The 144,179-nt window shown below is 37.1% G+C and overlaps 1 protein-coding gene and 1 non-coding gene across 4 annotated transcripts; one reads left to right on the forward strand and one right to left on the reverse strand.

Annotated features, from left to right (window-relative positions):
* Positions 1–56,042: 56,042 nt before the first annotated feature.
* Positions 56,043–105,390, reverse strand: ANKRD50 (ankyrin repeat domain containing 50). 3 transcript variants are annotated; one of them, XM_053577296.1, is made up of 6 exons: positions 105,128–105,342; positions 104,323–104,429; positions 102,659–103,952; positions 70,257–70,486; positions 60,628–64,178; positions 56,043–59,092 (listed from the first exon to the last, which is right to left on the reverse strand). In XM_053577296.1, the coding sequence occupies exons 3-5, from the start codon at positions 103,168–103,170 to the stop codon at positions 60,631–60,633; spliced, it is 4,290 nt and encodes a 1,429-aa protein (XP_053433271.1). In that variant the 5' UTR covers positions 103,171–103,952; positions 104,323–104,429; positions 105,128–105,342; the 3' UTR covers positions 56,043–59,092; positions 60,628–60,630. The 3 variants fall into 3 exon arrangements, with proteins under 3 accessions (XP_053433271.1, XP_053433192.1, XP_053433343.1); XM_053577217.1 differs by lacking the exon at positions 104,323–104,429 and having other exon boundaries at positions 105,128–105,390; XM_053577368.1 differs by lacking the exons at positions 104,323–104,429; positions 105,128–105,342 and adding an exon at positions 104,977–105,097.
* Positions 105,391–123,473: 18,083 nt separating this feature from the next.
* LOC128592515 (U6 spliceosomal RNA) lies at positions 123,474–123,580 on the forward strand. The gene has a single exon (XR_008381904.1). It is a non-coding gene; the product is annotated as a U6 spliceosomal RNA (small nuclear RNA).
* Positions 123,581–144,179: the final 20,599 nt, after the last annotated feature.

Here is a 144,179-nt window from a genome sequence, read left to right on the forward strand (position 1 = left end):
TCAAACTCCAGCAATCACAACTCCTTTCAAGCAAGAGGAAAGGAGAGACAAAGAGACATGCCTGTTTTGTTTAAGGGCACTTCTCATATGTTGTAGACTATTTGTGCTTAGCCTCCACTATTGAAAAATTGAATCGTTATGTTGATATTTAACCATAGATGAGGGGAGAAATATATTCTTCACACCAGAGAACCGTATACTCAGCCAAAAATCAGGTATTCTGCAACCAGGGAAAGGGAGAACAAATACTAGCGACTACCAGAAAAATTACTGTTTGTTTGTTCACTCAAAATCTGTTACATATTTATAGCAAACTATCCCTCCTCCATTTTTATGGTAATTTATTAATTCAGAAGTTAAACTTAATTTCTGGACATTTATTCCTTTGAAAACAAGTCCAGTTGATCAAATGGAAATATACATAATTTTTTTTTTTTTCCTAAAAGAAACTATGTTGAGTTTACCTCAGGAACATTGTTGACACATGACTCCAGTGTTGGAAAGATTGTTAAAGTCTATCGCTGGATAATGGCAGTTTGTGTAAATGAATGGATGCGTGCTTCACCGTGTCCTGCTGATGCTGTGCTATCACTAGTTATATGTCTGCTAAATAACCAGTCCTCTTACACTTTATCATGCATTCTGTCAAATTGTATAGTAGGGAATTAAAATTCAGCAATAAAATAATTTTTAAAGTTTTTAAAGAAGTGTTCCTATAACTGCCTAATACCTGGGAAAGTCCATTCTTTTTTTTTTTTTTTTGTAGAGAAAGAGTCTCACTGTACCGCCCTCGGGTAGAGTGCCGTGACGTCACACGGCTCACAGCAACCTCCAACTCCTAGGCTTACGCGATTCTCTTGCCTCAGCCTCCCGAGCAGCTGGGACTACAGGCGCCCGCCACAACGCCCGGCTATTTTTTTGTTGCAGTTTGGCCGGGGCTGGGTTTGAACCCGCCACCCTCGGCATATGGGGCCGGCGCCCTACTCACTGAGCCACAGGCGCCGCCCCGGAAAGTCCATTCTTGCTCTTGTTGACATCAAATAAAATATAGAATTGTGGGGCAGTGCCTGTGGCTCAAGGAGTAGGGCGCTGGCCCCATATACCAGAGGTGGCAGGTTCAAACCCAGCCCCAGACAAAAACTGCAACAAAAGAAAGAAGAAAAATAGAATTGTGTCTCTAAATTTAAAACATTTTATCTGGAAACCAAGAATTGCAATTCAGGGCACATACACAGACAAGCTGGTCTTAGCATTTTCAAAGAACAAAGAGAAGGTTGGAAGTTTCATAAAAAGCAAATGTTATATATTGCTTTGAAAGTAAGTTCCATAGCACCAGTAAAGTTTTGGAGGATCTGGAAAGCTCTGGTTGGTGAGTGTGCTGGTGGGTAAAACTAGTCCTAGAGTTGTAGGAAGGTCACCTAGGTTTCCAGTTCTAATAAAAAAGGATGATGGTATTGCATATTTTCAGTTAGATAATTTAATAGTCTCTTTCTCAATAATTCTTTATAAATTATTGTTTAAGTTATCTGCACCTTTAAAAAGTTAGGTGACTAAGATTGGTAAAAAAAAATCTGGTTGTTTACATAATCACTGATTTTATGAGTCAATTGTGTAATATAGTTACTAAAGAATAATAAATCTTTAGAATTCATCAGTAGTATGTATTTGTCGTGTGTCCAGAAAGCAGGAACTGATAGAACCACTGAGTTGTACATGGCTTAGATAGCATGCATGATGCTCGTTCAATTCTGGACCCAGATAAATGGATAACCTATAAATATGTTGAGTTAGGATTCCAGAATCCAGGTCAGGACCTAGGATTTGGGTGGGACTGGTCTGCAACTAGGAAGATACCCAGCAAAGTGGAAACTATAGACCAAAAAAGTTTCATCCAAAAGGATCAAGTTGCAAATCAAGAGTTGGTCTTCTCTGTCTGTCCTCCACAGCCACCCCTGGAGCAGGAAAGTGTGCCCAAACACAGGGCTCAGTGATTCAAGCTGGGAGGAGGAGGAAAGTGGGAGGGAGCGACAGGAGGGAGGAAGGAAGGGAAAAGAGAGAGAAGGGAGGAGCAAAGCTGGGCAGGAGAGGGTAAATTGCCTGGGAAACAAATGAGCTCTACAAAACAGAAAGGTAATGGTTTGGCAGAGAGCTTGGAAGATGTGGCAAGCTTGGCTACGGGAAGACTAATTGCCAGAGGCAACACCCTGCCTGAAGAAAAATTCTGCGTGAAGGCAGATTCTCCGAGGGAAGGAAAACTTTAGTAAGTGTCAACATGGATTATTCTACATCTTTCCATGGTATGTATACTATAGACATGTTTTACGAATCGCAAACTTCATTAACCAGGAAAAAAAATTCTCTGTTTGCAAGAGACAGATAAAGATAAAAGGTTGCACACACTCCCCTCTAAATATATTTCCAGTGCTCCATTAGACTGGGAGATTTAAGGCTTCCTGGATTTCTGTACCTGCCTTGAAAAGGAAGTGACGCTGCTCTTGCCACCAGGTCTGACACGTGGCATAAACTGGCCTTTGTCAGCACTTGTAAAAAAAAGTGGGTAGGGTCACTCAGCAAGTGATAAATTCTCTGGGAAGAACTCAGCAGGAGCTTCACCACAAACAGTGCATTTATCACCCCTTCCTGTGTGAAAAGCAAACCTTTCCTAGCCCTCCCCACCTCCGGGACTGCACCTCTCTCTCTCCCTACTGGAGTCATTCTGCTCTCTCTTTCTCACTCCTGTCACACCAGCCCCCGCACCACCTCTTTCATCCCCTTTCTTTTCCCGCAAGCAAATCTGCTTAAATTCCCACATGCCACACACTCAGTCTTTTTCTAATACTCCTATCTGGAAGGCTTTCTCGTTGTGTCTGTCAACTCATATCATACCCCTAATCAATGTTCAGTCAATCTGTATTTTCTCTGTAAGAGTTTGCTCACTGATTCTACAAAACCATGGCCACTCACAGAGCACCTACTGCCTCAACACACTGACAAAAGGCACTAGTATGTTGGGTATATTGCCACTGTAGAGGCATTTCATTGCCTTGTTCTTATTTCTATGTTTTCTCAGGCTTAATCTCTAAAAGCGATCTCAGAAGGAGTAACCCTAGACTTGTATGCAAGTAACCCTATGCTCACTCCTGTTCTCTCATCTACACACGCACGCGCGCGCACACACACACACACACATACACACATACACATAAACACAGGCACAGACATACCCATTTTATTTAATTAAGTGGTTTTACTCGGGAAGAATGAATAAATAAATGCACGGGCTTATCACTGTTTCATCCATTCTTTTCCATAACCAGGATTGCATTCACCTCACTCAGTATAGAATTACTCTCTACTGTCAGACAGACTTTGGAAAGAAGTCTTGATGACATGGCTCGTCAGAAAAAAAAGAATTGCTTCATTTTGGAAAAATGAGGGCTACTCCTAGCTTTGCTTAATTCTCAGGAAATTGGATAAATTTTATATAAGAATAGTGAGATCATGCATGTCACATAGACAACAAAAGAAGGATTTTTGCCTTGTGTCTAAAATCCCTGATAAGAAATTCTCTCTACTCGGTCATGTCATCTCAGAACAGAGGCTATGAACAGATGAACAGACTAGAGAGGCTAGCTGCTACCTGCACACAATGTGATTATTACCCCAGAAAGTAGGTAAAGCATGTAAGTTGTCCCTAAATTTACTATCTAAAATGAAAAAAACGAAAACACATTAATTTGGGCAGCTCCTGTGGCTCAAAGAAGTAAGGTGCTGGCCCCATATGCCAGAGGTGGTGGGTTCAAACCCAGCCCTGGTCAAAAACTGCAAAAAAAAGAAAAAAAAGAAAACTCATTAATTTAAGGAGCCTTTCCAAGTCCTAGGCACTTAACTTCAACAACTGTCAAGAATATTTTACCACCTTTCTTTTCCCAGTGATAAAACAGGATGTAAAAGTACCCTGTATTCATATAGTTGCTAATAGGAGGTGAGATACCAACCTTTTACTCCAAACCTAATCTCTCCATAATAGTAACAGCTGCCTCCGAATGAAACAGATACATATTTCTTATGACACAGCTTATACAAACAATATGCCTTATATTTTGTTGTTAAATAAGAATATAGTAAGATGGTTAGTCTTATATCACATACAGCTAACCTGTCCAGAGAAAAAGAACAAAAACAAATCCAGAAATATAAAGGAAGTCAAATACAAAAAAAGCAAAAAGAGAGTCAGAAAGCCCCAAACTTGGAAAAGAAATTAAAATAGTGTTCTACATCAATTTGAAAGGAGGTGTCATCCGATTGTCCTCAGCAAGTAAGAAGGAAGAGAAAATTACAACAAAAACACAGATGCCTTTTCCCCTTTTCCTCTTTGTCCACATGCTGCTGGACACCCATTTCAGTTTTTAACACCATTGGCACCATAGAAGCCGTTGAAGATTGTCGATGAAGCAGCACTTGGCAAATTTACGTTTTTTGTCTTCCCTGGAGAGATGGCAGAGATGATCTCTGTCCATCAGACTGCTTCCAGACTTCCTCACTTTCTCCAGAGCCTTCACAAACTGGACCTTGGTTTTCTCTTGGCTTCGCTGGAAACTCAATTCAAATATTCTTCATAGAATGTGACTAAGAGAAGATGAAGCCCAGGACCATGCCTGAAATGAAACGTATGTTTGAGGCAGAGGGAGCAGGGAATCATTTGGCGACCCTTCAAACCAGTAATTTAAAATGCCTAAAGTAGTAGAGGTTCTGCAAGAACAATCATCCTTTCTTCTATCTTCTTGAGAAAGCCTGGCTGCAAATTTGGATGACTCACTCAGCAAAATGAAGGCCTACGGTTCAATTGATCCAGCTCTCTTTGAAAGTAGGTTACTGACTATTGTTCCTAGAGCATGATTCTTGGGGGGAGATTTTTTGCTATTTTTTTTTCTTTTATTGTCGAGGATTCATTGAGGGTACAATAAACCAGGTTACACTGATGATTTTTTGCTTTTTGAGGAAAAAAAGATAGCTAATTCAGGGTTGCAGTCATATGGATTAAATTTAAACAGGATTGACCATACTGGAACTAAAATTCTTGAAATGGCACACATAAACTCAGTTAACTTATTTTTTTTTTTTTGAGGCCACGTATTACATTAAAGTCAGTGGTTAAATAACCAATCCATGAAAAAAATGACAGTTTTCTTTTGCCAACATTATTTTAATTGTAAGTTCCAATTTCTTCAGCATTTTGTTTGCTGTTACATGACCAGCTTACGCAGCACCTTGGTTTGCTATTCCAAGTAATGTATTGGCTTTCCCTCTTATTCATGATTAAATTCAAGTAAATATTTTCCCCCGATCTATAACTCAGAATTAGTAAAGTACATGAAATTTTTTATATAAGTTCTTTCCATATTTTAAAAATATTAATATAGAAAGTTGGTTAACATATCCTTTTCTTAAAAGTCTAATTTATCAGATGAAACTCAATATGAACTTAAATCCTTTTACAAGTAGCTACAGCTTTCACTTTGTACCCTATAAAATAATTTCAGCTTTAAGGATAGAAATTCCAATCCTAGTATTATTTAACGTAAGTACATTTTACTTTTTCCAATTTTTCGTTTTCTTTGCCTTTCTTGGCTACGTGTAGGCACATCTCTATTTATGTATTTGCACCCTTGAGTTTCTCTTTACGTGATACCACTATGTATTTCTTTGGTGTAAATCTGCTTTACTGCAAAAAAGTCGTTTTTCTCCTCTCTGCAAGAAAAACAAATCACTCATCACACAATGATGCAAAAAATGCAGTTGAAGATTTTTTTTTATATATTTATTTTTTTTTATTAAGTCATAGCTGTGTACATTAGTATGATCATGGGGCACCATACACTTGGTTCATAGATCGTTTGACACATTTAGTAAATGTGGAATGTAAAGGTCTTAGCAAAATAACTAAGAAAATGCCACGAAAGCTATGTTAACTAGTGTGATGAAAAGTTGAAGATTTTAGTTAATGTGATAAAGTGTTGTAAGTCCACCATGGCTGAAGCCAATGGTGATTCCCTGAATGAGATCTCTTTTCTCATTTGCTGTAGACTCAGATTGATTACTTCTTACTATTATCCAAAATTAAAATTCCCAAGCAGGGGTTGGTATGTGTACAGGATAATCAGTCATCTGACATGGTGGTTATCGATACAAATTCTCTAATTTCTGGTTAGATAGTACAGACAATGGCTGCAATTAGTGCCAGTTGTATAATCTTATTATCCCCCTTTCTCCCCCATTACCTGCTGAATGTAATTCTGGAGCATCAGTACATGGACCACATCCTATGAAGTACTTTAGAGGAATGGGATTCATACCTTTGGTTCCTCTAGTTCTCAGGCCTTCAGACTCAAACTGGATTGCACTGCTGGTTTCCTTGCCTGGGTCTCCAGCCTACCAACAAGAAATCATGCAACTGCTCCGTTTTCATAGTCACAGCAAAATGGTGAGCTAGAAATATCTCCTTACTAGCTACTGGTTGTGAGACAGGGGAAAAAGAGCTCCAGCCACATCTCCTTGGATATCTCCAAGGATATCATATTGGGGGCACAGTGAAGCAGTGATGGACTCCAGGAGTCAGTGAGGAGGTCTGGAGCTGAGGAAAACCTGCACAGGAAGCAAGTGTTTTGGTATGGGCAGGGACCATATGCACAGCCCTCCCATGGAGGATGGGGGACAGGAAAGGGCTGTCCTACAGTTTTGATTTGGGGCTGATCTCACTGGAGCTGCCTTGGAAGTCCACAAGTGAGTGGACTCAAACAGTGTCCAGTGGCCGGAATTGAATACCAAGCGCGGTGGATTTCCCATCAGCTTGGCTGCTAGCTGGGTGCGTCCATTGTAAAAAGGCCCTGAGAGTCACTCTACAGGTCCTAGAGCATGTTGTCTCTGACACACCAGCTGAGCTTGGGAAAACATCCTTGGGGTGCACTGAGCAGTCCCTGCATTCCTGGGAAGTCCACTTTGTTGTTAGGGAACAGAATTTGATGTGCCTCCTAAGGAATCTGGAGAGATTGTTAACAAAGTGACAAGGCCCTGTCCGGGGGCAAATAAGTCAGGAGGACAAGACTAGATCTCCCCTGCATTTAGCGAGTAACTTCTGGCTCCCATTTTACTCACCAAACCCAGCATGTGCGTTTTCCATCTCCTAACTCCACAGTGCCACATGATGTCCAGGCAATATACTGCAATATACATATATATCTTTCATTATTCTTTTGTTCCTTTTCCCATTTTCCTTAGGTCTCTCTTTCTCCCTCTCTCTCTCTCTCTCTCTGTCTTCAATAGAGGCACTGGGAAGATGCCTCTATTGAAGGTTCATCAAGCAGTCAATCGATTAATAGTAAGGTATTGATTAACAATAATCAATCAATGTTTGGCACAAGACTCTGACATAACTTTTTCTTTTCTGCACTATAACAGAAAAGAAAAAGTTATGTCAGAGTCTCTCTCTCTCTCTCTTTCTCTCTCACTTTTGTTGTTGTGGATGTTGTAGTTTGGGGTTTTTTGTCATTATTGTTATTGTTGTTGCTATTTGGTGGTATTTTTATTTTTTAATTTTTACTTTCTTCATATGCAAGAGAGGCTTCATTTTTTTTTTTTTGCAGTTTTTCAAACTGTATTTCTTTTTTATTCCTTTCTTTTTCTCCCTCTCTTTTAGTAGAGACTTTTCTATTTTTCCCATCTTTTCTACATACATTTTTTTATACACCAGCTAAGATATCCTTTTGTTTTGTTTCCTTTTTTTTTTTTTTTTCTTTTCTCTGACTGCTAGAGAAAATACAAAATTCTGGGATGAAAATTATTTTGTTTAAGAAGGGTAAAGGTAGGGCGGCGTCTGTGGCTCAAGGAGTAGGGTGCTGGTCCCATATGCCGGAGGTGGTGGGTTCAAACCCAGCCCCGGCCAAAAACCAAAAAAAAAAAAAAAAAAAAAGAAGGGTAAAGGTAGATGAGCATTCTCTTCTGTCTTGGAAAGTTTTGGCTAAAACAGCAGTTCTCAACCTGTTGGTTGTGACACCTTTGTTAACAAGGAAAATACATCCTGCATATGAGATATTTACATTACGATTCATAACAGTAGTAAAATTACAGTTATGAAGTAGCAATGAAAATAATTTTATGGTTGGGGGTCACCACAACATGAGGAACTCTATTAAAGGGTGGTGGCATTAGGAGGCATTAGGAAGGTTGAGATTGGTTTAGTTCAAGGTTTCCACAAGCTCATGGTCAAGGTTACCTGTCTAGCTTTGGCCTTTGGAAAGACAGTATTTGTATTTCCACATGATGATACAATGGGGATTTTTTTATTCCTTCTTTAGTTGGCAGAGGTGGGGTCTTGCTTTTGCCCAGACTTATTAGGAGCTCCTTTGAAGGACCCAGGCATCCTGGCCATTCAAAGTCCTAGAGTTATGGGAGGGACCCCCATTAGTCCTGTTACTTTCTTTCTGTCTTTCCACCCTTCTTTTCTCCTTTTCTTACATTCCTTTCTGTCACCTCCACTTCTTCTTTCTTTTTCTCTTTTTCTGTTTGCCTTTTTCTCCCCTTCCTCCCTTCTTGCTCTTTATTCTTCTCTTCCTTTTGGCCTTATACCAAAAAGCAACTTTGACACCTAAACTCTGAAATAAGGTTATTTAAAGTGAAGGAGATAGTGAGAAGGAACAAGTAGGGGAATTAAGTATTCAAGAAGAAAACACACATGAGGAGAAACCAACAGAAAAATTCAAACAACATGAAAAAACAAAACAGAGTAACTACCCCAAGGGACCATGAGGAAGCTATTGCAGAGGATTTCACCTATAAAGAATCAGAAATAACAGAAAAGGAATTTAAAATATGGATGGTAAAGGCAACAAAGGGAATTGATGAGAAAGGGGAAAAGCAGAACCAAAAAATGAAGGAAAGATATGAAAAATATAGAACTGATATAGCAGAGCTTAAGTAATTGAAGTAGTAAATTAGGGAACTTAAAGATGCGGTAGAAACTACCAACAATATATTAGCCCATGAAAAAGAAAGAATCTCAGAGCTAGAGGACAGAGCTCTTGAGCTAACCTAGGTAGTTAAAGAGGCAGAAAAGAGAGAGTAGAACATTTGCTCTGAGAATTATGGAACTTCATGAAGTGTTCAAACATATGAATTATTGGTATCCCTGAGTAGGAATAAGAACATCCACAGGAATGGAAACCCTACTGGATTATTTCATAAATGAAAATTTCCCAACGTTCAGTAAAGATTCCTGAAATACTCTTTTTAGAGGGATATTGAACCCTGAATCATCCAAACACAAATAGGACATCTCCAAGACACATTGTAATGAATCTGTCCAAAGTCAAGACAAAAACTAAAATACTGCAAGCAACCAGGAATAAGTACCAATTGACCTATCGGGAAGATCTATCAGGGTGACAGCAGACTTCTTAGCCCAGTGGTTCTTAACCTTCCTAATGCCTCCTAATGCCACCACCCTTTAATAGAGTTCCTCATGTTGTGGTGACCCCCAACCATAAAATTATTTTCATTGCTACTTCATAACTGTAATTTTACTACTGTTATGAATCATAATGTAAATATCTGATATGCAGGATGTATTTTCCTTGTTACAAAGGGGTCACAACCCACAGGTTGAGAACTGCTGTTTTAGCCAGAACTTTCCAAGCATTCGCTCATCTACCTTTACCCTTCTTAAACAAAATAATTTTCATCCCAGAATTTTGTATCCTGCTAAACTAAGCTTCAAAATCAATGGAGGAATCAAATCTTTTACTGACACACAAACATTGAGGAAAATTGCCCCAAGACCAGCACTACAGGAAATACTTAGACCTATTTTCCACACTGACCATCACAATGGACTGACAGCAAAACAAATACCCAGAAGTTAAAGGACAAAACCTAGTTTCTACAATGGTGCAAAGGATAAAACTAAGCAATGGACTTTCACAAAGTAAGATGAACAAAACTCCACCACACTTAACAATTCTCTCCATAAATGTTAATAGCTTAAATTCAGCTTAAATTCAGCACAGGCTGGCCAATTAATTAAAAAACACAAGCCATCCATATGTTGTCTTCAAGAAATACACCAACCTGGCAGGACAAAACAAGAGTCAGGGTAAAGGGATGGAAAACAGTACTTCAGGCAAATGGAAATCAGAAGAAAGGAGGGGCCATAAGCTTGTCCTCAGGAACAAGTGAATTTAAAGCAACTGAAGTTAAGAAAGAGATGGCCACTTCATTCTGGTCAAGGGTAAATACAACAAGAGGACGTTTCAATCTTAAATATTTATGCACCCAACTTAAGATCTATAGAGAACTCTATAAACAACAACAAAGAACAAATAATCCTATCTATCACTAGGAAAGAAAAATGAACAGAACCTTCTCTGAGGAAGACAGATGAATGGCTAACAATCATATGAAAAAATGCTCATTGTCCCTAATCATCAGAGGAATTCAAGTCAAAACCACCCTCACCCCAGTTAAGAATGGCCTACAACACAAAGTCCCAAAGTTGTAGACACTGGCATGATGTGGAGAGAGGAGAACAATTTTATACTGTTGGTGGGACTGGAAACTAATGCAGCCTCTTTGGGATGAAGTTTGGAGAATCCTTAAAGAACTTAAATTATACCTTCCATTTGACTCTGCAATCCCACTACTAGGCATCTACCTAGAAATGGGGGGAAAAACATTTTATCATAAAAACATTTTCACTAGAATATTTACTACAGCTCAATTTATAACCATCAAGATGTGGAAGCAACCTAAATGCCCATCAACTCAGGAATGGATTGATAGACTGCTCTCTCTCTCTCTATATATATATATATATAAGAGAGAGAGAGAGAGAGCTATCTCATTGAAATACTATTCACCCATTAAAACAGGTGGACATTTTATATCTTGTGTATTAACCTGGATGGAGTTGAAACACCTTCTTCTTAGTAAAGTATCATAAGAATGCAAAAGCAAATATCCAATGTACTCAATACTAATATGAAGCCAATAGATGATCTAAAATACACCCATATAAGAGAAAATCTCAATTCAGTTCAAGTTGGGAGGTGGGGATAAAGGAAGAGGAACAGGTGAGAAAGAGGATAGGTGTGCTTCTATTTAATGGACATGAGATAGAGGTGTATGGCACACTTTTAGGGTGTGGGACACAACCACAAGAGGGACTCTACCTAACAGATTGGAATATTGTGACCCAATTATTTGTACTCTCACATCCATTTGAAATCAAAAAAAAAAAAAAAAAAAGGAAAGAAAGAAAAAGAAAAAGTACTTTAGAGATCATCCTTCTATGTTGAAATCTTTTATCCTTTAGTCAAAATATTCAACTATCAGATATTTTCTATGACTAACCTAATATTTACCAATTTTTTATATTAAAGCATAAAGTTGCCTTTCCCAACTCTGGGTGAAATCATATTTTGACTTTTAAACGATATGTTACTCCCTGTATTTTATATTACCCTGTTACCCTTTAGCACTGGGGCACTGTGTGAGTTCATTTTTTTGTTGCTATAACGGAATACCACAGATTAGGTAACTTACAAAGGAAATAAATTTATTTTTCACAATTCTGGAGGTTGGAAGCCAAAAAGCAAAATACTGGTACCTGGCAAGAGTCATCCCATGATGGAAGAGCAGAAGGAAGAAATAAGTGCAGGATACAGAGAGAGGCAATCAGGTTGAACTCATCCATTTATCAGGAGCCTATTCCTGAGATAACTAACTCACTCCCACAGTAACAGAATAATGCATTCATGAAAGTGGAGCCCTCATGGCCTAATCCTCTAGTAAAGATCCTACCTTTCAATACTGCTACAATGGCAATTAAATTTCAAGATGAGTTTTGGAGGGGATATTCAAACTACAGTATTCTGCCTCTGATCCCCTAAATTCATGTCTGTCCCATATTAAAAATACTTTCATCCCTACCAATATCCAAAAGTCTTAAGAAATTCTAAAGTCCAAAATCTCACCTAAATCAGATATGGGTGAGACTCAGGCTTGATTTATCCTAAGGCAAATTTTACCAAATATGAGCTTGTGAAACCAAAACAAATTATCTATTTCCAAATTACAGTGGTGGGATGACATAGGATAGACCTTCCATATTCCAAAATAAAAAAATAAATAGCAAGAATAGATGGACAAAGGGTTCTAAATAAGTCCAAAACCCAACAGGGAAAATCATATTAAGTATTAAAGCTGGAGAATATTCTCTTTTGAATTTGTGTCTCATATACTGGGGCTCAGGCAAAATACTACATGTGGCTGAGGCTGGGCCCCCAAGGCCTCAAACAGCCCTGCCCCTAAGGCTTTGCTAGTCTCAATCCATCCAGCAGCTCTCATGGGTTACAGCATCCTCCATGCCAGCATTGCATGCTAATACCTCTACATTTCTGAGCTTCAGAGGTGATCTCATTTCCATAGCTCCACTAGATAATTGCCCTTGTAGGGACTTTCTGTGAGGGATCAATTTCTGTAGCAAATTTCTGCTCAGGCCCCCGGCTATGTGTGACATTCTTTGAAATCTAGATGGGGTAGCCATGCCCCTTAGCTCTTGCATTCTGCGTCCCTGCAGAATTAGCACCATATGGATGGTGGCAGGGCTTAAAGCTTATACCTTCCACAGAAGTGGATCAAGCCACACCTGAATTTCTTGGGCCATTACTGACATTGCCAAGACACTAAAATGTGGGGAGAAGAGACCCAAGGCAGTCCTGAGCAGCAAGCCCACAGAAGGCACCTTGGTCTGTCACCCCAAACCATTTTGCCCTCCTAGTGTTCTGAGCTTAGAATGGGAGAGGCGGCCTTGAAATTTTCTGCAATGCCTTTGGGTTTTTTTCTCCCATTTTCTTCATGAATGATATGGCTCCCTTTTATCCATATAAACCTCTTTAGCAAATGGTTGCTTGGCCACATGCTTAGTATTCTCTCCCAAATACACCTTTTCACTATTTATATGGCCAGACTCTGAATTTTTCAAATCTGTGTATTTTGCTTCTTCTTTTTTTTTTTCAGTTTTTGGCGGGAGCCAGGTTTGAACCCACCACCTCTGGTATATGGGGCCGGCACTTTACTCCTTTGAGCCACAGGTGCCACCATATTTTGCTTCTTTTTTAATTATAAATTTTGACTTTAAGTCATTCCTTCTCTTTCATATCTCACTGTATGCAACTCAAAGTAACCACACAGAATCCTGAATGTTTTACTTCTTAGATATTACCTTGGCCAGATATCCTAGTTTATTGCTCTGAAGTTCTGCATCCTACAAAGCCCTCAAAAATGAATGCAATTCAGCCAAGTTCTTTGATACTTCATAACACAGATGACTTTTACTTTTTAAAATTTTGCCTCTTATTTTCAGTCTGAGACTTCATTGGATTGGTTCTTACTGTTGCTATTTCTATAAACATTCTTTTTTTTTTTTTTTTTTAATTTTTTTATTAAATCATAAGTGTATACAATGATATGATTATGGGGCATCATACACTCACTTCATAAACCATTTGACACATTTTTATCCCAGTGGTTAACATAGCCTTTCCGGCGTTATCTCAGTTACTGTGCCAAAACATTTATATTCTACATTTACCAAGTTTCGCAAATACCCCTGTAATATGCACCACAGGTGTGATCCCACCGATTCCCCTCCCTCTACCCACCCCCCCCTTTCCCACTTCCCCCTATTGTTAAATTGTAGTTGGGTTATAGCTTTCATGTGAGAGTCCCAAATTAGTTTCATAGTAGGGCTGTGTACATTGGATATTTTTTCTTCCATTCTTGGGATACTTTACTAAGAAGAATATGTTCCAGCTCCATCCATGTAAACATGAAAGAGGTAAAGTCTCCATCTTTCTTTAAGGCTGCATAGTATTCCATGGTATACATATACCACAATTTATTAATCCATTCGTGGATCGATGGGCACTTCGGCTTTTTCCATGACTTAGCAATTATGAATTGGGCTGCAATAAACATTCTGGTACAAATATCTTTGTTATGTTGTGATTTTTGGTCTTCTGGGTATATGCCCAGCAGAGGAATTACAGGATTGAATGGCAGATCTATTTTTAGATCTCTGAGTGTTCTCCATATATCTTTCCAAAAGGAATGTATTAATTTGCATTCCCACCAGCAGTGCAGAAGTGTTCCCTTTTCTCCGCATCCACGCCAACATCTCTGGTCTTGAGATTTTGTGATATAGGCTAGTCTCATTGGAGTTAGATGATATCTCAAAGTAGTTTTGATTTGCATTTCTCTGATGATTAAAGATGATGAGCATTTTTTCATATGTCTGAAGGCCGTGCGCCTGTCTTCTTCAGAGAAGTTTCTCTTCAAATCCCTTGCCCAGCCTGCGATGGGATCCCTTGTTTTTTTCTTGCTGATGCGTTTGAGTTCTCTGTGGATTCTGGTTATTAAACCTTTGTCAGAGTTATACCCTGCAAATATCTTCTCCCATTCTGAGGGCTGTCTGCTTGCTCTGCTTACTGTGTTCTTAGCTGTGCAGAAGCTTTTTAGTTTGATCAAGTCCCAGTAGTGTATTTTTGAAGCTGCTTCAATTGCCCGGGGGGTTCTCCTCATGAAATACTCACCCAGACCAATTTCTTCAAGGGTTTTCCCTGCATTCTCCTCTAGTATTTTTATAGTTTCATGTCTTAAGTTTAAATCTTTAATCCAATGAGAGTCTATCTTAGTTAATGGTGAAAGATGTGGGTCTAATTTCAGTCTTCTGCAGGTTGCCAGCCAGTTCACCCAGCACCATTTGTTAAATAGGGAATCTTTTCCCCACTGAATGTTTTTAATTGGCTTGTCAAAAATCAAATAGCGGTAAGTAGCTGGATTCATCTCTTGGTTCTCTATTCTATTCCAGATATCTACTTCTCTGTTTTTGTGCCAATACCATGCTGTTTTGATCACTATCGATTTGTAGTAAAGTCTGAGGTCTGGTAGTGTGATTCCTCCTGTTTTGTTTTTATTTCTGAGTAATGTCTTGGCTATTCGAGGTTTTTTCTGATTCCATATAAAACGAAGTAATGTTTTTTCAAGATCTTTAAAATATGACAGTGGAGCTTTAATAGGGAGTGCGTTGAAAGTATATATTGCTTTGGGTAGTATGGACATTTTGATAATGTTGATTCTTCCTAGCCATGAGCATGGTATGTTTTTCCATTTGTTAACATTTTCAGCTATTTCTTTTCTTAGAGTTTCATAGTTCTCTTTATAGAGATCTTTCACGTCTTTTGTTAGGTAAATTCCCAAATATTTCATCTTCTTTGGCACTACTGTGAATGGGATAGAGTCCTTAACTGCTTTTTCATTTTGACTGTTGTTGGTGTATATAAAGGCTACCGATTTATGAATGTTGATTTTGTAACCTGAGACGCTGCTGTATTCCTTGATCACTTCTAGGAGTTTTGTAGTAGAGTCCCTAGTGTTTTCCAGATACACAATCATATCATCTGCGAAGAGCGAGAGTTTGATCTCTTCTGACCCTATATGGATACCCTTGATCGCCTTTTCTTCCCTAATTGCGGTGGCTAAAACTTCCATTACAATGTTGAAAAGCAATGGAGACAATGGGCAGCCTTGTCTGGTTCCTGATCTGAGTGGAAATGATTCCAATTTAACTCCATTCAATATGATATTGGCTGTGGGTTTGCTGTAGATAGCCTCTATCAGTTTAAGAAAAGTCCCTTCTATACCAATTTTCTTGAGTGTTCTGATCATGAAGGGATGCTGGATATTATCAAAAGCTTTTTCTGCATCAATTGAGAGAATCATATGGTCTTTGTTTTTTAATTTGTTTATGTGCTGAATTACATTTATAGATTTACGTATATTGAACCAGCCTTGAGACCCTGGGATAAAACCAACTTGGTCATGATGTATAATTTGTTTGATGTGTTGCTGGATTCTGTTTGTTAGGATCTTGTTGAATATTTTTGCATCTATATTCATTAGTGATATTGGTCTATAATTTTCTTTTCTTGTTGGGTCTTTTCCTGGTTTGGGGATCAGGGTGATATTTGCTTCATAGAACGTGTTGGGTAGTCTTCCTTCTTTTTCTACATTTTGGAACAGGTTGAGTAATATAGGTACTAATTCCTCTTTAAAGGTTTGGTAGAATTCTGACGTGAAACCATCTGGTCCCGGGCTTTTCTTTTTAGGGAGGTTTTGTATAGTTGATGCTATTTCTGAACTTGATATGGGTCTGTTCAACATTTCCACTTGATTCTGGTTAAGTCTTGGAAGGTGGCGTGCTTCCAAGTATCGGTCTATTTCCTTCAGATTTTCATATTTCTGAGAATAAAGTTTCTTGTAATATTCATTAAGGATTTTTTGGATTTCTGATGAGTCTGTGGTTATTTTGTCTTTGTTGTTTCTGATTGATGATATTAGAGATTTTACTCTTTTTTTCCTGATTAGGTTGGCCAGAGGTTTATCTATTTTATTGACCTTTTCAAAAAACCAGCTTTTTGATTTATTGATCTGTTGTATTATTCTTTTGTTTTCAATTTCATTTAATTCTGCTCTAATTTTGGTTATTTCTTTTCTTCTACTGGGTTTGGGGTTGGAATGTTCTTCCTTTTCCAGTTGCGTGAGATGTCCCATTAAGTTGTTAACTTCCTCTCTTTCCGTTCTCTTGAGGAAGGCTTGCAGTGCTATAAATTTCCCTCTTAGAACTGCCTTTGCAGTGTCCCAGAGGTTCTGATAGCTTGTGTCTTCATTGTCATTTTGTTCCAAAAAATTGGTGATTTCTTTCTTAATCTCATCTCTGACCCAGCTATCATTCAGCATAAGGTTATTTAACTTCCATGTTTTTGTATGGGTATGCAGATTCCTGTTGTTACTCAATTCAAGTTTTATTCCATGATGGTCCGAGAAGATGCATGGAATAATTTCTATTCCTTTAAATTTACTGAGGTTAGACTTGTGACCTAAAATGTGATCAATTTTGGAGTAAGTTCCGTGGGCTGATGAGAAGTATGTGTATTCAGTTTTGTTGGGATGAAATGTTCTGTAGATGTCTGCTAAATCTAAATATTGGATGGTTAGGTTTAAATCTAAGATTTCTTTGCTCAGCTTCTTTCTGGAGGATCGATCCAACACTGCCAAGGGAGTGTTGAAATCTCCAGCGATTATGGAGCTGGAGGAAATCAAGTTACTCATGTCTGTTAGAGTTTCTCTTATAAATTGAGGTGCATTCTGGTTGGGTGCATAGATATTAATAATTGAGATCTCGTCATATTGAGTATTACCCTTAACAAATATGAAGTGACCATTCTTGTCCTTCCTTACTTTTGATGGTTTAAAGCCTACTGTATCTGCAAATAAAATTGCAACACCTGCTTTTTTCTGATTACCATTTGCCTGAAATATGGATGACCATCCTTTCACCCTGAGTCTGTATTTGTCTTTTAAGTTGAGATGTGACTCTTGTATGCAACAAATATCTGGCTTAAGTTTTTGTATCCAGTCAGCTAACCTATGCCTCTTTAGAGGACAGTTTAAGCCATTCACATTGATGGAGAGTAAGGATAAGTCTGGTGGAATTTTGGGTATCGAGTTTTTCAAAGGTCCAGTGGACATTTTTAATCCTTTCGCCAGTGTGGAAGTTGGAGTTTGATCCGAAGTTTCTGAGTGAGTTTACTTTTGTGGTATAGGATTGGGTTGGTCATTGTGGAGGATAGGTCTGAGAACATCCTGAAGAGCTGGTTTACTTAAGGCAAATTTTTTCAACATATGAATGTCATTGAAGTATTTAATTTCTCCATCATAGATGAAACTCAGTTTAGCTGGATACAAGATCCTGGGTTGAAAGTTTTTTTGCTTTAGGAGATTAAAAGTTGATGACCAGCCTCTTCTTGCTTGAAAAGTTTCAGCAGAGAGATCTGCAGTTATTCTAATATTCTTACCTTTGTACGTTATAGTTTTCTTTCGCCGGGCTGCTTTGAGAATCTTCTCTTTCATGTTAACTTTAGTGAAGCTAATTATGATATGTCTGGGAGATGGCTTTTTGGGGTTGAATCGTGCTGGGGTTCTGAAGCTGTCTGCTATCTGAATTTCAGATTCTCTAGGCATGTCTGGAAAATTTTCTTTCATAATTTCATGTAGAAGGGCCTCTGTGCCCTTGGCTGCCACGTCATCAGCCTCCGAAATTCCTATAACCCTTATGTTATTTGTTTTCGAATTATCTGAGAGCTCTCTGAGTGAGTGATCCGTTTTTGCTCTCCATTTCTCTTCCTCTTTGAGAGATTGGGAGCGTTCGAAGACTTTATCTTCAATGTCAGAAATCCTTTCTTCTGCTTGCTCCATTCTGTTACTGAGGGATTCTACTGTATTTTTCATATCTTTGAGGGCTGTAAGTTCTTGTTTCAGTGTGTCTAAGTCTTTGGTGGTTTTGTCTTTAAATTCGTTAAATTCTTGAGACAGTTTTTGAATTTCTCCTCGAATTCCTAATTCCATTTTATTAATCTTGTCTGCAAACCAAATTCTGAATTCAACTTCTGACATCTCAGCCAGTTGTTTATGAATGGGATCTTCAATCACATCTGCCGTATCTTTTCTTGGGGGGGTTGATCTATTCTGGTTATTCATGTTACTAGAGTTTTTCCGCTGATTCCGCCCCATGGTTTACCCCCTTTGGTTTTTCCCCTGGGGTTTTATCGAGGGCCCGTACAGTGTTGTGGCCTGAGAAACTGGGGCCCTGTCTGGTGTGGTGGAGCAAAGTGGTTCTGTCTTGATTTCAGCTGGTTTCTGTTCGATCCTATTGTAACTTCTACTCTGGCTTGAAGTCTCAGCTGTGTGAAAAAATCAGCAATTAAGTCACCCCGCCTGCCCACCTCTGGCCCCAGTTGGAAAAGGAGAATCAAACCTTCCTACAATCGCACACCCAGGGCACCACCTGAAAAGTCCTCAGTCTATTAGCCCAGTTCAAAAGGTCCGAATCAACTGTCTCAATCGGCACTTGTCTCAGGTGGAAGGGTTCAAGAGGTCTCTGGGAACTGGATCACAGGGGCCTGGTGACTCCTCTGAGACAGCTCACCCCAGTGCAGCGTGGAGTCAGGAGGAGCCACCCCGCAAACAGAGCAGTCTGGGAAGGTTGACGTCTCCTTCCCCACTTTGCCCCTCCGTCGGACCCAGTCACTGGTATCTCTGCAGATGGCTAACCCAGTTGCCTGCAGTGAACAGACACTCCAGGGGTTTGCACCTGCCTGAATCGCGAGGAAGTCTGCCAGGCCCCCGCAGACTGCCGCTATCTAGCAGGAGGAGATGGGGCCTGACATCTTTGAGTGTTTGATGCAGGTGATGGGAAGGAGGTGTTCACTCAGGCTTAGCCCCGTCCCTGATGGATGCTGCTAACAGAACAGAACAGAACAGACAACTTTGTGAGGTTCTGTCTCTGTTCCTGTCGTCGCCTACAGGAGACGGGCTGTTTTGAGTTCAAACGTCTTTGCTGCTGGAGATTTGCGTCTGAACACCTCTCTGGGTCGGCCCCGCCCTGGAGGCTTCTGGGTTTGTGAGCCGTGACACCGGTGGCCTCCTCTGGTTGCCCAGGGAGACAGGGGGTGTGGCCTCAGAATATCCAGAAGTGAGCGTTCTGCCGTTAAAGAAAAAACGGCTGTTGATCTACCTCCAGGGAACTGCTGCTCTGGTGTGGGCACTCAGGCGACCCTTTTCTCCTCTGTCCCGCGCCCCAGAGTCAGCACTGAGCGGCCGCAGTTTGTGCTGGGTCCACACCCCTTAAGAGATCCCCCAAGAATCAGAACTCTTGGGGGATGGGCCCCCAGACCCGGATTGGGAGTGGGGCGGGGGGAAGCTAGAGTTTCATTCAGTTTCACGCAATACTACGGTCCGGGGAGGGCTCCTGCACTGCACCGCAGGGAAGTGCCGCCAAGGCTTGATTTTCCCTCAGCAGAGTGTCCTTTCCTCGCTCACGTGTCCCAGAGTCAGCGCTGACCTGACGCAGCTCAGGCACTGTGCACTCCCCTCGAGAAATCACCCAAGGAGCCGAACTCCGGAGGGATAGGCCCTCAGACCCCGAGTGAGAGTAGGGGCTCTCAGCTCTCAGCGGGGAGGCCAGAGTCTTATTCAGTCTTGTGCCCGGGGAGGGCTCCTGCACTGCACCGCAGGGAAGTGCCGCCAAGGCTTGATTTCCCCTCAGCGGAGTGCCCTCTCCTCGCTCACGTATCCCAGAGTCAGCGCTGACCTGACGCAGCTCAGGCACTGTGCACTCCCCTCGAGAAATCACCCAAGGAGCCGAACTCCTGGGGGATAGGCCCTCAGACCCCGAGTGAGAGTAGGGGCTCTCAGCTCTCAGCGGGGAGGCCAGAGTCTTATTCAGTCTTGTGCCCGGGGAGGGCTCCTGCACTGCACTGCAGGGAAGTGCCGCCAAGGCTTGATTTCCCCTCAGCGGAGTGCCCTCTCCTCGCTCACGTGTCCCAGAGTCAGCGCTGACCTGACGCAGCTCAGGCACTGTGCACTCCCCTCGAGAAATCACCCAAGGAGCCGAACTCCTGGGGGATAGGCCCTCAGACCCCGAGTGAGAGTAGGGGTTCTCAGCTCTCAGCGGGGAGGCCAGAGTCTTATTCAGTCTTGGGCCCCGTATGCCCGGGGAGGGTTGGTGCACTGCACCGCAGGGAAGTGCCGCGAGGCGTGACTCCCCCTCAGCCCGGTGCCCTCTCCTCACTCGGCGCGCCTCAGAGTCAATGCTGACCAGTCGCAACTCGGGGACTGTCCACTCCCCTTGAGAAATCACCCAAGGATCCGAAGTCCTGGGGGACAGGCCTCCAGACCTCAGTGGGCGGGAGGGGAGCGCCGGGGATTCAGGGTTGCCGGCAAAGGATTCCCAAAGTTTTATTCAGCCCCATGTCCGGCAGGAGAACGCCACGGCACCCCAGTAGGGGAGGTAGGTCCAGTTTTTAGAAGGTCTCTCCCATGGAGTGTAGTGGGAGGGCCTTTAATTTCTGCCCGCTTGTTCAATTGTGGGGCTCCAGAGCCGGTCTCATGGGGGAGGGGGACTCCCGTCCGCTTGGTGGTGGATTTTGTACCTTTTGTTTGCGTCCTTGTGATCACAACTTGCCTCAGCGGTGTTGATGTGCGTTCTTCAGCCTTCTCTCTTGGTGAGGCTCAAGTCCACCAGGATACTTACTAAATTCCTGTCCCTTAACTCTCCTTCTGGATGGGAGCCTTTGTTGAAAGCTGGCTTCAGTCCGCCATCTTGTCTCCCTCTCCCTCTATAAACATTCTTGACACAACCACTTAAGCAATCTCTTAGAAGATTCAGTCTTTTTTTTTTTTTTTTTTTTAATAGTTTTCTTCTTCTGAGCCCTCACCAGAATTGCCTTTAATGCCTGGTTCACAGTAATACACGATTTCTCTAGCTTACTCTTCCAAACTTTTTCAGTCACTAGATATTACCCTGTTCCATAGCTGCTTCCACACCCTCATGTATTTGTTATAGCAACCTCACCTCTTAGTATCAGTCTTCTCTACCTTATGCTACTATAACAGAATACCACAGACTGGGTAATTTACAAAGAAAAAATATACTTCTCACAATTCTGGAGGCTGAGACTCCAAGAGCTTTTGACCAGAATTTGGTAAGGGTTATCATGGGGGGGAAAGGCCGCAGGCAGAAGCAAGGGCAGGAGATGGATGAAATCAAGCCTTACTCATCATTTTGTTAGGTAGCTAGGGCTACATGAAGCAGGGCTAAAATAAAGCCCACTATGGTTTGAATATTTTATCTCATCAAATCTCACATTGAAATTTAAGCCCCAGTGTGGCAGTGTTGGGAGGTGGGGCCTTGTGTGAGCTGTTTGGGTAATGGGGACCTTCATGAATTGATTAGTACCCTCTCTCAGGGGTGTGTGAGTTCTCACTCAATAATTACCTAGAAGAGTTGTTAGAAAGTACCTCCTGACTCTTCTCTCTTGCTTCCTCTCTCACCACGTGATCTCTGCACATACTGCCTTTAACTTGCCTTCCATCATGAGTGGACACAGCCTTGAGCTTTCACCAGAAGCTGAACAGGTGCCAGAACTGTGCTTCTGCACCCTAGAGAGCCATGACCTAAAACATTCTCTCTGTTTTATAAGTTACTAAGTATCCGGTATTATTTTATGCACAAATGAACTAACCACTGGATTTTTGTAGTCCCAGTGTAGACAAACTAGTAAAGTGATTCCTGTGCACCCAAGAGGGATCCAAGCATTTACTAAGTCCTAACCTACCCCATGGAGCCTGACACTCAAATTTAGAAAATGTCACAGCAGCTATCTACATGGCCCAACACACAAAGGTCAGGCTAAACAAAGCTGCTGCAGGGAATGCTAGGGCAGCTACCTGGAACAGATGCCATCCTTAACTGCTTTACACTACATAAGTTCCTTGAAACATAAGGAACATAAACATAAGTTCCTTCAACAACCCCAGAGAAAGGGGAGTATTGGGGGGGGGGGTGATGGGCGAGTAGGAGGTAACCAAGTGAAAGTAGAGCTTATGTTAGACATACCAGATGGAGAAAATACAAGAAAAATCTATTTCTTGGATATTTGAGTTTTGTTTTGTTTTGTTTTGTTTTTGAGACAAAGTCTCACTTTCTTGCCCTCAGTAGAATGCTGTGGCCTCAAAGATCTCAGCAACTTCAGACTCTTGGGCTCAAGAAATTCTCTTGCTTCAGCCTCCCGAGTAGCTGGGACTACAGGCACCCATCACAACACCCAGCTCTTTTTTTTTTTTTTTTTCTTCAGAGATAGAGTCTCTCACTTGCTCAGGCTAGTCTCAAACCTGTGAGCTCAGGAAATCCACCTGCCTTGGCCTCCTAGAGTGCTAGGATTACAGGTGAGTTACCATGCCCAGCCTGGACATCTGAGTTTTGAGGCTACACATGAAAAGTTATTACAAGAGTACAAACTATATACAGTACAGATACATTTCAAACCAAGAGAAATGATTAAAGTATCTAGTGATTCCTTTCCAGACCCTGCATTGACAAAACTTTTAGTCAATGAGCCATTCTAGATTTCTCTATGAGCAAAGCAATTTTATTTTATGGTCTATCTTCTAGCTCAGAACTGTACTGGTGCTTTAGCTGCATTATAATTATTAGAACTTATTACAAATAGGTTCTCTTTTTGGTTTTGAAAAGCATGTTGCATCCCTCACTACTTTAGTGAGTACTGCAAAGTGCTGTCATTAAAGAATTCTAGTTTTCCCCTTCTTTTCTGCTCCTATTTTCAAGCTTTTCTCAAAGACACTTTCATTAGCCCGTAACCCATTAGCCCGTAACCCCGTAACCCACAACTAACTTCTTGTGACATAACCAAGTGATAAAATCTACTGTGCCCTCATCTTTGCCCTAGAGAACCTTTCCTTTCAACCCTCTTCTCCCCAAAGAGCATGTTTATCTATGTTAACATTTAATATGAAATTATGTTAATATTTTTACTTGAAATTTGTGTCATTTATTTTCCAAAGATGGCAATAACCCTCATTCTACACATTTCCTGCAATGTGACTCTTCCATACCCAATGAGGAGCTAGAGTGTAATTCTGCACTCCTTCAATCTGCAACCTGCTCTAATGGAATATCACGGAAGGAACGCTGTTCCACTTCTGAGGGCGGCTTTTAACTAACAGGGTAGTTTCTCTTTCTTGTTTCTTAGAAGCTGGATGCCACAATAAGTGAGACTATCAGTATTTTCTCATTATGTTTTGTTTCCAGAGCTTCTCCAGGTAACTGGGACTATCCAAGAATGGGCGGCCAACAAGGACTAAGGATCCAGACATGTGAGCAAAATAGCTATCTTGGATATCTTCCCATCAAGCCTCCAGATGGTAAAAGAAGTCCTAAAAGAGAGCTGACTGATTGAGCCTCGGCAACCTATTACAGAGATGAGAGATAATAGTAAGGCTACTAAGCCATTAAGCTTTGAGTATCTCAATGTCCCCCCAAATTTATGTGTTGGTCACTGATGTGATGGTAGTAAGAGGTGGGATTTTTAGGAGATGAGTAGGCCGTCAATGCATCCCCTTTATGGATGGGCTTATCACCTTATAAAAGATTGGATAGTACCAGGTAGGCCCTATTGGGCATCTAATTGACCCCAACCTTAGACAGTGGCCAGCAGAGATATGGCACTGAGGAAAGGATGAAACTTATACCAAACTTAGTGCATAAACCCAGAAGTCTGTAAGGGCATACACTGTTCCATGTGCCTGGGGTGGCAGCATGAGAACAATGCAGCACCTGTCCTGTTCCCTGGAGTCTTTCTATTGGGTACATAAGAGTGTATACCTATGAGGATGCACAGCAGTCAGCAAAGTTAAGAAAGAGAGAGTAGGGAGATTACAGCCCCCAGGAAAGTCGAGAAAAGGGGAAACAGAGACATAGGGTAATGCAACATCTGAAGAAGCCAGATCATAGTGCAACGAGAACAGAGAAGGGAGAGAGCAAGTCTCATCTCCTCAGACAGACATCTCAGCTTCTGTAGCCTGAGCTACTAGCTGATGGTCTCAGCTGCATGCATTACTGGTTTCCCCCATGCAGAGATAGTCACGCAGATACTCCCCTGACTGGCACCTTCAGACACCTTTATTCTCAAATAGGAGGACAGGGGTGGCCTGCCTGCGAGCTTTATCCTGGCTTTTGAAGGGCCCATGGGGTCTCAGCCTTCCTATACCCACAAGACCCATGTTTGCTTTTGTGCCTTCTGCCACGTGAGGATGCTGCTGGGAGAAGGCACCATTGATAGAACAAGCTCTCATTAGCCGCTCAACCTGCCAGTGCCTTGGAGTTTCCAATGTCCAGAACTATGAGAAATAAATGTCTATTCCTTATAAATTATGCTGTCTCCAGCACAGTCATGTATCACTTGACAATGGGAATACCTTCTGAGAAATGCATCCTTATGCCATTTTGTCATTGTGCAAAATCAGTCATTTCCCCTACTTGATCTGCAATGCCAGTATCAAATGCCATATACCATGTGTTTAATTGATGAGACCTCCATCACACATGCAGTCTGCTGTGGACTGAAACACCCTCTTATGTGGTGCATGACTGTGTTTTATTATAACAGCACAAACAAAGCCAAAGTGGGCTGTCATACAGCAACAAATCCCCAAAGCAAAAGATGTATTAGTCTTGCCATATTAGTTTCTCATGATGAGGGAAGGCAGCAAAGGCATTCCCTGAGTAAGCAATGATTGAGCAGAGGTGTGAAATGGTATTTAACTCAGAGTGTTCGGCATGAACAAGGATTGAAGATGAGGAAAGAGAGAAGGCCATTCGGTGGGAGTAAAGAGATTAAGAGAAAGCATAAAGAGCTAAAGAGCAGGTGAGTAGAGGCTGTAGTCCACATGCCTTTCAAGGGTTAGCACTTTCAGGGAGAAGCCACTATAGTCCGAAAGGCTCCTTTCCTTTCCCTTGGGAACCATTGTCATTCCATTCATTTAGAATGTAAAGATTCCTGGGAGACTCAGTATGTGGTTGCTTTGTATTCATGAGTTTTTATTTAATTCCAGAATACAGTCTTAATGTATCACACTAAATGTAAACTGCAAATCCTATTTTCTTATATAGCAAATGGTTATAATAACAACAACAGGTAATGGTATTGTGAATATGTTAGGTGTGCAATAAATATATGTCAGGTGAATTAAATATACATTTTATAGATATCAAATAAATGAGATGTGTTTTCCAAACATGAGGTATATTATTTATCCCTTTAAGGCTAAATCTCCTTGCACTATAGCAAAACTATTCAAAACTCCCCTATTTATGGCCTTACTACTATATTTGTTACAAGCAGGGTGCGTAAAAGTACTGATCCAGACGTGCATTTGGCAGCTTCAGTAACCTGTGGAGAATTAGTAATTTAGCCTCTAAATCACTCTGAGTCTTCCACAGTATGAAAACTCACTTCTTGTAATTTCTCAGACTATTACAACCAAATTTTATCTAAATATTGATCTGTTTGGATGACATTTTTAAAATAAAGCTTCATCAATTTGGCATAGGAGACAACAGATGTCCCTCAGTTCTGGAGAGCCAACTGGTAAGAAGTGAAGAATGTAGCATGGTTTATAATAAGCCAGTAACCAGAAGATTAAATCATTAACATAGGGCACCGCCTATGGCTCAAGGAGTAGGAGGCTACTGACCCCATATACCGGGGGTGGCAGGTTCAAGCCCAACCCCAGCCAAAAACTGCAAAAAAGAAAAATAAATAAATAAATAATTGACGTAAAATTATTTTTCTGTAGGTTCTTGCCCCATGACTAGACTCTGTGTTCTTGGCCACATATTTCTCTTTGCTTCTCATCCTGTCACATGTGTCATGGATGAGAGAGAGCTTCATAATGAAACTGACCCACAGTGATGAGTGAAGAGGTTCAGCTTCATTGTTCCTTTTATCCTCTCCATATACCTGGCAAGACGCTTTATGGATGAAGAAACTAGAATTGGATTCATGAAAATAGATCTAAAGAGAGAGGCATAAGAAAAAATGGGTTGTACCCACTTTATTTTTAATCAGAACTCCATAAATATTGAAGGAAGTAATCATTCTGCCACCAACATATTTGTGTCTAGAAGTTTGTTTTTTACATAAAAACCTAAATAATTAACCAACAAGTTTTGCCAATAATCTCATTGTTAGTATATCTAAAGATAATTTCTAGCCTTCCTGATGCTGAAAGAGCATAAACAGTCATGCCATTAAATCGATGAAATTGTAAACACTTTTTTTCCGTTTTATTAGAAGTCTGAACAACAAGTCATTCATCTAACATTTGTAGTCTAATGTGATGATATATTTTCAATATCTATGCCTTTTGGTCAAATTGACTGTAATTCAAAGGAATTTAAGAAATGGAGATTATTTTATTGACCTGATATTTTTGTTTTTCTAAAGTATGACATTCAAGATTATCATCCTGTTTAGAATTAATAATCTCATAGGGCAAGATAGAAGATATTGAAGCACCAGAAGTTATAAAAGTGCTTTAATATATGAAACATTTGTCACAAAAATTCAATCTTTTTTTGTTTTGTTTACAGTTTTTGGCTGGGGCTGGGTTTGAACCTGCCACCCCCGGTACATGGGGGTGGTGCCCTACTCCTTGAACCCCAGGCACCACCCAGAAATTCAATTATTATCTGATTCTGTGGCTCTGTATTTAATAAAAACACAATTCTGATTTTAATGTCATCTATAATCTCTTTAGAATACATATGTGTGTATATACACGTATATACACACTTTGCATTCTTAGTTATCATATTCCCCAATACTGCCTCACTGGGCATAAGCCCACTTTTATAAAAGATATTTAAACACAAATATGAGAGGTTCGGATTTTCAGAAACAAATGTCCAAAAATGTAATTTATGCAAGTGTGTTGAAAAAGTTATTATTGTTTGTAATTTTCTAATATCCTAGCTCTTCATCACATACGATGAAATAAACAATTTCTTTCATTCCATTGAAAATGATGCTTTTTTATGTACAATAGACCATTGTTTCTGTGCTAATATTAACGATGAATGCTAAATGTATTCCTAAAAAGTTCTAAAATAACTTCTTTTTCTTTGAATAAGATACTCAGAAGTATTTTTTTTGTTTTGTTTTGTTATGTCATGTTATTATCCCAAAAAGAGCATAAAGAGTGGGTGTTAGTGTTATTGAATGTGTCATGAAATGGAATTCAAAAAAGTTAAATGACTTTTGTGATCTATTAACAGAATAAAAATCAGAGACATGAAGTCAACTCCTAAAAATACTACTTGGTTGTATCACATTCCCTGTTGAACTTCACCTTTCTCTAAGAGTAGTAACTAATCACCTCTTTGATACTGACTTTATGCCATATTAAGTATTCTAATAAGATTTTACTTACCAACCTACAAAATGACATCTACCTAATTGATGTCTCTCATGCCTTGGCATAGAGATTTATATATAAAATCTGTACCAGAACCTCACTTTTTCAAAGTCCAGTATCTTTGAAGTCTAGATTTGTGGTAAGAACTATATTATCGGGCTGTAATAGAAACACATAAAAATCAAATAAAATATTCAAAACTTCAAGAAGATAATCATTGGGCCAAGCATGATGGCTCATGCCTGTAAGCCTAGCACACTGGAAGGCCAAGGTGGGTGGATTGCTTGAGTTTAGGAGTTTCAGACCAGCCTGAGCAAGAGTGAGACCGTCATCTCTACTAAAAATAGAAAAACTATCTGGACATCGTGGCCAGCACCTGTAGTCCCAGCTACTTAGGAAGCTGAGATAAGAGGATTGCTAGAGCCCAAGAGTTTAAAGTTGCTGTGATCTAGGACTCCACAGCACTCTACCCAGGTGACAGACAGAGTAGACTCTGTCTCAAAAAAAAAAAAATCATCTTTCTCACATGAAACTATTTTTGGCATGTTTTTATAAGTATCTAATTGTCTTTGCATATATACATATATTTCTGTCAGGTGATGCCTAGCAGTAAATAAACTCTTGCTCCTATAAATTAGAAGGCAGAAATAACTGAACAAGCCTAGAGAATAGTGAAATTTCATTTTCAAGATAATTAGCTCCCTAATCATAAGGCCCAACTTTGTCGATATTTCTGGAAACATAATTAACTATGATTTACTTAAACACTAAAATGCATCTTCCTCATTTTTAAAAGCTGATTTACATAGGGAAAAATTCAATTTTAAAATCAGTAATGTTTATAAACTTCTTATTACATTAATAATATTATAAAAGTTAATGCAGTGATTAGAAAGTTAGCTGTAATTGCCTAAATATAGTTTTTAAAAAACATGCAACATTAAAAAAGTATAAATTACAAGAAATAAAAGAAAAATCTGTTTCTGTCAAGTCAACTTGTAAATGGAAACATACCTACTTACAGAAATCATAATTTTTTTTTTTTTTTTCTGGTTTTTGGCCAGGGCTAGGTTTGAACCCGCCACCTCCGGCATATGGGACCGGCGCCCTACTCCTCGAGCCACAGGCGCCACCCAAGAGAAATCATAATTGTTTTTTTTTTTTTTTTCGCAGTTTCTGGCCAGGGCTAGGTTTGAACCCACCACCTCTGGTATATGGAGCCAGTTCCCTACCCCTTTGAGCCACAGGCACTGCCCCATAAAAATTTTTTAAACAAAAAATTCAAATCATATTTATAGTGCAAGGAATGTGAAAAAAACTACAAATCTGTCCCTAGAGAAACATTCAAATTATTTTTATAGTGGCTAAAAAACATGTAACATAAAACTTATCATCTTTGCAATTTCTAAAGGTACAATTAGTAATATTAATGACATTTACACTTTTGGGCAATCAAACCCCAGGACACTTTTCATCTTGCACAACTGAATCTCTCTGTGCCCATTAAACAAAAACTTTCTTCTCTTTTCCATCTAGGCTCTGTTAACCACCATTCTACTTTATGATTCTATTCATTTGACTACTATAGGTACCTCATATAAATGGAATCATAAAGTATTTGTCTTTTGTGACTGGCTTATTTCACTTAGAATAATTTTTTCAAGGTTCACCCATGTTGTAGCATGCAACAGAATTTTCTTTTTAAGGCTGAATAATATTCCATTGTATATATATATACCACATTTTGTTTATCACTCACCCCTCAATAGACATTTGCTTATTGCTTCTTTTAGCTACTGTGAATGGTATGGACATGAACTTGACTATGCAAATATTTCTTTGAGATCCTGCTTTCAATTCTTCTGAATATATACCTAGAAGTACAATTGATGGATCATATGATAATTCTATTTTTAATTTTCTGAGAAACTATCATACTGTTTTCCTGACAGTTGTACCATTTTACATTCTCACTAATGCACAGGGCTCCAATTTCTCCACATCCTTGTCAACATGTTATTTTCTGGTGGTTTCTTGTTATTGCTATTGTTTGCAATAACCATCCTAATGAGTGTGAAGTGGTATCTCTTGTGGTTTTAATTTGCATTTCCTTAATAATTAGTGATGCTGAATATATTTTCATATGCTTGTTGGCCACCCCCATGTAATCTTTGGAGAAATGTCTATCCAAGCCATTTCCCTAAAGATACATTTTTTACTAGCCTTATATATTCAATGGATTTTTTTTAACAATAGACAGAAAAATTCCCTCAGAAAAAAATCCCTCAGAAAAAAATTAGGTTAACAAGATTCTGTTATCAGAATAGAAAGAATTTGAGAAATAGTTCTCAACAAAATTTATTTTGCTTTGCCATTTGCTTATCTTAAGACTTAACAGGTTAATAAAAAGAAAGAAAAAGAACAATAATCATGCATTGATCATTCAGTTAAATTTGCTAAAAAGGAAGTCTGACATAAATTTGAGGAAATGAAAAAATTCCGGCATCTTTATCTCTGAATGGGTGACAGAGGTGAGAAGGCAGTCAGTAATGGTACTGCAGTCTCCAATTCTTTTGGGACTTGGCAGGGAGCCTCACTACCCCTGAGGTTGTGGTCCTTTGAAGACCAGCAGGGGTTCCAGGGAAGTCATGAGTCATCCCATTTCAAGGCCTGAATGGCTCACTGGCCTTAACTCTGTTTCTGAAGTGTGATCTCCATGTTGCTCTTTATCTCACCAGCCAGATAATTTCCTAGGCTTTTGTCACAGATGCTTAAACAGGATACTACTTCCCGATCCTTCTCCATCTACCAGAAAACCTAGTCCCTGCCTTCTTCCCACATGCTCATCTCTATATTCTTCTGCCCTCAGTCTCCCCTGCCAGGGATTCTCACTGTGAGCACAACTAATCATTTCTCTACTCATTCTAAAGTGCATTATTGATGCAGGGTTCCTCCAGTCAGCTGGACAGGGACCCTCATTTTTTAGGCTCAGGCAGACAAGCCTTTACAGACTGCATTCTCTGGACTCAAGAAACATCAGAGAAAAATCAGCCTGGTCAATACCTCATCTGGGCAGCCTCTCCTCCAGTGAAAAACATACACCCTGCTGCCTCCCTTGGGACAGGGACGATGAAGACCACATTCATTTGTTAATATATTCATTTGCTAATCAACATGGGCAGAATGTTTCTGTCTGCTGGCTCCCAGCCAAGGGTGACATACATTTCCAAGACTCCCTGCTCACAGGCAGTATATCAACCTGTAGACAAAAGGCCCACAAGGGCTTCCCACTTGGGATCCCCCTCCACTGCTGGAGGTTCTGTTACCCTTCTTTCCTTTCCTATTCCTTTCTCTGTCAATAAATTCTATTCTGTTGCTTATCTTCAGAGTCCATGGGTTCCGTCTTCAAATCTCCCAGATCAAGGACTTGGCCTAGAGACAAATTCCAGCAACATTATTTCCCTCCAGTTCTGTTCGCTGTCCCCTTTTTCTGGGACTTGTACGTTTTTACTTTAGGATGCTATTATTTTCTCTCCCTTTGACCTTGACATTCTAATGATGGCTCACAATGATAGGTACCCTATCTGCCTTGAAAAGACAACTTATCCAAGCATGGGTCAATCTCAATTCTTGCCTGGGAAGGGTGAGAGGGAAAAAAAAAAAATCCCTCTCTAGTGACAATGTTATGAGATTTGAAGACTCTAATTGTGAAAGAAGTTTATCTTTTATAAAACAATAACCTCACATCTAGAGAGGACAGAAAGAGTCAGGAAGGTGTCAGTTCTGTGATTCAGTTGCCTTTCAGATAAAAGGTATAACTTTGCTTTCTTGGCTAGGCAATCTCAGCCATTCAATAAAGTCCTCACTCTACTGGAAATAATTTTAATGAATTTCTATCAGTTGCAAGCCAGAAGACTCATAATATATTCATCTCTTGTGGCCATTGAATAATACTTTATGAAATCCTAAATCTGGCCTGGTCTGGCCTCAGCAGCTCTTTGGCTGGTTAGTACAACCTTTTGATGAGACTTTACTGAAACCACCTAAAGCAAGTACAGCCCAAATGCTTCTTAGGAAGTAGGTTTTCAAACTTATTTCAAGATGTAATATGAAGGGGCGCTTGTAACTAAACTGGATTTTTATCACCCAGTTAGTAGGTCTCAAACCTATTTGTACTCATATTTTCTGATGAAGGATTTATGTACATCACCTTTGTCCCCTCAGCTAAAGAGCAAGGTACAAATGGGGCTGTATCTCATCTTAGTCCAGGCCCCTCGGAGTTAATATGAACTTGGACTCAGTATCAAAAAGAACTTATATTCAGACCAGTTTGGGACATTGAGGGTAAAGGTGACAAGGCAGTCTTAATGTGGTATTTTCAGCACTACAGGATCGCAGGATACTTGGGTCACCAGAGACATTTTGTTTTCATTACTAATTTTGTGACAACTGCAGTATCTGTGAGTGGTAGAACAGACTATAGCAGAGTTTTGTAAATAAATCATACATAAAAGTAAATTAGAATGTGGAGTTTGTAATAAACCTACAATCAGGTACTTTTAGGAGCTCATTGTATAGAGTTCCAACCTCACTGACTACTCAGTTTCTTGATTCTGATATAAGGAGAGAGTTCAAATAGTCCATGAGAAATACAACTCTGTACATGTTCAAAAAATCCTTTGTGTTCTTTGCTCCTGTTAAGGATAATCCAAAACAGACTGGAGAAAAAGAAAAACAGGGTAACACCTCTAGGCATGAACTAATCATTACTTTACACCTCAGTGTGTTCACACCTGATTCAGACAACTGTCCATGAGAATTCTAAATGTTTTGATTTCTCCCTAACCACAGACAAAATGCAAAGGGTCCTCTTGAACAGCCTTCCTAAGAGGGAATTCTCAAAACCTATTCATTTGCCAGCAGCTGCAATCTTCTTGATCTCCAAAGTTACATTTGCTTGGAGCCCTGCCTTTGTTTAGATCAATTAAACTGCCCTGGGCAAAATGCATGGCTCTCTCTTTAATATACATTTTCCTCTAAGTTCCTTGCAATATATTTACTTTAAAGGGAAACTTACAGATATAAAAAGCTTATTTGGAGGATTAAAAAACAAGGCTGTATGGTTCTAGAAATTCAACTGTCCTCTCATCTTATTCATGAATAGGAAATGTTACTGAAACCTTCTTGTGGGGGAATACATGTTCTGGAAAGTTGTGTCAGTTGCTAATCAAAACATACTATTTTATAGTAAAGGAGATTTGTGCATGTTTTACAAAATAAAGTATGTTCAAAGACCTTGGCTGTTCTGATTTTGACTTCTTTTCTAAAGGGATTATCAGTTTTTTCCAGGCTCATTAAAACTAGGTTTTGAAAATGTTTGCTGGCACTTCCTGTAGTGTAATGGGTATTCGTGGACCTCAAACTTAAATGGTACAAAAAGACAGAAGTGACAAGTAAACTGTCGAGATCCAAATGATCAGCCGTATTCCTCCAAAAGGCCAATGAAAGACTGAATTATAGAATGAAAATAGGACTATGGAAACACAAAGCACTATTGCCACAGTCAAGTGTCATAAGGAGGCTGACATGAACAGTACACAGATCATCAAACTTCTCACTAAGTTTTCTTTTTATCTTTAAATATGATTTTTAAGCTTTTCCTTTTCATTGTAGGCTTCTTGTTTTCTTTTTTGAAAATGTTTGAGATTCAGTGTTACCTGGTCATTGAGAAGATGCTGGAATTTATGACTACTCTATTTGCTTCAGAAAACTTTTATGTTATTGACATTTAGAAGTAATTTTAAACTGAGTCTCCAGTATTAACCATAGCCAATATTTAAAACCTAGTTACAGTATCTCTAGTTTTATGCTTGGAAAAATATTTTCATATAATTATACATAGAGCTGATGAACAGGAATTATTGTTTCTGTTTTACAGGTGATAGAACAGTGGCTCAGGAAGGGACTTGGAACAAAAACAGCAAGGTATAGATGACTTGTTAGGTGGCCTGAGTGCTAATTCAATTCTCCTTCCACTACCTCACAGGCTATTTTTTTTTTTTGCAGTTTTTTTTTTTTTGCCGGGGCTGGGTTTGAACCCACCACCTCTGGTATATGCGGCCAGCAACCTACTCCTTGAGCCACAGGAGCTGCCCCATCACAGGCTATTTTTAAAAAAGGGAATAGTCCCTGCCATGAGTTTCTACCTATGAAATCAGATTTTTCTTTAGTTTGCTTTTTTAAGTGTATTGCATAAACCTAACATTGATGCTAAAGATAACTTTGCTAGGAATAAATCAAACATGTTAGGTGTAAGAGATTTTCCAGTTTAGCATCCTTAGTAGATGAAATTTGTGTTTAATACTAACAGAAAGCATAGCATTTTTTTTTTTTTTTAATTTGGCCGGGGCTGGGTTTGAACCCCCCACCTCCGGCATATGGGACCGGCGCCCTACCCGCTGAGCCACAGGCGCCGCCCCCAGAAAGCATAGCATTATTAATTCTCAAAATTTTCTCTACAAGTAAACAATCCCTTATTTATCTATGGTAATTGATGGACCACTGTGAAAAGGTACAACACAAGTTTACTGTTGTAGTTTTAATGATTGAAAACACTTCCGGTTGTGGATTGGCTTTGTGGTAGGTGTTTTGTTCAGCTTGTTTTGTTTTGCTAAGGATATTGAGTTTGTATCAAGTCCTCACTCCAAAATCAGTTTATATGTAAGAGCTTATCAGATTTTCATCTTAATTACTTTCTTTATATTCAAAGATAACCACATGCCTATGGCAACTCTTCCACTCCCCATACATTCAAACCACCTTGACTGCATGCCAGGTTCTTGCTTTCTGAAACGTGGGAATCTTCTCAGAGGTTTTCCTGACTATTCCAGCCTACAAAGCTCAGGAAACAAGAAGACACTCACGTGATGGTGAGCATGATCATCTGCCCCTGCTTTTATATTTACCGGTGTGTACTCAGGTTTGGCAACCTTTTCCTGTCTCATAATTAAAAGACAATACTTAAGAGGTAACAACAAAGAGACCATTTCAAATCCTCCCTACATGCAGGTATTTTCCACCAAGATTACATAAATTTTTGTTGTTTTAATTTTCTGAGGATTGTCACCCTTAAATTCTTCCTAATATAAAACCATTCACTATTGCTAAACATTCTTTTTTTTTTATTAGGTTATTCTCATTTTTTGGTAAGGTATACAATGTCTATTTAGCTTTTCCTCACTCATTTTATGAATCAGAGGTAACATTGAATTGTCCTTTGTATTTTTTCCCCACATTTTACAATATCAGTTTTCTTGACTTCTATCTGTCCATAGATCCTAAATTGCCACTTGTTTCTTTAGCTTTCCTTTCAACTTAATATTTAATAATGACAAATACAAAATAGTGGGTCTTTTTACTTTGTGGAAAATAGATGAGTTACTTAACCTCTGGACAACTATTTATCTCCTTAATTCATAAAATCTAGGTGCTAAAACTCATTTCATAAAATTTCATACACTTAAAATGCAAAATGATTTTAAATAACACACTTAGCCCCATGCCTGTAACATAAATTCTTGGTGAACTGAATACTCTCTGCAGCACCTAGGCTGAGGAGAAGAGGGGAAGAGAGCAGGATCTGTAATTTACAAGATCTCTCCCTTTAAAAGAAAGAAAAGAAGAAAATCACTAAATTAGCCTTTTACCAAAATTCATGGATGCCGCAGGAAAAGCATCACTCCGCACTCTAGTCAAATCCTGAGCTCTGCTCAACCTTTGACTCTTTGCTGTGGCTGTGTTCACAGGGGCAGGGTCTGTTTCTGGCTTTGCCTATTCCTCTCTTCCTAAATAAGCTATTTCTTTGCAAACACTTCCCCTGATTGCTTTACGCCCATGTGTTCTCCTGCTGTTCTCATTTCCCCAACTCCTGAGCTGATGTTACGATTCAATTCCTTAAATTGAGGGCACCCTGAGGATGGAAACCTGCAGGGTAGCAGAATGAATTTAATCCCATTGTTAGGTTCTATTCTAAACTGCTCAGCAAGCAAAGAGCAACTCCTCACAGGATGTGTTGCTCCTGCGAGTGAAAGGGTAATGAACTGGAAAACCAGATGGCTCAATCTCCTGAAGCCATTATAGGGTTAACTTCCTTCTTGCCTGGGCTCAGCAAGGGTGCCAAGCCAGCTGATCAGATCTCCAAATCTCCGGGCATAATTAACTTGGTGTCTTTAAAGAAGTTTCCTGTTTTAAAGTGAAATACTAAAATTTGTTAAGATGAGCAAGAAAAAAGGTGAAAATTCTCAATTCTTTATTGTAGCAAACTGATGAACACCATTTAATTTACCTCCCAATGATTCTTAATGGGTCAATATTTTAATATGGGAAGGTAGATGGAAGCTTTTGCCTGTGGATTGAAAGTGAATACAAATTCAGGTCACATTTCAACAGTGTGCTCTGTAAGAAACTTCACACCAGTGTTACTCTCTTTATGACTTTTCTGCCCATAATTAAATCTAAAGAATTCACCATCAGTTCACTCATATATCCCCTAAAGAATAATATGTACCTCATGTACACGTGCATCAAGGGAAGGCTCTTCTCATTTAAAGAGAAAAGAAAAAAACTAAAGTCTTGACTACAGATAGAAAATAACAGCCTCTGCCTTTTCTATGCATTCTATTTTTAAAACAATTTTTTAGGGACGATGACAGGAGTCATTTGTAATACTGTCAACATCTTTTTTTCTCAAAACTTGGTGAAAGTGCCTTTGCTCAGCAAAGGTAAGAGATGATGGAAAAGAGAAAGTTCATTTTGTCCATTTGTTTCGGATTACAATTTTTGGTGCTTTTTCCTACTGTAATGTTAGGGTGAATGAAGCACCATGATAAATACTGCAATGTTATTTCCATTATAAATTATTCATAAGAAAACTATTTTGCTTATGACATGAAATTTTAGGATACTTCTTCAGAAATTTATTTGAAGGACCAAATGCCATCACTTTGAAGAAGTCTGCATATATGTCTCATTTGTAAATCTTGACTTTTAGCTTCAAGGTTCTGAAAAAGACTCTCTCTTTGTTCAAATTTAGGCAGGATATCCTGAACCCTCTTCTCAGCTAAGCCTCAACTCTGGGCTTCCCTTCCTATTCTTGCAGAGTTGGTTTAGTGAGAATCCCTCCTGCTTTGATATCATTTCACTCTCAGTATCTAAACAGATTCCTCACACTCTATGCTTTACAACTCGTGGCCTGCCTTTAGCAAGAGTCTTGTTAGGTCAATTTAGCAAGATTTCTGTCTCCCCTTGATGTTTCCTCTTAGTAAATTTTCATCTACCATCCTGATCCTCCAAACTGCTCTTTAGCTATAATTCTCCCATTTGTTCTTCTTTATTCAGAGTTGAGCCTGATTTCTGTACTCTGACAGTCTTGACACCTGCCTTGACAACTTTGATACCTATTGCCATCATTGTGAATAAAGTCTTGTTTACCATCTTAACAAATGTTGGAACAATTTTTTCCTTTGACAGGTCATCACTAGTTCCTTCAAGTCTCAATAATCTCTTGATGGGAATTCCTAAATAAATCACAGGTACCCACTGGTGGAGTTGAACTGTGGCTTCGTTTTCCTAAAGAGATTATTGTAGAATATTTACTAGTCTTTAAGCAGAAAGCTTATTGCTAATGCTAATCTGTCTTTAAATTTGCTTTTATGTCTTTCTTACCTCTGTTTCACTCTCATTATTACCACTGTATTTGGGAAGGGACCCCAAGAAAGGGGCTTCAAGGCGGATGGGAGGAGAACCTGACCTGCCTAACCGGGAAGTCTGGAGGGCCCATAAGAATGTGGGTATGAAGTAACCTAGGTAACCAATGACCAATAAAAAGGGGCGATCAATGACCAATAGAGAAGGCAATACTGCCCGGAAGCACAGGCTAATGAAGGACTTGTAGCCAATCCAAAATGGAGTGTTTAATACCCCTGCAGGCGTTTGTCTTTGTCTCTCTTACATTTTCTCCTTCATGAGAGGGACCCACTTCCAACTCTCCGTGGAAGTGCTCTAAACTTTCTCTTTGTTCTTCTTAGATAAAATCTCTCTGTTACCCTGAAACTTGAAGAAGTTACTTTTGCTTTCAATCCCACCACCTGTGCCACTCCAGTTTTATTTTCAGTCTCCACTCTTTTCTGCTTTTAGTTACTGCTGTGCCTTGATTGAACTTTCTAGCTGGCCCAGTAATTGAACCAGGTCATCTGGGTTTGGGAAATCACAACCTCTGACCCCGCAGCAGTATCCTTCAGGTAAAAAATTCTGTTCTATCTCTAGTCTGTAAATCAAAGCATACGATTGCATATGCTAAAATCAATCTTGGATAGTCTTTAAAAAAAAATTGCCTGCATACAAAAATCTACTCAAGTGTTTTGATGGAATTAACATTTTTAAAAAAAAAATCCATTAAACAGTAATCAGCATTTTATCACAAAACTATGAATCCAGTTTCAACATATAGACACAATCTAGTATGGTCATAGTCACATCAGAAAAAGCAAAGGAATTTACCAGTATATGACTAAGAGTTAAATCAGAACAATTCACAACTAATCAAGCCATCCACGACTACCAGAGTTATTAGTGAATGCATGTGACCCTTATTTGATTCACTTCAGTTAACTTAAGATACTGTTTGTTAAATTTAGCAAGTCATATGGAAAACAAAAAGAAAAAAGGCAACATTTATTTAGTGCCTCAACAGGTGTTTTATGTATGTTAACTGCTTTAATCTTCACATGTTTGTAGTGCATGTATTATCTTCATTTTGCAAAAAAATAAACATGAGTGAGGTTAAGTAATTTGCCTACAGTCCTGGTGCTAGGAAATGGTAGATAGTAGATTTGAAATTAAGTCTAACTAAAAAAGTTCATACCTTCCTCAAGGCCTGCAGCTCAAGTTTAAAAAAAAACAAAACAGTTTTTCATCCTTAGCTAATTCATGGGATTACAACCACAGTATGCTAAGGTGACACTATAGCGCTTCATCATGGCATGACTCCAGCCAGCATACAAATTGGCAGATGGGCCTACTTACATTCAGAAAAAAAATTAAAAGAGTTCTAATAAATAAACAGTATTACAAAATATTGAATTGGAAAATAAGTTCACAAAAGAAAATTTGTCAGTATCATTGGCCTCCCTTCCCTTTCCCTCCCCTCTCCTCCCCTCCCCTCCCCTTCCCTTCCCTTCCCTTCCCTTTCTTTTTCTTTTGGAGACAAAGTCTCACTCTATTTATTGCCCTGGGTAGAGTACCATAGTGTCAGAGCTCACAGCAACCTCAAACTCTTGGTTGAGCTCAAGCCAGCTGTTCTCCACCTGTGGGTCATGACTTCTTTGGGGGTCTCCTGCATATAAGATATTTATATTATGATTCATAACAGTAGCAAAATTACAGTTATGAAGTAGCAATGAAAATAATTTTATTGTTGGGGGGTCACCACAACATGAAGAACTGTATTAAAGGGTCACGGCAGGCATTAGGAAGATTGAGAACCACTGGCTTAAGCGATCCTCCTGCCTCAGCCTCCCAAGCACCAGGAATTATAGGTGCCTGCCACATGCCTGGCTGGTTTTTCTATTTTTAATAGAGACCAGGGTCTTGATCTTTTTCAGGCTGGTCTTGAACTCCTAATCTCAAGCTAGCCTCCCTCCTTGGCCTCCAAGAGTGCTAGGATTACAGGCGAGACCTATCACACCCAGCTCCTTGGCTATTGTTTTAAAGAGGGAATAAATGCACTTGGTAAATAAACCATAGGTATTTGCCCTACAGGCTAGTTGCCATTCTCCTCCTTCCACCTTAAGCCCTGCAATTAGCTTGTGTGCCCTTCCATGGTTGTTTACTCAGACTTTTTGATCACTTTTCTTATGGGAAAAAAAAAAAAAAAACAGGATACAATACACATTGTTCTACCCCAATCTTTTTTCTCACATGACAAAACATCTTGAAGATCTTTTAATATTTGTACATGGAGAGCTTCCTCATTCTTTTTCTATAGTTGCAGAGTGTTCCATTAAGTAGATAATAATTTATTTAATCAGTCTCCTACTAATGGATCTATTCAAATTTCTTGCCATTATTGTTCACTTCTGTACTATAATTTCATCATTGTCAGTCAGTTTTGTTTTTTATTATTCAAACAATGCTCAAATGAATAAACTTGTACCTAGGTCATTTCAACATGTATGGACGTATTTTTAGGTTAACTACCAAAGCAGGATTGCAAAATCAAAGAGTAAATATAATTTATAATTTTCTCAAGTCATGAGTAAATTGCTTTCCATAGACATTGCGGCAGTTTGTACTCCCACTCACAATGTGTGAGTATGCCTATTTCTTAAATACTTATAAAAAACAGGTTTTTTAAAAATCAAACTTTGAGATTTTTGCCATAGATTAAAAAAATTATATTTTAGTGTATTTCTTTCACAACGTAATGTACTTGGTTATTCCTTTTATATATGGAAACTACTGAACACATGTATTATGTACTTCACTGCTTTATTGAAATTTCTAATTGATTATGGTAGCTTTTTAGTTGATTCACTTGGGCTTTTGCAAGCATATAGTGACATTGTATGCAGTGATAACTTTATCTTCTTTACCAAGTCCGCTATTTTTTTTTCTTTCTCATACTGTATAGGCTACTAACTTCAGAACATATATAATAAAATTTCATATAACTATGAAAAATTAAAAAAGAGTGCACATAAACACTTATAAAATACAAATAGAGTCTTTAATTTTGTTAGAGTATTATTCCAACGTCAACATCTTGGTTTTAGTAAAGGAACCATGGTAATATAATATGTTGTTAATGGGAGAATCCAGGTAAAGAATATACATGGAAACTCTGAGCCATTTTTGCAAGTAAAATAAAAAGTTTGCTTGCATTTTAGCAGATTTTTGCTTTAATTCTTAGGCCTTTTAGATATTTTGATATGCTTGTAGATAGTAAGAAACGCAAAGATATTGTTTAGTCTACACACATTCAAGTTCATAATGTGTCCCATATGTGTTGTGATTGTATTTCATAGAGCATGGTTATCTTTTTTCCCCACTTGAAAAATTGGACAAAAATGACTCACAGCTAGATATATACTGCTGTTTCCTGTGCTGATCTCTGATGGGAAAACAGAAGCACCTCTGTTCCCTGTGTGACATGTCAAAGAAGGAAATATGATCCACTCCCCTTTGAAATAAGGCATTTTCAGTGCGGATTCCCTTACAGGGAGGGAAGAATTTCAGAAACATCTAAGTGAAAAGTAGAAACATAAAATCTTAGGGGTTGAGGTGGAGATGGAAAATCATTCAACTTGGATTAAGATCTATCTTATGATTGAGACAAAAGTTTTCTGAGTCATTCTGTTAAAGGAGGAAGTTGAACTAGATGACCCAAGGCAGTACTTCACAAGCATAGCTGATTTTTCAGAAAATATTGGGAAACTATTAAAGTGATTCAGATGGCCAAATGGGTTTGGAAAGCCACTGATCCAAGACAAATGTTATGCCTAAATTATTAAGCAGGATTAAAACCACATCCATGGCAGAGAGAATTTGATATTTGATATTCTCAACTTAATAACCAATGGGTTGAAAAAGTGAGAATGAGAGAAGAAGAGTATATGCATATTCAGACCTTAGAGGAGTAGCTATTCTTGTTTAAAAAATATTTTTTACTTGTTGGAAATTCTGGATCACCTTCAAATCTTCAGTCTCAAGCACTCCCTTGAGACACTGTATGACTTAAATATATCTTAAATAACAGCTTTATGAACAACCAAGTCAAATTTTTCTTTCATACATCATAAGGTATTGTGAGTCATTTGTTATTCAAAATTTGAATAGGATTACTGCAAAAAAGAGGAAACACTTCAGATACATGTGGTACATGACTTTATAAGTAATAATATATTTATTGCTTAACAAAGTTTTGTTTAATATTTCTACTGGCTCTGCATTGCTTAAATTTCAAAGATGACTTAATAGTTTTTCTTTCTCTTAAACATGATTTTATAATGGTTTAGGTGAAATCATCCACCTACATGGGGCTGCTTGCTTTAAATCCCTGCTTTCATTTCAGCTTGTATTACCTTATGCTAAAGTTAATAAAAGAAAAGTTCACCTTTAGACTTTTTTATCTTTCATTCTAATGTTTACCTTTAAGAAATTGATACATTTTAAAAATACAAACCAAGAACCATTTCATCAAATCCTCCTAAGAGGCACCTTACAAGAGAAATAGATACAGAAAAGGTGAAAGGAATTGCCCACACTTGCTCATCTTCTTCCATTAAGGTTCTGGGCTGTCACTCTTGGTCTGAGTCCCACATTTGTACCCTCATCATCACTCCATAGGAAGGGCTGGGATCAACAATGACAGAACTTGGCTTCTGTTCTCCCAGGAAGTACCTATGAGTGTACGCAGAGAAGATCTGTATTATACACGATGAGGCTCCATAGGGAAAATATTTCAAAGCATGAGTGCCACAGTCTTTTTCCCCCTTAGAATCCAAGGAAAGACCCTGCTGATTTGCTAGGAATTAATACCGAAGGACAGCTCCTTGAATGCAGCATTGGAGATAAGCGCTCTCTCACTAAGGCGATGTGAGAGGTTAAGTCCTTCACAATTAAGGCAATTGAGTAAGGCTGAGCTCTTTGTTGAATCTGAGCTCTGCCTGACCTCCATAGGCTCACACCTTCTTCTTCACAAATACATTCATAATTTATCAAGTTCTAAGAAACAGATGGAGGGACAAAGTGTCCCCCCATTGTTGGTGTTATAAGCCAGCCTGATCCATACCAGTAACAAATGACGATCAGAGTTTGAGGATAATGCCATTGCTAGCACCAGCACCAGCACCTGGCTCTCTTTGACTCTACAAAACACAAATCTCTTAGTTGTGGACCCTAATTTTACCTTTATTCTCTAGTCTCTCTGAACTTTGGTTATAATGTTTTGGACATTGACTTTGATTTGAATCAGTACCCCTTTACCCCTTTTCACTTAACCCTCCCATCTTGTTGGGAGACAATCTCCGTGGGTGGCTCATGTCTCTGTCCATCTAGTGACACCATTTATTTGTGATTATCTTTTCACAGACATTTATGTAGTAAGTAGGCTTGGAGATATAGTATCTACTTCCATCACACTAGACGATTTCTTCCTTGTCCAAGGTAGTAAAGACATGACTGTCTCCAAAGTGAAGTCTGGTAGAAGCCCCATAATAGATAGACGCTTTCCTGGGTTCCTGGCTCCTTAGCTGTAATGGACAGCTACTGTCTGTACAGCATCCTGTGCCTGCTTCATACACCCAAGAAGACCCTGGGCTGTGAGAAAAACCAATGCAAACATGAAGCTCTTGCTGCCTGTGTGCTGCTAGTAGTAAAGTACTATCCTCTTGTCTGCAAGGCTTGTGTCTTCTGATGGCATCTGTGAGGCTGTGGCAGGCTAACCTGTGAGCTTGTAAATAGGGTAAAACCCCAGACCCCTCTTGGTAAGCCTTGGTTCATATTCTTGGTCTAGCTAGCATTTTCTATTTGGGGTTTTCCTAGTATTTATTTCCTTTTCCCAATAACATCCTGATTCTCTCTTGAGAATTACGTATTCTCATGTCATGCTATTCCCAGGAATTTAATAAGGTGTTCTGTCTTCTCCTACCTAAGGGATGAAGTCATGGCCCAGGCTAATCTAACTGGAACTTAAACAGAATGACAGAGACAATGGAAACAATCTGGATTCATTCATCCCACCCGAGACTCCCTAAAAAAATCTTTTCTGCTATTTCTGTATATCCTTTGGCTAGAATCTATAGATTGAACTTTGCCTGTGTACAGGGCAGGTTCCTCACATTTTCCATGAATTGTGTGTGCTTCTAATCTTCCCTAAATACATTTCTTTTGGCTTAAGTTGGTATTTGTTTTCCTAAGCCAAAGAATTCTACCATATCAGCTAGCATCCTGGGAAGTCTGTGTCTAACTCTCCACAAGATCATAAATATGGTTTGTGTGTGTGTTGTGGCCTGTTCTTTTTCATACAGTATTGTTATCCCCCTCCACAATTTGAAGATTTGAAATAAGACATGACTGAGCACATAGATAAAAACAATAAAGAGCCCTATATTTCTAGGTCCTAGTTTCTTCTAGAAATGAAGATTTTGTTTATTTATTTGACTAACACTGAACACGTTCTGTATCTATCAGAACGTATCTGTATATCTACTATACAAAGAGATATAGTATCTCTAGAAATATGGCTGTAAACAAAAAAGAAAATGTCTCTGCTCTCATAACACTTACATTCTAATGTATTCTAATTCTATTCTCTATCATATTTTGACTCTCTCTTTAAAAAAGACTGTTAGAATGTAAACTCTTCTGGGCAGAAGTTGTGTTTTTCTTGTTTATCACTTTTTAACATGGCAGTTGGTAGATAGGTATTTGATAAATATTTATTGGCTAAATAAATGAATCATTTCCAATGGAAAGTTGCTGACACTGATAAATATATTGTTGATCACAAACAGAATTATTGAAGACAGAGATAAAAGCACTGAAACCCCAGAGGACAAAAGAATAAATAGAGTTCCTCTTGTGTTTCAAGGAGGTCAGATTAATAGGTTTCACAATTAGTATTCATTTGACAAATAAAATCTCAATGTCCAATGTACCCTAATACTCATTCTCTATTCATTAAGAATTTAACTAGGAAGTGAATACAATTATAATTAAATAGAAAAAGTAATAAATGTGAGAAATGCAATAAAAACCAAATTTAAAACATATAAATAGATCTTCTTTTAGAGTTAATGAAGAGGACTTATCTACACAAATCAAATAAGATATAATCTAGAACCTTAAAATAACATAAAATCATAGTCTTCATTGATTGGTTTTGGCTCTTTTCTATTCAAAGCTTCTATTTTTGTTTTCAGACTGTACTTTCTTTTATTTTCCATTCTAGTGCAACTTTTCTTTTGTTTTACCAATTTTATTTTAATCTTAATGAGGTATTTTCCTCACTGATTCAACTATTTTCATTTCAGCTTCTATTAAACCTTATATCAAAGGAATTATTGCCAAATCTCAAATCAAATGCCTGTTATTAATGTTGTACCAGGAGAACTTACGTTCTTACGGTGGACGCTCAGAGAAAAGGAATGGGGTTGAGAGCACTTACTCTCTGTGTGTACCTGAAAACTGCTCTTTCTCCATGCTTGCGAGATAAATAAAAGATAAATGGATAGGTTATTTTATTATTTTATTTTTACTTCAGTGACAGCTACTAAAACCTTCTTGAAAGGATCAACTGAATTCAACTTAATTGTCTCCAGTACAAAAAGGTCAGGGCAGAGCCTCACCTAAAAGCAATCAGGCAGGCAACCACAAATGTTCAAATGAATAAGTGATGAATAATTGGTCTGTTTTCCTGTTACATTTAATGCAAACTGAGTGAGTAGAACAGATGGGAAAGCAGGGATAAGAAAATACATACTATTTTGTACTAAGAGCTTGGTCCCTGTTTGAGAATGATTAAGCTAAGAATATGTCTTAACAAGTGGCCTAAAATAGCAGGATTTAAATGTTTCTCACTACCACACAGCTGTATCTGAATGAAAAGAAAGTGTGATTCAAAGAATAGTAATTGAACACATACTCTTCCCAAGACAATCCAAAAGCTACCAAGATAAGTAAGACTCAGCTTCTATCTAAATGAAGATTAGACTGGGAGAAAAAGAGACAATCTGTTTAGTATAAAATGGAAAGAGGAACCATAAAAGACAAAAAAAAAAATACATTGTAACAGTCATTGAAAAGAAATGATTTCTGGCTGGGAGATGGGCATAAAGGCCAATGTGGGCAGAGAAATACCAGCTGAGCAAGTGGGTGGAGTATTCTAGCCATAGTGACTATTCCTCGGGTGGAAGGGAGCAGGGGATTTGGTGCATGCTGGGTGAGGTGGGGTGGCAGAGAAAACGGAGGAAGAAGGAACTAGGGAGAAAGGTGAAAGTCCATAACAAGGTTTCATGCCTGGGATTGGTTGTGGCGTTCTCCAGGGAACGAGAGCTCACAAAGGGTTGCAGCTGGAAGTACCCATACAGAGAGGCGTTCTGAGAAGCTACCTGGTAGCTGGGGAGACTGCACAGGGGACCGACTGGAAACCGCTCAAGAGCTCGGCTCTGAACCAGTTCATCTGCCATCGGTTTGCAGAATTGGAGAAGGCCGAGCACCAAGGAGCGGAGTCCTGGGTAAGAGAGTGTCCCAGGAGACCGGGGAGGCCCTGAATGAGGACGGGGAAACGGGCAGGGAGTAAAGACCCGGCATCTAAGAAATGTGGGAGAGCCCACAGGTAAAAACTACTGCCATCATGGCTCAGCGGCGGGGATGCGTTCTGAGGAATTTGTCCTTGGGTGATTTTGTCTTTGTGGGACTGTCACAGAGTGTCCTTATACAAGCCTAGATGGTCTAACCTACCACACGCCCAGGATGTATGGTGTACCCTATTGCTCCCAGGCTACAAACCTGTACAGCATGTTACTGTACTGAATCCCTGTAGGCAACTGTTAACACGATGGTATTTGTGTACATAAGCTTCTCTGAACATGGAATAGGTACAGTAAAAAATAGTACAAAGGACACCTCTATAGGGCATTCCCACCAAACGACTTTGCAGGACTTGAAATTGCACTGGGTGAGTGAGTGGTGAATGATGAGTGCATGTGAAGGCCCAGCACAGGACCATATGCTGATGGAGACTTTTATTTTTTGAGACAGCCTCACTCTGTTGCCCAGGCTAGAGTGCCGTGGCATCAGCCTAGCTCACAGCAACTTCAGATTCCTGGGTTCAAGCCATCCTCTGGCCTCAAGGACTACAGGTGCCTGCCACAATGCCTGGTCTCAAACTCTTGAGTTCAGGCTATCCTCCCTCCTTGGCCTCCCGGAGGGAGTTATGATTACAGGTGTGAGCCATCATGCCTGGCCCACTATTATAGACTTTATAGACACTGCACATTCAGACTACACTAGATTTAAAAAATATATATTTTCTTTCTTAATAATAAATTAACCTTAGCTTACTGTAATTAACGTTTTGACTCTTTTATAATAATTCTTAGCTTAAAACACAAACACATTGTATAGCTGTACAGAAATATTTTCATTCTTCATATTTTTATTCTGTAAGCTTTTCATTATTGTTATTTTGCTTTTTAAACTTTTTGTTAAAAAGTAAGACACAAACACACACATTACCCTAGCCCTACACAGGGTCAAGTTCATCCAGATCACTGTCTTCCACCTCCAGGTCTTGTCCCACTGGAGGTCTTCAGGGGCGGTTACATGCATGGAGATTTTAAAAAGAATGCAGAGCAGGGCACTGTTGTCAAGAGATTAAAAAAAAAAAAACTAATGAAACAGACAAACAAAAAACCTACTAGTTTATATGGGTTAAATACTATGTTTCTTGAAGGACCTCTCAGAGACTTTAACATGACAATGCCATTCTCCAAGAGAGAAGAAAAGCTTGCAGCCATTACTAAGCCTCGCACAACATAAATGTTTATTTTACCCTATAACACAATTTGGAAACAAAGTTCGTTCATTAAATAATGTTATTTTGGAGTTTTAAGCCTAAGTGCCTGGGAGAGTAAATTGTAGAAGCCCTTTTATTGATTCAACTGGGATGGATATTTGGTTTTCTAAACACAATGTTGGGTTAATTATTTAAAATTTTGTCACAAAACAAAAATGTGCATCCCTTCACTAATTTCCTGAGGAAGGACAGAAGCCTTTCCTAAGAGGAAGGGTCCCCAGTGGGTGTTTCCTGTCCTCTTTAATACATAAGCCTCACCCACACAGCACGAGCTGTCCAACTCAGTTTCTTTAAAGTAGAAGGAGAAATTACTTATTGTCAGAGGAGTCAAGAAGACGTTTATTTGGTGGTGGAGTGGAGAAGTTGATGGTTTTAAGTTTGGATATACAGAAGTTACAGTGTTTTTAGAATGTGCATGAAGAGATTTTTAGCTGGTATTTGGAAATGCATAAATTGCATTTCCCAAGGACAAATAATGAGAATTACAGTATTGTATTTAGATTTATATATGTGCGTGTGTGCATATAGGACTGTTTGTTTTTTCTTTATTTCCCTACTGAATTATGTTAATGAAGTTATTACATTGCCATCAAATCTCACAAAGTCACTTCTTTCATTTAATGTAATCTCTACCTTCACAATAAACATTATTTTCTTCAGATGAAAGAAGGTTCACGTTTAGGTATAAAAAATACACATAGATACATTACCTCTTCTCTCCACCAGCAATCACAGAGAAGCACACAGGGGCCACACTAGTGACCACATGTATTTCTTGTTAAAAACTACAATTACGGGCGGCACCTGTGGCTCAAGGAGTAGGGCGCTGGTCCCATATGCCAGAGATGGCAGGTTCAAACCTAGTCCCGGCCAAAAACCAAAAAAATAAAAAACTACAATTACGAAGAATTAGATGTGTACCTAATATTAACAAATTGTCTTAACACAATAAGGTGAGGGATATATTAACTAGTTCGATGTAAGCATTCCAAATTGTATATGAAATCAGCACATTGTACCCCATAAATGCATTAATGTATAAATGATCTATGTGTTTATGACAATAAAAAAATTAAAATTAAAAAAAGAAAAAAAGAGAAGAAAAGTTTTAACTATTATCACGGCACTTGCCTTGAACTATTTTTAAAAACGTTAAGGGCCTGATCCTTATGAAGGGAGAGAAGATGGGAAGGAGCCGTGTCCCTCATATCCATGCTTATGACCTGGTTTGGAAATAAATCTAAGTGGAAGCTGAGGTGATTCTCACTATTATCAGGCCTTTAACCGTGATGAGCCTTTGTGACCTAATCTAGTTTGATAGTTTAGGATTTGGAATATTTCATCTATTTGCACATTTCATTGAAGTATTTTAAGTTCACAAATTCTCCTTAAAGTTTTTTTTCTCATATTGTTGTTTTGAATATGATACATTATTAAAGAGTAGATTAAAATATGAGTATTTTTATGGAGATTCCAGTTAAGTTCACAATTTTGAGTAGATAAGATAGCTGAATGGAATCACTAGGAAATTTTAAATGAGTTGCAGCTAGCACGCTATTAATGAATTATTCATTAAGAAATTTAAATGTAATACACAGAGAAACCTTAAAATACAATTTTCCATTTGCTAAAATGGTGTATTTACCAACCATAAAGCATTTTTGTAGTTGGTTGAACCAGATCTAGGGAATCTTTTGACCTAGCATTTGGGAATTCCGTGATTTGTAACGAGACATTTTCCTTTTATAGTGAGACAGGATAGCACAGGTCCTAGAGCCAGACCATTCCATTCAGCCTCAGCCTTTTGAATCATCTACTGTGTTCTTGAGCAAATTGCTTAAACCTCAGTACTGAACTGAGATGTCTCATCTATAAAATGAGGATAATATTGCCTATGTGGTTATTCTGAGGCTTAAAGGAGAGGATAATTTAAACATTCGGGCTAACTTACAAGTGGGGATTTCATGATTTTAATGTATAAGAACATACAAAATTCCTCTGAAAGTTCAAACTAAAGATGCAAGCAATTAAATCCCTTTTGCTCATTCAAAGTGGTTTATAAACAAGAGAAACTGGAGCTGGGAAAGCAGGAATTCAGAGAGTATAATCCCCTGTGGGGCAGAGGAGCCAGGCGAGGCTAGTAAGTCAGTTAACAAGGCCAAGTACAGACGGATAACCCTGTGAATCAGAGATTACATGTAGCTATCAAGGAAGACTAGAGATTAAGATAAGTAAGGGATTCAAAATCAGAGGAAAATTGGATGATTTTGGTTTAAAAAAAATCATAAGATTCATGGGAACCAACAAAGAGTAGGATCAGAATAAGTAGGAGAATAAGTGACAGAAAAAACAATTTTAAAGGTAAATTACTGTTGTTCAAAATGCAATATGAATCTACTTTCTCAGGGAGACTTCTCCTAATCACCAATCTAAAGCAACGGATACTGTGAAGGATCTGATTATCAAGGTAGACAAATTGGAGATATTACCCACTATCAAAGTTAAGAAACAAAATTCCAAAGATAAAAATAATCAAGAGGGACAAGGAAGCAGCAAGCTGGAGAGGCAGCAAGAGGAGGAGTCTTAAAACAGGTCCCCAGATCCCTCTTTTCTCCCCTGGACACACTCTGGCCCAGGACAAAGCTAAGTCTTCTAAGCAAGGCATATGGTCATCTCAGGAATGAGAAAGCCCTGTTTTATACTGATGCAGTTATATACTTACAAACATGACATTTTTTTGGAAACTATGCACCTTAAGTCTATAAATACAGATTTTCTTACCATGGAGAATCCTCGCCCAGGGATATCTCGCTAAAAGCATTCTATAGAAGATTCTCTAGCCAGCAAATGCTATGCATTAGTTTATTTACCTGGAGGTTTATGATTAGCATGTTTGCCAGACTGGACTGATCACCTGGGCCTTCTTTCTTTCGTGGGATGGATTTTAGATCTGCTGCTTAACTCCTTTCTTTCCAGGTAGCCACCATGTTTTAGTTTTCTATTCAGCCTATCCCGTTAGTATATTTACTTATTTTCTGTTTACATTCCCAGTCCAAATCATCACCAAAATGTGAGCTTCATGGAAGTGGAAACTAAACTGCTGTTTTTTCAGCCCAAAGCTAAAAAAAGGCGGGGAGGATAGAGGCGGGCTCCGTAATTACACGTCATCTTCATCTTCACTGAACAGTGACTAGTCTTTTAAGGGTGAAGTGGACTTTGACATATTAAGAAGGTGAAAATAGCATTCTAGGTCACAGTAAACAGTATGTACCAAAAATTTGAAAGAATACAAATATTTGAGTGGACTCCATTTCCTGGGACAGCTGAAATCTGATTTTCTTTTGACTGTGGTCCTTGAGTTTTGAAGACTGGTAACCATATGCACCTGCTTTGTTCATCTCTACCACAATGACTATATCTCAAAATGTTGATGTTAAACTGAATTTTTGATTATACAATCTTAAGTCAGTTTAATAAATTTAATACATCTTTGTTATTAAGAGTTTAAAAAGTTTAATGAAGCTATACATTACATACTTTATTTCACTTATTATTTAACAAAGGAAAGACCAAATTTCAATTAATATGTGGAAAATAAAGTTGAATGGATATTGCCTCCAAAATGCAATATCAGAGTTAGTCTAAGTTTGAAATAAAAATATATTTCATCCAAATTGCCTCTAAATTTAAAAATATGATGCAATCTCAAGAGGAAATAAAGGATAGCATTTACAAGTGCAGTTTCTGGTGCTCACTTCAGCAGTACGTATACCTAAAGAGAATGTAGGTTCTGGAATCAAAGTAATTCAATTCAATCTTCACTTCACTACTTGCTTTTTAAAATTGGGTGAGTTGTCTCAGAAATCTATACTTATTCAACAATAATACATGGTTAAAAATTGTTGGCAAACTAGATAAAGAAACACCCTTTACACGATTAAGGATGTCATTATGGTTAATAATGAAAGTCTGAATACTTTCTGCATCCCTTTACCTTGAGTCTATGACTGTCCTTGCAAGTTTGATGATTTTCTTTCTTTTTTTTGTGACAGTATATGTTTGGGTTGTGTTTTTCATCTAATCTATATCTTCACATGGAACATTAAGACCATTTACGTTCAATATTAATATTGAAATGTAAGATACTTTTCTGTTCAACATGTTAAGTGGTAACCTGTTTTATTTTCTCCTCATGCTACTGTTTTATATTGGTGCATGTTGCCCAGATCACATTTACCTATGAAAATATAATTGCACTAATAACTTTTTATTGTAAAATCTCCAGATAGGATATAAGCACTACACCAGTTCCATGAGGTACACTGTTAAATAAAAAATGCATAGGCATTGCATAAATTGTGGTATAGATTTACAGTGGGAACTGATTAGTATTCAGGATTAAAAAGCTGTCTTAATCATACATGCTACAACATGCTACATGGCTAAATCTCAAAGGCATTATGCTAAGTAAAATAAACTAAGCACAATAGCCTATTTATTATATAACTTCACTCATAAGAAATTTCTAGGAAGGGAAAACTGTTAAAAAATGAAACCAGTGGTTGCCAGGGGATAGGAATGAGGGAAGCGCTTTGATTTCAAAGGAGCACAAAGAAACTTTCTGAGGGAGAGAAATAATCTATATTTCAAACGTGGTGGTGATTACATTGCACGAATTTGTCAAAACTAATGAAACTAACTTAAAAATGGTGAATTTTATGTATGCAAGTCATATTTCACTCAAAAATATAAATTTTATGAGACTTCTGAATACATGATTAGCAGATTGAAATAAACCATAATTCTATATACCAGCATCAAACAGAAAATTAAATAAAAAATTCTATGCACAACAGCACTTATAAGCAACAAATCACCTAAAATACAACTCATACATGGACATACTTCTGCAAAGAAAAATAAGAAATCTTACTCAAAGTAAAGTGGATCTAAACAAAGGATATAACAGTTTCCTTGATTGGAAAGTAAAAGGTGTAAACAAATAAATTTATCCCATTCCAAATTGATGTGTAGATTCAGTGCAATCCTGATCAAAATTTCAGCCAATTTTTTTTTTTTTTTTTTGAGACAGAGCCTCAAGCTATCACCCTGGGTAGAGTGCAATGACATCATAGCTCACAGCAACCTCCAACTCCTGGGCTCAAGTGATTCTCCTGCCTCTGCCTCCCATGTAGCTGGGATTACAGGCACCTGCCACAAAGCCCGGCTTTTTTTTTTTTTTTTTTTTTGGTTGCAGACATCATTGTTTTTTGGTGGGCCCTGGCTGGATTTGAACCCAATACCTCAGGTGTCTGTGGCTGGCGCCTTAGCCCCTTGAGCCACAGGCACTGAGCCAGCCAATTCTTTTATGTAATTGTATAATTTTTTATGTAATTGTGATGCCTATTATACATAAAGTCCTACAGATTTGAAGAATGCCAAGAAAAGCCAAATCAACCTTGAAGAAAAACGTGGGAGGATTCATAGTACTAGATATTAAACTTATTATTAATATAAAGCTACAATAATTAAATGAATATATTGGCTCAAAGATGGCCAAAAAAAACACCAATCTATTTGAAAATAGTTAATTTATGATAAAAGTGCTACTAAAATGCAGTGAGAAATAGATAACTTTTCAGTGAATAATGCTGGATTAATTTGATAATTAATCAAGGTAAAACATTAAAGCTATGATAAGAAGACAGACTATCATGACCTTGGGATAGGCAATGACTTAAAAAATGGGACATAAAAAGCATAACTACTAAAATGATTAAATTTTATTAAATTAGAATCTTTATCAAAATATGTCATTATGAAAATGAAAAGGCAAAACACAGATTCTGAGAAGATATTTACGTTCTATGTGTTATAAAAACAACATAAATCCAAAGTAGGAAAGGATTTCTATGAAACAAGAAACCCAAGGGGGAAAAAAACCCCACATTTCTCCACAAGACAAATAGGATATCCAAATAGACAAATCATATGTAAAAGTGACTAATTTATTAGTCATCCGAGAAATGGAAATTCAAAAATCAATGTAATACTGGTACACAATGAAACAGAATCAAAAAAGAAAAAGAAGAAAAAATTAAACACCAAACGTTGGCAAAGGCATACAGCAATAGAAACTCTTATATACAGCTGGTGGGAGTAGAAATTGTAAAACCAGTTGGAAAAACTGGCCCTATCTATTAATGCTAAGCATATGCATACCCTAGGATGCAGTAATTTCACTGATAATATTAAAGAGAAATGTATACTCATGGACACCAAATATATATGCAAAACTGTCATTGCCTGCAATATTCTGAAGAGCCAAAAACTGCAAAGAACTGAATGTCTCTGATTTTAAAAAGTATGGTATATTTATACAACAGCTACACAATTAAAAAAGGGATAAACAAAAAATAGCAATTTAAAAGGGTAAACCACTTTTGCACAATGTGGATGAATTTCACAAACATAATGTTAAGGGAAAGAAAAGAGCACAAAAGGGCATGTTGTTTGATTTCATATAGATAAAGTTAAAAAAAACAAACCAGTCAATACTAATGAAAGTGAGAGGAGTGGTTTTCTTTGTGGAGGTAACATCTGGAAGTGGCAAGGGAGGTTTCTGAGATTACGGTTATGGCCTTTATCTTGATCCAGGTGATAGATACACAGGTATGTTCAATTTGTGAAAATTTATAGCACGGCAATTTAGGGTATGTGTATTTTCCTGTATTATACGCCAAGAGTTCAATGTAACTTTACAAACAATGGGAGTAACAGACACACCCATTAAAAATGTAGCATCAGTTCTATCAGTATATATATGATTATCATTGTTCACGCATATGGTGTGAAGAATAAGTAGTTACTTTAATTACTCAGGGATCTTCTGCATGTTACAAATATGTTCTTCTAAGAATACTGTTCTCAGAACTCAGCTAAATTTTGCCAGTGTAGTAACAATAGTATGAGTTTAAGAGCGGAAATCTAAGCATGCAATAAATTTCAAATGACTCCAGTTTAATTTTATAATAATAGCAAGACTGGCGAGCAGAAGTCATGTCTTGAAAATGAGATTAACGCATGTATTTGCCTGATAAATGAAAATTTCCCAGAAATCCAGCAATATAATCCTTCAGTGTGTCTCTCGCCTCTATTGCAGTTGGCTCTCTGTATCTGCAGCTTCCACATTCCACAGATTCTACCAACAACAGATCAAAGGTATCCTATTCAAGGAAGGTAGAACTCTCCACCAGGGATGACTAGGGTACTCGAGCACCCACGGATTTGGGGGTCCACAGGAGTCCTCCAACCAACTCTCCAAAGATACAGAGGAATGGACTGTGGTTGGAATCCTTTGAACTGCTATGACAAAGGTTGAAAACATCAGTCATTGCGAGTTGTCACAGTGTTATTTCCTTGGCTCACTGGCCAGAACACTCCATGTTTATTTAGCCAGTCTGTTTTAAAAATCTTGTACATGCACATTTATAGTTAAAGATTTTGTCAGATTATTTTTTAGAATAAGGCTTTTATTAATCTCACACATTTATAAAGAATGTAATTAAAATAATTACTGCAGAACACTGTAATCATCATTGCAGAGGACACCGTGTTGGCCTTCTTAGTTAATAGAAAATTCTCTTGGAGTAATAGGATAATCGTCCCTCAGTATCCATGGAGGGATTGTTTTCCAGGGTCCTTCTCAGATACCAAAATCTCCAAACACTCAAGTCCTTTACATAAAATGGCATAGTATTTGATGTAACCTATATATATCTTCCCATATACTTTAAATCATCTCTAGATGACTTGTAATACTTAACCCATGCCTTCCCATTATTTTACTCATGTGGATTCAAAATAGTACTTGACACGCAACAAATTCAAGTTTTGCTTTTTGGAACTTGGTGGAATTTTCTTTTTTTCCTTTTCCATACACATTGGTTGAAATGCAGGGACGCTGAACCCACAGATATGAAGGGCCAACTGTGTGTGTGTGTTGTATACACTGGTATACGTGCTGTGTTCCGGTGGGGGAAAGAGAAGGTCATGAAAAAGGGACTCACATTTACGGAAAGAGCACACAAACTTTATTTAGAAATGAATGATCATGTTTGCAATAAAACCCCAAATCATCCATCATAAGATGGCCATAACAGTCTGCTGATCAAGGGACATAAATGCAATTTATTTGGATTACAGCAATGCTCGGAGGCATGACATGGTGTGATTTATAGACTTTATAGAAAGTTTAAGAAAATATAAAGTTTAAATCATTCTGTTTTTTTCTACCTTCCTTTGGGTGGTGGTGTATGTCATTTTTTCCTTTGTAAAATGTTTCCAAATTCATTTGCTCAATAATTGTTTAAAGTAACTTAAAACAACTAGTAGTTGTTTTTTTTATAAGCATATCTTGCATGTTCTGCTGATTCAAGGATAAAATTAAAACAAGATCCTCTGTAAAGCAAATATATTTATTATGCACTTTCATATACATAGGGATTTTTGTGTTATATAATACAAGGAATAAAACTTTTACAATGTGAAATTCAATGTACATTTTAGGCTATTTATATACCCCAAACCAAGGGAAAAATAAAAAGAAAGCATTTGTTTGCAACTACATTTGCTGAGAAGTATAAATGGAGGACAGTAAGCAAAACAAATATTTGCATAGCCAAAACAATACTGAGAAAAGTATTTACTCCTGTTTTTTAAGCAGTGAACTATTTTTGGTGAGGACTCTGGTGGGGATGGGAGTGGGGGTGGGGTGAGAATGAAAGACAAAAGAGTCTGGCTGTACTTTGCAGTGCACACTGATTTCTGGTCAATTTTTCTTATAAAACTTCTCCTAGAAACATTCAGGCTTCTATTTCTCATTACTCATTTTTATTACTTAGTGTCAACTCATTACTTTTAGGGAACGGGCACAGGTGGAATGTTATAAAAATGTTATATGCACATGGCCTCATAGTTGTGTACTGGCAACAGTTTACAAAATTTAAACATTTTAATTTCAAAAATAGTTATTAAGGAGTTTCATACTTGGGGACTATTTTTATTTTTTAGCAGAGCAGGTCATTTTCAGTCATGGTATTAAATTCCTCACAGAAACAAATAAGCAAAACAGGGCATTTCCAGCACCCCTTTTCACCTTTATCCTAATTCAAAGTCATTTATGTTCTATTCCAAAACATAATTTATATAAAAACATCCAGAGAATACTTACTTTTGAAAATCTTTTCTAAGAAGTTCTCTTCCTACCACTTGTTTCAAGTGTTTATAGTATGAATATGACATTTAGGCCTTTGAAAAACACAAATCCCTTATGTAATGAATCTTATCTTTGCCCTTTGGCCACAAGGTGCAATTATGTAAAAACAATAAAATTAAATAAATACAATTTCAATAATTCAAGGTTAATAGAAAAACTGGCAGCTTTCAGGGTTCTCTTTCTAAAGAAAAATACACATAAGAAATTAGAGCTTCATTCTCTACAGTAATGAAAATGTACTATCTTTGAGACGCGAGTAAAGTTGGTTCTAATAGTATGTGTTCTTATTTATTAATAGAATCATTAACACTTTTAAGGCTACTTTGCAAGAGTCCTATTAAGTGTATTTAATAAATGTCCCATAGGGACAAGAATTCAATACTTGAAACATTCACATTCGAGTTACTAAGATTGCCATGTCATCTTAACATTGATTGAACTTATGACTTATCTTTTCATCCACATTATGATTTATAGATGACAGACAAAATGAATGTTGTTGACTCTAAAAAAAAAAAAAGAAAAAAGCAAGAGAAAGCCTTACAACAAAATTCAAGTGAAGCATTTATAATAACCGATTACACATTTCTATTTCCATGAAAAATGCACTACATGTGCCCTTTACATGTGAAGATAACATTACTGACTTTTATTACTAAGACATACTCCTAATATTTTTTTCTGGAAGTAGCAATGGTTTTGTGCTGAATCTCCAAATTCTCTTTCCTCATTCCTCCTTATAACAGCACATGAACAGAATTTCTAGGTTCTGAAAGATTTACAGGGCCCATTATAAGATCAAATCCATAACCTTGGCTTCTAAACCATTATGCCAACTTCCCAGATATACACATGACCCATCTAAGCTAGGTCCACTGGTTCAGAGTATATCCAGGAGGTCAAGGCTGTGAGCCACATGCTCACTTGAACCTATTTTACTTTCCTGGGTCCCGGACTTCTCCCTTAACCCTGGCATCTAGCCCTCCTGTATGCAATTGTCCAAAGAAGAAAACAGGAAAGAGTACGTGGATAGAAAAGTGCAAATCCATCACTATTACTAATCAAATGATGAGCATGTATGTGCTATGACTGGTGAATTAGTGGTGTCATCTGTGAGGGACAGCACATATTACATTCATCAAGAATATTCATCCAACTAAACCATTAAAATTAATCCAATTGGCTTTGAGTGGGGCTACATTGGTCATGCAGTGATTTACAAAATAGAAACAGCTGAGAGAGAAGCCAGCATTAACATTTACAGTGGTATATTACTAATATATTTTATTTGGCTGGAAGGAAGAGATAAGGGTATTTGATGAATTATTCATGGATCAAACACCTCCCCTCAGGTAGAAGGTGCATTTCCCTCTGCACACACACGCAACTGAGGCACGGTTCTGTCCCTGAGAAGCGTCATGCCTCAGGAGTGATAGTCTGTTTTCACGGAGGTGGAATGACAGTGAGTGGAAGGCAAAATTGCATCTCAGTGGATGAAATAGAACTTTGTTCTGTCTACAGTCTGGTTGTTTGTTTTCACACTTTTAGCCAGAGATGAGGAAGATTCTACTGGGAAAAGCCAGATTTAAACTACTTAGCGCAGCTCCCTAAACTATTAGAATTTTTTTTTTTTTAATTTGCCAAGAAACCATGTTTTTACTTCAATGTGACATTTATCTGGAAATTCATTTTTATCTAACACCGAAAGTGCAGTGAACATAAAAGAGTTACAAGATTCATTTTATTGAGCGACATTTTTAAAATTACAAAAAACAGGCCACATACTACAATGCAAATGTGACTGAAACGGTATACTTATGTTTCATCTCGAAAAGAAAAAATAAATACAAGAAATACAAGAAACACTGCCTTTTCATATATATTTGATCATGGCACATGCACATTTATCAAATCTTCAACTACTTTAATCAAAATGTTTAGCCTTTATCAGGGAACTGCAGTACGTATCTGCATTTTTAAAAAAGTGCTTATTCTTGTGTAGTGAATACAAAGCACATGAAAGGAAAATTTTTAAGCACAGAGGGTTACATTGAGAAGGCAGCCTTACTATTTAGGCACATTACAGTAATTAAGGTAAGTGAATTGCGGATATCACATTCTTTTTTTTTTGTTTTTCAGCAAATCAACAGGCATTTAATGTTTTCATCCAGTAGCTGAAGAACTGCTCCAATCACAATGTCTTCTGTTTCACAGACTAGGAAACTAGTGAACTAGTGCAAAAGTTAAAAAAAAAAAGATTAATTAATTTCCGCATTAAACTTATAATGTAATACATAACTATATTTTTATATATTAATATATAACCACACATAATATGTATCTGTATATCCTTTTATGAACGTTTATCTTGTAAAGCACAAAGTAGATTTGTCTATTAGACATCCATTATTTAACTTATAAGCTACTTTTAAAAATGCCACAAAATATTTACTTTAATTCATGTGTTTTATTGTATTAATATATATTTACGTTTTGCCTTTATAAAAGAAGCCATGAGTTGAAGGGCTGTACCAACAGAACTAAATATTTTTATTCAAATAAGCCACAGAGAGAATGCATCAACTACTTATACAAATATTTGTGAATGACATTTGGTTACTCATAGATTCACATCGAAGAGTGTTTACTATTAGAAGATCTAGGGAATTTATTTATAATAATGCTTCGCTTATCATCCCTAAAATGTACCTTTAAGGACAAAAAAGTAAAAGAGAGAGATTTAAGTTTGCTTAAGAGTACAATTTTGATAAAAGAAAAAAATGATTAAGCAAAGTGGGATAAATATAGTTGTAGTACAAGCTAGCAAAGATTCCTAATGACATCTTAAGATTTATCTCTAATATAGGAAATGTGCTTCTGGAAAAGTATGCAAAATACAAAAATTATCTACCTATCAATTTTCCCATTAACACTATCAATTTTCCCATTAACTCCCCTTACATTGTGAAGCACCTTTGTGGTAAGGAGAAGAAAAACTATTTTTATTTAATAAATGTAACTATTTTATTTCCATAACATAGTCCTTAAATACCCATCTTGCCAATACATCCATTTACCACCTTTCATTTCTACACCTGCTGTGTGAAAGCATTACTTGGAAGATGTAAGAGATCTGTAATAATAAAAATTACCTTCTACTGATTAAATCTTCTCTTTGTTCTGGGCGAAAGGAATGCAATTAACATTTACTATCTACTAAGTATAACATATACTATTTTATTCAAATCAAAGAGATGAGTATTACAGAAATAGCCCCTCCCTCTGTCACCATCAAAGTTCTTTTAGGAGGGGGAAATGAACAGCAAAGAATTCTTAATCTGGGATCCATAAATAGTATATTCATTCATTTATTCAACAAATTTTTACTGAGAAACTCCCATAGGTCCAAGCATGTTGCCAAGTACATGAAATACAACAGTGAATAAAATAGATAAAATCTGCTACCAGCACAAAGCTTAGATTTTTGTTGGGGGGAGACAAATAGTAAACATAATAAATAAAAAAAAACCAAAAGTATGTTAAATAATAAGTGCTTTGGATAACATAAAGCAAAAAAGGGGAAACAGGGGTGTCAGAGGTGAGAGAATTTAGATGTAAAAGGGGGTTAAGGAAGGTCTGGCAGAGAAGACATTCGAGTAGAGATTAGAATGTGAAAGAAGTGGCCATGTGAATATTAGGAAAAAGAGCAGTCCAAATAGACGGAACTATACTTTTTTTTTTAATCTTTATGTTGATGAAATATTACCTTTTATAATGGTGTTTCCTTTTTATAGTTGAAGCTAGGGTCAGAGCCCTCAATCTGAAGCTTCAGGGCTTGTTTAAGGCTTAATTCTGTCTCTGAGGAAGGATACCCCTCCAATACCTCCGGATGCCCTCTAGCTTGTACTGTTCGTGGGACTGAAACCCTACCAAGAAAAACCTGGTTGCTCTGAAGATGGTAATTTGGATTTGTCATGATTCCATTTCTCTTCTTCTGTTCCCCACTTTGTTGATGAATAACAAACTGCTGTTGAGATCGACCAATTTCCTGCTGAGTTGAAGGTATCATAATTTTGCACTGAGATTCGGCTGGCATTTGCTTAGGTGGTGCACTGGTCCCAGATTTGGCTACAGGGCCTCTTTTATCAAACTGAGTCATTTCATATTCTAAAACCTTTGGCTGTGAAGAATTGCTTTGTTTAGCTTTTTTTCCAGCTGATCCAGATTTGGTAGAATTTTCCGATTTACCCCCTTTATTTGCTTTAGTTGACTTCAAGCTGGGCTTTACCTGACTCCACTCAAACTCACTACTTGGTGAATTGTGACTCTGTCCTAAGGACTGTGTGGTGGAAGACGGGGACACAATTGACTGTCGACTCCTACTGCGGGGCAACGAATGCTGCTGGATTTGTTCTGTAAAGGACAAGTTATGAAAGCTGTCAATTGGCACTGTTTGAGCTGTTGCCGTAGATGAAGTAGTTCTCAAAGATGAATTTTTTGAGCTTTTCAGGGAATTATTTGACAGCGATGACTTCTGCCGATCAACTGTAGAATCTGGAGACTCTGAAGGAGAACTAAATGCGTGAGCTGGCCCATTAGGTAAACCGCGTAATGAAGGCTGCATGTCCCCTCCACCAGTACTACCAGAGCTATTTGATTTAATTGTTAACGACTGCATTTTTGAAGACACTGACTGTAGAGGTTTTTGCTCCATTGTGTGAACAGGAGATGGGGAACAGCCATTCAAACTAGATGCACCATACTTTTCTAATAATTTAATTATCTGGGAATGTCCATTTTTGGCTGCAACACGCATAGCAGTGCGCCCAAATTGATCAGCATGGTTTGGGTCGGCACTGTGCTCTAATAAAACCTGCACAACATCAATGTGCCCCTCCTGGGCTGCAATGCAGAGTGCAGTGGCCCCTTGGTTACACGTGTGGTCGACCACAGCACCATGCTCAATCAGAAGCTGAACCACTTTTACATGGCCCTGCCAGGCTGCAGACTGCAGAGCAGAGCGCTTTTCATTGTCTGCAGCGTTGATGTCGGCATGGTAGGCGATGAGAACCTGTACCATCTCCATATGGCCTTGCCAGCAGGAAACATGAAGGGCTGTCCTTCCTTCTGCGTCACTTGCTTCTACATTTGCACCATTTTCTAAAAAATATTCAGCCATTGTAAGTTGGTTTTCTAAAGCCAAGATATAAAGTGTGGGCCTACCATCAGCATCTTTGTAGTTAACATCAGCTCCATGGCTAAAAAGCAATTCAACAATGTCCCTGTGTCCTTCCAAAGCAGCAACCCTCAGTGCGTTTCTCCCATCATAACCCCTTTGATCAATGTTGGATTTATTTTCCAGTAATATTTGAACACAATCGTAGTGACCCTCTTGTGAAGCTAATATAAAAGGGATTCGCCCATCGTTGTCAATCTCATTTGTTCTAGCACCTTGTTCAATGAGTGCTTCACATATTAATCTGTGACCTTCAAAAGCTGCCATGTGCAAAGGTGTCCATCCAGCATCGTCTCTGTGATTTTCATCTAACCCTCTATCCAGCAGAGTCCGCACCACCTCGACATTTCCTTGTGCTGAAGCGATGCTGAGGACTGTCCTGCCTTCACTATCAATACTATCCACAGCTGCACCCCAGAATAAAAGGGTATTTACAACGGAGGCGTGACCCATGGAAGCTGCTGCCAGGAGGGGTGTACGGCCATTGTTATCCGTATGATCTACATCCGCTCCCCCCTCAAGAAGCAAGTCGACCACATCGACATGTCCTTCGTAGGCAGCTACCAGCAGTGGCGTCATGCCATCCTTATCACAATGATCGACTTCAGCACCTCGGTCAATGAGAAGGCTGACGACTGACGCATGTCCTTTACTTGCGGGCACACAAAGTGCAGCTACAGAGAGAGCAGTCCGGCCATCGACATCCTCGTGATTTACTTCTGCTCCGTGGTCCAGCAGGTGTTCCACAATCTCTCTGTGGCCCATGTATGCTGCCGCTATCAAAGCAGTTCTACCTTCATTATCAGCTTTGTTTACTTCAGCACCATGTTGCAGCAAATTCAGGACAATATCCTCGTGTCCGCCCCATGCTGCTGCTCTTAACGCTGTCCGGCTATCGGCATCTGCACAGTCTACTTTTACGCCAGCATAAAGGAGTGCAGAAACCACCTCGGTATGGCCACCCCAGGCAGCAGATCGTAATGCTGTCCAACCATCCTGATCAGTGTGATTGATGTTTGCTCCACACCCAATCAAACAATTAACCACCTTGGTATGTCCCTGCCTAGCAGCGAGGGTGAGTGGTGTGTGTCCATGAGCATCTTCTATCTCTAAGTCTGCCCCTCTCGAGACAAGTAAATTCACTACATCAAGACTCCCACTGTATGCGGCATTAGCCAGTAACGTTCTCCCGTTTGAGTCACACTGATTTACTGAAGCTCCATTATCTAATAATGTCCGAATGGAATCTTCTCTTTCTAAGGCTTGTCGGACTATACACGATGTGCGATCATCTTCACTGTTGACGTGAGCGCCAGCCTTCACCAACAGCTGTAGCACTTCTTGTTCCTTAGGTATTAAAGTAGACAGGGAGTCTCTGACAGGTGTACCATTCCATATCATCCACAGAGCTAACTCAGCTGTCTCTAATTGTAAGTTTGAATTAATTAAATGCAATGCAAATTCCTGTGCTTCCAATGGTGTTAAATTCTTTGCTTGACAGGTATAACTCATAGCCAACATTCTATGTCCTTCTGCTGCATTACATAAATACTTCTGAGTGCAGTGTTTCACATCCAGAAGCCACTCTGCAAAACTGTAGTGAAAGAGTATTTTTGTATTGCCTAGTCCATCAACAAGAAGTTTGGAAAGGACATCTAACTTCCGTTGAAAGTCTTCCAAGGTTAATGACATGTTTTTGGTCCATACTGCATGATACAATTCCGTTATGGTCAAAGGTCGGCAGGCTGCAAGAATCACATTCAAAATAGGCTGAACCTTTGCAAACTGTTTTCTTACAAAAAGTCTTTGGCATAGCCAGAGATATAGACCATTTAGGGTTCCTGGGATGTCACGGATCTCTCTTAACATGATAAAGTTTTCTACAACTCCATCTAGAACTCGTTCTAGGTAAAGAAAGCATCCACTGCTTTTAATATGCAGTTGATTCAACATCTCTGCAGTTTCTTTTGTGAGATGTTGTCGCAAAGCTTCTTCTTGATCTAAACGATGGAGGATGTACTGCTGAACATCTTTGACAATGTATGCCTTCCGGAGGTCATCCAAACTTATTTTTCGAAAGCCTAGAGAAGAAACAAAAAAGTCGATGTCACCAGTTAGAAACAGTGATAGAAGTTGCCCTATTTTCAAAGAAAATGTCTTTACCGAGGGACTTTACCTAACAATTGCAATCAGTGTAACCTGGCCTATTGTACCCTCAATGAATCCCCAACAATAAAAAAAAAAAAAAATATATATCTGGGCACACCTGCAGTCCAACCAAGTTAAAACATAAAAAAAAAAAAAAAAAGAAAGAAAATGTCTTTACCATGTAAGAAACTGATGAACAAATTAATAAATACTGATAAATCAATACCTAGTAGTATGTACTAGTATATAAATAATTTTCTTTTCTTTCTGTACAAGCACATTAATGGCAGAAAAATGATTTCCTTTTCCTATCTACAAATGACCTATTGCTTATTGTTTGACTGGCTCAGCGTCTGTGCTTGACTCCATTGTAAGAGGTACTAACTCAGCATTAGGCAATCTTACGTATCCATAAAAGCACCTTGTTAAGATTTTTTGAAGTCCCAAATGATTAGAGTAAAAAGTTGCAGGAGACACGACAGGTTTGTTACTACAGGATACTCTTTTTTGTATGAATAATTGATATATTTCTACCTCTACAACTGAATGCATATTAGCCTCAATAATGAAATTGAATATCTGGAAAAAACTGTGTGCATGATTATGTATACATATGAGAATTTTTGTGAGCATCAATTTTGAAAATCTTTTTCTATCTACTTGTACAGCAGAATCAAGGTCGCCTTATGGTTTTAGTAGGTCCAATGATACATAATAATAAACATTATCATACAATTAATTTAATGAAATTAATATATAACTATATAAAACTGTAGGTCATGGGTGATTGGTAGTTGAAATAGATTTCTGCTGAATGAGTAATGATCTGTATGTGAATTTTCATTTTGCAATTTTATTACAGATTTTGAAACGTTAAAAAAAAAAAATAGAATATCCTCTGTGGCCAGGCACGGTGGCTCACACCTATAATCTTAGCACTCTGGGAGGCCGAGACAGGTGGACTGCTTGAGGTCAGGAGTTCGAGACCAGCCTGAGCAAGAGTAAGACTCCCATCTCTACCAAAAGTAGAAAAATTAGCCAGATGTCATGTCCCAGCTACTGGGGAGGCTGAGGCAAGAGGAGCATTTGAGCCCAAGAGATCGAGGTTGCTGTGAGCTATGATGATGCTACAGCACTCTACCAAGGGTAACAAAGTAAGACTCTATTTTCAAAAAAGAAAAAAAAAAAGAACAAGATTCTGTTTAAAAAATATACATATAGAACATCCCCTGCCACCACCTTTAAAGTACATTATATGTTATCAAATCAACAGACTATCATTCAAGAAGAACTGGATCAAGTCTAGTTGCAGAACCTTTTAAAGAGGCAGTGAGAGACTCCAGCTGAGAATCACTAATGGCCTGAGCAATTATGGCAGCAGCAGCAGCAGCAAAGATAAATAGAAACCATGGATTTGAGAATTATTAAAAAGCGTGAGATTATGTAGAGTCTGACAAATGTAGAGAAGGAAAGAGAGAGGAAGGAGTCAAAGCTGACATTAACTTCTGACTTTGCCAAAAGGAGTGAAGAGGGTTTGGAGGGAAAGCTGATTAATTCAATGTTGTCGTAATAAGCTTAAAGTACTTAGATGACAAATTTACTGAGAGAAGCAACCACTGAGAATAAAACATGAAAAAAATAACAAATGTGCATAGCTCTAAATCTACATAAAAATGGAATCTGTACTTTACATGTTACACAGTCAATTGATAATAAATCCTCAACAGAAATAATTTCAAAAGATAAATTTCATTTATGAAAACGCCTGACCTAACAAGGGTATAAAACATTGCTGCCTAGAAATTTGTAGCAATCAGTGTTTACTAGTGATTTGAGATGGCTTGCCTCACATCCTTTTTCTGTGTGTCCATTTGCTTTTGGCTTTGTAAATTCATTAAAGCAATTTAAATTTGAAAAGGAAAATACCTGTTGTGGATTAATAAGAAAACTTATTTCTTTTTCTTTTTTTAAATTAAGTCAAATACACACAGATCATGAATACATTCATGCATATGTGGGGTACAATGTGCTGATTTTCTTTTTTTTATACAATCTGACGTGGTTAGATCAAACCAATCAACACAGCTTTCACCTCATTTACTTGATTATTGTGCCAAAACATCTATGTTGTACACTTGACTGATTTGCCTTGTACCCTTGTCATATACTCCATAGGTGTGGTCTCGCCTTTACCCTCCCTCTATCAAACCTCCTCCCTCCCTTCCCACTCCATTTCTCTCCTTCATCCTGGGCTATCATTGTGTTCTAGAAAACTTATTTCAAACTAACGTTATCTTACATTACACAGTGTTTTAAAGTTGCCAAACTAATGGTATACATATTGATTGATTTACATGAAAGATCATATAACCCATTATGAATAAACATCTATAATTTAAACTTAAGTACTAAGATTTCATCATTGAAACTTGAGATAAGCCTCCTGGTATATTTTTATAGCAAGGCAAAATGGACTAATGCAGAAACACAGACAAAAAATTGTAAAAATCTATGTAAAAACTTGAATATATGAAGGAATATGCTATTATTATGAGTAGAAAGAAAGTATATTTTTGATGTCTAACTTTTTGTAACTTAAAATTTTAACAAAATCTTAACTTTTTTGGTTTATATCATTGATAGCTATAATTTTAAAACATGCTATTAAAGTCAATCTAGAGTACATCATTAAACCTGCTTAAATATTTTCTTCAAGGCAAAACAGAAGTGTAACTGGCTGAAAATAATGTGTAAATGCTTAGAACTAATTAGATAATTAAAAATAAATGGAACACTTTTCTAAACTCTTTTTTTTTAGAGAAAGAGAGGTAAAAATATATAATTTAGAAAAATAATATTGATGACAAAGAAGGGCATGGAGTAACTATACAAGAAAATTACAAAAATTAAATGAACATGCTGATAGAGAGTTTATAAGAACTGACAAATGGTTTATAAAAAGAGCAACCACACATAGGCATACATATGTGTACCTGTACCTAAACTCAAGGTATGGTAAGAGCAACAGGGCTAAGCAATGGTAAAGGGAGTCACCTTGCTGGAAAAATTTATAGTGGTAAATTATCTAAGTTATTTCACACTATTTAGTAAAAAATATGGATAAAATTATTAAATATGTATGTAAGAAGTCAGAATAATAAAGAAAAACACATATACTAAACTTTAAAATTATTATCATAATTTGAAAATGCTGAAGAAAACAGTTGCAAAGAATGAAAGAATATGAAATAAAAGCTCTCTTAACTATCAATAAGAAAAACACTAATTTACCTACATAGACAAAAAGGCAAACTGGTGGAAAGGTCTCAATAGTAAACAGAAAGTACACATAAAAATAAGGCACCATTTTTACATATCAAATTGACAACATTTAACACAGATCTAATTCAACACTAGGTGGAAGTACAGAGAAACCAACTCCTCAGATAGGAATATAGTATGACATATGTCTTTTGGAAGACAATTTGATAAATATTAGTGATTTTGGTAATATACTCAAATTTTTACCCCCAAATTCCAAATCTACCATCAACAGAGATGTGGTCAAATGTTTACATACAACCCAGCATTTATAATAACTGACATCTCAAGGGAAGGAGTAGGGGAGGGGAATCTGACCACAACCTGGTTCCACTTGATTACTAGTTCATTACTTTCTCCACTAAAACATGGCTCAAAGAAAATACAAATTCATTTACTCGCAAATAACTGACTGATAGCTTTGTTTTAAGCTCTGTTCAAGATTCTAGCAGGGGTCCTCAAACTGTGGCCCGCAGGCCACATGAGGCGGTGTGATTGTATTTGTTCCAGTTTTGTTTTTTTACTTCAAAATAAGATATGCGCAGTGTGCATAGGAATTTGTTCATAGTCTTTTTTTTAAATGATAGTCTAGCCCTCCAACGGTCTTGAGGGACAGTGAACTGGCCCCCTGTTTAAAAAGTTTGAGGACCCCTGTTCTAGGGGATAACAGCAGTGCCCCAGATAGGAAAAATTTCTATTTGCTTGGAGTCTACATTGTAGTGAAGGAGACTCCAATGTAGACTCCTTCAAGTAAAAAACCAGCAAGTAAATAAATAAAATGAAAACACAATTTAACACTCATAAGACATATGAAGAAAATAAAACAAAAGAGAGGCTATGTATGACTAAGTAGCTAGAGAGGGAAAACTATAACTAGAACGACAACAACAAAAAAAAACCCATAGTCAGAAGTGTGTATGTGATTGATATCTGAGCAGAGGTCTAATGGGAAGGCAGGAAGCAGCTCAAGGAAAGAGCATTCCAATCAGAATAATATCAAAAGCACAAGACACTAAAGAAAAAAAAAATCCGAAAACACCAAATGTCCACTGATAAACATGTAGAGAAAAGGGAAATCTCATACATTGTAGGTAGGAGCACAGATTATTTCAAGCACACTAGCTAGTGATCTGGCAAAATTAACAAGCTCAAATGCTCAAAATGTACACACCCTATAACCCAGCAGGCCCAAGTCTAGGTTTCTAGGGTTAGCCTTTAGCACAAATGGACAGAAAGGCATGGACAGCATGTTCGTGAAACATTTTTAATAAGAGCAGAGAACTGAAAATGATCTAAATACTCATCAATTGGATAAAGGAAAAGAAGAAATTTATTCCTGAAGGGGAACACTATTTAGCAGTTAAAACCAATGAACTGGATTTATAAGCCATAATGGGAATAGGGCTCGAAAATAATGTTTGCTAAAAAAAGGAGAATACGATGATAAGGATAATATCGCTAATATATTTATGAACTACACTTACTATTAATCAAGTATTGTCCCAAGTGTTTCATACGTAGCTTGTCACTCATCTCCATTTTATAGATGAAGAAACTAAGGCAGAGAGAATATAAGTTGCACAAGGCCGACAGCTAGTGAGTGGTAATAGCTATGATGGTATATGCAGTGTTTCATTTAGGCAAACTATAAAAATATACAGTGTAAATATGAATTTGGAGCCTATAAAACAAGCTAATAATGTTGGTTTTCTCTAATGACTGACATGGACCAAAAGGGACTTAGACTTAACCTATGCCTGGCGTATTAAGTGCTACATGAATGTTAACTATTGTCATTTTAACTCAAAGTTTTACCAACTACATTTTTTACCAATAGAAACAAAAAGAATATGACACCTGGAAATCAAAAGTGCTGTCATTAGTAGGAAAAGAATCAAAGAGGTAAACCAATGGAGAGAATACAGCAGGTGACAGAAAATAATTTCAACGAATTAATAAAGTTTCACCATACTGTAAAATATATAGAACTACTTAAAAGTGATACAGCTAATTATCAATAGCTCTCCAATTACATTATAAATCCTGAAATAGGGCCTTATTTTATACCTCTTTTACTTCCCACAAGACAAAGAAAAGTGCTTCACATAATGTATTAACAGGAGTAACCACAACTTTAGTATGGTAGTAAAAAAAGAAAAAAAAGAAAGAAAAAAGGAAAAGGAAATCAACTGACTACATACTTTTATATATTAAATAGACTATAATCTCGCATATCAGAAAAAGGTGAAAAAAGAGCTATCCTAAAGGACCATTAACTCTAGTCTCTCTTCTTACACGAAGAAAAATACCACAGAGTAGCTGACAATGATTTAAAAAAAAAACATGTATTCATTACTCTTAAGATGTTCAACTTAGCTTGAAGACATATAAACTCATCATGAAACAACACAATAAATGTAGTCCCACAGACACCTGCAGAAAATATGGTATACTTCTAACCTTTGCTAAGGTAGTTAGGACAACAATCTTAAGGGGAAATGGTACTGTTTCAATGATCTTAAAAACATGCCATGGTCTGTTTGTAATATAACTTTACAAAGGTCCAGCTAAGAGTAGCTGATAGAGCAAATGGAAGACCCAGAGCTTCATCTGCACTTTCCTCTGAGAAAGAAAGAGATATAACTAGTTCATCATAAAAAACATGTGAAGATGGCAGTAAGTATGCTTACCAGTAAACATTTTAGTGACAGCCTTACTCTGTTTTCGGGCAGAACAGAGGAGCAATAGCCATGGTGGAAAGAACTCATGGTGACCAGCTAAGAGCTCTGCGACAGTCCCAGATAAGCTGGTAGAAGTCTGTTCACCTTCAGTGATGTTACAGCCTTCGTCAACAGAGTCGACAAGCAGGTATAGGCTTTGCTGTGGAGGCTTCATTCCCAAGAGGGGGAGCAGGATACACCTGTAAAACACATCCACATGAGCGTTATGAATGGTAATGGCTAAGATGTTTGGATTTATTATTCAAACATTAGATTGCTGATTGTAAACATTTTAAGAATAAAATAAATTAAGGTATTAGAATAAAAATGTTCCGCAAGTTTCAATTTCCTACTTTAAATAGAATGTTGGTCCTAACGATAGTATTTTCCATAATAAATTGTATGTGTACGTGTATTAGTAATTCACCATAATTAGGAAGGGCAGTAGGAACTGCAGTTGAACATAACTTTCTCATAAATAAAACACTGTTCATTCATTTTCAATATTTACTTATGTGCCACGTGGTCAATGAGCGCTGAGCAAATACAACCGAAGACATAATCTATACAGTTATGGACGCTAGAACCTAACAAATAATATTTTCTGTAACTCTCTTCTTAATCTTTCAATCCCACAGCCACCAATACTCAAGTTACTACCATGCAATAATCAATACCGCTGTCTAAACATCCCTCAAATCCATGTCCGTCAGTAGTCAGTAACATCACCATCCTAGCCCAAACTCCCATTGTCTTTTTCACCTGGGCTACCATAACAACCCACATGCCTCTAAGGATGCCCCTTAAGTGAGCTTCAGCTGCAGTGAGAGTCACCTTGTCAAGTGTTACTACAGCCACAAGAGCCTTCTGTCAATGACCTTTATGAGACACAATTACACAAGGGTCTTTGCACTTGTAGTTTTCTCTGCCTGGTATACTCTTCCTTTCTCTTTTCACACAGTTAACTCCTTTGTCTTAAATTTTGTGAGTCACTTTCTCAAGGTCAAATCCCCACTAGATGCTTTTATAGTATCAAATATAGTAGTTCCTTTTCACTGCCCTATCAACTTTGCAATAGTTATTTACTGTCATTAATTTTTTATTACTTTCTTTAGTTGTAAGCATCAAGAATAGAGATTGAATTGATTTTGCTCATCAGTATACCCCCAGAACCTAGCACAGTGCTCACAGTAGCTCCTAAATAAAGACTTGCCATTGTTGTCACCTAGAATGGAAAATAAATGACCTCAATGCAGGGTGCTTACTGCTATGATAAGAAGCAGTAAAATTAATAACAAGGTAAAGAAGAAGTGATCAACTCAAGTAAAATCAACTCAGGTAGGTAAGACGGAGAATGTCAGAGAAATATGCAAATATTGTGTGCACCAGATGAACTAATTGTTGAAGAAACAATTACAACTCTTCAGGAAGACAAAAGGAAAATGGGGGAATCCTGGCAAGGAACATGCTGAATTTGGGAGAATCTATTCTATTGTATCTTATGTATATATCTTATCTGCTTGAGCACAATGACAGTTGACGAAATCAGGAATACAGTCATACAATAATAATATGTATCAGTGCCACTTCAGAGGTAACACACAGGCTTGTGAAGTACACAGAAGCCAACCTACCACCCTACTTTTGATAGGGAAGGTGTAAGGGGAAAAATCAGGAAAGTTAGGAAATGAGGGTGGTAAGGGAAGGAATGAGTCAGAAGATGATCAGGAGAAAGAGTCAGTGCAAGGTGGGTGGAGGGGGACACAGGAGAAGAACAATCTAGTTGAGGTGACAGCACATGCAAAGGTTTGGAGAAGAGAAACAACAGTCAATGAGTAAAGTATGGAAGAAAAGAATTCTGAATAGGAGTGAAAGCTTGATCTGCATCTCAATTAACCTCCACATTATACTGTGGTTTGGATTTATAGGTTTCTCTTAGTTTCAAAATCATAGAGCTTTTCATTCACTTTCTAGTTTTGAGACTACTTACTTCCCAGGACTGAAATTCAAAATGTCTTACTCATGTTAAAAGTAGAGGTCAATCTCACAGTTTGAAAAATGATGATCTGGCTTGGCTCCTATAGCTTAGCGGCTAGGGCGCCAGCCACATACAGTGGGGCTGGTGGGTTCGAACTCAGCCCCAGCCTGCCAAACAACAATGGCAATAACAGCAAAAAAATAGCCAGGCGTTGTGGCAGGTGCCTGTAGTCCCAGCTCCTTGGGAGGCTGGAGGAAAGAGAATCGTTTAAGCCCAAGAGTTTGAGGTTGCTGTGAGCTGTGATGCCGCCGCACTCTACCAAGGGTGACACAGTGAGACTCTTGTCTCAAAAAAAAAAAAACGATGTATTTTTTTTTGAGCTCTGACCTCACCCTCAACTGAAAACTGAAAATTTCCCAAATTGTCCCCAGCTATCTCCGTGTAGATATCCTAGAGGCATCTCAAATTTAATATGTTTCCCTTCTGGTCTTTGCCATGTCACTTAATAGCTTCTCCATCACCCCCAACTTTCTTAAAACAAAATCCTAGGTTCATTCTGGAGTCCTCCCTTTCATTCCAGCACATAGTCCTCTTTTCTGTTCTAACTCTGAGCTTTTTTTCCACTCAGGGCCCATTTCTAACACTGAGGGTTTTTTTTTTTTTCTATTGTGGGCCTATTCACTAGCTATTCTCTTTGCATAGAAAGCTCCTCCAGGTACAGCTTCTTATCCTTCAGGTTTCACACAGATTTTACTCCTGAAGAGCCCTTTCTGACTTCTATACCTAAAGTAGCACTCAGAACCCCTACTGCTGTTACTCTAACACCTCATCCCAATTGTTTTCCAATAAACTTATTCCCTAATAAACTTAGCGTGTTATTTTTATACCATTTTTGTCACAGGCTGAGAGTAAAGGTTCCCCACCTCCATGCTTCCCTGCCCATGATGTGCCTCCGCGGGAGCAAGGCCTATGGCTGTCATGTGCACTCTAAGGTTCTCAACACTCAAAACCATTCCAAGCACATCACAAACAATACATTTCCTTCAGGAATGACATGCTTAATGGAAAAACTGCTACTTTAAAACCACAGATTAAAAACTTACAAACTCAGAATTCCCATATTCAGTTCCCTTTCAATTATTTCAAAAGCACCCTTTTGGGAATGGTTGCCTATACCCAGTGACACACAAGAACCACATCTTTCTGTCAGGTTACATTTTACCATTTTGTAAAATGAAAATCACTACAAAGTATACATACAAAATATGAGTAAGTTAGATAGTCTAAAACAGAATTTCCCATGTTTGTGAATATTTACATGTATTTTGTTGTTCATATTCCAAATAATGTAATAATATTAGGTTAGCACAAACATACAAAGAGAGCGCACCATATTTGAAAATAGTCATATGCTACAGGGTTTTGTTAATACTTCTGTATATATATCTTATTAAATGTCTTTATTCCTTAGCTTCACTTTAATACTCAGTTGATATTTATTACATTCTTTCTATTTTTATTAATTCACTTTAAAATCTTTGAACTAGAATTTAACTGTCTTGAATACAAGTACTGCCAAGATCATCCTTTGGTAGCTACCCTTTAATTTATTTATTTTTAATTTTTTTGAATTGATGGAATTATTTACCATATATGACACATTTTGAAGTATTAATATGTATACATTTTAGAGTTACTACATTTACCTAATTAACACATGCATTACTTCACACAGTTATCATTTTTGTTGTGAGAAGAGTTTATTTCTGGCAGAAAGGCAGCTGAAATTCTAAAGTGAAAGACATCTATTGTTCATTTTCCTCAATGCAGTGAATTTACTTACTGCGTTTTTCTTAGGTGGCTAATTAGTTTTTTTAAAGCTACTATAAAGGGGCGCGCGTTGGGGCCGGAGGGGCCAAGGCATGAGAGCACATGCGCGAGCAGTGGGGCTTTCTCCGTAGCCGTTGGAGAGAGCCGGAGCGCTTCTCCCGAGTTGGTGATCGATTGATGGTAGGTCCAACATGTAAGTGAGTGAGCGATGAAAATCAGCAGAGCCAATGGGTCGTGAGGATGTGAGTGGGTTTGAAGGCTTCAACACACTCTTCTCCAGGACAGAATCATGAATAAACTGGAGGATCAGCAGGACCAGAGGATACCATGAAGAGAAGTTTACAGGCCTTCTATTGCCCACTGTTAATCCACAGGCACGAGAACTTAAAGAGCAAGAGGAAGTGAAAGGAAAATTAGGGCAAAGAAACAGATAAAAGAAATCACTCATGAGGAAGAATCAGCAGAAAACTCCAGGCAACATGAAGAACCAGTCCAGAACAACCCCACCAAGGGACCATGAGGTAGCTACTGCAGAGGATTCCACCTATAAAGAAATGTTAGGAATGACAGAAAGGGAATTTAGAATACACATGTTGAAGACAATGAAAGAAATGATGGAAACAATGAAGAAAACTGCTAATAAAGTGGAAAATAACCAAAAGGAAATCCAAAAACAGAATCAAATCAGAGATGAACGATATGAAGAATATAAAAATGATATAGCAGAGCTGAAGGAAATGAAACGGTCAATTAGGGAACTTAAAGATGCGGTGGAAAGTATGAGCAACAGGTTAGACCATGCAGAAGAAAGAATTTCAGGGGTAGAAGACAAAGCTCTTGAGATAACTCAGGTAGTAAAAGAGGCAGAAAAGAAGAGAGAGAAAGCAGAACGTTCACTGTCACAATTATGGGACTTTATGAAGCGTTCCAACATATGAGTTATAGGAATCCCAGAAGGGGAAGAAGAATGCCCCAGAGGAATGGAAGCCATACTAGAGAACATTATAAAAGAAAATTTCCCAAATATCACCAAAGATTCTGACACACTGCTTTCAGAGGGCTATCGGACCCCAGGTCGCCTCAACTCTAACCGAGCTTCTCCAAGACACATTGTGATGAACCTGTCCAAAGTCAAGACAAAAGAAAAGATTCTGCAAGCTGCCAGGAGTAAGCACCAGTTGACCTACAGGGGCAAATCCATGGAAGTGACCACAGACTTCTCTAATGAAACTTTCCAAGCAAGAAGACAATGGTCATCTACCTTTAATCTACTTAAACAGAACAATTTCCAGCCCAGAATTCTGTACCCTTCTAAGCTAAGCTTAAAAATTGACGGAGAAATCAAATCATTTACAGATATACAAACATTGAGGAAATTCGCCACAACAAGACCAGCTCTACAGGAAACACTCCAACCTGTTCTGCACACTGACCACCACAATGGATCAGCAGCAAAGTAAGAACTCAGAAATTAAAGGACAGAACCTAACCTCCACACTGATGCAAAAGATAAAACTAAGCAATGGACTCTCACAAAATAAGACGAATAGAATACTACGACACTTAATCAATTATCTCAATAAATGTTAATGGCTTGAATTCCTCACTGAAGAGACATAGATTGGCTGACTGGATTAAAAAACACAAGCCATCCATTTGCTGTCTGCAAGAAACACATCTGGCTTCAAAAGACAAATTAAAGCTCCGAGTCAAGGGCTGGAAGACAATTTTTCAGGCAAATGGAATTCAGAAGAAAAGAGGAGTTGCAATCTTATTTTCAGATACATGTGGATTTAAAGCAACTGAAGTCAAAAACGACAAAGATGGTCACTTTATATTGGTCAAGGGAAAAATACAACAAGAAGACATTTCAATTCTAAAATTTATGCACCCAATTTAAATGCTCCCAGATTCTTGAAACAGACCTTACTCAGTCTGAGCAATATGATATCTGATAATACCATAATAACAGGGGACTTTAACACTCCTCTTATAGAGCTGGACAGTTCCTCTAAATAGAAATTAAAGAAAGATATAAGAGATTTAAATGAGACCCTAGAACTGTGCTTGATAGACGCATATAGAACACTCCACCCCAAAGATAAAGAATATACATTCTTCTCATCACCCCATGGAACATTCTCCAAAATTGATCATATCCTGGCACACAAAACAAATATCAACAGAATCAAAAGAATTGAAATTTTACCTTGTATCTTCTCAGACCATAAGGCACTAAAGGTGGAACTCAACTCTAACAAAAATGCTCGACCCCACCCAAAGGCATGGAAACTAAACAATCTTCTGTTGAATAACAGATGGGTGCAGGAAGAAATAAAACAGGAAATCATTAACTTCCTTGAGCATAACAACAATGAAGACACAAGCTACCAAAACCTGTGGGATACTGCAAAAGCAGTTTTGAATGGAAAATTCATCGCTTTAGATGCCTACATTCGAAAAACAGAAAGAGAGCACATCAACAATCTCACAAGCGATCTTATAGAATTGGAAAAAAAAGAACAATCTAAGCCTAAACTCAGTAGAAGAAAAGAAATATCCAAAATCAAATCAGAAATCAATGAAATTGAAAATAAAAGAATCATTCAGAAAATTAATGAAACAAGGAATTGGTTTTTTGAAAAAATAAATAAAATAGATAAACCATTGGCCAGACTAACGAGGAATAGAAAAGTAAAATCTCTAGTACCCTCAATCAGAAATGATAAAGGGGAAATAACAACTGATCCCACAGAGATATAAGAGATCATCTCTGAATACTACCAGAAAATTTATGCCCAGAAATTTGACAATGTGAAGGAAATGGATAAATATTTGGAATCACACACTCCTCCTAGACTCAGCCAGGAAGAAATAGAGCTCCTGAACAGACCAATTTCAAGCACTGAGATCAAAGAAACAATAAAAAATCTTCCAACCAAAAAATGCCCTGGTCCAGATGGCTTCACTCCAGAATTCTATCAAACCTTCAAGGAAGAGCTTATTCCTGTACTGCAGAAATTATTCCAAAAAATTGAGGAAGAAGGAATCTTCCCCAACACATTCTATGAAGCAAACATCAACCTGACACCAAAACCAGGAAAAGACCCGAACAAAAAGGAGAATTTCAGACCAATCTCACTCATGAATATAGATGCAAAAATTCTCAACAAAATCCTAGCCAATAGATTACAGCTTATCATCAAAAAAGTCATTCATCATGTTCAAGTAGGCTTCATCCCAGGGATGCAAGGCTGGTTTAACATACGCAAGTCCATAAACGTTATCCACCATAGGGCGGCGCCTGTGGCTCAGTCAGTAGGGCGCCGGCCCCATATACCGAGGGTGGCGGGTTCAAACCTGGCCCTGGCCAAACTGCAACCAAAAAATAGCTGGGCGTTGTGGCGGGCGCCTGTAGTCCCAGCTGCTCGGGAGGCTGAGGCAAGAGAATCGCTTAAGCCCAGGAGTTGGAGGTTGCTGTGAGCTTTGTGAGGCCATGGCACTCTACCGAGGGCCATAAAGTGAGACTCTGTCTCTACAAAAAAAAAAAAAAAGTTATCCACCATATTAACAGAGGCAAAAATAAAGATCACATGATCCTCTCAATAGATGCAGAAAAAGTATTTGATAAAATCCAGCATCCTTTTCTAATTAGAACACTGAAGAGTATAGGCAAAGGTGACACATTTCTAAAACTGATTGAAGCTATCTATGACAAACCCACAGCCAATATTTTACTGAATGGAGTAAAACTCAAAGCTTTTCCTCTTAGAACTGGAACCAGACAAGGTTGTCCTCTGTCACCTTTACTATTCAACGTAGTGCTGGAAGTTCTAGCCAATACAATTAGGCAAGACAAGGAAATAAAGGGAATCCAAATGGGAGCAGAGGAGGTCAAACTCTCCCTCTTTGCTGACGACATGATCTTATACTTAGAGAACCCCAAAGACTCAACCACAAGACTCCTAGAAGTCATCAAAAAATACAGTAATGTTTCAGGATATAAAATCAATGTCCACAAGTCAGTAGCCTTTGTATACACCAATAACAGTCAAGATGAGAAGCTAATTAAGGAGACAACTCCCTTCACCATAGTTTCAAAGAAAATGAAATACCTAGGAATATACCTAACAAAGGAGGGGAAGGACCTCTATAAAGAAAACTATGAAATCCTCAGAAAGGAAATAGCAGAGGATATTAACAAATGGAAGAACATACCATGCTCATGGATGGGAAGAATCAACATTGTTAAAATGTCTATACTTCCCAAAGCAATCTACCTATTCAATGCCATTCCTATCAAAATACCAACATCGTACTTTCAATATTTGGAGAAAATGATTCTGCATTTTGTATGGAACTGGAAAAAACCCCGTATAGCTAATGCAGTTCTTAGTAATAAAAATAAAGCTGGGGGCATCAGCATACCAGATTTTAGTGTGTACTACAAAGCCATAGTGGTCAAGACAGCATGGTACTGGCACAAAAACAGAGACATAGACACTTGGAATCCAATTGAAAACCAAGAAATGAAACTAACATCTTACAACCACCTAATCTTCGATAAACCAAACAAGAACATACCTTGGGGGAAAGACTCCCTATTCAATAAATGGTGTTGGGAGAACTGGATGTCTACATGTAAAAGACTGAAACTGGACCCACACCTTTCCCCACTCACAAAAATTGATTCAAGATGGATAAAGGACTTAAATTTAAGGCATGAAACAATAAAAATCCTCAAAGAAAGCATAGGAAAAAACACTGGAAGATATTGGCCTGGGGGAAGACTTCATGAAGAAGACTGCCATGGCAATTGCAACAACAACAAAAATAAACAAATGTGACTTCATTAAACTGAAAAGCTTCTGTACAGCTAAGGAGACAATAACCAAAGCAAAGAGACAACCTACACAATGGGAAAGGTAGGATCTATAGAGAACTCAAATGAATCCACATGAAAAAAGCCAACAATCCCATATATCAATGGGCAAGAGACATGAATAGAACCTTCTCTAAAGATGACAGACGAATAGCTAACAAACACATGAAAAAATGTTCATCATCTCTTTATATTAGAGAAATGCAAATCAAAACAACCCTGAGATATCATCTAACCCCAGTGAGAATGGCCCACACCACAAAATCTCAAAACTGCAGATGCTGGTGTGGATGTGGAGAGAAGGGAACACTTTTACACTGCTGGTGGGATTGCAAACTAGTACAACCTTTCTGGAAGGAAGTATGGAGAAACCTCAAAGCACTCAAGCTAGACCTCTCATTTGATCCTGCAATCCCATTACTGGGCATCTACCCAGAAGGAAAAAAATCCTTTTATCATAAGGACACTTGTACTAGACTGTTTATTGCAGCTCAATTTACAATCTCCAAAATGTGGAAACAGCCTAAATGCCCACCAACCCAGGAATGGATTAACAAGCTGTGGTATATGTATACCATGGAATACTATTCAGCTATTAAAAAAAAATGGAGACTTTACATCCTTCGTATTAACCTGGATGGAAGTGGAAGACATTATTCTCAGTAAAGCATCTCAAGAATGGAGAAGCATGAATCCTATGTACTCAATTTTGATATGAGGACAATTAATGACAATTAAGGTTATGGGGGGGAAAGGAGAAAGAGGGACGGAGGGGGGGGAGTGGGGCCTTGGTGTGTGTCACACTTTATGGGGGGCAAGACATGATTGCAAGAGGGACTTTATCTAACAATTGCAATCAGTGTAACCTGGCTTATTGTACCCTCAATGAATCCCCAACAATAAAAAAATAAAATAAAATAAAGCTACTATAAATAAATTATAGTAAAATTTATATATTTATAATATTCTAATACACTATTAGGTAGATGATAAACAGAGTGACCATGTACAAAAATGTCCTTAGAGTTAAAATTGTTACTGTCAGACATCAGGTTTCAGCTCACTCTCTTCCTTGTTCAGATACTGAGAAGTAGAAAGGATGTCTCTACCAGTTTTTCAGCACAAGCCAGACAAGCTGCAAGTTGAAGTCAGTTCACAGAGTTAAAGAATGTATGTAGGAAGAGTGTGGCCCATGGGGCCACCTATAAAGAGAGAGTTCCCACCCTGGTACAGACTCTTCTCTACTGACTCCACAGGGCTTTCAAATAGCAACTATCCCAGCTGAAGGGAGTGGAATGAAATCCCCCATGTAAAACTCTCCTCCCATATCACCCTACAAAAAGGCCTTAATATGGGGAGGTGGAGGAGGAGTATTACTTCTCTTAAGAAACTAGTGAAAACCCACAGCAAGGGCCTGGCGGGATCTCTAAGACCTCACCCAGCTTAAGGGGTACAGTGGAGAGAATCAGAAAAACAGATTTGTTTGTTCTGCACTCCCACCCCCCACACTCACTGCTGGGATAGCTGCAGAAGGGAAAAGTTAGAGAGCTGAAAGTGGAGTAGATACTGAGGAAATCCATGTAGAAAATGAGGTCTCATCTTAGGCAGAACATACTGTTAGAGGACTAGAAATCTCAGGCTCACGGATGGTGACCACCACAACAAAAAGAAACACATATCTCTTGACCCCTGACTAGATTAATTCATCTCCTCTGGAGTTAAGGTACGATGGTCCATATTTGTTAAGCACAGACACACGGAAATTCTAGAAACAAACCAACATACATGTAAGATGCTGATTTTTCATAAAGTTGCAAAGATATTTCAATTGACAAAGGAAAGTCTTTTCAACAAATGATGCTAAACAATGACAGGTGGACGTCTACATGCAAAAAGATGACCTTCAATAAAGTTCATCTTTTTTTGTTTTTTTTTTAGAGACAGAGTGTCACTTTACCACCCTTGGTAGAGTACCGTGGCGTCACAGCTCACAGCAACCTCCAACTCCTGGGCTTAAGTGATTCTCTTGCCTCAGCCTCCCCAGTAGCTGGGACTACAGGCGCCCACCACAATGCCCGGCTATTTTTTTTGTTGTAGTTTGGCCGGGTTAGAACCTGCCACCCTTGGTATATGGGGTCAGCGCCCTACTCACTGAGCCACAGGCACCGTCCCAATGAAGTTCATCTTTATACATACATCTACTTTATTCATATAAGTATAAAGCACTTTCTTCCTATACATATACATATATGTATAAATTTACATATATTTACTCAAAATAGATCATAGACTTAAATTTAAAATATAAAACTCTTAGGTAGAGTTTTTAGACATTACACCAAAAGCAGGTTCCAAAAAGGAAAAACAATTAAAAATTGACTTTATCAGTATTAACTATTATTTACTGGAGAATGAAAAGACAGCTGAAGACTGGCAGAAAGTATCTGTTAAGCAAATTTCTGAATAAGAACTTGTATCAAAAATACACAAAGAACTCTTAAAACTACAGAAAAAGAAAATACAAAAATTTAAATGGGCAGAGGATTGGAATATTTGCTTTAGAAAAGAAGCTATGGGCTAGCAAATAAGCATATAAAAATATGCTCACCATCATTAGTCATTACAGAAATTCAAATTAAAACTACAGGGAAATACCACCAGGATACCTATTAGTTGTTGAAATAAACAAAAACTCTGAGAATACCAAGCGTTAGCACAGAACAAGGATACTACCGTCTCTAAATGGTATAGATACTTCAAAAAAGTTTAGCAATTTCTAAACATTAACGTTAACGTTAAACATTAACTACTGTATGACCCAGCAAATCCAATTCAAGGTATCTACCTATGTGAACAGAAAACTATGCATAAAAATCTGTACAAGTGTTCATAGGTTTTTTTTTTTTTTTTTTGAGACACAGTCTCACTTTGTTGCCCTTGGTACAGTGTCTTGGCGTCACAGCTCACAGAAACCTCCAGCTCTTGGGCTCAAGCAATTCTCTTGCTTCAGCCTCCCTAGCTGGGACTATAGGTGCCCACCACAGACCCTGCTATTTTTTTGTTTGCTTTTTTGTTTAGCAGGCTCCGTCCATGTTTGAACCCACCACTGGTGGGTGCCTGTGGCCGGCGCCTTAACCACTGAGCTATGGGCGCTGAGCCTATAGTAGCTTTTTTCATGATCCTCTGAGGATAGAAATAACCCAGATGTTCTTCAATTGGTGAATGGATAAATAAACTGTGACATATCTATACTACAGAACATGTCACGAAAGAAAAAAAAAATAACTACTGATTCATACAACATGGATAAATCTTAAATGCATTTTCTAAGTAAAAGAACCCAGATCCCAAAAGCTGCATGGACAATTGTCTTTCCATGATACATGGAAAAAGAAAAACTATAGGAACAAAATTTAGACCAGTGGTTGCCTTAGCTGGAGTAGGGGAAGGAGTTTACTAAAAAGGACAGCAAGTAGAGATTTGGGGGTAATGGCACTGCTCTGGATCATGACAGGGTGGCTGCAGGACTTCATGTATCTGTCAAATGATAAAACTGTACTCCACACAGCCTGAGCTTCGCTGTATGTGAACTAATAACAATAATAATAATAAATTATTACTGTTAATATGTCTCTAAAAACAAAAGACATAGCTTGGTATATATCAGAGGGTCAGAATGCTCAGAACTCAGGAGACTAACTCTGCCCTTAATATGTATCACACTGAGCAAGTTCTTAAAAACAGAATGTCTTTGTTAACGAGTTGTTTTCTTTCCATTTGCGACTCCTGGGTTCATTTGGACAGACCAATGCTCTTAGGTCAGATCATTACCACTGAAGTCACTGAAGCCCATCTAGACCTAGAAGCATGCATAGTCAAAGCCACAGGCTTCTCTTTTCCAGAATCTGACCAGTAACTGGCACCTCCCCCCATTTCTCTAACCTCATCAGCTCTGCTCTGGATTCTTTGAACAGAGCCTCCTTTCACCCTTAGAACCTTCATGCATGCTGTTCCCTCTCCTGCTATAATTTTCAACTCTCCTCACTTCAGAATCTTTTTTTTTTTTTTTGAGACAAACTCTTGGCTCAAGTGATCCCCTTGCCTCAGCCCCCCAAGTAGCTGGGACTCCAGATACCCACCACAGCTCCTGCCTATTTTTAGAGACCAGGTCTCACTCCCGCTCAGGCTGGCCTGGAACCTGTGAGCTCAGGCAACCCACCCGCCTCAGCCTCCCAGAGTGCTAGGATTACAGGCATGACCCACTGTGCCTGGCCAACTCTCCTTACTTTGGATTTTTATTTACCTTTCAGAGATCAGCTCAGATATCACTAATTCATAGAAGTCTTCCCTGACGACACTCCTTACTGGTGGACAACCCCAGCAAGGCATGAGTAGTACACTCTCTGAACATTCACAAAAGCCCTTGAAGCAATGCGATTAATCAAATAACTACAGAATTGGCAGTTTAGCATCTACCTTCAAAAACTCTAGGAGACGAGGCACTATCTACATATTATTCACCACTGTATTCTAGCAGCTAAGACAGAACCTTGCAGAAAGTGGATGATCCATAAATATTTATATAGATACAAGACAGTTCTGAATAGAACAAAATGCTAACCCTTCCACCTTACTGCATGAGGTAGAATATCAGTATTTTTTCTGCCTTTGGACTTGAAAAATTCCCTCTTCTTCACTCTCAAAATTGCTGGCTTTCAGATGGAACTTCTACCATTAACTCTCCTGATTTTCAAGCCTCCAGACTTGGACTGGGATGACACCACTGGATCCCTTGGATCTCCAGCTTGATAACTATAGATCTTGGGATTTCTTGGTCTCCAAAACTGTATGAACCAATTCCTTACAATAAATCTCTCATATATGTCTCTCTCTGTGTGTACACATATATATCCTTTTGGTTCTGTTTTTCTGGAGACCCATAATATAGGGCTTACATGTATTGTAAAATTTTCCCTTCATACATGTTACTTTCGTAAGTAAATTCTGCATCTTATACTTGTACCTACAAAACATTTATTTATACCTTTCCACTCATCTTTGAAGTATCCATTCTTGCCATACTTCAAAGTACTGGATAAAAGCCCATGTGTGTGATTTTTTTGGTTTAGGCTCTAGGTTCTTTCTCTAGAAAGAACCAAATTAAACTGCTACCAATGAACATGTATGTGTTACTCCAAAACAATCAAACTAAATATCTATGCATACTTCTCTCAGTATCAGGGACATCTGTAATATGCCAAAAATATGCCAAAAGCTGTTCTGGTCATGCAAGAGTCATAGTAAGGACTCAACATCTTTCTTAGACTTCTAAAAGATTCTACAGAAATATCCTGATGCCATCTGTGAAATCCCAGTTTAAGAAAAAAAATGGTGATGTACAATTTACCTTATTTCCTATATTCCACATAACTGAGTGTTAATTTTGTCTTCTCTTAAGACTAAGTTGCACTAGAAAGTACCTCAATTATCAATATTGGTTTTGACTTACCCTAATGTTGAAGCTAACCTGTGAGATGAGAGGCATGTTTTCTATGAAAAGTCTATTTTTTAATGTTCTTAACAAACACATTTTCAGACTCAGTATTTCCTCAAAAAAAAATTCATTTCTAACTAAGAGGCTAAAAATAATAGGTATTAGTAACTAAAAATAGGACAATATACTTTGAAAATATACTAACTACAATTGAAAAAATCAATTATTTAAAATAAAATAGCATTACCTTTAAAAATACTTCCAAAAAAAGGTCATGATTAATACAATTAACTGGGGTAGGTCTTCCTACTCCTGGAACATGATTAAATAATTTCCACTATTTTTGATCAAAAATAATGAGACTAAAATACTCTTACTATAAATTGGGGGTGGCCAGGTAAGGCCACTGACCCGTATGCAAAGAGCAAGACCAAGAAAGAAGGAAAATACATACAAAGAAGTAAAGAAGATAAAATCAACTTAGGTTTATGTACTCAAAGCAAATTTCTCAATATTTTCTCGGACAGAAATTATTTGAGTCAGACTTTCTGTTAAAGAGTATAAACATACCTTTACTCAACAAAAGTAATTTATCTTTGTTATAGCCTTATAGTAAATGGTGGAAGAATCAATCAAATAGGACTCAGGAAGGAAAAAAAATTGATTGTAAATGAACGGCAATACCTCACCTTCACTTATGATTCAGAATATTATCATGTTATCCTGAACTCATTTTGTTATATGTTGGTTTTAAAATTGAGAACAATACTTAAATTTTTAACTCTCTGAAGATAATTTAAAAGTTCAAGACATTATTTCTCTGTGCAATATTTAAAAAAGGAGGGATTTTCCATTTCTGCTCTAAACGCTTAAAGATTTTCTTTTGCCTCACATTTCTCTCCCCCCCCCCCTTTCCTACAGGAAAGAGTCCAACATGAATAAAAAATATACTTTTTCTCTAGGATAAACTCTGTATCTCCATGACATGCCCTAAAATGAGGGCAGAAGAGAAATCCTTCAATGCAACAACTGTCCAAAATTACCGATTCCCTTCTACTTTACAACAGCATTCCTATTCTGAAACTTCCAAATCCAAAACTCAAAATTCCCCCAAATCTGAAATGTTCTGACCACCAATAGTACTCTATAAGAGGATGATTCCATACCTCAGAGGACCTCATTACATGGTTAAGTCAAAAGACTCAAAATAAGCAGCTCATTTTTGTTTCAGGGAGAGAAATAAAATTACTTTTAATTTATGTGTGTAAGGTATAAAACATAAATGAATTTCCTTATGGTCTGATCCCCAAGATCTCTTCACTCTATATTAGCAAATATTCTGAAATCCAAAAATAAATATCCGAAGTATTTCAAATAAGAGATACTCAACTTTTATTAATTCAAGCTATTCTGCATGCAAAAGTTGGTAATGAACCAAAACTGTCAAATACTGAACACTCAAAATCATGTATAGACACAGAAATACTTGTCTGGGAAGTGATTTACCTGGTAGATATTTTAAAGCCACTGACTTGGGCGGCGCCTGTGGCTCAGTGAGTAGGGCGCCGGCCCCATACGACGAGGGTGGCGGGTTCAAGCCCAGCCCCGGCCAAACTGTAACAGAAAAATAGCCGGGCGTTGTGGCGGGCGCCTGTGGTCCCAGCTACTCGGGAGGCTGAGGCAAGAGAATCGCTTAAGCCCAGGAGTTGGAGGTTGCTGTGAGCCGTGTGATGCCACGGCACTCTACCCAAGGGCGGAACAGTGAGACTCTGTCTCTACAAAAAAAAAATAAATAAATAAAATAAAATAAAGCAACTGACTTTCTGGTGGGAGGAGATGGTTAAGAGAATGTAATACATTTGTCTTTTAGATAAATAGATGTGTAAAGTGTATTGATTAATTTTCTCCTCTGGGCAACCAAACTAAATATAAAAATGGAAAAAAAACGATGCAAATGAGTACCTCCCAAAGTTCATATGTTTATTTTCTATCTCCAAAGGTGATATTATTAAGAGGCGGAGCCTTTGGGGAGTCATTAAGTCATAAAGGCCTCTGAGACCTCGTGAATGGGATGAACGTTCTCATAAAGGAGACCTCAGAGAGCTAACTCATCCTGTTCCCACTATATGAGGACACAGCAAGGAGGTGCCCTCTATGAACCAGGAAAATGTCTGGAACTTGACTTTAAACCTGCCAGAGTCTTGATCTTGGACTTTCTAGTCTCTAGAACTGTGAGAAATAAATTTCTATTGTTTGAGAGCTTCTCCGTCTGGTGCACTTTGTTACAGCAGCCCGAATGCACTAAGTAAGACACACCCAAATGCTTACTGAGTGCTTGCTGTGTGTGAGGCACCGTGCTGAGTAATCTCTGTGGGTTTACGGTGTGTCCCTCACAATACACCTGTAAAATATATATTATTATTTCCATGTCACAGATGAAGAAACAAAGCTTTAGAAATAGCTTGCAAAGTACACTTAAAAGTAGTAAATGGCAGAAGTAGGAATAGAATTCCATTCATTTCAAAGTTCTTCTTGATTATTATATTGAACTGCTTTTGAAAATATTGAAAAGAGAAGAGCTTGAGGTCCAATTTCAAATACGAGAGTTCTTAGAACAACAGGACTAAACCAAGCAAGTGACACTAACTTTAGCAATTACATTAGCTAAAAACACTTTTCTTTTTTTGTTTTTTGTTTTTTTTTTTTAGACAGATTCTCACTTTGTTGCCCAGGCTGCCTGAGTGCCCTGGCATCAGCCTATTTTACACCAGCCTCAAACTCTTGGGCTCAAGTGATCCTCCTGCCTCAGCCTCCTGAGTAGCTGGGGCTAATTTTTTTCCTATTTTTAATAGAGACTGGGTGTCACTCTTGCTCAGGCTGTTCTCAAACTCCTAGCTCAAGGAATCCATTTTGGTCTCTCAGAGTGCTAGGATTATAGGCCTGAGCCACTGTGCATGGCCAGACAAAAACATTTTTATGAAAGAAACAATATTATGACTTTAAGTTCTTCTAATTTCTCAAATTTTATGTTCCTTAGAGTATTAAACACTCATGTTTGTTTGCTATACATTCTTTACTAAAAATCACTTGTTTCAATACTGAAATTCCAGGAAATCAATAGATGACAGGTGTTTGCAGTAATTTTGCCGAACTTATTGTATAATTAATAACCAGGGTTTAATTATGTGATTTTCTGTTATGTGTCAAGACTAGTCTGTCAATATCTCAAGACTGCTCCCAGGTGTTTCATTTTACTTAGTTACTATACTAAATGCAGAATTATGATTACTGACAAAAAATCCTCAAATTTAATGCTTTTCAATTATAATAATCTGTATTTTTTCTATATTCCTTACCAACTACCTTGATATTTAAGGGATGTAAAAAATTAACTTACACATAAGATTACGAGATCATCCATTTTAAATTTTGAAATCTTACTACTATCTGGGAGAAATTAAGTTTTAAAACATGTATTTAGAGTTTACTTAGAAAGTAACCCAAACCTTCTAAAATAATTTAGCTCATATACTAAAATGTCTGACTATCACTTTATTAACCAAATTATTGAAGTCTTGCAAAAAACAAGTTATTATAAAAAATGTGGTTTTATAAAAGATGAGAAGTAGAAAAAGTAAACTCCTAACAATTCTTTCTCAGAATTTTTGTAAAATAAACCTAGGTCCTATTTTCTTCTCTTAGAAACAAAATTACCCATCCAAAAAATTAAAGTATGTAGAAGGAGGGAAATAAGCAGTATAATCAATACTTCCAATCAGGGACCAAATATTGTCTGTTCATTTACCAGAAAACAAATGTGGCTCAGTGAGCAGGGCGCCGGCCCCATATGCCGAGGGTGGCGGGTTCAAACCCAGTCCCGGCCAAACCGCAACAACAACAACAACAACAACAACAAAAAAATCTAGAAGTAAAACTAAACTAGAAGTGAGCTAAAATCAGTTCAGGAGTTCGGTCAAAATGTAAGGTAAAATTTGTCTCTGAATTTTTGACCAAGTGATTGCAGTAATTTCATACTTTTATGGAACTTTGCTAAAACACTGCAGAGATGGAATATGAAAACAAAACAAACAAAAAAAAACATAGCCAGCTGAAACCAAGATAAACATTACAAAGTATCAGAATCGGAAAAGAAGCATAATGCTGTGTGTGAGTGGGCCTAAGGCTCCAGTTTACAGAAAGGGATGTAATGGCAGCCTGGAGATTTGCTGGTGGAAGTGGAAGGAACTACAAGTTCTTCCTCTAGCAGCAGGACTCAGGCTCACTGTTTACAACTAGGGGCTGGAGCAAGGGCTGGCTCTATTAATAACGAAACATACATGACAAAAAGCACTACCACCTAGGGTTACGGCTTTTATAAAGCAGCAGGAAACACACAGAACTAGCCTCAATGTAGACAGGAACTGAACCTAAATGATCATGGGTCAGTGACGGAAGCTACAAAATCACTAGTATCAGCTTGGAGTCGGAACTTCCTATCTCAATTTTTAGCTGTCATTTTAGATTGCACTCGGGTTGGGGAATGGTGGAGGCAATCAATAACAATTAGAGCAGAGAGGAAAACCAAGATGGGAGGTGAAAAAAAAAAATTACAAAACTGATAAAGCTCAGACAGAGAAGAACAAATCAATAATCAGAATAGGTACTCATATCCAAATTAAAGCCATTTTTAAAACTGCCAAAGGATCAAAAGAAAATGTATTTGAAATGTTTGGAGAAATAAAACTAAAGTTATTTTAAAAAATTACTTAACAAACATAGGTACAAATTCAATAAAATGAAAGACAACCAGAGACAGCTTGTTCATAGGGACTTCTACTGCCAGATAAAATGTAGTTGGTGGCAGGAGCCCAAAAGTTCCACCGCAAAAACTTTTAAAAAGTATACATTTTAAAGATTTGAGACAGCTGTTGAAGAAAAGACAAGACGAATTAGAACTCCAGAGGATAGGAGATATTCCAAAGTGAGCAAAGAAATGGCCTGCTGATTTCCTTTCAGTGGTCACTTAACTAATTTGGGATGCATACACTGAGTTTTAGATAAAGAGGAACAATCAGGGTTGGCCCACACTGAGTAGCTCTGCAGGGGGAACCAAACCAGCAAGGCTGTCAAGAGGTAAGCATGTACCTCTTAAGAGAGCAAAGTGCAAATATGTGGTGTCTGGAACACAGGACTGATTTTCCTTAAGGCACGTTTGCTAAATTCTGGGCCATGCTTAAAAAGCTGGGGAACTGGGCCAACTGCATCTAAAAGCCAACATGAAATCTCTCATAGCCTGTATTTTGGAAATACAATTCTGCTAAAGCAAGAGTGCTTGCGTTAAACACAAAGCTCAGAATTTGAAGGTATGAGGCAAGAAACCAAAGAGCTAAACTTAAATATTTCTAGGGGGAGAACTGAATTATTAAGAGTCTTTTAGAGCTAAGGAGACACCTCTAGCTCTTCAATCAAAAGTTTGGGAGAACGACGTTAAAGTAATAGACTAGGAAGACGCTCAATCCTAGATTGAGCCCATGATTGCCTCAGCCTCTCACCCTGTCCTAGGTTTTTCCTAATTTTTTTTTTTTTAAATCAAAAAGCTTTCTCTGATCAAAGACATCATTGGAACTCTACAATCATTTAATACAATGTCTGCCACAAAACCAAAACTGTTAGAAAAAAGCTAGCAATATGAAATTGATAATTTGGAGGAAAAAGAGAAAATAATGGTAAACAGAGAAATAATCCAGATATTTCTGCTAGCATAGACTAAAATAACCATAATTAATGGGTTAAAATGGATAAAAGAAAGAGAATTTCAATAAAAATAAAATCTACAAAAGGAAAAAAATCATAATTCCACAACAGAACTAAAAAACTCATTAATATGTGATGCTAGGAAGTTGAATATATTCCATACTATTCTAATTACAACAGAAGACAGGATCAGAAATTTAAAACAGATCAGTAAAAATTCTAAACTGAAAAAAAAAAATTCTAAACTGAAGCACAGAGTAAAGAAGGATAGAGAAAACAGGAAAGAGTGAAAACCATGTGTGGGGCCCAGTTAAAAGATGCAACATACACGCAGATGTGGTCCCCATAGAAAAAGAAAGAACAGACTAGAAACAGTAACTGAAGACATAATGGACTGACTTCTCTAAAACTTACGGAAAGCATCAATCCACAGACTTAAGAAACTCAACAAATCTACAACAGAGAAAACACCAAGAACCCACACTTAGGCATATTGTAGTCAAACGCAAATTGTCAAAAAACCGAAGACAAAAAACCTTAAGAAGATGAGACAAAAGAATGTCTCATGTTGAAGATGTCTTCAAAAGAATGAAAGTAAGACTTCAAGAAGCTTTATAACAGAAACTAAAATAAAAAGATTTGCAAAAAGTGAAAAACAATGTCACTTTTCTAAAGTGGTTTTTTTTTTCATCTTGGATAATATAGTTATTCTTTTATCAAAATGTTAACAGGTAATATATTTATTATTATTAAATGTATTAATATGTATTTTATAAATTTATCAGGTTAAAATTTACATACAGCAAATATTAACAAATACCACTCACATAAACAAAAGTTCTTTAGGGTCCTCAGTGATTTTTCACATCCCACGTGTGAAAAGCTATGATATCAAGCTTTTACAAAGTTAAGTTGGACTATGTTTCACTAGTCCTAACGCTTCACCCAAATCCAAGCACCCAGTCTCTCACTTAGATTACTGCACTATGACACTGGTTTCCTGGGAAGGATGAAATTGCTGTGGTCTAAGGGAGGAACAAGACGTGGGCTGGAGGTCAGAAGTTTAATTCTGAGTATGTTCAACATTACACATCTAAGCAGAGAAGGTGAGTAAGCACTTAGATTCACAAGTCTGAATTCAGAGAAGAGGTGTTGACTGTGTATTTATTATTGGGTTCACTGGGATAAATGATAATTAAGGCCATTAATGGGCTGAGTGCAAGAAGTGAATGTGAGTAAAGAAAGGGGATTTGAACCTTGGTTAATATATGAAGAGCAGCTAGTATGATAGGAGGAAACAGGCAAGTGAAAAGTGTTGTGAGGAGAAAGAGATAAGCTACGTCAAGTGTATCTGTTGAGTTGAAGACGAGTACTGGATTTAGTAACATGGAGGTCTTGGAATACACTGGAGTTTAAAATAAAACTTGATTATACTAAGATCATGAATGAATGAGAGAAGTATTAACAGAGAATAAATACAGGCAGATTTTTTTGAGGCATTTGCTATAAAGGGAAGCAGTGAAGTTGAGTAGGAGTTCAAGAGGGACAGAGGTGTAGAGAGCATTTCAAAAGGAAGATACATATTATAGGATATTTGAATAATAATGGGAATGATAAAAAATGAGATTGTAATTCATGAAAGCAAAGGTAAATTCCTGGAAATACATCACTGAGGAAATGAGATAGGGTGAGATCTAGTAAATAAGTTGGATAGGATTATAGATGGTTCAACCATAGTGTGAGTATAGATCCAGAATCCACATCCATAATTAAAGTAAAGCACAGCATGTAGATATAAAAGCAAGAGTTTTAGAAGTGTAGATACTCCAGTCAATACGTGGCAGTTATCTTCTATTTATACGTGCATCAGTGTGTACATATTTATATAATATATACATATTATTTATCTGAACACATTTTTATTATATAGGAAGCAAAGGCAACAGCTAGGAGTGAGGGGAGGGGCAGGGAGATTAGAGGTGGAGAAAAGAGCAAGAATCAAAGAATCTGTGAGGTAAAAATTATTTTTGAAATAATATTAATGCCATTGTTTATACTTTCATTACTTTCCAGGGGTGGTAGAGTTTCCAGAGGCTACCTGGTGTGAAATATAGTAAGACACTGAATAGACAGACACCAGTTAGCATTTTGATTAGGATTGTGCTGAGTCTGTAGATTAATTTGTGAGAACTGGCCCGTTTACAATTTTGAACCCTTCAATCCATGAACATGGCATCTACATCCATTTATTGAAAAATGTTTTTTCGGTTTCTATTAGCAATGTTTTATAGTTTCCAGTGCACAGGGGTTAAAGCACCTTTGATTAGATTTATCTCCAGGGTTTTGATTTGTTTTGTGCTATTCCAAAAAATATTGCTTACAAATATACTTTTAAAAAAGTTTGAAAACTGTCATTTCGAAATAAAAAAGTGTACAGAACTAAAGCACATACAAGTCTATGTGTAAACCTGTATTATCTCTCCTTGTGAACAAACTACATGGACATAAAACGTAAATCCACAGAAAGGGTCACCTATGGGTTGTGAGTTGATCAGAATTAGGAAGGGACAGCAGGGGCTTCAAGTATGGATTATGTGACCTGTAGAACAAAACCCCAGAGTTGAAGCAGATATGACCAAAAATGGGTGGGTACCTATGTTTATTTTCCTATTTACTTTTCTGTATAAATGAAATGAATGCTTCAAGGGAGTGGGAATAATCTATCTTATCTCTTCCCCCACAGATTGCTTTTCTGCAAGTATTTCTTCTTTGGTGCTTGTAATTTTTCCCTTATCACGCCTGTGAAGTCCATTATTCACAAACTGTTCCTCTCCTTAAGCAGAGATTTAATAAACATATAAACTGAGATTTAAGCTACAAAAGTTTTTGCCCTTTTCAAGTGAAAATGGATTTTAAATGATAATCTCAGAAAGAAAGGAAGTGCACAGAACTATGGATTTATGGGTGAGGCAAAAGGTGACTTCATGTGACTCATCACATAACATGAATCCAATGCTGTTAGAAAAGATTGTCCATTTGATAAAATTAATTATGACATAAATTGTAAGGTAATACAATAATCAAAAATACTGGCTTAAAACCGATCTTTTTCATCTATAACTCTATAATATATGCATATATATAAATTGTTCTGCAAAAATAGAATATTTAAAAACTAAAATATGGTGGCAGAAATACAAATTATCAATGTAAACACAATTATAATATTTTAAATTAAAATATAAGTATTAATTTATTCAAGTAATAATTATGGAATTCCTACTAAGTCCTGGTAATACGAGGGGGACAAGGAGGATGAGACGAGACAGGTGAGTACTCAGCTCATTCCAACAGTTAGGCAGGAAGTCAAAGTAAACAGATCACAAAATAACTCCAGATCTGACAGTCAGTCAAAATTAAGAAACCAAAGTGGGATGTTGGGTGGGAAGACTTCTAAAGACTTAGTGGGCAAGGAAAGCTCTCTGAGAAGATCATATTTAAGATGGTACCTAATTGATAATAGGGCAAGGAGCCATACAAAAATGTACTGGCCCAAACTTCACCTATTTCAGAATGTAACAAAGGCAATGTGCATGAAGAGCAACAAGGGTAGAAGTAGTAAGAGGTTAAAGATTAGGCAAAGAACAAACAGACCATGTAGAGTGTAGGTTTTACTCTAAATGTAGGATGTAAGCTGAGGAAGCAACACCATCTTATACTCTGCTTTGTGACAATAAAAGGGACACAGAACAAGACCAGTCAAGAGGCCAGGACTACAATCCAGGCAACAGAAAATCCGGGCAGCAGCTGTGAACATAGAAGTGGAAGTATTTGTTTTATTTTGTAGAGAGAACAAGAGTTGTTGGTGGATTGAGCAGATGAATGAAACTGAGGAATCAACAGATTTCTGATAAAAATGAATGACTTTCCACTTAAAATATTTCTTTAATTTTTGCTATTTTCCAATAGTGGTTATATCAGAAACACTCCAAAATTCAGTGGCTTAAAGTAATAATCATTTCTCCTTTCTTCAGTATCTGTGTGTTTGTTAATCTATTCTAGACTTGGAGCAGATTGGGTCTCATCTGCACCACATCTCTGAATCCTTCCTTAGACCAGCAGGTTAGCCAGACTATGCCCTTCCACTGATGGCAGAAGCACAACCTAAGTCCAGCTTTAAGTCTCTGGGTCATGTCTGCGAATATCACACTATCTGAAGCAAATCACAAGGTAGAGAAATACAGGCAGTCCTTGGGTTATGAATGAGATAGCTTCTGTAGCTTTGTTCTTAAGTTGAAGGAATATGTATGGAAGTTGGAATAGGAACCTTTACCTATTTACCTAATACTCGCACATTCGTAAATGCGAGTTGTATGTCAGTTGGATATTTGTAACTGAAAGACTGCCTGTATACTTCCCTAGTGGAAGGACCTCCCATATCATACGACAAAGATCACACACAGAGACATGTAGAACGGAGGCACATAATTCAGTTCTCCATCAAGTCTATGTATTCAAATCAAGAGACATGATTACAAAAAGGTTCCCAGTTTCTGGAAAACTCAGAACTGGTCTTCAAGATAACCATGAATAACATGTAATTTATCTTCTTAACTAGTGCTTATTTTTATTAAGAAATTCTATAAACATTTTCAAATTCTCTTTTATTATCAAAAACTACATTGCACAGTGGAAAAATGGCATTAAAAATATTTCTGAGATTAGGATAATATGATAGAGAAAAATCAGTTTGAAATTTTCAAACAATTAAAATGATAAGGTCCAAGACATCATTGAAACAACTTAAAGGCAGGCAACTAACTGGATGGAACACACTTCACAGATTTTTAAGAGCAGAAAAATAAGTATTTAGTTATTTTACTTCATAAAACCATTTATCTCACAAGTAAGATGTGAAGCATCTTACTTCCCAAAACCATTTACTTCACAATTTTTTTAACAGCAAAATTGTTTAAAAAAAAGGGCTAAAAACAAACTGTAAAATAATCTGCAACATATAACAAACAAAATGTTTTTATCTTTATAGTGTATATAAAGTTATTATTAAGCTGTAAGAAAAATAAGAATACTCCTACTTGTCCATGTATCTGTATGTTTAGAAATACTTCTTAAAAAAATGAACGCCCGGTGCTGTGGCTCACGCTTGTAATCCTAGCACTTTGGGAGGCTGAGGCAGGTGGTCGTCTGAGCTCACAGGTCTAAGAGCAGTGGGAGCAAGAGCTAGATCTTGTTTCTAAAAATAGCTGGATGTTGTGGCAGGCAGCCCTAGTCCCAGCTACTTGGGAGACTAAGGCAAGAGAATCACTTGAGCCTAAGAGTTTGAGGTTGCTGTGAGCTGTGATGCCATAGCACTCTACCAAGGGCAATAAAATGAGATTCTGTCTTAAAAAAATTAATAAAAATAAAAAAGAAATAAGTAAACTTAATGTGCTTTGATGAGATTATGGAAATAGGATACATACTTTAGATGGAGCAGAACCAAACTATCGATGCTTTTTAAAGCTAGGCAGAGAGACTTGAATTTTTTATGTAGGTTCTAACAGGTCAGAAAAATGTCCTAAAGAAAGGACTGTTTTACTCCAGTTAATTGGGCAACGGAGCCAAATGAATTAAGCAAACCAAGTAGGAATAGGTGAGAAAATTTCTAGACTAGGTCAAAAGAATTCAAAAAAGAAAAAAGCATAAATATTTTAGAATAGAGTAATATAACAGAAAATAGTCAAAGAAATTTCTAGAATGCTGCCTAGGTAAGGAAGTGCATCTCAAACTTCAACGTACAAAAGAATAGGGATCTCCTTAAAAGGCAGTTTGTGATTCCGTAGACCTGAGATTCTACATTTCTAATAAACTCCCCAGGTGATACTAATACTGCTGATCCTTAGATTACATATTTTTGTCCTGGCTTTGAGAGCACTCGTGTCATCATAGCTCACGGCAACCTCAAATTCTTGAGTTCAAGTGATCCTCATGCCTCAACTTCCCGAGCAGGTGAGACTACAGGTGCCTGCCATAGCATCCAGCTAATTTTTCTATTTTGATAGAGGCAGGGTTTTGCTCTTGCTCAGGCTGATCTTGAACTCCTGAGCTCAAGTAATGCCTCCTAGACCCCACCTCCACCCCCACCCCAGTGTGCAAGGATTACAGGAATAAGCCACTGTGTCCAGTCTTTAGATCACATTTTTGAGAAGAAAAGGCCTAGGAAAGAAGAATAATTATGGAGTAACTTAGATAAGGAGTCACTTTTCCCAGAATTTCAGATAATGATCAAGCTTCATTCATATATACTTTCTTATCCATTTCCTTCCTTCTTAGCACTTATCAAAGCTGTTTTTATTTTTATTTTTTATGTTTACTTTGTGATTATTTGCCCAATATAGTTCCCTCTGCTTATCTCTGTGTCCTATTTGGCTTACCACTTAGGACATATCTGGCATATAGCTGGGACTGAATATTTGTTTAAGGAATGAATGAATTTATCAATGAACAGAAATTAATTTGAACATAGGAAGGAAGGTTAGTGAGGGCCATACAACTGAAAAGATCAGAATAAAGATAAAAGCTGTTGACAAAGATTTGACTGCTGTCACATTAGATGTGTGTGCTGGTAGCCATGTAAACATATAAATAAAATAATTGAAGGAGTATGTATAGAGATCTAAGTAGCTTTGTGGGGGAAACACCCAGAGAGAACCTAGAGGTAGAGCCACCAAAGAATGGAATGAGCATAGGATTGAAAAAAGTGGTAAGTAATGAAAAAAGAAAATACATCATCTAAGCTAAAGGCAGATTGAGCAATAAGTTCAGAGGCAGCTATGCACAAACATCTTTCTGTAGAGATATAAGTCAGATTTCAGTAAGTTTGAAGAAACATGGTGAGAGGGAAGGAGAAACAGCGCTCCAACACACAATCTCTTGATGATACGAGGGCAAACACTGGCAGAGATAACGATATAGTGCTTTTATTCAGGGGACTAGGAAATATCCTATTTTAAAGTGCCTACAGAAGGCAGTTGGGGATATATGTCAATAAGTGAAGTAGTCTTGGTATAGAATAATACAAAGTGATGGGGACTGAGTGGAATTAGAGCACGTAGGCCCCATAGAAAGACAGCAATGGACTCAGCTCCACAAGATTATTGTTGCTAAAGAAAGAGAACAAAGTATTCTCGAAATTTCTAGGTTTAAGAAAAAAACAAAAATCTGGATATGTATTGCAATTTCCTGAAATGGGTAAAAAAATATACTCAACTTGTAGGTTACCACTTTATTCTTTCGGGTCTAAAAAGGATCTGAGTTACCACAAATTAAATAAAAAAGATTGATGAATAGAACCAAGAATGTGGCTGATTTTAAACTGTTGAAGTATTCAAACAACATCAATGTTATGCTATTACAACGGGAGTGATTAGAGGATAAGGATAGGTTCAGCAAATAGTAAAGAGTACCAGGAACCAAGAGAAGCAGCACTTAGATATTTAGTATAAAAGAGTCAATAAAATGAAAAAGTTTTAGGAAGGGAAAGTGAGAGGGTTTGAATAAATGAAAGTCCATTTCAAAAGTAAAAAGGATACAGTTGTAAGTTGGCAACAGACCATTCAGCAAAAGATGATCTTAGACTAAAAGATAAACATGCAAAATTTTAATCATAAAAGTTATATGGAGTCATTTATTTTATTTAAAATTTGAATTGAAAAAGCACTTTTACAAGGATCTTAAATTGCCAATATTCAAGAATGAATAATGACAGTTATCTTAAATAGCATTCTACAAGATAGACCATAGAACTGGAATACTTAGCTGTGAAAAGGCACGAGTGAGGGTAAGAAGGAAGCACACGTTCCAGATCCATTCTGTTCTTAGCCCCTTTGTTCATTGTGCCAAAAATACTTGGAGCCAGTTGAGACAGGAGATAGATATCTGGCCACTTAAAACTACCTGGACTAACGCCATATTCATACATGCTAAAAAGCAGACAGCAGGTTAATAAATTAATAATCACTAAATGTCTGGTCTGCACTTAAATCTCACATCTCAATTTCCTTTCTTATTCAAGAGCTTCAGCCTTCTTTCAATTTGGTTCAGACATATTCTACATAGACAAGTGGCTTTATTCACTCATTCGAAAGGTAGTTATTTCACAATTATTGTATGCAAAGGGCTATAAAAAGTACTATGGCAAATATAAAAGATTCATCAACCATAAATAATGTCATAAACATATCCCTAATAGAGGAGATAGCAAAAGATATATGCATGAAAATTACAACAAAGTTAACAACCTAAGGAGATTTGAGATTTAAGTGAAGAACTGTAATACTCCTGGAGAAAGATTAAAGATTAGAAAGAATATTCAAACATTCAAGAATTCCTTTCTGACATTAAAAAAAAAAAAAAAAAAAAAAGGTTTGGTCACCCAGTTTGTAAACTTTTTCTAATAAGCCACACTGCTTTTTAACATTAACACACATTTTCTCCTAAACTCCTCAAAGTTTATTCATCTTTAACTCTTCATTAAAATTTTATTCCATTTACGCTTAATCTGTAGTGCCCCTGAGGATGTTTAATTTTTCTTGTCAACATGATAGAGAACAAAATATTTTCATTCAACACAGGAAAACTGACGTCTCACCTGCTCCCACAGATTGTGAACCAGAAATGGAAGTTAGGGAACGATATACACCAGGAACAAAGATTTGTTATTTCCCAGAACCATATCCACCTAAATTCCCAGAAAGATGCTTAGATTCGAAGCCCATGATAGTAAAGTTCAAAAAGAAATTTCTGGTTCAATGAAGTAATCACCTTCAGTTCTGCTTCAACACCAGTCACAGACTAAGGCTAGCGCCCATCGCCCCTCATTCCTTAACTTAGATGTCTAATCCTTTTGTCAAAAATAACTGGAATTTGCACTATAATTATCGGGTTAGTAGGACTCTACCTTCAACACTAACTCTAAAGACATGTTCATGCAAAATATACAAAATTTTGCAATAAAGACCTAAACGGGGAGGCAGAATTAAAGAAATCAGCCTTTGGGTTTCAAAAAAAAGTAAAAATGTAATCATAATCAATGTAATTCCATTAACAGAAATGGGAGGAAAATATTGAAAACATACTTTTGCACTAGCTTTTGCACTTTAACCAGGTTAAAAAAAATAAAGTTATAAAAGAAAAAAAAAAAAGAAATCAGTATGTCTTCATTCATCATTCCCTTTACCATATCACGTAATTCTATTAATGTTAAAATGTTTGCATGTTGCATGACCACTGTAACCAATATTTACTCCAACTGTGATTTCTCTCTATAGAAATAAAATAATAGTAATGTTAGAATTTAAGCTCCCTGAAGGCAAGTTCTGGAGCAATATGTATTCAGTAGAAATTTTACTTAACAACACTATATACTGAATACTGTAGGGAAAGTGAAAATCAGAATGGTTTTAAGCATATCACTTTTGCTTTTGCACCATGCCAAAGTTGAAAAATCTTAAGTTGAATCACCTTAGGCTGGGGGACCATCTGTATGTGAAACTATCAATATTATTGAATTTTTAAAGGTTGAGAAAGTAATAATACAAAAACTGGTCTGGATTTTGTTTTTTCCAAAAGTGACAAAAAAGATTTTACTTCTTTTTGCTTATAGTTATATCTTACCTCCTGTCATGTTATAATTAGCTACTTCCATCTCTACCTCTCTGAAAATATTTTAATGCCTTGGAAACAAGAATCTTCTGCACCATTTTCTACTTGTTGAATTGTTATCTACCCATGATCAAATAAAATACATTTCTAGTAAAGCTCTCTAAAGGCCTTAAGAAATCAGGCACTAATGGAAACTAAAATAAAATCTTAACTATTTGTTCAAAATTAGAGGCCTAGATCACCTAATGTCACAAAAGATGCAAAAATTATGTATTTTTAACTTTGAATTGTGCTCTCACGTTTACCTTTGAAAATGGCTGCATTATAGCGTCATAGTCTTAAAGGAAATGTATCTGTAAGAGTAATCAAAAAGTGTTGAGAGTATCCCAATACCAAAGTTAGCTAATTTATTTCATGATTAATTACTGATGGAAAAAGAAAGTGACTCAGTTTTTGAAAGATCCAAATGGTCCAAAGTATAGAGACTGGGAATATGAAGTAATTGGCTCCCTCTGTCTATTAGAAAGCAGTGCTGGTGTGGTTTTTTACATATAGCTCTAATTGCTTCTTTCCTTTCAATCAGTTAATAACTACAAATCATACAGGAAAAAAATAATAAGATGAACAACTTAGTAAGAGAATCATTTTTCAAGAAAAGCTATGATAACCACAGAGTAAGATATGCTTAGGATCATAAAACCCTAGAAACATCATAATCACACTTGATTTAAAACATTCAAACATTCAGGTATTAGAAATTTACATATGAATTCCAGTAAGTTATTAAATTACATAATTCAGTTACATTAAGTTCACCTTAAACTCTTTGAAAGAGACTAAGGTGTGAATAAATCCACACAGTTTATCAACTTACTTATACCAAATAAATGAAAATTTAGCTTTTCCCCTAGTGATAGTATCTTCAGAAAAAGCAGTAAGTCAAGAGGAAAAGAGTTGTTTATGTACAACTCTAGTACAAGAGACTAAGTCTCTTAAAACGGAAAGTTTTATATGAAAGACCCCATTATTCCATACATAGTGATTCCATACTTAACACTCTTCATCAAAACTGCATCTCACATTTTTTACAGGACTCAACTAAGAGCTTTCCTTACTAACTTACAAATAATACAACAGTTTTAATGCTGATTTTGATGGCTAACAGCAAAAAATAGTAGATTTGCCCTGAGTTTTACTGAACTGACTTTACACATAAAAAAGTTTACAAGTGTATGTCACACATCTCAAAGATACATCCCTTCAGCTGATTTTAATAACCCCCTGCCCTCTTTTAATTCTATTATCATCGACAGTAACTCTTATTTTAGAATAGCTCAGGTAATGTGAAGAGAGAGAGATATTCTAAAATGGTAACGAATGCCACATTCAAAGCACACTGTGACACACCCCGTTTATCAACTTTGTCATACACAAATTGTTCCTCTTTCCATCAAGTCTTCCAAAGAATTCCTATGATTACAAACATGTATACATACAAATATATCTCAAATCTCAGCTCTGACACTTATTAAACTATAATTTACTTAGGCTCTCTTGTGCCTCTGTTTCCTCATTTATAACATGGGAAGAATAATAGTACTTACCTTACAGGATTGTCATGAAGATTAAATGATTTAATATTTGTAGAGCACTTAGAACAGTGATACATGCTATTTACTATAATTATTATTAAATATTTTCAATACTACTTCCAAAATGCATAGATTTCATTCCATTAGATTTGAAGACATCAGATAAACAAACATCACTCTTTTCATAGCAATTCAAATCCTTCTTAGAGAGACACTCAAACAGAAGAGAGACAGAAACACACAGAAAAGCCTCCAGTACATAGCATACCTGACAGAATCTTTGGAGAACAAATTTTTTGCCTGCTTAGAATCAGTTATGGGGGAGAAGAGAAGTATATGGCAAAACGAGTAATTCAAGCAGAAATGAGGCAGTGGCAAGCACAAAATAACAATCTTACCTGCTACTTTTATAATTAACAGAGGAATAATATGTAAAAATTATTCTCAAGGAATTATATTCTCTTAGACACATTTTAAATCTGAAACCACTCTCAAAATCAACTTGCTCACATCTTGGACTAATCCATTTACTATGGACAAAAATGTTTAATTCAAGTTAGGAAAAAAATTTTCACTGTAAAAGTACTAAAATGATCCCAAATTTTCAGTTTTATAAATATCACATACTTCAAAAATATTACTGAACTTTTCAATTATATAGTTAGGAGAATAAATCCTAAACTACATTAACAGATTTTCTTTAGATTTTTGATGGAAAATGATTTCTTTTAAAAAGAACCTTTCTTATTTAAATAAAAAAAAACACTACTATAAAAAAGATTCTAGGTTCTATACTGAGTTCCCCTAACTTCAGCTCCATATACAGTTTATCCTCCCTGACAACGTAACCCAGTTTCCAGGTGGCTGGAAATGTTCTTCTCTACCATAAGAAAAAAAAATTTCTCTTACCATTTATAGGTAATATTAGACAAGTAAGCATTCTGCTATTAAATAGTAAAATTAAGACCTATTTTTAATCCATAGACTATGAAATACAAAGCTTAAGTTTTATTTCCTTCAATATTCAAAGTAAACAGGTGTATTCACAACCACAGATTAAGCCTAAGTAAGCACAGTAAAGGTATCCCACAAAGTTAAAAAAAAAAAAAAAAAAACTAAACTAAAAATCACTCTAATTTTTGCACAGAAATCTGAACATCGTGACATTTTTATTGTTACCTTTTGAATGCTTCAGCTGGGTTCCTCTCACATTCCCCAGGCTGTAAGAGGCTTTGGACTGCGGGATCCCTTAGTTTGTCCTCATATCCTTGGAGTAGTTCACTGCGGCAAATCTGGGCAACTAGACCTCTAATAAACCCTCCAACACACAAAGTATCAGAATCCTGGGCCTTGCAGAAATGAAAGGCCAAAGCTTGGCGATGTAAACCTCTCTGCAAGCTTGCAGGTGAACTTGGCCATAAGAGCTCAGTACACAGGGCTGTCTTGCCACTTCCAGGCCCTCCTACCAACAATACACCCCAGGCAGCTCCCTTTCCAGAGACAGCACTAGCATTATTCCCAGAATTCATTAAAAGGGATGGTGTGTTGACAGCACTATTGCAGCAGTTAGTTTTCTCCTGGAGGCAATGCTGAAGCTTGTGGAATACCCACTCCCTACAGTAAAACTGCTTCCCTTGCAGTAAACTCGTTTGAGCCATTTTGCAGACTTTCTCTTCCCAAGGATTAGTCATAATAGGTTTTTAATCTTCAACATTTGCTAGACTCTCGATACATCAACACAGGTCTTTACATCCATGATGATATAACTTGCATATTAAGTTGACTGTGAATGACAAAATTAGCAATTACAGTAAAAATTCAACAGCTACAGAGTTCATTTGTCAACAGAATGTACATGACTTTATTGGGCTCCTTATCCTTGATTAGCAGAGAATATATTAATTTAATTGTTGAACTGATGAAAAAAATCTCTGGTTCCAAAGCTCAGCAACACTTTTCCTGTATCTTGATGAGTCACATAACTCCATAGTTATATCTGGAGTGTAGGTGATTGTGGATGTTTCAAGTATACGGAGGAAACAATACATCTGGAAAACTGAAGAGAAAGCCCAATCTTTCAATTTGTACAAATTGCTTCTCCAGATTCCAAGTGTTAATTCTGTACCTGACAATTAGATGTGGAAAACCTGTCCATTATATTAAATGCCATCAAAAAGATTACATTGATAAGTTATCAAGTACAGTACATCGGTAGCTCTATCTTCTTGTTGAAGGATGATCACTCAAAGTACTAGTTCTTTCCAGTGTTAGGCATTTGGATAACTGCCAGGGAACTGTTTCAGATTTATAGTCTCTTATGTGTCCAGAAATGACAGACCACTGCTAACACCTTCTTAATTCAAAACATTCATAAAATGCTTTTGTATTTTTCAAAACAGAAGATTCTTAATAAACCTAGTCACAGGTTTCTTGGTTTTAAGATGTTCAGGTAATCAACAATTTCCACAAGTAGCTAAAATAAAACAAACAAAAATACCTCAGTGCAAATTATCACGTTAAAAGCTTATTTATCAAAGGATAGACTTCACCAGTTAATATAATCTCAGAAATCCACATGCTTCATCTTTCTGCACTTTAAAAAAGTTAGACATTATCTCTTCTAACAATTACATTTTCCTTTCTGTATTTTTCTCCCTCATGCTTAGACTTTTCAAACAGCCACATTTCAATCAAGTTACCCAGGATTTTTAAAACTTCACTGAAGAAAGGGGTGAAAAAAAGATACTTTCTGCACATACAGTAACATCCTTAACTCTAGCCAAAATGTTCTTTCCTACTAGATTGGCAGAACAGCGCCAGCTAAGGAGGCTCTATTAACTTACACAGTCCAGCAGTCTGGGACTCCGTCTACTCCACTACTCACACTTCTTTGTTGATAGTTTGCAAAATATAGGGGAAGATCACCAGGGTCGGGACTGTATGGAAATGGCTTAAGAAAAGAAGGGGGGATGACTGCTTCTATTATGAATGATAAGTCAAACACAAGTAGAACGTGAATCCTTCTTTCCTCTGGGCCAAGGACGGAGGTTTAGGATTGGGGTCAGGAATAGAATCTGCCACTTAGACCGGAGAAAAGGCAGCTGGAGAGAATTCCTTCCGAGGCAGGAAAGGAATAAGGAGTAGAGTGCTTTAGGGCTGGTGGGTGTTTGCCTACAGTTCCGGCCTCTAGTTTCAGCTGATAGACAAAAGGAACTTCGGGATTCCCAGCAGGGGAACCACCTTGGGTCAGAGCCGCCCGGAGGAGCCACAGGGGGGCCACCTCGGTGAGGCCACGAGCGAAGGTGCAGTGTCTACTCTGAGATCTGCCCTTCCAGCGCCTGGGAGCGCCTCGGCACCCCGCCCCGCCCGGGGACTGGGGTGTGTCTTTTTGAAGGGGGAGGGGGTGGCCGAGGTCTTTGCCAAACCCAGACGAGGGGTCTCCCCCCGGTCGGTGTCCCGCTCCGCGCCCCCATCCTGCGCCCCTCTCCCGCTCCTACCCGGTTCACGGCGGAGCGAGGGGAGAGGTCGAATCTGGGGCCCGAGGCTGGGTGGGTGGGTCAGGTCCAAGCCCCAGCCTCAGCCTCCCAGCTTCCAACCTGAGGGAGGGGCCTCGCTTCCTCCACCGCCTCCGCCGCCGCCCCTCGTTACCTCGGCCCGGCCGCCGCCGTGTCCGCCACCGGTCCGGCGACTCAGCCTCAGCCACTAGCTTAGCTGAGAAGCCGCCGCCGGCAGCGCTCCCGGGACTCCCACTGCAGCCGCCTCCTCCACCCGATCTGGAGCACGCTCTCAGCTCCAGATCCTCCTCTTGGCCCCCGGCGACTGCCAGTTCTAGCTTCCCTGGCAGCCTCGGTTGTGCTCCTCCCAACCGCCACCAGCCAACCGCCGTTGCCGCCGCCGTCAGGGCAGTGACTGTCTCAGGCAGCCCGGGACCCGGCCGGCTCCGCCCCGCCCCGCTCCGCTCCGCGGCCCCGCCCGCCGGGCCAAGGCCCCGCCTCCAGCCCGCCTCTCGGCCTTTCTTTCCCCCGGCTCCGCCCTCTGGTCCCGCCCCTCCCCCACCCCGACAGCCTAAGGCAGTAGGTGCCTGGGCGTGTGTGGCCTCTGGGGACCCGCTGCTGGCACGGCGGGGACACCTTTTGGGGGCGGTGTGGGTGCCCCGCCCCCTTTCTCAGGGGAGGTGGAGAACGGGGCGGGGGCTACGTTCTCACGTCCCCGGGCTCACGCGAGTCGCTGCCCCCACCCACCCCGTCACCACTGGGCCTTGATCCTTCCTTTGTCTTCCAGGCCAGAGAGACTCCCCGGCTGTTGGGACCGTATCCGCTCCTAGGAGGGGCGGCAGGGCGCGGGGAGATTGTCCCTTGCTTCTCCGTTCACCCCCTTGCCGTTCCCTGAATCCCCACTCGCCCCAATGCCACCCCAGGCCCAATACTGCCCCTCAGTCGTCCGGGTCTCCTTTCAGTCTCTTAAATTCCAGGGTTGCTTTTACTTTCTTAGCCTAGGACTAAGAGAAGGAAGGAAAAGACTGGAAAGAATGGTGTAAAAACAGACATGGTAGGGGTATATGGTGACGTTCCTACCCGCCTTCTGAATAGGACGTTGTCTCCATCAGCTAGAGGTTGACAGAAGGTGTGATTAGGTCCTCAGGCTCTGCCCTTCAGCACCGCTGGGTCACCCGCAGGGGCCACTATGGGGAAAGAAGTCCATGGCCAAGTCAGAGTGTGGAGTCGGATGAAAAGCCCTTATAGGGGCAGTTACTTTTGGACTAGACAGATCAGTTGTTTGCGCTCACTGGATCTGGGTCGTTTAGATTCCAGTTTTCTGCTTGGGAAATAAGTATGTTGTCTACTGATGGAGTAGAAGATATGGCATCTTTTAATTTTTTTTATTTGTTCATGCTAAAATTGAGAGTTCTGTATGTCCCATTTCTCATTAATTTGAATATGTTTGTTTCCCATCGGGTTTTAGGAATTTCAAAGTACCTAGACAAATGTTAAACAAATAAATAGCATTTTTTCTTACACTTCCATATTATTTATTCATGGCAATTGAGGCTATTTGATCTAATATTTAATTTTAATTCATGTGCTCTAATTTTTGAGCTTTCCCCCCCAAACACAAGCAAAAAAGGCAGAAGAATATAAATTATCCAGAATTAGAGAGATGAAAATTGATTTTTTGAAAATCTACGATTTTGATTTATTTTTGCTTACCCAGTTCTAATTACCACTTGGCTTGTTTGCCAAGCAGCTTTATAATCATTGAATAAGTTGACTCCTTCAGTTTCATAGTTGTTAAATTATGTATGTAGAGAAAACCTTAAATGAGAAATATGTACATTATCATTTTCATTAAACTATTTACCAATAATACAACAATTAAAATAATTTCTGGTCAATAGGAAGTTACAGAAACTTTTTGGTTAGTGGCCCTTACTTATGATGACTCACCACTATAAAGGAATGCTGTTTTAAATAACATTAGATATAACTAAGCAGTAGTTCTTCATTTGGAATTTTTTATTTTTCACTTTAAAGTTTATTTTAGATTCCATTTTCATTGCTTTTTGCTTTTTAGAAAAACTTTAACAATGATATACATGTATACATCAAATTTTATATTAATAGACTTCTTTTTATCAATTACCTAAATGCTAAAAATAGCAGAAGCAGCATGCTTACCCTGGATACATATTCATGTACTTTAATTAGTTTCTTAGCCATATTTTCTCTAATTCTAGATACTGGCATTTTTCCAAACAATGCATTTTTTCACTATGGTTTTCCTTAATTTTTATTTGTTCATAAAATTGCCTGAGGTCTTTTTCACAGTTGCATAAATTTGAAATAATTGATATCTTTAACTAATTCTTCTCCACAAAATATTTTAAATTGAAAATTTATCTCTATAAATGGCAAGTTACCTAGTAAGCCCAAAGAAAACTGTGCTAAATAAAATATATTCTCAATTCTACTTTCTTCATATTGAAATATCCAAAATTTTTCAGCCCAAATCTTTACCTCATTGTCTTTTTGTAAAACGCAATCAAAGTTATATCATTCAACAAGTATTTTTACAAGACAAAACTCATACGTTTTATGTTTATTCTAATGGTTTTGATCAAATTTGTATACTACAAAATTACATATCTTCTCAATTTTAATCTCTTTGGACACAAAATATAGTTTTATCCAAATTAGAAGCAGCAACTCCAGCAAAAGATTCTCCCTATATATTCAGGTATTCCAAAGCACAATTACAACTTTCAAAAATTAGGTCTTTTTTGCTCTTGTCATAGAGTACATTTAGTTCCTTGTTTGGTAGGGGAAATTTTCAATATCTTCCTTTTTGCAAGCTCTATTTTCAATAATTACAGCACCTAAAAGCTAAAATTGAATACTTTAGAATTTCAATAATTTTAAATGAAATTCTATGAAAGTTTAGAGGACTTATTTTAGTCATCTAATATAACTAGTGCAGATCACTCAGATTAATTTACAAAGTGATGTTTTATCACTGGCAGTCTTTCAGATTTGCCACAAATCTGAAGAACTCTTTTCTTTGTACAGAAGAGCTTACTTGCTATATATGTTACCACAGGATGACTCAGTGTCCATTTCACATACTTCAGGTAAAGTTCACGTTTAATTTTCTGCATTTACCAATGATTCTCAGAGTACCAGACTGGTGGTTTTGTGCATGCGAACAGGAGCTACAGCAGGCCGCAGCACACCAAACTAGCATACCAAGTGTCTAGTCCAGCAGTCTGGAAAGTTTCTCTGATTACCGCCAAGTCAAGGATGTGGTATGTATGTGTGTGTGTATGTATATATATGTATATAAAACATATATATATATATATATATGTTTTAGCCACTCGTTTTGTTTTGTATTTTTGTATTTTGTTTTTTCAGCTAACTGCCAGTGTGCTATCTTTCAAAAGAAGGAGCTTGTTATTTTGAATCTGGAAAGGTTTGCCGAAAGAATAGTTGCTGGCAACTTTTCAGATTTTTCAACGAATTTAAAGAAGTCTATTCATTTCATCTCATACACCATTAAACAAACCATGGCGAAGGCTGGAAATAAAACAGTGAAGGCCTACCAAACCATCCCAGATTATTTTAGGGCTGCTATTCATAACACTACTGTGTTTTACACAAACACACCTTATGTTAGTTATCCTCATGGGACTTGATGGAGACCTAGACTGTAGAAAGGCTTTGCTCACCATGCTAAATAAAATGATAGGAACGTCCAGCTGTGACTACCCTCTTTCAAAAGAATGCTTAGTTAAGCCTTACACTTGAAAAGTACTTGTTGCCATCTAGATTCATTCCTGTTCTTGAAAGCAAGCCTAAAAATAGCCTTTGCTTATAAAATGTATAAGATATAGACTTTTCCTTCAAAGGATTAAACCAATCCCCAAATAAGAATTATTCTGCAGAATTTCCAGTCAAGGGAAATGAAAACTCGCTAGCTGTGGTTATTGAATAGCTAGCTGCAAGGCTTCACCTTTATTTCTTAGGCTCCTAGATAGAGCAAAAACTCTTATAGACCCTAAAATCACACCCACAATGCACATGATAGCATGGATCCGAAATTTATATTCTTGTCCACCCTTTATGTGCAATAAGAAATTTAAAGAAGAAAATTAGGATGCTCTAGCATTGTCACTCTTTTCGAGTGTCATAACTGCTTCTTTCTACCTTTTTTCCTATGGGTTTATGTGTATAATAGCTTAAATGACTTCCCAATGCCACCGCAAAGTCACCATCACCCTTTTATCAAATCCCTTATCCTGATTGATGCCAGTCACGAAGCATTCTGTGAACCATAATTTAAATATCTGAGAACAGCTGAAACTGGCTTAGTAATAAGTTACATTCCCGAGTCCTATGTTACATGTAATAATAGCAATCATTATACATAATTATATTAATTGGAAACTAATACTAAATGTCCTGTGTCAAGGTGAAGTTTCATAACTTTATATGTCCATAACACATGCTTTGATCAGATTTCAGTGAAATGTTAGATAAGCTGATCCCTCGATTTGCTGCATTTAATTTATTCACTTGATAGGTTCCCAAGTAAATGAGAGAATGAGCAAGCTCATTTTATTTATTGTCCTCAGGCACTCTTGGCTCAGATCTTATTTCTTTTTTTCTCCAAGTCTTACTTGCTAAGCCAGCATGCCTTGGCGTTGGTAACCTTGGGAAAGTATTAATGTAAAAAAATAATATTATGTACTAGAAAGCACAAAACTAAACTGAACAAAGAGGCTGTGGGAGTAACACAACTTTTAAGATGTGTTCCTAAGGTCAGAGGGCTCCTGTGAATCCCATGTTCTCCATTCTACACATGTCACGGGGAATCCTTTACACCACACTAGTTGGTGTAGGCTGGTACAGCCATGTACCACAGCAGGCCTAAGAGGCATCTGGCAAGGTTGTTACCTTCTCAGAAAGTTTCTTTTGTTTTTTTCTAAGTTAGGTTATTTATACAAGAGGTAATTTATAATTTCCTTCCTTGTCAGTTTTTTAGCAGTTCTCAACCTGTGGGTGGTGACCCCTTTGGGGATCTCCTGCATATCAGATATTTACATTATAATTTATAACACTAGTAAAAAATTACACTTATGAAGCAGCAACGAAAATAATTTTATGGATGGGGGTCACCACAACATGAGGAACTGTATTAAAGGGTTGCAGCATTAGGAAGGTTGAGAACAAATGATCTAAGTGCTTGTATTTTTTATTAGTATTCTTCAGTTAGCCTAATTTTTGATCATTCCTTTGAAGTGTTAAAATTGATTTTTATTTTCATTTAATTTTGATTAAAGCCCTTCTGTTTTTGAAAATTATTCTGACAGAAAAATGTAACTGAAATCCCAAGTCTAGACTGAATTGGTTGAGGAGCGCCATATGCCAAGTGTTTTAACTGTGAAACACAGTGGCCTGTCAAGAGAGGATTGCTGTGCTAGAAACACCCTGAAAATATCACCCTACAATTATTTTCTGAAAAGCATGTGTATAGATATTCACATTCTTAAAAAAGGAATCAATGCCTCTTTTTCAACTTTTAGCCTGTGTTTAGTACCTAGACTTCAAAGATGCCTCCAGTGAACCTTGCCTCCTGGAATTCATGTCCTTAAGCCGTCACTGCACATTGAGCCTGGTCTTGCCTGTAACTTTTGTTAACCATTAGAATGTGACAGAAGTGACAGTGTGCCAGCTCCAGGCCTAGATTTGAAGGGGACTGGCAGTTTCTGTTTCCTACTTTGGAATGCTTACTTGTGGAAATAACCATTAAAGAAGTCTAGCTGCTGAAGAGGCCATGCAGAGGGACCACACAGGGAGAGCCCCAGGGATCATATGGAAAAATTGAGAGGCCAAGTCCGTGCAGCATCCCAGTGGTCAGGGGTTCTTCTGATGACTCTACCCCTAGCCACCACTAACCACAACTTCATGAAAAAACCCAAGTGATACCAGTGAAAGAACTGTCCAGCCGAGCACTGTTGAACATCAGAGCCATAAGAGATTTCCAAATGACTGCTGTTTTAAGCCACTAAGTTGTGGGGGTGGTTTTTGATATACTAACGAGCAAATAAAATATTATATGATGGAAATAAGAAATATCCTTATGTTTCATAAATACTAAATATAACTTCTAATATTTCTCTCTCCATCTAGTCTCTTGGGCAATTGATATAGCTCTAGAGAAATGAAATAGTATGTTTCATTCCCTTGTTTATATCACTCTGGTTTCCTTTGGTAAATACGTTATCCATTTGAGAATTAAAGAAATGAGATAAAAGTTAAATGAATTTTTCAGATTCCATAGATTGAAAAGAGTTTTAGCTAGGTAAGGTGGCTCATGCCTGTAATCCCAGTGAGTCAGGAGACTGAGGTGGGAAGATTGCTTGAGGCCAGGAGTTTGAGACCAGCCTGGGCAAAATAGGAAAAATTAGCCAGGCAGTGGTGTGTGCCTGTAGTCCCAGCTCCTAAGGAAGTTACGGCAGGGGGATCACTTGAGCCTTTGAGTTGGAGACTAAAGTGAGCTGTAATTGTACCACTGCACTCTAGCCTAAACAACAAAGTGAGACCTCATTTATAAACATAAATAAATAAAAAGAATTTGTATTTGTGTCCAAGTGTCTTTTCTCTCCACCATATATTCTTTATCACATTGGAAGTTTTTAGTCAACAGGGAAGTCTCTGGCTATAGCCGATCAGAAAGAAATATATTTGCAAACATATAAAAACGTGGTTCCAGCATAATGCTCAATCATAAATAAAAATTGAAGTTTACTTTTCAATTTACCTGTGCAGTTTTACGTATAACTGGAATGGTATGTTGTGGGGGGCAGGGTGAAGCTATCTAAATCAGAAGAACATTATCTGAATAATGTTTATTTAAATTCTGAAGGGCTAGAGCTGGCAACTGATTTAAAATGTAAAAGGGGAAGAGTACTGTTTTTGGTTTTTCATTAACTTTAAGAAAAAAGGTTTTAATTTAGTTTTCTTTTTTTCATAGAAGATTCTATATTTGCTCTAAATGCATTATTAAGAAAATTATACAAATAAAAGATCTAATTGTAAATGATTTAGGTGAGTGAGCTCTAGTAATTTACTCACTCATGCTGAATATCAGAGTATTTAAACATGGAGGTAAACTAGTTAACTAGAACCCAAGGATTATAATTTTATGTGAAAGTCCAACTAAATTTGTTTTTACTGTCTCTAAGAGATCATAATAAAACTAAATATTTTTCAGTCAAATCAGGTGGATTAAGAGCCCCAAGAAGGGATAAAGGGAAACACTGAACTTCATACTTAAACATGTACACCTAACAAAGAGAAGGAATTTTTTTTTAAGGGGCCACATGAAAAAAAGAAAGGAAATATGATTCAGAGATATTTTGAGAGGGAGCACATGTGAGAAATAGCATTGTTTATAAGGTAGAATCATCATTGGAATGTTAGGAGTTTCATGGTTTTAAAATAGTATACTGGCAATGGGGGTCACAACATACAGTTGCACAGGCTGTGGACTGCACAACTTCTGATGGCACCATTCAAATGAACTATGATGGGCTTCACATAGACTAGAGTGATGTCTTAGTGTGTTCACATCTATGTTGCGAATGCAGTAAGAGATAATATTTAAGTATGTGTAACAAAACCCAAATTCAAATTTGATACTTAATAGTTTATTTCTCTTGTGTACACATAATACAAAGCCTGGATGGGATAAGTTATGGGGTATGCTTTACAGTGCCATTAGGAACCACCCTCTATCTTTCTTTTCTGTCACCCTGAGTAACTTTCATTTTTACTGTCACCTTTTGGTAGGATGACCTATTGTTCCAGGTTTCCTATATCTATCTCTGTTTTAAAATGAAAAGTCATACATCCAGGGAACCTCATTAGGCCCTGATTAACCAGGGAGACTGGTCACCCTATCTGGTTTCAAAATGTCCTTTTACCTCCAACTTCTCCTGTCTATTACAGGCAGCAAGAAGAGGAGTGAAGATGTAGAGAATAAATGGCAGGTGGCACCTATATCAGGAAAGTGAAACTTTGATAGCAATTCTTAATGTATTTATACTTACATTTCCTTTCTCAGAATTATGCATGATAGATGGGAAATAGACTGTATTAGGTAGACACATTGATGCTCCTCCCAATAAGAGTTCTATGGGTTAAAAGTAGAGAAATCATATAAGAAAACAATTAAAAGTATCTACATCATTCTGTGGCTTTGTCTAGTATTTCTCAGCTTCCCTGGAACAGGATTTAGACAATAAGGCCAAATTGGGGCTGGGAATTGTCAAAGAAAGATTAGAAGGCCAAGGAAACATTATCTTGGGGTATGCATGTCATGATTAAAATGATTCATTATGCAAGGCTTGCTGGAGAAGAAGTCCACTAAAACTGAGAGTGTTACCTATTGATAAAATGATAGAAAAAGTGAGAATTTAGAATAAAATATCAAGATTCCTGGGCAGGGGCGGGGGGCATCCTATGTAAGAAAGTAAATGATTTCTTTGACTTCATTGGGAATAGACTGTTTGCCTACAACCTAATACTTGACAAGCAATTCTGTTTTGTTTATTCTTGCATTCTAAACTTAAGGAGGCAAAGTTTATATTAAAATGATAATGTTTTAGTTACACTGATAACAAATCAGAAAAGAAATTAACATTGAGAAGAAACCTCTAATGGAAAAACAGATTTAGTGATGATGATAACTGAAAGGTTTTAAAAATTTGTTTTAACAAAAACGTGTGTACAAATTTAAGCTAAACATTTTAATGTATCATGATTATTTGAATAAATTATGGATTGAAAAGGAAAAAAATTATCTGTAAGCCACAAGTGACAACTCAGTTGAAGCATCACCTTCTGCTTAAATTAGACCACATTTAAATATTAACTGCATTTATTCAAGCTGGAATAAGTAGTTCAGTAAGAATCCCTATGGAAGAAAGAATAGTTATTTGTGAATAATCCAGTTTTTCCTAGTCATAGTCGAAAGGGTTAAAAACAATTTAATCTCATCTAGTGATATTTTAATAGATATCCTTTGCAGAATTAGAAAAATACAAATAATAGACCTTGAATTGTTCAAATATTCTTTTGCTTCTACAAAGAAAACAAATAAGTAAAAATGGAGTGACAGACTTAATAGACTAAGATTGTGAACCAGCTGATACTAGGAATGTCCATATGACATGGTGAAATATAAAACAATCTTTTGGTAACAAATAACATAAATTTGATTTTCCAAGTGTAGATCTCATTTTGATTACATTTTAACAATTAAGGATTAATCTCTTCATTATTATTATACTTAACATCTGATACTGGGTAAAGAAGACATAGATAACATAATTATTTTTGAGACAAGACATGGCAAACATAAAATGATCAGTTTCTCCTAGGAGAATGCTTTCTTGTGACAGCTTTTAACAATCGGAATTGGAGGTTGCATATATTTGCACAAAGACAGTCAAGGAATTCCACTATTGTAAGAATTTGAGATGAAGAAACATAGCAAGTTAAGCTTGTTGCAGGCAGCTGAAGAAAGCCATTCCCAGCAGCCACAGCTACATCCTGGTTTGCAGTCCATCAAGGAGGTAACTCTTCTGCTTCCCAATCTCTAGAGTCTGGGTCCCCAGATTTGGGCTCCATGTCCTACATTGGCATAGATCAGTTTTACCCCCTGAGGATATTTTACTTCTCTAACAATGAGCGAAAAGGAGAAATCACACAAAAACAGGGCAGAGCAAATATGACCCACCAAAGTGACTGCCTTTCTCTAAGAAATTGAAGTCAAGCCTATAAGATCTTTAATTGATAAAAATGATTTTGAAAATTGTGACTTCTTCAAAAAAACCTGTATGTTATAAAATTGTTTATAAAAATATTTTAATTGACAAATATTATAAAATAATACATTTTTTAAAAAATTACATTAGCTAGCTTTGATCTATGGAATAGAAGAAAAATGCTGTTAAAATGTTGATAAATAATCTCTCCCTTTTAGGACTTTTTTCAAAAACATATTGTAGTAATGGGAAAAGTGTTTAAAGGAGACTTGATTTTTCCCCTATTGTTCAATCCTTATTTGATTTCAGAAGAATTTAGAAACGTCACATATAAGTAAAGTACCTGGCATTTCACTCTATTATGTGGATGGGTCAACTATGAAAGTTTTGAGACAGACTGTGCCATGGTCTGTTATTTCACTTCCAGAAAGCACAGTCAACAGTGTCCTTTCTGATTCACCTGTGCTGAGTTTCAACTTGCTCAATTTATTGGTGGTGTTGGGAGGGTTTCTTTTGTTTCCATTTGTGCAGATGTTACATTTCTTGATTTTTGGGTACTGAAAACTTTCATAATGATGCTTATTTGTGACTGATGAGATAAAAGCAAGACTTTCAAATATGTACATATGTTACATAAAGGAAACCCTCACTTCTTGAGTTCCTGAATATCAAGAGGAGCAAGATGGTGCTATTTGATAACATGGGTTAGAGGCTATAGAGATGAAAACATCTTAAAGTATTCTCTAAGACCAAGGCAGAAGTGATTATTATAAAGTTCGTTGCATGGAGGTTATCCTTGTAGATCATAATCAAAGTCCTGAAATTATACACTGAATAAAAATGAAAACTCCTGGTTCAAGTTGCAGGATTGGACTAAACCCAACCATAAGTGATGATTTTCAGGGAGAATTTTTTTTGGTTGTTAGTTTCTGTTTTGTTTTAGATACAAAGAAGTTAAAAGCAAAAGGGTTGATGCTGGCGTTGATGATGAGAAGGCCATGTGTAAAGAGTGGAGAGGGGCTACAAGTTGCTGAGAGGGACCGTGGGCCAACTACCAACAAAGAAATGAGGATGTCAGTCCTACAACTATAAGGAACTAATTCTGCCAATAACAAGAATGATCCAGAAGTAACAGAAGAAAACACAGTCAGCCAACTCTTTGATTTCAGCTTTGTGATACTTTGAACACGGAGACAGATGTCTGCCTGGATATCTGATGTGCAGAAACTATGAGATAATAAACGGATGTTGTTCTAAGCTTCTATGTTTGTGATAATTGTACAAATGAAAACTAATACAGATTTTGGTACCAATGATGATAATACTCAAACAAATACTTGGAAATGTGAAGAAGTCTTTGGAATTGGGTAGTGACTAAGTGTTAGAATTTTGAGGACCATAATAGGAAAAGGCTAGATTTCTTTTAAATGACTATTAGTAGAAAATATGGACATTAGCAATGTTGGTGAGTGCTGAGAAGGAACTGAGGAACATGGTTTTGGAAACTGGAGGAAGGCAGATCCTTATTATATAGTAACAGGAAGCTTACGAAAATTGTTCCCTCTAGTTGTATGGGAAGTATAACTTGTAAGCAATGAACTTGGATGCTGAGTTGAAAAGATTTCTAAGCAAATTGTTAAAGATAAGGCCTGGCTTCTTCTTCCTTCTGTTTATAGTAAATTGTGAAAAGAGAGACATAAATTGAGGCAAATACTGCTCAATGGAAGGAATAAGAACTTGATGATTTGGGAAATATTTAGCCAATGTTGATTGATGGCAAAAAATTACAAAAATTAAGGGATTTCTTCTGAAGCTGTGGCACAGAGAAGAACTAAGGATGTGACTATATACATTTTTGCTTCAACCTCAGAAATCTCAGGAAGTCAGATGATTCAATACAAGAGATTAAAAGTGTGTTTCTTAGATTTTCTTAGTCAAACCAGAGAGCACCTAGGAATTTTCTTGGCTTTGTCTTAGCTATCTCAGCAAAAGGCAAAACTAGAGAAGGAATTATCTCAGAAAATCTTGTGGACAACCTCTTGCATAATAGAGTGAGCCCCTGTGAAAGCCACAGGAACCCCACAAAGTCCTCAGGAATATTTCATCAGCAGAAGAACCGATAGCTGAGACTGAAGGAGAGGGAGTATGAAGCAGGAGATTCTCAGAGCACTACAATTCTCCTGGCAGGAAGCAGGGGCTGATAAAAGTAACTCAGCAGCAAAACAAGCCACCTTTCATGAAAAAGAAGAGACAAGTCAGAGTAGAGGCGGAGGACAGAGAGGAGAGTCAGGGAGGATATTCCCAGGCCTGGAAACCTGGTGGAGTTTTTCCCAGCTGTACTTAACACGGCTGCCATTCTCTTTGTTTTTTGGACTAGAATGGTTATAATGGTAATAGCTTTCTAGGGCCATGTAACAAATGTAGCGGCTGAGCAGAGGTACCCAAGACAGGCTCTGGAGTTTTCCTATGCCCAGTCCAGGAGGATGAATGAAACTCAAGTATTTTGTTACATGCATCAGAAGGGCTTATAGCAGAGAACTGAGCATCTAGATTAAGGTTGAAGTAAGATTAAAGAAGGAAAAACAGTAACTTTCGTGGACCAATAACCAGAGAACAGATGAGCATATGGATGTTTTTTAGCAGAAACCAGTGTGATTAATAATGACAATTATTATCAGTTCTCTCTCTTTCTACTCCCCACTACCTCCTCCCTCACTAAATTTGGACATTGAAGCATTTCTTGGAATGTGGGCCCATCCAAAGTGAGAGGATAAACTTTGACTTGACCAAGGAAACCCTGAATGGACTGGGGAAAACCCAGAAGGTTTCCAAGGTTCTTCTAAATTGATTGAGATCCTGAGATTATGTGGCCTGGCAGAATGGGAGTCAAAGTAGAATTAGTTTGAATTCCAGAAAAAATAATTTTATGCATATTAAATTTGAAGGTTAATTTTTTTTACATATTGAAACTTCTAATGTGGGTCTTATCATACTTTATGTCATTTATTCGTTTGCAGTTGTCTTCTTCACCTAGATTGTAAGCCTTTGAAAGGAAGAAATTTGGTCTTACTCATATTAGTATTACCAATAAGTGCATCCTACTTGCCTGAAACCTGGTTCTTAAATACATGTAGAATTAATTAATACACTATCTTTGATTTTTTTGTGAATAAAATGAAGTATTTCTGAGTGGTCATTGTAATAGTTTTAAAATGTAAATGTTTATCTACATTATTCATTGGTTTCTTTCTCGTTTTTTTTTACTATACTGCTAATGCAAGGAAAAGGAAAGTGAAAGAATTCAGTAGGAAGAAGTAATCATAAGTTTTAATGACGTAAACATTGTCTTCTAATCTTCACTATCCATATATACATGTGGAAGTAAACAGTGAATTTGGCTGTCTTTGTGTGTGTACTATTAGCCTTTGTAAGTTAATGAATGCTACCGTAAATTAACATTATCTACGTGAAACAGAAAAAAGATCATAGCAAATATATTTAGATCTTTTCAGGCTGTAAGAATGAATCAGCAGAAAGATACAAAGGATCTTGCTCTAACTTCCATCACATGTAAGTTAACATTTTTAAGGAGTGTTAAAAAAAAACTCAAATGCCAAACAGTATGATATTGGAAAGAGCAATTATGTACATGTGGTTGATTAGAAAATTAGTGTAGAGCAATTCTTTTATCATTAATGTGATTTGGGGGCAAGAGATATTAATTATAAGGGATAGATATTTAATAATATGTGTGTATACTCATGTGTGTATATTATCATAATTATACACACTAATATGAAATCTCTTAAACTTTAAATAAATTGAGAAATATGAATTCATGAAACCTGAAATTATTAAATTAGCCATGTAACAATATGCTTTTCATTATGTACCTCAGCATTATTAAACCTTGTGGGGAAATACAATATTAATTGAAAGCAAGTTTCTTAACCTGAAGTATATATCCTGTAATTAGAAAAAGAAAACATACTGATAAAAGAATTAAAGAATATCTATATACTACACCATAAAACAAAATCAATTTCTACATTTTAATCTCTGTTCTATAATTTATAAGTTGAAATCAAGCCAAATACCTTACTATTTGCTGCCATCCAATTTAACTTTATAAATTTAATATGATCACAGTAGTTTATTATAAAAAATCTTTGATTTGATTTTTTTTGTGTGCAAATTAAACTAACAAGCATTTATTGGATACCTGTATACCAAACTTTGTGCTGGAAACACGTGCACACACATATACAATCTTTCTTCATTCTCATGACAGCCTAGGAAAGTAGAAACTCGTTTTTTAAGTATTTCAAATGTACACAATGAGGAACTATTTTTTATTTTAATATAAGCATTTATTTTCCATAGCATGGAATGTGGTCCTATGTTTCCATATTTATTTTAGGGAAAATATATATGTTGAGTCATTGGAATTAGCCACAGGTCCTATTAACAATTGACCTCTCATAAGAAAAATCATACTTATACTAGACAGTTCAACTGCACTCATAGCTTGGAATGTACAGGTAGTACTAAGTGTCCACATTTTCTATCGTGAGACCTCAGCCCCCACCCAGATGGCTTCAGTTGACTGGGCCAGAGGTGGACAGTTGACCCAAGCCAGAGTATTCATAGATTGGCCAGGATGTCAATAAGGCTAAGAGCCCTGAAAAGTTCTGGAAAAACTGGGATGAATTAGACCATTATCGTTGTGCATTCTGGAGACTATATTAAGATCCACAGAGAATATTAGGCAGAGAACATCAGGAGTTACAAACGAAAGGAGGCAAAGATACTCTGAATTCAAGTAAGAATTGTGATGGGTCATTTTGAAACAGAAGTTATAAGAATGCAGAAATTATTCATAAACATAATATGTAAGTGGTAAAAAGAGGATAAAATTATATGATCAGTTTGTCACAAAAACAAAAGGGAAAAGCATTAAAAAAAAAAGGAATAAAAAAAGAGGTTCAGGAAAGAAAGCAGGGGTATTATATTCACAACCAAAGAGCCTGAGCAAACATGATTTGTTTTAGGTGTTTGAGATGCAAAGATATCTTGGCACCTACGTAGTCCCCTGAAATAGGGGAAACATTATAAATATATGATTCAGAATATATCAGAAAGACTAAGTCATTATTTTTGTAATGAATATCACATTTTACTGATTTTCATAACTCCATAAATACGTAAATCTAGGCTTAAACATGTTTTTGACTTTTGTTTCTTATTTGCAAAAGTTTGTTAGACATTAATATTTAAATTCCCAGGGGAATTCATGCATGATTTCTATCATTATTTTCACTACAAATATTTCTTTCTTCCTAATTTTAGTAGCATTACCATGATGCATCCAGTTACATTGTTTTGATACCTTAGTGTCATCATTCATTTCATGTCTGTCAATTTGTGCAAGACCCATGAATTGATCATCTGTTTGTTTTCTTTTTCCCATACTAGTTGATATTTTTATGGGTAAGCCCTAATGATCCCTTAATAGTCCCTCTGCTAAATCAGTTCAAAATTAATTTTGGTAAGAACAGCTCCAATAGGTCATTTATTCCCCTTCTCAGAAATTCTCAGTAGATTTCCGTTGCTCCTATGTTAAGTCTTGATTTCCATGGCTCATTCAAGATCAAATTTAGTTTCCAGTATTAATGCTTATCATTACCCTACAGATAATTTCCACTTCTGTCCAGCTGGAGTGGTGCTTCTACAGCAGTTTTCCTTCCCCACTTATGTTCATTCTCATCCGTCAACTGGGATGTCCATCCCACGTTTTCTGCCTATCGAATTTTGTTCCTTTCTTCAGATAAAATTTAGATCCCATCTTTCTTTTTTTCTTTAAGTTTATTTTTTGAAACTTGCTACCAAATATACTTTCTTTCTTAACTGAATTTTCATAGAAATTACTTTGAACATCTCTTCTGCTACATACTAATTATTCACGTCACTTATACTCAACATGCTTCTTAAGGGCAGGGGCAGGGTGTATTCATTGTTTTATCATCTACCCCTATCCATTACCCTGCCTTGGAACTGTTATTCCTCAGGAACTCTTATTGAATAAATAAATGTACTATGACTAATACAAAGAACCACAAAGCTACTTAATAGTAAAGCAATCTCATTTAATATAGCCACAACATGATATTTTCATTTTAACTCAAATGAACATGTCTTTCTATCCCACACAAATGTGCTCCTCTTTCTGGTCCCCTCTTTCTTTTTGGCTATGTTATTTGCTTGGTTGTCCCAAGCAAAACCTAGGACTCACTCTACACATCTTTTTCTTTAATCTTTGTATTAAACTCTATTTTTCTTCTAAATATCTTTTATATATTTGCATACTTCCCCTTCTCATAATCACTACCTCACACTATCCAGTTCTTCAACATCTCTCTATCCTGTTTTTCCTACTTCTAGTTTCAGCCATCTTGTATACTATGCAGAGCAATCCATCTTCTCTACTAGTGATTTTGGGGTTTTTTGTTGTTGTTGTTATTGTTATTGTTGCAGTTGTTTAGCTGGCCCAGGCTGAGTTTGGACTCACCAGCCTCAGTGTATGTGAGAGGATCTTAGGGGTGCTACAAAAATTTTTCAAGATTGTTAATTAAATTATTTTCAAAAGAAGTTCAAAGCACAGTAAGTATATTCTTTTTTTACTCTTTTTTTTGATTAACATAATTTAAGTGTACTGTGGAAGTTTAACTATAGGTTCAAGTGTGCCATGAAATAAAAAGGGGTGAAAATCACTGTTTTATACAATTCTTTTGTACAAGGTGGGGCAGGTTTAATTTAATTTATATTTTTTTTATTGTTTGGGGTTCATTGATTGTACAAAGAATTAGGTTACCCTGATTGGATTTGTTAGGTAAAGTACCTCTTGTAATTGTGTCCAGCTCCCAAGAGGTGTGCAACACACCGTAACCCCTCATCCATCTCCCTCCTCCTCTCTCCCACCTCCATCATTCCCCTGCCACTCACCTCGAAGTGATTTGAGTTTTTCTCTTACGAGGGCATATGTTAGATCAGCTATTGGCTTCATATTACAATCAAGTATATTGGATTCTTTCTTCTCCATTCTTGTTCCAACTCTATCCAGGTTAATAAAAAAGATGTATAGTCTCCATCTTTTTAATGGCTGAATAGTATTCCGTGACACACCATGGCTTGTTAATCCATTCCTGGATTGGTGGGTATTTAGGTTGTTTCCTCATCTTGGGGATTGTAAATTGAGCTGTGATAAATAGTCTATTGCAAATGTCCTTATTATAAAATGATTACTTTTTCCTTCTGGGTAGATGCCTAAATAATGGGATTGCAGGATCAAATGGGAGGTCTAATTTGAGTTCTTTGAGGATTCTCTATACTTCCTTCCAAAAAGGTTGCATTAGTTTGCAGTCCCACCAGTAGCGTACAAGTGTTCACTTCTCTCTACATCCACACCAGCTTATGCAGTTTTGAGACTTTGTAATATGAGCTATTCTCATGGGGTTTAGGTGGTATCTCAGGGTGGTTTTGATTTGTATTTCTCTGATCAGGGATGTTCTATACTATTCTATAGTTTTGATCTTTTGGATATAAAAAAGTCTGATCACGATTTTTGTTTGTTAGACATTTTTTTCATTGACTGCTCTTATTATATAATAGAGCTAAAATCCTTTGTGTAGTCCTTTCCACCTCGAATGTCCTATGTGCATGCTAAATTACTTGTGTACTTCACTTTTGCGTACCATTAGAAGTATTCTATGTAGGGACACAGGTTATTTTGTTTTTAAATACTTGTACCCGTAAAGCCAGTGGACTGCATTTCACACAGTCATCCAATGAGTACATGGTAAATTCTTGTGAAATAATTGATAAATAAATGACTAAACGTGAATTATAGGAAAGAGATCCCTATATTTATTAAATCTTAAGTCATGCCACATTCCACTGTTGGTAATTATCAAATCATGTTTAAAGAAGTGAAAGGGACATTGAAAATTATCATTGTTCACTACAAAAGAATAGCCATGAATTAAAATATACAATAGATCAGCAATAATATAGACACAATTTCATTTCCTTAAATATTAAAAAGTAAAATGAGTTCCCAACACCTTATGTAGAATGCTAGATTACCCTTGAATGTACTACTTCACAAAATTTAAAAACACAACATTCTGTACTTTAGAAATGTGACAACATGAAACATGTTTATAGTCTTTTTCAATGATGAGGATAATTTAATTGGCTTTTCCAGAATGATTATCACGACTTCTGTTATCTTCATTTCCTTACACTCTACATATGTTCAAAAGAAAGGATAAAAGAATGTCTCTCCTGGGATGATACACAATTTTTTTTTTGCCCTTAGCAAAAAATGTATCCCAGTCATAAGAAATATTATACTTTGATAAAAAGTGAATATGTTTTATGCCATAATAGTTGAATTCAGTAATATTCATCTGAGTTCTTATTTTACAGATGAGAAACACTCAAGTAATTTTAGAGAATTAATAAGCTCCATAAATCTTACTATTCTCAAATTATCAACTTTATTTCTCCATTATAGCTAAATTTATGTACGTTGTACACTCTACTTTGTGGATATAGTCAGAGTTTTAAATATAATTAATACAATTAACTTTTAAAGAAACATCAATCGGGCTCACTTCAGCAGCACATATACTAAAATTGTAATGATACATAGAAGATTAGCACGGTCCCTGTGCAAAGATGACACGCAAATTCATGAAGTGTTCCATATTTTGTTTTGCTGCGTGGCCCCAAGAAAGTAATAAACTAAGATGTTGTGCTAAAAAAAGAAAAAGAAATATCAATCTATTAATTATCTGAAGTTAAGACTTGTTCTTCAGCATTCCAGTAGATCTCCTGCACCATTTTATGTCGAGGACGCTGAAAACAAGAATAAAAAATGAACGATGGACTGTTTTCTTTTTTCCAGACAGAGTTTCACTTTGTCTTCCTGGGTAGAGTGCCATCTCATCATTGTGCTCACAGCAGTCTCAGACTCCTGAGCTCAAGAGATTCTCTTGCCTCAGACTCCCATGTAGTCCAAACTACAGGAGCCCACCACAATCCCCCGCTAGTTTTTCTATTGTGTCAGTAGAGACAGGGTCTCATGTTTGCTCAGACTGGTCTTGAACTCCTGAGTTCAAGCAATCCACGCACCTTGGCATCCCAGAGTGCTAGGATTACAGGTGTGCCCAGGAGCCACTGCGCTTGTTGGTTAATGAGATTTTTAATGGGGGAAAGTACTTTGAGTCTTAATGCCTGAAAGAGAGGCTTTAATAGAGTTATACTGTAAAATACTCACGTTAGCCTAAAATAGTCATGAAATAATATGATACACAGATGATTCAGATAATTGTTTCATGGCTTTACAAATCAAATTTCATACTTTATTAATATAAAATGTCTAATTCTTGAACTTTTAATGCTAAGAATTGTGCTAGATCCTAAAAGTACATTATTTTAGTTAATCCTCACAACAGCTCTCTGAAGTAGGTACTGCTATCACTATTTTAACAACGTGGAAACTGAGGCATGGAACAGTTAAGAGACTTGCCCTTAACTTTGGCAATAGTGGATTTGAAACCTAACAGTGTGGGTCTGGTCTGAGTATTTTATTGCTCAGTCATACTAGCCTATATATACTTTTAGTTTAGATCAACATGGAAGGTGTTCAAAGGGAGAAACATCTGCAATTTCAAGATTTTTTTTTTAGTCCATTCCAACCTATCAGGACAAGAGGTGGCTAAGAGATACCTGAGCTCACATAAAAGTCCTCCTAGATAGAAGGCATGGGGAAGAAATAGGGTGGGCACGCTGCTGTCTTACTCCTATAATCAACACATGTACATGGATGTTGAACATTGCCTTTCACCTCGTACTGCTCTTGGGTTCTACCTGGGATTAATTCCGGGCACCCGTCAAGATAGGAATCATTGCCCCAGAAAAGGTATGATAGTCAAGTCCTTCTAGTAAACACTTCAGTGTAGGATTCTAAACTTAAAAGTCAGAGTTGTACTTTCCTTTCCTGCTGTACATGTGTGTAAAGCCTATCTGTTTCAGTTTACTTGTATACGTACCAGTCTGTCTCTGGTAAGGAAGAAGAGAGCTTAAAAATAGCCAGAAGTACCTTTAAAACCTGTGCTGAGGGAAGAGATGTCAGTGACAGAAGTCATCGATAGCTGTGATTTTATATGGTAAGTCTGAATAATAAGACATTTATTGTGCTTTAAAAAACATGTTCACATAAACTGTTTTTGAAAGAAATGATATTAAAGCACCGACTTTAAAGACCCTATCTGTGCTGTTGTATATTGTAAAGAGAAATCCATTCATTTGTTTCACACAAAGCATGGCTTATACAAACTTGTTCCTTCATTTTTCATAATTAATGTTATTCAGGGAATAATAGTTTGGGCATGAACAATGAGTTAGTGCTTTTTGCTTCTTTTGGTGGTGCTTAATATTGGATCCCTGGATTGTTCATTTTTAATTTCCACTGTACAAAGTCTCCATCCTGCTAGGCCTTATGATGCAGAACACACAGGTCAGCACTGGCCTAATCCAGGGCACAGACCTCTTGGGCACCTCACTATGGTAATTGCTCCGAGGAAAGACTTTTTTAAAGAAAGACTATCAATCTTTACAAAACATCTCGCTAATACAAATGGTGGGATCAGTGAACTGTGTTGACTCAGAAAAAACTCAAATCCAGTAAACTCTAATGCGCTGAAGACAGCCAGTTCACACAACTTGTAAGAACTGTTCCAGTGACCTGTTTCTTATGGGGCTAAGCTTTGTTGTGACAGTTTTGCACAGAGTATGTGCCAAAAGAATATGCTATTACATATTTCCTTAAGAAATGTGTGTTTATACTGTGTAAAGAGAAGAGAAGATAATCTCTTGATAGGACTTAGAAGAAGATAAAGCACCCAGATGTGGTTTCTTTCCTAGAAGACCACATAGGGGGAAATGGCAAAATATGCTTGGTGAGCAAGGTGGAGTTTACAGTACTATGTGTGGTTAGCATTTTAATGTTCCCTTCAGCTTGGCAGATGCGTTTAATTAAAACTGGTAGATTAGAAAATATAAAAATGAAAGTTGTCCTTCAGAGGAAACGCTCTGGATAAGGAAATGTATGCAAGGCCCAGTTTGCTCTCAGTTACAACCAGGTTCTAGAAACTTTGCTGCTTGTTACCCTTTCTTCTCTGCAACCACTGCAGAAGGTTTCCTTAAAAGGAAAAAACAATTTAATATTTTCATCCCTTTTGCATTTGAATTCTTTTTTCTATAAGTCAGGAAGCGTTTTCTTGCTTCCTAAAGAAACAAGTTATATAAGGTGCACACACTATAAACACAACTGAAATTCAAAAACACATTTAAAGTGATGTTGTCCATAAACACTAGCAGAGCCGCACAGAGGTAAAGACCTGAGGTGGACCCATTTCGTCTTCATGCCTCTGCTTCCTCTTGGCCAGAGCAGCTTCCTAGGGCTCTCTGATACCTATATGCCTATCTTCCTATTTTAGACCAGACATACTTTTCAGCTAGTATTGTAACCTCTTTGACTTATAATTGATCTCTTTAAGACCTGAATGTCAGTGTAATAATAACATTTAGATGGGTAAATATGTTGTTGATTGTGTACTAAGACTCACAGGCCACATAACATCTCTAGGGTTACCGCATTATGCCTCTCTCTATCCAGTACAATTTGTTTATTTGAATAGGGCCATAGTTCCTTCATTTTTTCACAGATGAAAAATGAAATAAATATTTTGAGTTTCTGTGCCATAAATTTTGAGGGGCGGGAGGACCAGGAAAGACAGCGGGAGGAAAAAAACTTTGAAGGAAGTGGAAACTATCAAAGAACACGATGTAAACTTCTAACAGTTTTGTTAGAAACTCTGTTTTGTTTTGTTTTTTAAGGTTAGCAGTGACTGCTTTAAATGCAGCTGTACAGTCATTATGCTTAGTTGCAAGTTGTCCGCAGATGACTTAATATATTTTGCATTTTGTTTTCAAGGTCTTACTGTAAGACAGTGATTTACATCTTAAAATTAGTTTTAATGCTCAGTTTCTGGTTTTTAATATCTTACTTTACTTACTTATAAGAGATAATGTCACTGAAACTTCTTTTTAATCCCATGTTTAGTTGGCTTAAACACAGTGGAGAAAAAAGTAAAAGAGGCTGAAAAAATGGTTTGTATTTTCTTAATTTTTCTCTAGCTCCTACTTCATTGCATACGTTTCCATATTTCAGAGAAGTTTGTTAATATAGGGGTAATCTTATAGTGTGAAATACTGCTTACATTAATTTTACCCTATTTTAGAATTTCTTTGGAAATATTTCAATTATGTCACTGTTAAAGACCTTTCATTCTCCAGATTAGAAACAAGAAATTCAAAGTCCTTTGTGTTTCACATCAAGAAAAAGGTTTAGACAGAGATAGTAAGCGGAATTAAACAAATGATGCAGTAAGTTTGGAAGAAGAGAACACAATCGCAAATAGGTTTCCATCGATTTCTCCTTTTAATTTCCAAGGTATAAAACTGCAAATTTGATTGAGCAAACTTTTTTTCTCCTTTTCTTTAATTCCAATTTTATTCGCAAATAAAATTAAACTTAAATACAATCATTATTGGAAATCATTCTCATTGTATAATAAATAGGTCCACAAAGCCATCTTAAGTAAACCCTTGAATTAAATGCACTCATTGAGTTACACTTCACTGACTAGAACCTTATGGGATTTTTATTTGACTGCAAAAGAGGTGTAAATGTCAGGTGTATTAAAATGAAGCTGATGAAGTTCCTTCAGGCTCCACCCTCATGAACCAACTACCTTACCAAGGCCTTACCTCCTAATACCATCATACTGGGAATTAAGATTTCAGCATATGAATGGAGAAGGGGACACAAACCTTCAGTTAATTGTACACAGACATACTCATCAACTTGTTTTTCTTTTTTCACAAGACGTACGTTTTTTTAAGTTTTAAATCTTTTTTTTTTATTATTAACTCATAGCTGTGTACATTAATGCAATCATTGGGCACCATACACTGGTTTTATAGACCATTTGACATATTTTCATCACACTGGTTAACACAGCCTCCCTGGCATTTTCTTAGTTATTGTGTGAAGACATTTATATTCTACATGCAGTAAGTTTCACATGTACCCTTGTAGGTGTAATCCCACCAATCACCCTCCCTCTGCCCATCCCCCCTCCCCTCCCCTCCCTTCCCCTTTCCCCATATTCTTAGCACAAGAGGTACTTTGTGACTCTCCCTCTATTCTCTCTTCTTTAATTTTTTTAAGCTTCTATTACTTTTGAGAAATAATGAGCAAAAGATGCCACCATCTATTTAATGCCATGTGTGAAAGCCTACCTCTTTTGCTCATCACATATAGCATGGTAAGTAAAATGTTTAATTCAACAAAATTATCTAGTGCTTTATATTCAGGAAAAAAATGCAATAACTTAGATCAATTATGAAAAGAGGAAACTACTGAACAATTTCAATTAGAATATTGAATAAAGCATTATTTTATTTGAAAAAGCTATGTTTTGGAACAAGATGAAGATTTATTTTGTTTCTTTTGCATTATTGTCTAGTTATGTGAAGAGTTTAAAGATGTAAAAAATCATGACTGGGGTGGCGCCTGTGGCTCAAAGGAGTAGGGCGCCGGCCCCATATGCCGGAGGTGGTGGGTTCAAGACCAACCCTGGTCAAAAACTGCACCCCCCCCCAAAAAAAAACATGACTGCTTTCTCAGAGGATGCCATTAATAAGGAAAATAGACATAGTAACTCTAGTGTATGATTTAATCTGCTTTGGAAAGAGCAAAGTTTTCTCTTGAAGCTCTTGGCATATTCAGTAGTATCTATAATATGTCTTTTGGCAAATTGATGAAAATAACATTAATATAGGATGTGACTCTTACATGCATAAATCAGAGTTTGAGGGTATTGGGGCTAACCATTGTCAATTTAATGAAAAGATTTTGTAAATTCTATTAATAATACCAAGCAAGAAACTGCACATATAACCTCCACAAATAACCCTGTTTGACAGGTATGGAATGAGGTACTGAAAATTAACGTGTAATAATTTCCCAAGATCACCCAGGTCCCAAGAGGCATATTCGAGTGAGAAATTGAGGCAATCTGGCATCAAAGTCTGTGCTCTCAACAAAGTTTTGTTCTTCAAGAAGATTGTCATAAATGTGGTGACACGTGTTTACTTACTTATATCTACTACCCACATATGAGTGGTAATTTTAATTAAATATATCAAATCAATTTTATACTATCTGAACTCTTCTCTTTTTGTCCCCACAGTCTTTTGACTTTGACTATTTGACTATGATATAATTCAGTAGTTGTTAATAGTTATGGGTTTGTGTGTGTGGGTGAGGCTACTATACAAACTTCAAAGTCGGTGGGAAAGGTTTTTTTTTATTCTTTTGGTATTCAAAACTTTTGTTTAGGCCTTGGAATTTCGTAGATGTTCATAGAATGCTTGTTGAATAGATGAATAAATGATAGAAATAAAAGCATAATATTCAAGTGTTTTAGGAGATCCAATAACCAGAATCTTTCTTCCCTTTGAAAGTTCTGAAGTAATGACAAAAGTCCAAGGTATTTAGCATTTGGAAGGTAAAATTTCACCTTTGACATTTCAAGCTAGTATTGGAGGATTCTTTGACACAGATATCAGCACAGGTACAGCAGTTTATGATGAAGATGAATAAAATAGCCTTGACTTACTGGTGGAACTGAATGGAAGTTGACTATAGGAGTTTCAACATAAGAGGTTGAAATTTAAGCACAGTATAGTGAGAAGAGTGGGACACCGGTTGTTACAGTGTTTTGTGAAGCCAAAGCTGGGCCTAACCAAAGCCATAGACCTCTGGCTTCAGGTGATTCCTAGACTGTCTCTTTGGGCTGATGCTAAATAACCTGAGAAAAAGAAAGGATTTACCTTTTCTTGATATATTAACTTAACCTGGATAGTTAATTTTCTGTGTTCCTTACTTTATAAGAATTATTTTAAGATTAAAAAAATGAATTTTTGTCCTTTTAACAAAGATGAATTTTATCAGTTATTGTTTTCTTATCTGTATTTCTTGTTATCAAACATCTCTTTTACATAATATTTAATTTGGAAATCAATAAGAATGATATTACAAAATAATCCCCTAAAGGCTCTTCTATGAATTATCAATTAGTATGATTTTGTGCTACATTTTTTTTTTTTTTGAGTCAGAGTCTTACTTTGTCACCTGTGGTAGAGTGCCGTGGTGTCACAGCTCACAGCAACCTCAAACTCTTGGGCTCAAAAGATTTTTTTGCCTCAGCCTACACAGTAGCCGGTGGGACTATTGCTGCCCATCACAACACTGGGCAATTTTTATAGATGAGATCTCACTGTGGCTCAGGCTGGTCTTGAACTTGTGAGTTTAGGCAATCCACCCACCTCGGCTTCCTAGAGTGCTAGGACTATAGGCGTGAGCCACCACTCCTGGCCCTGCTACATTGTTTTAAAAGGAAGATTAGTGTATATGTAAAAATGTGTGTAGAATAAAAGTCTTGAGCATAGAGAAAGGTCTTGAAGTTACCACAGATAGTCCTTTCCACCACAGACAGAGTTCAGAAATTTCTGTGTGGGGGTACAGATTATGACCATATTAATTTGTCTATTCAAGATTAAACTGGAGTATAGTGCACCAGGCATTGTATCAGGGGCTGGAGATTTAGTGGTGACCGAGACACACAGGTCCCTGATCCCTAGAACATATATTTGAATTGAGAAGACATCAAATGAATAAACAAGTTACTACACGAGGAAAAATTACAGTAGGTACTACAAAAGAAAACTATAGATTAGATGGACCTGCTCTAGATTGGAGGGTCAGAGATGGCCTTATAAAAAGGCTATTCTAAGGCTAGATCTCAAGAATGAGTAAGAACCGGCTGTGAGTATTTCAGACTGAGGTCACAGAGGATGATAAAGACTTTCTTTCACAAAGTCTTTCCCCAGGCTGATATCTTCCAGTGTTTTTCCAGTTCTTTCTTTGAGGATTTTTATCATTTCATGCCTTAAATTTAAGTCCTTTATCCATCTTGAATCAATTTTCATGAGTGGAGAAAGGTGCGGGTCCAGTTTCAGCCTTTTACATGTAGATATCCAGTTCTCCCAGCACCATTTATTGAACAGGGAGTCTTTCCCCCAGTGGATGTTTTTGTTTGGTTTATCAGAGATTAGGTGGCTGTAAGTTGTTGGTTTTATTTCCTGGTTTTCTATTTGATTCCAAATGTCTATGTCTCTATTTTTGTGCCAGTACCATGCCTTAACCATGAAGACTACCATGGCAATAGCAACAGCAGCAATAATAAACAAATGGGATTTAATTAAACTGTAAAGCTTCTGTACAGCCAAGAAGACGACAACCATAGCAAATAGACAACCTACACAATGGGAAAGGATATTTGCATATTTTGAATCAGACAAAAGCTTAATAATTAGGATCTATACAGAACTGAAATTAATCCACTAGAAAAAACTAACAATCCCATACATCAATGGGGAGGAGAGATGAACAGAACCTTCTCTAAAGAACACAGACCAATGGCTAGCAAACACATGAAAAAATGCTCATTATCCCTAATTATTAGAGAAATGCAAATTAAAACCACCCTGAGATATCATTTAACCCCAGCAAGAATGACCTATACTACAAAATCCCCAAACTGCAGATGCTGGTGTGGATGTGGAGGAAAAGGAACATTTCTACACTGCTGGTGGGACTGCAAACTAAACCTTTTTTGGAAGGAAGTATTGGAGAAACCTGAAAGAACTCAACCTCAGACCTCCCATTTGATCCTGCAGTCCCATTACTGGGCATCTACCCAGAAGTGAAAAAAAAAACCTTTTACTACAAAGACACTTGTACTAGACTGTTTATCACAGCTCAATTTACAATTGCTAAAACGTGGAAACAGCCTAAATGCCCCTTGACCCAAGAATGCATTGGCAAGCTGTAGTATATGTATACCATGGAATACTATTCAGCCACTAAAAAAAAATGGAGATTTTGCAGCATTTGTATTAACCTGGATGGAGGTGGAAAACATTATTCTTAGTGAAGCATCACAGGAATGGAGAAGCATGAATCCTATGTATTCAACTTTGATATGAGGACAATTAATGACATGGTGGGGGATGGGAGAAGAGGAGAGCAGACAAAGAGAGAAAGAGGGAGAGGGTGGGGGAAAGGAAAAGAAAAAAATAAGAAAAGAAAATAGTGACTAATTCTCACATAAATTGGATTTAATTTTGACCAAAGTACATTGCTTGAACATTAATCTTTAATTCAACATTTAATATGTTGTTTAGGATATTGCATCCTCATTTATAAGTGAAATATGTTTGTAATTTCCCTTCATAATAATATAACTTTTCCAATTTTAATATCAGGTGTACCCAGATGAAGTAGAATGATTTTGAAGTATTTCTTCTTTTTCTATTGTCTATAAGATTTGGCATGATCTGTTTTTTGAAATTGTCTTTTGTTTTTATTTATAAATATTAGTTGTCTATTTTTTGAGACTTTGGAAAACAAAAATAAGAAGAAGTAGTTAACTGATGACTCCATACTGAACCTCAGAGTCAAAGCATTCTATGATAGACACACTCTTATCTGACAATGTGAATGTTACTTTCTTTGCATTATGATTATTATAATTGCTCAATATTTCATTGCAGCTATCATCTGATTTCCTTTCCTAATGTATTTATCTTTATTTGTTCTTTACGAGGATTTTGTTTCTAGTCCTTATCTTGAACATTGTTATTGTTATTAAATTTTAAGCCTTTTTAGTTTTGTGAAGGCAAAAAGTGGAAACCAAATAAACACATGTATATGTATAGAGAAAATAAAAAAAATAAAATAAAAGACTTTCCTTCACTAGGGGTGACTCTATCTGTGAATGTATGGCTGGAGAGAATAACATGTTTGTTATCTCTGTTCCGAAAGCCTTTCCAGTTCTGACCATGACATCACCACGCTTTTCCTGTTTCAGAGATTCTGTTACATTGAGGAATGATGTGGGAGTTTAAATAAGCACACGATCAAAATATCAAAATATAAATCTATCAGAAACATGTAAAAAATGCTTTGTTTCCAACATATTTTCTATGCTGGAAAATTGGATGATTTCCCATGGAATTTTTATTTGAATTATTTCTTCAAATATATTGACCTTGTTCAGGGGAGCTGTTTTTCAAAATTTCTTTAACTGGACCTTAGAAAGCACACCAAATCTTATAAATTCTACTATTTTAATTTATACAATACCTAAAATAAAGTGTCTATGTGCATACATACTTAATTAAAATATATTATTATGACTGTTTTGTTATTTAAACAATATCTTAAATTAATCTTTGTATTTGTTGCTTTTTGTACAAGTATATTCTTAACAACAAAAATAAACCTTAGCTTACCTGTTCACAGCAACTACACCATATGTTAATTTTTCTGTCTTCTCTACAGGGTGGCCCAAACGTTGCCCATAAAGTCAGGAAACGGGAAATTGCAGCTAAATGTACCTTTATATACAAAATATTCATTATGACATTTTACAAAATATTACAAGAAATTCTCTACGTAGTGGTCACCTCTTTGTAAAATGCATATGCATTTTCAGAGGTTAGGTATTGCCTCCTTAATTTCAGCATTCACTCCCCCCCATGGTACTTGACATATGGTGAGTGGTTTCATAAGTGTTTATGGATGTGTCTCTGTTAACTTAAAAAGAGAAGTAGTATGTGATTGTCTTTTAAAAATAAAACAAAACATAGTGATGCTAGAAAGATGACTTTTAGGTTTCTTTGCTAAATAACTGAATGGCCCATAGCATTGGTGCCAGTGATTGTTAAAGGAGATGGGTGGAAGTGAGGGGCACTTCCTGGAGGAGTGTGTCCACCTGGTCCAGCAGCAGTATAATCCATAGAAAGTGTCTGAGAGACTGTCAAAATAGAAAATCTTATTTTTTTTTTTGCAGTTTTTTTTTTTTGGCTGGGGCTAGGTTTGAACCTGCCACTTCTGGCATATGGGGCCGGCACCCTACTCCTTTGAGCTGCCGGCGCCACCCCAAAATAGAAAATCTTAATTAAGAAAGTGAAAAGAGTCACATACGATCTGGATTTCACAGAGTAGTATCTCTCTTCTCTTTCACAGAGTAATCTTTTCCTTTTACAAACATGATGATAATAGCCCTATGTAATTGCACTTTTAAGATCATATGTGTTTTGTATAGAAACAGATCTGGGCCATTGGCTGTGTAGCTAGACTGTCAAGGTTAGAATTCCGGCTTCAGCATTAACAAGCTGTGTAGTCTTGGACAATTTATTTACCCTCTCTGGGACTTGATTTCTTCATTTGTAAAGTGGAAATAGTATCAGCGCCTGGTTTAAAAGGTTGTTTCGTCTGAGAATCCAAGCACTTTTTTATATATGTAAAATGCTAAGAACAGTACCTTGGACATAGTGCTATAAAATGTGTTTGTTCAATAAATAATAATTAACATTAAGATTAAAATTCAAGTGTGTTACTATAAATTATATACCAGGGAACTGAAGAATTTCATCTAATACTTCAAAACATTTAGAGGAGTTCGTGGGAGAATAGATAGAATTCAAAGCTTCTGATACCAAGCCTGTCAGCTGTATGTGTGCACGCTTCTTTCTAATTGAGCCACACAGGATTAGAAATTCTCTGCTACACAGGCCTGGAGTGTAAAAAGAATTGCGTGTAGCTCAATAAAGCATAAAATAAAAAATCTCTGGGAAAAATCAACCTGTGTGTGTCACATAAGGGATACCCCTGGAATGGGATGGGTGGCCTCTCTGTGAACCACTGAAAGCCTCATAGAAAGGCATGTGACCTTTTCTCTAAGAGGGGACAAAAAGCATTAGGGAAAAAGATACTTGGTTCATAGAGGAAAAGACATAAAACTCTATATGTCATGGAAATAAAAAGTGATGAGCTAGTTGCCACTTCAAAATTCTTTTTTGCAATGAGCAAGATATAAATCAATAACAAATGGATTAAACTATTCTTTAGGAAATACCTCAAAGAATCATTCTTGAATGTATAAATGAATGAAGACTTTGAAAAGGTCAGAACGAAGCAAATAAAGAATTCCTTGGGCAATTCACTGGGCATCCTTGACATACGTGAATTAGCAGGCTGTGCTGACAGGCTGTGTGTTGTGATTTTGAAGCCCTGTATCATGCAGCTTGGAGAACTAGAGCGGCCACTTAGAGCCTGCTCAGCAGATGGGGTTGCTGCGGCTGAAGCCTCACTTCAAGAAGCTTGTGACTGGTGGAAAGAACAGTTACTAACTCTCAAATCTGAGCTTTGATCGCCTATTACTGATACTGTGGAAAGTCTAACGCTATATTATCTGTCACAGGGGTGTCTTACAATTAGTGACATGCCAAAAGGACCTGGAGATACTGCCTGTTATTCCTGCTGAAAGAACGCTGTATGCGAAAAGTTTATAATGATTCTTAACACTGAAGGCAGGAACATATTGCCTTCTAATATGTGCAAGTGAGCAGGGAGTGGGAATCGGAATTGGGTGACATCTATTTCACCCTAGCCCATGTTTTGCTTAATGAATTTGGGTAACATACCCTCTCATTTTCACCTATGTTCTTGATTTTTTTTTCTTTTTGAAATCTTCATTTTCCAAATATTTTTTTAGTGCCTTTGAGTTTTAATGACCTCTACCATCTGAAGGGGCTAGTAAAGGTTACAGGGCCAAATCAGAAACACTATTCAGTTTCAGCATTGAGGAGTGGTTTCTGTTTCACTCAAGGCATTTTACACGTTTATAAACTGGAAAAATCAGAAAACTGAATGATATAAAGTGCTGGCAGAGAAGTGCAGATATGGGAATCCGCAGTCATTTTGAAGGCCTGGCACTATTTGGACAAATTAATTATAAACAAACATTATGGCTTAACAGTTCCACTTATGGGACCATATAAATGGGTCATTACGAAACTTTTGAGATACTTACAGATCAAGAGATATAGAATCCATGTGATGGAAACAAATGAAGCCCTCCCAGCAGCACGGATAAGCTGAACAAGGTGAAACTTGCACCGGTGAATCAGAAAGGTTGCTGTTGGTGTACCAAGGAAGTTCTTATATTCAGCATTTGTGTGTGTGTGTGAGTCTGTGTACATATGTGAGGTGAGTGTGTGAGAGTACTATGTATGTATGTGTATCTGCACAGATGTGTAAGTGTGTGTGATGACAAGTCCATCTAGGTAACCCAGATCCCCAGCATTGAGAATAGAGGTGCACAGTTTGAACCATGTAGAGCAATTATACGTAACAGGTTACACGGGTACAAAACAACATGGATATATATTGAATACATGGTCTTTAGTGAAAGTAAGAAATAATAACAAATGAAAGCAACAAACATAAATTTGAAAATGCATGCATTTAAGGTATATACATTTTGTGAAATTATACAGATAAAAATACATTCATGAAACAGAATGAATGCTTGCATATGATTGGGAGAGGGTGGGGAGCTAAAAGGTAAATACTTAAAGATTTGGTTTGAACCAATGATGATGATGACCTGAGAAGTACCACATAGTTCATTCAACTTTCTGTACCCAAGGCCCAAGAAAAAAAAAGCACTGTGACAAAGAGAGTTTTTGAGACATGCTCTAGAGGCTCTTGGAGCAAGCACATGCACAAACTGGAATAAACACGTATGTTAATTAAATACTGTCATGGAGGGGCATCCCCAAGGAAGCAGGGTTTGAAATGTATTTTCTGCAATTGAATGGGAGGCAGACAGGCCAGGTGGTAGAGAGGGAAAGCTAACTAGAAAGAGAAACACTTAAGTATATTCTGAACAATAGGAGCTGCAAATTCAATGGCACGAGACCAGGAATGTGTGCTTTCTGCTTGGAACTGCACTCCTGCTTGTTCTGTAGGACAAGAGCATGTACTTCAAAGTAACGCTGTAAGATGAAGGAACAAGAAGGCAGACAGGGCTAAGACAATGCAGGACTTTATATTCGGAAAGCTAGAGGGAGGATTTTCAACTAGAGAGTAATACTGCATTTTAAAAAACCATTCTGCCTCTAATTTGGCTACGACTATATTTAATGCCAACTCCAGTCTCATTTCATCAACAAAGTCTTTCCTTAGTTCAATTCCTAAGTGAATTGGATCTACTCTCTTCTTGGGCATCTTGTAGCATTTAGTAGTTGTTTTATTAATAGGATTTAGCATATTATTCTAATTGTGTCTTTTTCTTATCTTTCTTGTGACACTGAGTAAAAGACATTAGACATTTGTAGGTGACACAAAATGCCAAATCATCCAATGTTTAGTATGGACAAAATGAGTTGAAAGAGAAGGAAAATGATTTAAAGGTGGGAGAGGAAATTCTACTTTAGTATGATGGCTCAGACTTTTGGCAACAAATGACATAAGAAAAGATGGTAGGGTTTTCTTGGGGACACATTATCAAAGAAAATGGCAATTATAGTGTGGGTGAGAGGAGCAGAGAGTAAAAGTGAAAGAGAATTTTGTTTTCAAAAAACAACTTTTGATTTCAGAGACAAGCTCCCAGTCTTCTGAGAGTTGTCTGAAGACTTGTGACTTTAGACAACTAGACTTTTAGACAAAAGCCCATCATCCCTTGGGCTTTTATTTTATGTTAATAATTCTGATAATCTGGATCATGAAAGTGTAGCAACTGCTGAATTAGTTGTCAGTGACAATTTCAAAAATATGTCTGGAGTTAGCCTTGGACAGATGATACAATTACAATTTACAAAAATACGGAATGCACATCCCAGCTTTTCACCAAATTGTTTAGTTATTTGAAATGAAAGGTTAATACTTGTAATTAGATAAAATTATGAAAGAAAAGTTTCATTATGTGCTTGAATTTCATTGATCAGTTAATGCTATGAAAATTTCTAAATCCACATGGTACTAGTGAAGTCTGAAGTCTTTTATAAATAAAAGAGATGGTAGATCAGCTCCTTAGTCAAATCCTTCCCTGCCAGCTCAGACACGGAATTCAGAAATAAGCATGAATTTTATCTGAAAATTTTCCAAAAAGATTTTGTTAGTTTAATAGCAAGTCCCCAATTGTTTGGCAACAGGCCAAGGAAAATGTTTATTAGTTACCTCCCCGTGTCCCCAAATTCCCAACACCTCTTCCTGCTCCACCTCTTTCTCCTCTGAACCATCCTATCAGTTGGGAATTATCTTGGGTTTTCAGTGGCTTTCTATTGAAAATGTTTATAAAAATTTTAAAAGAAAACCCTTTTGTGTAGTTATAGTGATGCAAACATTTTCAAAACTCTGTATTTGGCTATATATTCCTAGCAGTGATATGTTTCTGTGCAAATATTTGAAGTCCCTCTTCACTCTATTCCATTTGCCAGTCAAAGGCAGCTTTGCCAGATTTAGTCCCAGCAAAGTGGAGGGCTGCCCAAACATTTGCTTCATTTGGAATATTCTTGTAGTCAAATGTTTACATGGAGTCCCCAAATCCTCTGTCTCGAATCTTTCACGTTATTTCCAACTCACTGTCTATTTATGAAACATTCTAGTTTGGATGCTGGTTTCCAAGAGGAAGCAGTGAAAGCCCCGCTATTGGTCACTGTTAAAACAAGATTAGCCATCGTGTTGGAATCTGTACAAACAGAAGAAGTCCTACCCATTCTGAAGTGTTCTTGTTTCTTCACCAATTTATCTTTGAAATACACTGAAATGCACTGCTTTTTTAAAAAAATAGTTCTTGGAATGTTATTGTGAGGGTTTCCTGAAGTTGTGGCTGATAAGGGTGACTTGGAGTTGCGTTAAGTAATTTTAAAAGGCAGACAAATGAGCTGGTTATGAATCAACAGAGACGTTAAAATCATTAAAAACATGTACATGGCAGCACCCATTGCTCAGTGGGTAGGGCACCGGCCACATACACCGAGGCTGGTGGGTTTGAACCCAGCCTGGGCCAGCTAAACAACAATGACAACTGCAACAAAAAATAGCCGGGTGTTGTGGCTGGTACCTTGTAGTCCCAGCTTCTTGGGAGGCTGAGACAAGAGAATCACTTAAGCCCAAGAGTTGGAGGTTGCTGTGAGCTGTGACGCCATGGCACTCTACCCAGGGTGACAGCTTGAGACCCTGACTCAAAAAAAAAAAAGTGCGAATGCTTTAGTGAAGGACCTAGGGTTTTGACTATACTTGTCTTACGAATAGTAGAAAGCCAATATTCAAAGGATTTCCATAGGGGATTGCATTAAATCTGTAAATCACCTTGGGTAGTATGGACATTTTAACAAGGAATTTATCACAGAGAAGAAAGTCTGATGTGTTTTATAGAACACATTCTGTCATACTGTGGGTAAGGAGGATCTACAAATTGTAAGCATGTTATGCTTATCAACTAGAGGTTATCACAGATGAACTGCAAGAGTCTTTTAGGGCTACTTGAGCTGATTTAAGCAGCACTATTGCATGAGAGATTTACAGACGAAGGAACATTCTGCTCTGAGGACAGAAGATCCTGTCTAACTACATCAAAGATACTTAGTTATACACACAGTTTTGGACCAACAGGAAGCATCCCAACATATAGACGCAGGCATTAAATTACGTACGTCTAACATTTCACTTCATTCTGGTACTATTTATTTCCTTTAGTTGCCAACAAGGTTTGCACACCAAGTAGTTTAGCAATTGCAGCTGGTTAAGAAGAAAATGTCACTAAGAAATTCTATCTGTCTAGTGGAGAGCCACCTGTGTCCCTAAAAGAAATAATAACCATAGCGCTGTGATTATATATTTTCTTTAGAAATGATATTCAAGCATGTTGCTGATGTACTTAATTAATTTTCCAGTTATTTTAGTTTCTAAGATAAACCAGCTTTTCTTTATCTTGAGCAATCTTCTAAATGCAATAATTTATTCATGTTCCACTTAGGTTTGTGCAATAATCCCAGAATACTTTGCACACGTTTTTACTGCAGTATCTAACACTGTATGTATATATTTTTTTAAAATAAATTTGTTCCCAATTAAGATAGCTGAGCTCTCTGTGACAGGAAATTGTAAATTCTCCAAACTCACCTTTTTTTTTTATTTTTAGTTTAACCTAGGACCTGGTAGTGTGGACTCTGACATGTGCTTCATAAATGTCAACAAACGACTACCTTGCAGAGCACAGCTATTTACTGCTCAAATATGCATATAGTGAGAAAAACTTCATTAATTGCTTCACTGATTTAAATTTGATGTTCTCTCATTCATTAATTTGTGTGAAAGAAAGTGAAATAAATATAGGGAATAGTACTACCAGTTTAACCTGCTTTATCTTAAACTTTCTAATAAATTCCACTCTCAAAGTTTAGACAAAGCAGATCCTTGAAACAGCAGTTTTGCTGTCTATATTAGAGCAATGAGACCTTTCATTTTATGTAGAACAATAAATTTGCTTCATCCATGATCTTAAGATAACAAATGAATGCCATTTTTGGTCCCTTTGATAAGAATGGAGTGCCTTACCCACAGATTGCTGTTCTTTAGGTATTTTAACAGATATTTGTATGGATAAATTTGGCTTTTTCCTTTTTTGCCTTATAAAAAGAATAACAGTGTATTACTCCTTAAAGAAGAAAAATTTTCAGTGCCTTCCCTTGAAGATTTTTTTTTTAAGGGACTCAAATTTGAATTTTTACAAATCCCCTAAGTGACTCTTATTTTAGTCAAGTTTAATGAACCTTTGACAAATTGATTTAAAACTGTCTGTGCATTAAAGTGTAATCCTTAGTAGGTAATTAGCTTCTATTTTGGTGGGAAAGAGGGAGGAAAGAATGGGAGGAGAGAGACAGAAAGATATTTTGAGAATACACCCACTATTAGTGAAGGCGAAAGGAAACATTTAAGCACAGTGGGTGATCTACTGTAACTTGATATAACCTTTCTAGACAATGTTTTAATAAAAATTGCACATCTTAAAATGGTGTATGTATCTTGACCCTTTAATCTCTCTTCAGAGAATTTGTTCTCAGCCAGTCATCATGAAATCACGCTAAGATTTAGTTGTAAGAGTGCACGTTGGAGTGCTTTTCTTAAAAAAAAAAAAAAAAAGTGAAACATTGGAAAAATAGCAAATGTCCAAAAATTTCACACAGGAGATATATTACAATTCTAGATTTCTCTTTCATGACCCAGAAATAGGTTGTGTTCTATTGCCTCTGAGCACTGTATTCTTCTTAGTACTCAGCATAATTGTTAATATTCCTTTGTTAGTATTGTTTTTTCTTATTATATATTAAACCCATAATGACAGAGTAGGTCATTGTATCTAAAGCACTTAAATAGGGTTTGAGAAATAGGCAACTCTTTAAAAACTGTTGAATGTATGAATAAATGAGTAGAAAAATTATAGAAAGTTATTTATTATGTAAGAAAATGAATGATGTCTTCAATTGTTGAAAAAGAACTTTAAAGACAGCATTTGTATTATGTCTCTGCATTGGAAATTATATGTACATGAAGTTTAATTGTCAAAGAGATGGCTTTAGTTACCTTGTAGGCTTGTGCTTATTAACTTTTGTGGCTTTTTTCTTTTTATTATTTCTTTATAAAATTGTGGGCACGTGGTTGTTATTTATATATATCTTTATGGTTATACTTGATGCTTTGATATAGGCATATGAAGTTACTATAATCAACCACAAGTTTCGGTTTACTTTAAAATAACTGATAAAAATAGAATTGGAACATTCCCAACACAAAGAAATGATAAATACCTGAGCTACTGAATACCCCAGTTACCCTGAATTCTAGAAAGTACTACTGAGGACAGATGAATTCTAAAAAGATTTCCCTTTCCATAGGCACCTCAGTCCCATCCCAGGAAATAAGTATGTTTCTGGCTCCACTAAGTGAAACAATTCCCAGACAAAACAATATTAAAAATATTTAGTATTACAGTAGTAAAATAGTATGAAAACAAAAATGTCTAGATTTCAATTTATATTTTCTATTTAGGTGTGAATCAATTAAATAGATTCTAATCTTACTGAAATAAGTTATACTGAAATTGTGGGAAATTTTTTCTTGTAGATTTAAATTAAGTTGTTTTTAAAATTAGTTTGTATGTGTTAGTTTGTTTCTTTTGTTGGATTATAATGAACTGATCAAAGTCAGCTTACTCTTTGCATATGAGTCATAAAATGTGAGTTTTTCTGTTTAAGCTTAGTATCAATCAAGCATTTCTGGCTCAGGCTCAGAGAAAATTTTCTAGAAGAGGGTAGAGTAACATTTTATTAATAATAAATTGGGTACAAGCAGCGTCTACATTCTTAAAAGTCTTGCTTTTTTGGGTTCATATTCATATTAAGAAACATATTATTAAGTAGTCCTATTATTAATATCTATGCCTATATATGTTGGAAATTCATTATTTTGAATGTTGAACTTAGTATAAACTGGTATATTAAGTGATCGTATTAGTATCCATGCCTATATGTTTTGGAAATTCATTATTTTGAACACTGAAATTAGTATGAATCAGTATCTTTGGGACTTAATGCAAAGGTACATCATCATAATTTTAGAAATTGATTGTTTTGTCAATAGCTGGCACTATAGCTAAAATGTCCATTAGTCCACTGAATATCTAAATTATGCTTGCTACTATTAACTCAATGTATATTCTGAGTTCAAAAATTTAATATATTCCCTTACATAACTCCACTCTCTGTCTCTCCCTCCCTCCCTTTCTACACATGTACACATACATCAATATATAGTTATATATACACATATTTATCGTTGTAGATACAGTAATAGATACACACTGTATACGTATATACACACACATCTGGATATTCTATGTATTTAGTCACCTACAAACACACACTTTAGACAAATATGAACTCCACTAATGACTTTATGAAATATTTGACTTTGTTATTTGAGTATTAATATTAATGATCCTTCTAGAAATTACCATCTCCACATTACCTTATGGACAAGGCCCAATTAAAGCTCAGATATCAGCTACTGATAAAATGCGACTACATGATTATAGTAGAATAGACAGAAACTGTTCTCCAAGGTCTTCTATGTGAAAACAATAATTTAATTTTAGAGGTTATTAAATTGCACTCATACGTGTGTTCATTCTAGGCATTATTACAAGTAGAATATTGTAATTATTCTTTTCAATTATTTAATTATATATATATTATTTCAGATTAATATGAGTGAACAAATGATAAAGTTACATGGCATTTCTAAGGTAAAGTTCAAGTTGTAGCTGAGCCCCTAGGAGGTGTGCTGTATACCCTTACATTGTGCACCTCAGATAAGAGCTTACCAATCTCCCTCCTTCCTCTCCCGTTCTTTTCTTCCCCTCCCCCCACTTGAATACGCTTTTGTTTTTCTTTCTCTTGTGGCTGTGCAATAGTTTTTCTATTGGTTGCATATTAATATTGAGCACATTGGATACTTGCTTTCCCATTCTTGTGATTCTTTACTAATAAGAACATGCTTCAACCCCATCCAGGTTGACACAAAAGATGTAGTCTCTATTAGAAAGTCATCTTCAATATTTACCTATAAAATATGTCAAACTTTAGAAAAAGCTATTTTAAACAATAAGCACAAATAAAAATAGGTCTTATCATATGGGAATCAAGGGAATAAGATAGTTTATATTTATAAATATTATTTAGAAATCATTTAACATATAAAACACTCACAAGTATACTAAAACATACATATACACTTACCTAAAAGGCCAAAGTTTCTTAATCTTTTAAAATATTTATTAGCAGTTCCTATTTACTTCTTGGCAATAAAAATTTAATTGGTACATGTTTTTTTAAATTAAAAGTTTTATGAGATAATATTCTTGTGACTCCTTGTCAGGAATGCCAATACTTTGAAATGGGAAGAGTAATAACTTAAGACTCATAAAAACTGAAACACAGTCCTAACTCTGCCACAATCAGCTGTGTGAGTCTGGGAAGACACTGAGCATCTATGGCTCACTTTCCTCATGTGTTATGTTAGGTCAAATGATGCATTCCAAGACCTCTTTTAATTCTCTCTTCTTCATATATACTTGGTTTTCATATGTCCCTATATTTGGAACAAAGAATAAGGAAATATATTCAGTGTCTTCTGTTCAATTCCCTCTGACCTCATGCCCTTGCTCTGCCACTGGTAATAATAATAGCAATTACCAACTGAAT

The sequence above is a fragment of the Nycticebus coucang genome, chromosome 1 (assembly GCF_027406575.1).
Source record: "Nycticebus coucang isolate mNycCou1 chromosome 1, mNycCou1.pri, whole genome shotgun sequence".
Lineage (NCBI taxonomy): Eukaryota > Metazoa > Chordata > Mammalia > Primates > Lorisidae > Nycticebus > Nycticebus coucang.

Excerpts from the sequence above, each read along its gene's own strand:
- ANKRD50 (XM_053577217.1), bottom strand. The coding sequence starts at position 103,170 with ATGACTAATCCTTGGGAAGAGAAAGTCTGCAAAATGGCTCAAACGAGT. Across the intron at positions 70,487-102,658 it reads CCAGCTGAAGCATTCAAAAG|GTGTATCCTGCTCCCCCTCT; the intron begins GTAACAATAAAA and ends TGTGTTTTACAG. Across the intron at positions 64,179-70,256 it reads TGTCACTAAAATGTTTACTG|GCTTTCGAAAAATAAGTTTG; the intron begins GTAAGCATACTT and ends TTTCTTCTCTAG.